Source organism: Eleginops maclovinus, chromosome 8 (genome assembly GCF_036324505.1).
Source record: "Eleginops maclovinus isolate JMC-PN-2008 ecotype Puerto Natales chromosome 8, JC_Emac_rtc_rv5, whole genome shotgun sequence".
NCBI lineage: Eukaryota > Metazoa > Chordata > Actinopteri > Perciformes > Eleginopidae > Eleginops > Eleginops maclovinus.
Genome location: NC_086356.1, coordinates 18,044,629 through 18,170,738, shown reverse-complemented (window position 1 = coordinate 18,170,738; position 126,110 = coordinate 18,044,629). Strand labels below are relative to the sequence as shown.

General features: G+C 40.1%; 1 protein-coding gene across 1 annotated transcript; it reads left to right on the top strand.

Annotated features, from left to right (window-relative positions):
• Positions 1-8,621: 8,621 nt before the first annotated feature.
• On the top strand, positions 8,622-87,062 carry col5a1 (procollagen, type V, alpha 1). The gene is made up of 67 exons (XM_063888937.1): positions 8,622-9,001; positions 24,837-25,004; positions 31,064-31,277; positions 31,854-32,016; positions 42,711-42,842; positions 44,046-44,141; positions 44,592-44,639; positions 44,740-45,102; positions 45,590-46,153; positions 46,895-46,951; positions 48,759-48,800; positions 49,746-49,808; positions 49,899-49,973; positions 52,010-52,102; positions 52,510-52,566; positions 52,690-52,743; positions 53,145-53,198; positions 53,331-53,384; positions 53,491-53,544; positions 53,652-53,705; positions 53,967-54,011; positions 54,660-54,713; positions 55,227-55,271; positions 56,331-56,384; positions 56,471-56,515; positions 57,153-57,206; positions 58,088-58,132; positions 58,301-58,354; positions 59,271-59,315; positions 59,683-59,736; positions 62,279-62,386; positions 63,884-63,937; positions 64,309-64,362; positions 65,062-65,106; positions 65,655-65,708; positions 66,142-66,186; positions 66,684-66,737; positions 66,846-66,899; positions 66,990-67,043; positions 68,064-68,171; positions 68,622-68,711; positions 69,232-69,285; positions 69,484-69,591; positions 70,205-70,312; positions 71,314-71,367; positions 71,503-71,556; positions 72,084-72,191; positions 72,280-72,333; positions 72,440-72,547; positions 74,686-74,739; positions 75,123-75,230; positions 75,374-75,427; positions 75,514-75,567; positions 75,671-75,724; positions 75,813-75,866; positions 75,966-76,073; positions 76,273-76,326; positions 76,425-76,478; positions 76,710-76,817; positions 77,105-77,158; positions 77,355-77,390; positions 78,045-78,098; positions 78,202-78,469; positions 79,672-79,784; positions 81,294-81,362; positions 84,318-84,551; positions 84,732-87,062. The coding sequence occupies exons 1-67, from the start codon at positions 8,902-8,904 to the stop codon at positions 84,876-84,878; spliced, it is 6,045 nt and encodes a 2,014-aa protein (XP_063745007.1). The 5' UTR covers positions 8,622-8,901; the 3' UTR covers positions 84,879-87,062.
• Positions 87,063-126,110: the final 39,048 nt, after the last annotated feature.

Below are 126,110 nucleotides of genomic sequence, written 5' to 3'. Positions count from 1 at the left end.
TACCATAGAATTGGAAGAAATCTGACCGAATCCTTTACAGCATTGGTGAGCAGGGTTAGGGTTAGGACTAACCATTAAAATACAACATCAGGGAAACAGTTTTCATTTACTCCCAAGCCTTAGAGAAGGGAGGCTGTGGCGCAGTGGGATAGTGCGCTGATGTGTAGATCAGGGGATAGCAGAGTCCCACTGCAGTCAGCATGTTGTTTTGTCCATGGGGATTGACCACAGTATTGAATGTATGTAAGTCGCTATGGATAAAAATGCCTCTTAAGTGACATGTACTGTTATTTATCCAACTTTTTTCCAGTGACAAGAAAACACAACCACTTAATATAATAATATTAACTATAGTGATCATGTTAGGTTAGCGTGTTAGCGTGAAAATAGATTATAATAAACTCTGCACATATAAACCTGGAGCTGTCATGTCATTAGTTTTGCAGGTATTGGGCGATAAACAACAAGAGTACTATACACAAAATTGTTTCCCTATAATAATGGCAGTAGAAGCCCACATGTTTAAACCAAACTTCATGGCTATCAATGCAAAAGTTGCTGAGAAATGTCAGTCCAATGTGCTGGACTGACGAAACGAAATGGCCATCTGCACTACCTTCCTGCTAAAATACTGTATGACTCTGGGTATTGTAGTCATGCAGGAACAGGAAAGTGGACCTGAAAGAAAATAATGAGGTCAGTTAGAGCCCTCATTCATCATGCCAGTCACTTGTTACTTTGATTGTGGATGTTTTCAGTGCAATAAGAGAGCTACGGTGCAAGATTACAAGAGGTCACAGATTGTAAAAAGGTGACATGCCAGGCCTTAACCTTTTTGAGTGAAATAAAGTGGAAAATGGTCTGAAGAAATGAGTGTAAAATAAACTAGTCTAGATTTTTCAGCACTGACTTTTGCCTTCTCTAACAGGAATATGCTTATTTTCAGTCACATAAAACAACCAGTTACTCTACCAAGTTATTATACGTATCAATATTTTTGTCTTTTACATTGAAATAACACAGCATTTCATGCAAGGTAGTTAGGGCTTGTGATGCTCACCTTCAATTTATTTTGACATGAATACCGGTACACCTGTAACGTGAACAGTCCAAACCTCAGCGGACACAGACTGCATCTTGTTTGCGCGTTGTCACTCCTCAGACCTCTGTAATTATGTGACGGGCTGCCTTCAGCAGTGAGAGAAGAACATAACGAATGGCTCTTGTTAAAACACATGGGCATGAACTGCCTGCCATCATTTCAGTCACCACTACAAACAGCCGACAGGGCGGAGCTGGGCTCACAGGGGTGAGGAAGGAGACATGGTTAGTTAATTCCTGAGATAACAGGCAACAACTTTGTCACTTTTATTCTCGCTGCTTTGGAGACAGATTTAGTTTTAGGTCAATTTTCTGTAAAGGGGAACTTGTTGTAAACCCACATCTGCACAGACAAGATATGAAAGTTTACAAGAAGAAAGAATAACTTTAAAATGCACTAAAATGGAAAGCTGTATTGATGTTTGTAATATGGGAAAACATTCGCATCTTTATGTTAGATTGCCCTCTTTACATTGCTATAACAAGTGTAATTTAGTCAGCCAATAAATAATGCACTTCACAGAAATACATTCACAGAGCTAGACAACCTTCGACTCATTAACTCTACATCAAAGTCAGTGTAATGAGTCAAAGTGTAATTTGTTGTAAGTGTTCCCCTCACACTTCAGAAGAAACATGTTCAGTCTCGCTCTTTTTTTCTCAGCGTCTTCTTGATTCGTTCTGACTTCTTGTTTTAGAATCTCTGTTTCTTCTTGTTCATCAGTTTTAACGTGGCAGCACCTAAGGCTTTATCCAGTTTGAATTAGATTTTCACTTTTCCTGCTGAATAAACACCAAACAAAGCCTAATGGTGCATGTCATAGTGCTAAGGATAATGGTATATACTATTTTATGGAGATCGGGGCTGCGTTTGACACCTATTATTATCTAAAAACCACAAAATGTATTAATTAATGTTAAAAGACATTACTTTGATTGGAAACACTTCATTTGTTTTGGATTGGTATATGAAATAATTATCTTAGCAAATATTATAATATTTTTTTATTTATTTCATGAAATACATATAATCTGAACATGAATATGAACCTCTCTGCAGTGAAGATGCCCGTTTCCTTTAAAGTGGGGTGTTGTAAGTGCACCAACAGTGTTCATTTAAGATTTGTATTACTATGTCATTCACTGGCTGAGATATTAGCACTACAAAATCATCTACTGGGCTTTTTTCACAAATTGAACCCCTAATAGATTCTGGACGGTAAGTCATATTTCAGTGAAGGGAATAAAGATGGCTGTCTACAGGATTCTTATAAATCCTGTGTGGATACATGAGTAACAGATTAAAACATAAACACAAGCCACATAGAATCATACACTGTATATGTATATACATGTATAGGCACTACCATACCAATGAGAAATAAATAGTTGACAATTGCATCAGTGATTCCTCAAAAGGTAACACTCGAGGAGTTGGCAGATGTGCATTTCTTGATTAGCACAGAATGGATCAAGCTCTATATTATTAAAACAGGAGGAATGTTTCCACTGAAATAAAGGATCATGGAAAATACACCACATAGGTTAAGCACCCAACTCATTGTTCCTGAGAAAATCAAAGTCTCTACTACTTTGTCAGTTCACTCTTAAGTTCAAGTGAAATAGCCCTCTGTTTCGACCTCTAACAAGCATGTTTTTTTAGGATATACACTTCAGGGCCATACATGCATGTTTGTCCTCTGGTAAACACTCATTGATTGATTCCTGCCTGCCTATTTTTACAAGAGGAAATACGTGCGTGCGATCTTTTCCAATTCAACATGTCGATGAGCTTTGCAGCATGATTAGACAGGTTACACTGATGGTGTGTTTCGAAGACGGGCAGGATGGAGTCACGTATTGTGGAATGGAAAATATGGTGTTCTGCCATGGTGCACGGTGGCTGGCTTTAACAGTGCAGAACGTCTCCAGTGATGACACATTAGATTCATTTTCTGTCAAAAGTTTAAACAGCTTTCTTCAACATTAGAAACACTCATTCTTAAACACATTTAAAAAACGTATCTTTGCAACACTTTGTTCTGCTGAGTTTACCACATTTATATAGAATGCAACATGATGAAAACATCTGCCATTCAATCTAGAGGCTTTGCAAATATCTGTTTCAGATTGTTAGGCTACTTAATTTAATTCACATTTAAATGTGGTTTGAAAATATAAAACTGGTGTCTGACTCACAGTCCTGTTCTCTTTTTTTTGTTTAAGATTTTTTTTTCTCTTTAGAGAAAATTAGCTCCTGGGTTTCCCCCTTATGCACTTGCCTCCTTTATATCCATAGGGACTTGCTTTGTGCCAAAAATCAAACAAAAACAAGCAAACTCACACAGAAACAAACTGTTTTTCAAACAGACAGGGTTCCAAAAGTCTTGATTTGCACAGCATCCGACATTGCGTAAAATTCTAATCTGTGTTTTTGAGCTGCCAGAAACTGCAGAGCGCCAGGATCCACAATTTATCTGGTCTTTTGGTATGCTGTATTTGAGTGTCCTCCTCCTAGCAGCTGAAGAATCTATTATTAAAGTGAAACCACAGAATCAACCCCTTTCTGTAATCCATCCCCGTCACAACACTTTAGAGCACTGTTTTGATGCAGGGTCTGTGAAACAGGATTGTATGTTTGGGAAATGATTGAAAAGGACTAGGATGCAGGTTTAAATATTTGTAATTCAAACTGTAGAGCGTTTACGAGTTCTTGACACATGAAATGCTTTAGTTTACAGGCAACCTGAGGAGGAAGAGGACCTACAGATTTAAGCTCCTGTTTGTGTAGTCTCTTTTTTACAGTCCTGCCCGTAAAGATGCCTGTTTAAAATCCTCCATATATTTAGATGCTTCAGAAATGTAAAGGCCTTTATGTAAAAATTCAAAGAAACCCCCTGGTGCAACATTATAAAATGCAGGCAAATCAGACTGCTGTTTGACTTTGAAAAAGAGTAAGGACATCAGCACAGAAAAAGTATTCAAATATTGCAAATTGTGTTTGTGACACCATCAAAACTGCAGGAATATCTTTGTAAAGACTTTTTGTAAATTAGTTGCTTAGAAAAATGTGTATGCTATCAAGCAAGGGTTTAAAAAAAGCATTGTAGCATAGTTTAAAAGAAGGAGGCTTGATTTTATTTCAAACTTCCTGCCAATATATTTGTTCTCTTTACAACCATGGAGAAATATGTTTTCTTTCTTAAAAGAGATTATATTCTAATATATAGGACTGCTTTTATTATTTTATGTCTCACTGATGTTTGGGGAGTTTTGAGCTCTAGGTTTGAGAACTACAGCTCCCACAATTCAGTAGCTTTAAGTGGATATAAACAGGAAGTGAAATGCAGCCCCGTTTCTTTTAGCTAGTATTTATTTAAATTGACACCAATAAAAGTGTGCCGAATAAGCTACGTGCATTTAATGTTTGCATTGTATTCATGGACGGACAGAGAACTGTTACTGGTATTGAAGAAACCCTAAACATTCTGAGGCAGGTTCACAAAGAAGTGTCTTTTTTTCTATGACCTATTAACATTTGAATGGCGATGGAGACGGATTCTGAAAGTGTAACTTCAACATTATCTAAAAGTGTGTGTGTGTATTATGTCTGTCCATATTTTGTTGCAATATGAATCACAGAAGGATGGAGATTCATGCAATTGAAGACTTTTGGATGGTAAGGACTTCAAAGTCGCTTTAAGGTCAATTAAAATAGTTTGGGGTTTGCCAACATCTTTCACTGAGGGCCACATACAGAAAGTTAAACGAACGCCTGGTAGAACGTCACTAGAGGTGAGGTATATTGCCTCATAAGTTAAATTATCAGTTAGCAAACCAGTCAATTTTAGGATTGCTACTTGAATATGCTTAAAGAAAAAAACGTCACAGCTCTCCATCAGATCATTCATTATGTTACATAAAAGTGTTCCTTAAAACTGAAGCCTCAGATTGCTTATAATAAGGGGAAATATGAAGGGTATACTTTCTAAGTTATTGGACTTTTTCTATTAACTAAGATTTGTTAGACAATCTTATCAATTTTAATTGACTGAATGTATTTGAAATTGGGTTTATTAACACATGAATACTGTGGATTATTTATGTTTACATATTTAAGAAGTACAATATAAGAAAAGCTCAAGTTTCATGTCACACTTAACATATTTATTAACCAGCATTTTAGTCAAATGTCATGCAGGTCACATCCTTCAACCGTAGCCCATTAGCCTACTTATTTTGCACATCATTTTTGACAGTTGCTTCAATTAGCCTACTGTGAATTTGCAAAAGCCTTGGTTTAAATATTGAGCAACAACTAATCTCGACATAAGAACTAAAAAATGTGTGTGGTGCAGCTGCAACCTGTTTTAATTTAGTGACGGCTAAATCTCCATTCAGGTAACACATATGTATTGGAAATTCTTAAACTTCAAACAGCTGGTTCAACCGGCTCCTAGTGTATGTGTATAGATAATGTTTATTTTCTGCTGCAGGAAAGAGAGACTCGTTATCTGTAAGTGTTGCTTAAGATGGATTTAATCAGGCTTTTATCTTTCATATTTTGGTGACTTTAAACATGAACAATAGTGAAAATAGGTTTGAAATATAGGCTCTATACAGAAAAAAGTAATGCGTTAAATCACAATTCACTTCTCTTTTTTGGACTGTAAATCCTATATTTTGTCTTACAGGGATGTATTTTGAGAAAGAGTATTCTGAAAGTCCTCAGATGGGGCATAACCACCAATGGTCCAGCCTCAGATAAAACACCATGTTTTTGGTTAGAACCCAGTTTAAGGGAGCGTGTGCACAGGAGCAGTTAAAGAGCCTTCACATTAGTGTGGTGTAGGTACAAAGCCACCCTAAACACAGGGCTCAGGCCGTAATTTGTACCATATATCTGACCACGTAACCATTATGTCTAAGTGGTCAGTTTAGAAAGGCTGGTGTATTCTGGATGTAAATATCCTCTCCTTTTCATGTGATACAGTTTATTTAAATATGTGATGCCTTCAGAACCAAAGAAAGTATATGTGGTGATAGGGGTGATTTAAGGTAAAAAGGCTGTGAAGGCAGCAGGCAAAAGGTTGATATGCTTCAACATGACTACAGTTCAGATCATAATAAGCCTATATATCCAGTGTATGGTTCCAGCCTGTTCACTGATGCCATCTGACAGGAGATTAAAGGTGTGTAGCCCATTTTTAAATGCCTCTGTCAGTCAGTACATTATCATTTTTTAAAGTTTTCGTGTTACACAAGGGCATGTGAGTGCAGAAAAGGATCCGTCATGATGCAGTTGGTGTTCTTTAACTTTATATTCTCCAAAAGCTTTAAGACAATTTCCCAAACCAAATGACCCACTATTTAACCCTTTGTATATTAATTACTCATAATGTGTTACCGTGAACTCTTAAAGAAATGTTGTTTCCTATATCGTTTTACAATGATTGGAATAAAAAATGAACAATTCTTCAGTCATATGCTCACTACCTTGCAAACACATGTCTGTTAGCAAAAACAATTCAAAGTTCTTCGGCAGTTTCTGTATTGTAAGAAAAGCATGTGTTGGGAGTGAGCATACAACTGGAATCTTTATTGATATACAAATGTTCATTTCATGGGTGAGGTATTTCTTTAATGCTGCTCGCCTGGACAATATTTAATGTTTCATTTCATGTTGCAAACTGTACAATCAGTGTCCAGTCCAACATACTTGCACGTGTAAAGATGGACTACACCTCGTAATGTGACACAGTGTCAGATGTGGCAACAATATTGTGCTGTTTCTTTATCGTGTCAACCTTTACTGGGCAAATAACAGAGGGCTGCCCCCCACTGCAGCAGCCATATGACAGCTTATAAAAGACAGCTGCCATTTTTGGCTTTTCTTGAGACAACGTCAGCAAGAGTTGGTGCCTGAATCTCACTGTGGCACTAAAAAGTTCTTTACAAATTATTATTCATCAACGAGGGTTTTTTATTCTTTGTAATATTTTTTTTCCAGTAATAAGGTTGGATATAAGCTGTCTTTTCTCACTATATTAAAACTTTAGAGTGATATACATTGTACTACATCACAGCTTCCATGCAAAGTTTGCTTTAGACATTGACTGGTTGATAAACACTTAAAAGTTCTCATTTAAATGAATTTATACATTGAAGGAGATATGTTATAATGCTTCAAGCCAAACTGGATCTTAACCAATTGTGGAGTTGTTCTTTCTTTTGAATGAAGCATTTCACAGTTAAGCAAGTCCATGTTAGCATTCCAAAATGAACAAAATGATGTCTGGTTTTAATTTTAAAAAAACAACTGATTAATAACTGCTGTTTTTCTGTTCTGTCTAAAATGTTGCCTGTCCATGATAAAAGCTGGACCATCTTGCCAGAGAGTCACTTATCACTTATGAGTCCATCATGTCCATAAAGGCACTCAAGCTTTACTTTTGTGAGTGAAGTTACTCCTCCTCCAGCCATTGTGTACCAGTATATGTATTTATATTTGTAGATGTATATACACAAAATGCATTGATAGGTCAGGTGGTAGATGGTCTCAATTTGGTGGATTTATCACAGATTCCCTTCAGTCACCATGTTGATGAGTCCTTGGTCGAATTACTTAACCCCAAATCTGTGTGTGTGTGTGTGTGTGTGTGTGTCAGTTTTCCTGAGCAGGTGGATGCCTCTGTGTGGTAGGCAAATACTGGAAAAGCAGCATATAAATGCATTAGAAAATGCACTTTTAAATAAATAAATGCAATTCCATTTACCATTTCAGTTAGTATAAGTTTAGTACATGAAAAAATAAAAGTTGCAAATTGAAAAAAGTTTCACATTGTTCAGAATCGGCTTTATTATCAATTATTACACAAAAGAGGAATTTGCTTTGGTATTTATGGTGCATACAAATACATTACAACTTTAAAAACTAGTACTATTACAAAAGCTATTTAAAAAACGATGAAGACTATTGCAACAAATTAAACATAAAGACAATATTTACACAAAATATAATAATGTCTTAAACTTGGCTGGCTACTTGTAATAAATACATAATTTAAGTACATTTTCAGCTCGATAACCAACATACCGTTCAACAGACTGCGTCAGTGAAGTACTTTTAGTGGTGCCCACCTGTTGATTGAACACAATCCTACTCTTAAAACCAGTTTGAATAATCACCAGTATACAAACAAATGGTGCTTATTAAATAGCCCTCCTTTCTTCATGATTTCTCTGAGTCGCAGTTTGCTTTTCCCGCTCTGCCTCCTGTGGAATAAGTGGACTCCATGCAAAAACGATCAGAGCGCACAGACTTGTAGGCGTGAAACTTTCCCTCAACTTCTCCTCCCTCCCCCGGCAATAACAGGGCTGGCTCTAATGTATGGACCGCTGTGATTTGCCCGAGCCTGCTGTCCGCGGAGTGACTGACAGCCCGGGGGGAAGAGTTTTTCAGTGCGCTGTTGCCCCGTTGGACTTGAAGGGGCTCTACGTGACGGCTGAGGAGTGGGCAACACTTCTGAACGCAGCGCAGCGGTGCAGCACAGTTCAGAAACGCAGAGAGGAGAGGAGCCGTGCGGAGAGACGGGTGCCCATCCGTTAACTAGCTGGAGGAACGCACACTAACAATCCCTTATGGCTGCTTGAGAAATAACCAAACACCCCCCCTCCCCCTTTTTTCTCTTTCTCTGGGACTTTTGGCTTAGTATTGTCCTGACCAGAAGTTGTTGCAAGTCGAGTTAGTTTCTCCAAGTTGAAAAGTGAATCCACTTGCCGTGGACGTCTCTGGCGGTCATGGATACCCATATAAGATGGAAAGTTAAACGGACGATAAGGGACGCCCAAATCACTTTAGCGGTGATTCTGCTTTTTGTTACATCGCAAGCAAGTTCAGGTAAGATGCAGTGAGATGTGTGGATTCATTTTGGAGCGGCGCTGAAAAAAAACCTTTTTCTCTTTGGGTAAAGTGGATCCACCCCTCCTCCTAAACTCATCTGTGTGCCTTATTGCTGCCTTTATGCTTACAGCTTGTTTTTTTTAAACTAAGGGACTCAAAGCATCATTACAGTGTATGCTTTTGAGAGAAGGGGTTTTCTTTTGAGAAAAATTCAGAAGTTTGCCACTTATTGTCTCTGAGGAGCTGGTTTGCAGTGAATTTGAACAATGCCACTGGAAAAGTGTGCAAAAGTTAATAAATATAGATATAATCTTGTCTTGAAAAGGTTTGCATGCATTAGATAGGAAAATGTACAGTATGTCCCGGAGTCACAAGTAACATCTGTTTTTCAGATGTTACTTAAAGAAGATCACATTTCTGTCTTTCTTTTTCCAAAGTTATCATTCAGTTTTAATTACTTTTCTGTGGTCCAGTTAGAGAAAGTGAGAAGAGACTTTTTCCAAAGCTTTTTTCCTTTTTCTTTTTTTTAACTGATGAGGGATGAGCATAATTTTCATAAGAGGGAGGGGCTGCAGCTCATCTGAAGTGGTAGGGTGGAGCCGCCTTAAAGACTGACATCAAAACAGAAATTCTATAGCTTGAGGCGCTTCGTTTAGGCGTAAACCCTATTATATTTATTAATTACATTCTACAAATACTCCACATGCTTTTTAATAACAGTTATATGATTTGGAGTGTGGAAATAGGAGTGGAAACATTTGGCATGTCAGATAAATATAAGTTAAACTCAGCCTGTAGGCTCCTAAGGCTTGAAAGAAGAAGTGATTTTTTTTATCATTAGACCCTTCACTGTGGCAGTGTTGTGTCCCGTGGGTGTCCAGAGGTCAGGCAGTGCTGTGGTGGTGGGGCTGGGGTCTGGCCTACATATATTATTAGCTCCTCAAGACTGCGTGGCATGGCTGGTGGTCTGCTGTCTGCCGTAACGCTCTGACGCAGGACTTTAAGGTGAACAGGTGCTTTCTGCTGTCTGCTTCAGGGACAGTAGGACAGTCTCCAAGATTGTGCCGAAGTTACCAATGTGATGCCACACTGGGTCAGATGTTTGATTTAAAGCTATGTAAAATTTGAAACAAGATCATGTAAAACAGATGCATTTGAAGTGGTTTTATAAGTTCATATAGGGTATAGACATATAAAGGCTTTACTGCAGCCTGTTGATTTTTTATGTTGCCTATAAACACTGGTGGTTAACTAAACACATCTTGGGTCACTGTATGTAGTTTTTCATGAAAGAGGGGGATTTTGACTTGAGTTTTTGGGAGCTTAGAAACTGTGCGACTGAATCCATCTTGGTGCTGGAAGCTGGATTTAATCAGCGCTTTAGTACCGATAGAGAGGAACCAGAGTCTTGTAAGTGATCCTCAAGGGGTCTGGTACTATTCCTGAAACTCGACACTTGACACAGGCCAAATGGGAAATACTTCATCACTAAAGCAACATGCCAAAAACATGGAAGGTTTGTGTCAACTAACCACCATTTCTAAAGTTGAAGATTTTCACTTTTTCCACATTTTAGTTGAGTTGAGCTTTGAGTATATTATTGGATTAAACTTAGTCTTTGCTTTTATATTCACTTTGTGTCGAATATAGTCAAATACTACATTTTTGCACACCTTTCTTTCGTGTGGTGCAAACGGTAATTGCTGAAGATTAGCCAGTTGTCAGCAGTAAAAGTTCATCCTGACCCTAGCCACATGACCTCTTAGCCTCAGGGAGGACTCGGTATACATTCATCCGAAAGCTTGCAGACGCCTGCCCACACACTTCACACTTCTCTGGGATTTGTCAACTCTACACAGTGTACTGGAGTTAAAATGCAGATTCAAAATAATTGAAATGGGTGAATCTGTAGAGAAAGAAATGAAATATTCAGTGTTTATTTTACATTCATTACATATTCTTTAATAATCTACTATTGAAATCATACTTTATACAGTTTTTTAATATAGTTGCCATATATCCATCCATCGTTGGACTTTGAGATTCAACTGAAATTAAAACTAAAGTGATTGGGCAGCTATAATAACACTGCAGGCACAGTTTAGGGACGTGATGTTACATCAGGTTTCTTTTTTACTTTTGTGGATTGTTGAAATCCAATGACTCGTTCCAGAAGGTATTTGATTCTAAAAGCCCAGATGTGCTAATATTGGCCTCTTTAAACAAATCCCTTACTTAATCAGTGATATAATTTGTAACATATAAATAAATAAAAATGAGGTTATTTGGATAAGAAGCATGTAAGCTCTATAAAACCACATTTTTGGTTATTAAAATGTGAAATGTAGAGTATTAGCTCACAAAACTGCATTCATTTTGGGGGTTCACCACCTGGAGGCAGCAGACCAAGCTGCATCAATCATTTTACACAGTTCAGTGTGTTATACAATTCACTTTTTATACATCCTTCAGCATGGGTGCCGCCAGGGGGGGGAAGGTTAGGACGATTCTAAGGGCCCAGCACTGACAGGGGCCCTTTGAGGGCTATCAATATTATTTTAATAGTATTGTCTTGTTTAAGTTTTTGAAATGAAATAAATCATTTGATCTGTTAAAATATATAGATATGTTCCATATATCATGGCATTTTCATTTTAAGGCAACAGTCTATTCAGTGTAATTCAGACAGTTGTGGATTTAAAAAAAAATGTTTTGTGTGTGGGGGGGGCCCTAAATTGAAATCTTTCATGGGGCCCAAGATTTCTGGCGGCGCCCCTCAGACACAAAGCCGTATCCAGAGTTGTGTTTATGTCTGCATGGCAAATTTAAGTTTTTTATTTTCCTTTTCTTTAGTGTTGGTTTCCAGTAACTCCTGTGGAAAATACCCTAGCCTTTAGCTTGGTAAAGGTTCCACAGTGCAAACTAGCTAACTTGTTCTTTGATGTGAGGTGAGCACTGCAATCAGCTCTGCTGCTGCTGGAAACAAGGTTGATAGAATAGTGACGGTACATGTTTCTGCATAAAAGCGTAGGCTGTTTGCAAGAATCAGAATCAGAAGAAAGAGCTGAGCTGAGCTGAGCTAAATGCCCACAAGAGCTCAGACAATCTTCTCAGTTGGTTGATCATTTTTCAGATCTGTCACACAGGGGCCCCCTTTCACATTATTCAGTCTCATTTTTTGATATAATTTTAGTAGGACTAGTTCAATGTTGAACTGGTGCCCTGAAAAAGAAAAGTGTATAGTCCAATGTAGCTTAGCATGTTAGCCTGTTGGCTTAAAATAAAAATCTAGCATTATGGTTACCGACCAACCTAACAGTAAAGATACCATTTTCCAAATAGTCCTCTGTAGTTGCATTCTTTTCTCAATGACTATGAAATGAGTTTATTGCAAACTACAAACTTGTTCAAAGTGAACAGCAACCGGAGGTCAAAGGGGATCAGGCCACTCCATGTAAAGTCAGGCACTAGAGAGACTGAGCAAAGAGCGTTTCAGGGAGGTAGCTTTACTTTTGCATTAATAAGCACACCTTACTTTAAAACTGGTACTAACAGAAGGCCTATAAGACATGGAGGTTAGGAATGAGAAGAGGGGTCAGAGTTCAGAGGTAAAAGGTCAGGACTTTAGGATTGCCACTGCTGTTAGGTTTACAGTTTCATTGCCTGAAGAAAGGAATTCTTGCTATTGAAGCTCCACTGCTGCCAATAAATTGTCCTCTGACTTTTGGAGGTCGGAAAGGAAGATTAGAAGTGTTTAGTATTCTAAATGTTTGGCCAGTGGTTGATGCTCTTCTAAGAATAGCAGTTCTGCAATAAGTTACTCTTCAGTATAAAGAATCTTTTGACATCTTTAGTCCTGGATGCAGAATCAAACCGAATACGGGTATAATGTTTTTATCTGACTTCTTTCTAGGGTAAGGGTTAGGCTTGTGTTACAAGTTTACATCAAGTCAAATTAGGGATGCACAATATTTATTCAGTTGATAAATTATTGGCTCATAATGAGGATATTATGTCATGTATATCATCCTACTGGAACCAAACCCACCCCTTTACAGAACCCTCATTAATATATCAACCACACAACTCCAGGGGCGTAAAGTAAGGGAGCCATTGGTGATGGGACCACGGCCATTTTCCAACTCAACCTTTTTGATTGTATCTGATTTACACATCTCTAGATTTATGTGACACTATTGCAGTGACAAAATCTGTCCACAGACAGACACAGACTCAAAAGTGACTGAAAATCCAGATTGTGCATCCATGATTCAAATGTAATAGACAAGCTTGCCCCCTAGTGAATGACCTCAGTTGCTTTGTAGTTTTATGATCAGCATAGTAGAGCAAATGTTCCTTCTTCTTCAAATAGTTTCCTTTGCTATGTTTCTTTTTCTACTTTCAATAATCAATGGACTCTTTTCACGTCTTATAAAATCAGTTTTGACTGATTTGACTGATGTTTGTTATCATTAGTTAACCAAAGCTTTTTTGTCGGTTACAAACATTCACACAAGACTAGAACTTACTTAGTGCTGCAAAGTACTTTTAGTCATCAAGAATACTGAAATAACATTCTTTGAATACCTTGTGCAAATGAAAACAACGACGGATTTTGTCCAAAGCTTCTGATGCTAATAGACCACAGTGTTGAAAGTAGCAGTGGAAATAAACAATCAGAGAATTGGCATGACTGAAGAATAATGTTACATATCAAGCGATAGTATTTGTGTTATAGTTATGTAGACTATACTTTAAAGTATTAAATAGAATAAGGCCTTTCTGTTTCACTAAACGCCTTCACATCTGGATTCGATAAGTTCCATTGTGCTGTCTGCTAAGCCCTCCAAAAACCCAGAAAAAATGTCTTCCAGATGTTTTCTTCCCATTCTTGGTGGAACAGGGGACCATGAAAAGATTATACTGTTGCATTTTTCAAAAGAAATTACACCAATCTGAGCTGGTTTTTACAGAAAACTCCTAATCGAATAACATCTTCAGCCTTATAGCTGAGTTAGAAAAAATAATAGCAGTGTGCCTTGCCTTTCAGCCAGGTTTGTACACATCCAGGGTCATTAAAAGGTTCTTTTTGTTTAAGGCAGCCAACTTTATGACAGGGTTAAAGGTTGAATACAGCTGGTCCACAGCTGTTTTTCATTTACACTCTCTTTTATATCTGGACAGCTACTCCTTAAAGGAATTTATATGGATAAGTACGTTTTTCCTTTTGTCACTGTGTACAAAGTTCTTTCTGGGCCCAATTAGAGACGCCCATAGAGGTGAATGTATCCATGCAAAATTGAACAAATAGCTTAATTTTCTGTAGTATTTGTTTGCAAATTCTAAGAGGATGCTAACAGCAGGTTGCACTGAATTATGTGGTCGCGATGGCAGGACATAAAAGGAGTTGTGCCTTAGGTTTTACTCTACCCCAATCAAGCTTAAAGGTGAGAGGCAGACTTGGCATGAGGCTTAGAACACTGTCATCCTCTCAGTAATCATCTCTCAGGCAGATGTGTAACTGTCATTTTTCTGCGGGGCTTCAGTAGGTTGTTTCCTACTCCCTTTAAAGTGGCAATCCTGAGGTCATGTCCTACTCAATCAGATAGGTAGCTGTGAGAAAAAGTGGCTTCTTGTGTGTGCCTATTGCCATAGCGCTGAGGAAGGAATCTGAGTTAGCTGGACTGTGGAGAAGAGCATTGACCCTGCAACTGCGTGTGCCACTTCAGCCTGTAAATGCAGGCTTTGTGGAAAGGACCCTGTAAATCAGCCCTAATGCCTGATAACAACACGGGAGATAAAACAAAATATGCGGGGAAAGTTTTTGACCCCCTGTCTGAGTTAAGGAGATCCTTTGTGCAGGACAAATAGGGCATTATTTGCCATATCCTGGACAGTATAACGTCTACTCCTTTCCAGACTAAATTAAGGGTCAAATAATTGTTTTCTACTGCTCAATGGACCTCTGTACTCATGACACAGCTTGCTTGATTTGAAGCCAGATGGTTTTCTCTTTAGGTGTTGCCTGCCCAAAGCTAGTATCTACTAAAACACAGCAAAAATTCATTCTTTATTCTTTATTCCTTGACAGAAAAAGGGAGGAAAAAGGAAACACAATGAAGCCATTAGTGTTTGATATGTCCCCACGAACACAGAAGTGATGTAAAAGTTGGATGTGCAACCTCATGATGCAACTCCCACTCCTGTATTTGATTTTTCACAGTATGCTTTGTTGCAGCATGTAGTGCATGGCAGGGTAAAAAAAAAGTTAAGTCTGGTCCTTGCTCACAAGCTCAGTATTCACTTCAGCTGGGAAACAGTACTTTTCTCTGTAATGGGGTATTATAATCATGGAGCATGGAAAGCAATGTATGACTCATCCTTTCCAACCTCATCCCCCCTTCCCCAGCCCGAGCTCAGCCACAGCCTGCAGTAGGAATACTGAGTGTAAGCATTTCTTTCTTACTAGGGGGAAATACAATAGTTTCTGGTCACTCCTGAAACTTCAACGTCTTTTGGCGTTTTCTATTTATACTTTATTAGGTGATGAATCGAGTAGGAGTTGGAATGGAAAGGCAACATTAAATGAAGGCTTTTCTGCTTATTCAGCACCATTTAGTAATTAAGCGTTGGGCTAAATTATTTTGGTTTTGTTTTAACAAGGGACCCAGCAACAGTTTGACCACATGCACTAGTTTGTGCTGTAGCAGGACACATGTGAGACTAATAAAGAGAGCAGAAATAAGTGTCTGAGCAACACTGTCTCCTAGGAATTACATTAATTTGCAACCCAAATTATTTTTTTCAGAAGATTAATGCACCTGAATATCGTTTTCTATTAAAACATTGAGAACAATTGAATTACTCAAATGACCAGTGAGTAGCAGAAATAATGAAATCTTTTAATACATTGATCAATCAATTATTGTTTTTGGGGTATAACCACAAAAAAGGAACAGGTTGTTGTGTTTTTGCATGCTTAGAAAGAGCCTCTCATCTCTATGAAGGGAGTAGAGTCAGCCATATTGCTACAGTGGCCCAGAGTAGACAAAAGGCTTTTTTTGTGGCAGCAAGCAATGTGGTAGGTTCTTCTACACACATGAACATTGTTATTTAAAGGTAATTTTTAATTGGAACTCTTATTTTACAAACGCGTTGGACCCTGGACGCTGACTGATAGTAGATTTCTCAGGAAATTCAGCCTCCTGTCAGTCAGGCTGTTATTGGCACAGTATCTGCGCTGTGTTTAAAGTGTCTCTAGGAGAGGAGCTGACGGTTGTTTTGGTTGTCACTGCAATTCTGGCAGGTCATTTGGCACTACATGATATGGCAAGCTTTCCTTACCCTGGGCTGCAATTACTGCGTGTGTTATCACTTTCACAAAAACAGTGATTGATAACCTAAATGTTCCCCTTTAGTTTTTCCATTTTCGTGTTGTGTCACTCTTTCCACACCTAAGCTCTGCAATAAATCCAGCCCATCATTTCTCTATAATTGTATTCCCCTTTGTTTGGTTACATCAGGACATGGACATTTTTGATATATTACCTTCATTTACTTCCTTTTTTCTGTATTCAGTGATGCCCTATATGCAAATTGTTGATGCTTTTATTACCTATAAATCATAATAATGTTGTATTTTGATAAACTTTTTTTCCTGTATAATGGTGTCCATAATATATCAATAATGTAGACTTGGTTAAAAAACATTTCAGTAATTATGATGAAACACTTTCTTTGTGAGTTGCATATTTGGATTGACTCCCACCATTAGCTAAGATGCAGTGCCAGGCAGTGAAGTGTAGGAAAATGTTCAACTTAATAATAACTTACGTGTCAGTGCTTGGTAGTCTGTGACAAAATAAAAGCTTCATTACTGTGCAAAATTTCATATTTATTAGATTCAGTTTCATTGTTTTGTGTCAGTGTGTTTGGTGCGAGAGTAATGGATGTGTGTGAGGAAATGGTTCTGTAATGTCAGTGCTGCAGGGCCCTCTTTTATCATACACCCCTCAGCAGTCAGCCATCAAAAACATATCAGCTGTGGGAGAGACAGAATGAGGGGAAAGATAAAATAGGCAGAAGGAAATAAAGTTGCTAATGGAGGTTAGAAAATAAAACTGAATGTGCAAAATGAGATAAAAGAGTGGAAGACAGAGATAAAAGCCATCACACATGGGCCTCGAATGCACCGCTTCTTGCTGTAAAGCGATCATTCGGAGGTGCACTGTGGAATCTTGACTCAGTTTTTCCGTTTTAGTCTCTGGTGGACTGCATACAGTGATTTATCCTCAGTGCTGTGAGCTGCAGCGTGGAGACGGTGAAGTAAACCATCTGGTATTCCCCCTGCTAAAGCATTAAGAGTCTGGCTGAAGCATTGAGCCTCAGAGTACACAAGAGGAGATCTGGTCAGAAAAATTCTCTGTTCTCTTTCAGGTGTGTGTGCTGCTCTGCCTTTTTAGTGTGTGTCAGTACGTCTGGGTGAAGAATACCCAGGACTATATCTGCAGATTCTGGGTGGATTTTCCTGTCTGACTTTGATAGTTTTTTGTCAGACTGCATTTCTTGTTTTTTTTTTCCTTCTCATTCCTCCAATTTTGAAATAAGTGGCCTTCTTATGACTGTCTCATTAAGAATAAATCCAAATGAGCAGATTTTTTGAGTGTTACACCCTCCCGAAGGCATTAGGTGTATAAACAGAAATATCTCACCCTTCTCACTTCCTTCCCCTGCCTCTTCCTCCCTGCTGCTGCTTCTCTCGCAGCTCTCGGCCCCGGCCACTGGGTCAGTGTCCTCAGAAGTCCGGATTAAAGCTGTCCGATAACATGACACATAAATGAAACAGGAGTGTGAGGTCATTTACAGACTAAATCTTGCCTGTGAACACTCCCCTCAGATGTCTTTTTGAGAGTCGTCTCACACTTCCACGTGGCTGGCTTTTGTCTTTCATCTTTATTTAATACAAAGCAGCTGAAAACATGATGAAACACAATGCGAAAAATCTCGCATTCAAGTGAGCAGACTTTTTGCTAAACAGCACCTACTGTGGCCAAAAGTGGGAGGAAAGCAGATGAAGTAAAGTCAATGAAGTGTTTGGTTACTGTAAGTGAGTTACACAGCAATATCTAAAATGTGCTTACATTAGTGACCATAAACTACTGATCAGACGGAAGCAAGGGTTTTGCAGCAAAACCCCTGTGAGTGTTTTATTGGTCATAAATTAGATATTTCTAAGAGAAAGAAATTGCAAAGTTACATAATCTCAATTTACACCCTATTGTCAAAAAGCCCGATTGTATATGAAAGGGATGATTTGTGTTTAAGGACTTTTTTTCGTTTTATCGTCTAATTATTTTGACATAAATCTATATTTTTTTGATTGGGATTACATTGTTGGTCAAACCACTGCCATTTTTACTTAAATACATCAGACAAAGCCAGTCAAATTAGCATTTTTTCCCTGTTGGCTGTGATCTAGTCTTAGTTTGAGCACTTCTTAGTGCAACTTGAACTTCACTTCCCTGCAGAGTTTACAGGTGGAGCAGCAGTGGTTCATTAAACTAAAGTGCGGAGGTGTGTGTGATTGCTCACCATCCTGCTCCCTGACATCCCATTCAGTTTGTGCTGGCTTTAGTTTACTCATGGGTTGCATGTGTGTGTTCTCTCACAGGAAGTCCATGCACTGCAGTGTATGTAATGCGTTCAATCGAGCAAGCATAATGCCTGCTGTATGATTTCCAGGTCTGGTCACATTATACACATTATCATATTCTTAAACCTGAAAACTTTACGCTGAATAATTTAGCAGGAAGTGTTTAAAGAATTCACGCTGTTTTTATAAGCAGAAGAGGCCTCTACTTCCACAAACTTATTAAAAGTTAGCACACTTTTATGAGATAAAACATTAAAAAAAGGTTATGGAATTATTTCAGACTCTATATGCTGTGTACATATTATTCAGTTCTTCTGTCAAGATCTATTAGACATGTTTTAAACGAAGTAAGCTGCAATTTCCGCATTTTATTGCATAATAATTCCACTTTTTAATTATAAAACAATGACTTCATTACTTCCCTTCTTAAAGTAACATAGTCTTGCTTCAAGTAATTAGAGTCAGGCCTTAATTGTAACCTGCTGTACTCACAGTGAGGCTCCAGCTTCACAGAAACAGTTGGCTTCAGTTAAAGTTTTATAACAGAATCAGGTGAAATAATAAATAAAAAAAACACTCCTGTCTATGATGCGCTCTAGGAGGGGGAAGTCTCTCATTGGGCATTCTTGTTTTCAGCTGTGCCGGTCTCCAAAGAGAGGCAGGGTCCTCTTTATGGCTGCTAATTACTCCTTGTCCTCAGCGCCAGGTCAAGCATGTGCCTGGAGAGTCAGGCCTCACTTTGGGAAGAGCTGCAGGAGGATAGGGGGGGCAGAAAGAGCGAGAGAGAGGAATGTTAATCCCCCCCCCCCCATGAAAAAGTCCTAATTCACAGGTCCGGCACCCCTCCTCCTGTCAAATGAAATGGTAACATCTGCAAGTGTTGTTGCTGAATATGTTGCACATTCTCAGGGATCAGGGTTGAGGTATGGGTTTGGGGAATGGGATCCACCACAGTCTTGGCTCCGAGCCGAGGGCTGGATTATGAAGCTTACAAAAAGTTAGAAAGAAAGTCTAATGAGGTAGCAAAAACGGCACCATACCCTTGTCATGTAGACTCACCACACAATTTAAAATAATCCAAACTTAAGCTTTACACTTTTTTATGAATTCATTATCCTTTACTATGCTGCTATCACCCAGCCCATGTCTGACCAACAAACCAGTAAAAAGACGAAAACAAAGTTAAACGGCTCCTTTAAGCACATCGCATCAAAGAAATGGCGCCTTGCTTACTAATTTGTATACGCCTACAAGTTGCCACTTTTACCGGCTTTGGAAAGCCCTACTTTGGGGTTAGAAGCGGATATTTACACCTCAGTTATCTAAGTACTTAAGAGCTAGTTGTGTTGTGTAGAGCTTGAGGAAAATGGGTTTCATAAGTGTAGATGCATGAATTCTGTCTGATTTCTTCTTTGAGTTATTAACCAAAATGACGTATAACGAATAGCTTAGCTCCCCCATCTTTAAATCTTCCTTTTAAGATGTCATGTCCTTGTGTTTCAATTGGTTTGTAGTATGCAGCAATGGCCAAATGCGACATCCAATATAGTTCCCTAGAATATCAATGAATAACATAACAGGGAAAGGATATGTTATTACATTCTTCTGAAGACCATTAAGGCCTAAAGGATGCACTGTATTTTTCAGTATTGCTCTTTTCCTGATTGCATGAAGGTGTTTAAAGCATCAGAAGAAGGATCGCCAGGAGCGAATGTACACAGGACCGTGTCATATAAACACTTTCTGTGTACCTGCGGAAAACCTGCCTCTAGGATGTGAGGGGCTGTGGTCAGACGGAAAAGCAATTTTAGCTTCTAGCGCCAGAGGTGTTGGTCTCTTGAGGGATCTTTCACGCTAAGTGGGTAAACATCTCAGCTTAACAAGGTGGGACTGAGAGCCGTACCTGTGGCTTAGGATGTGGTCGGGAAAACTTCCCCTGGAAGGTCGACTGCCAGTGGCAGAAATCCATGAATGAAGGTGTGTAAGGATACGTTAGAGAGGGAGGGAAATGGAGCTCATGATGTTTATGTTTAACCTTACTTTCATTTCCCACTGAGAAAATGTCTCTCTGCATCAGGTGAGGCATTGTTTCTCAAATGGGGTTTCCATAGGTCTATTATTGTGCAGTTGGCATCTGGACGAGATATTATGCTATCCTTTCACCTTCCTCCTCTCTTCCTGTAAGCTGCTAATTGGCCCTCTCCACCTGGCTCACCTCCAGGTGACCCAGAAGAGGCCCTGTGGTAGCTTTTAGATCCATCAGGGATGGGAAAACTATGAATAAACATGAATTTAACAGATCCCACATGAGGAAAAAGGAAATTGGAAAGTGGAAATGTTAGAGAAAAGGCTGATTGATGGATGCAAAGGGGTGGAATGAGGGGCATCCCGATGACAATTGTTTCCTTCCCAAAAGCTGCTGATCTTCATGGGATTAGTTTGTGTCAGTGTAGATTAGAAAAAGCAACACTCCTCAGCAGGGGTCGTGACACGGTTAGCATCGACTGGATGCTCCTTAGACTTCCCCCTTTTTCCCTTCTCTCCCCGTGGTGCTCAGCTGGCTCTTACTATGATGCAGTTATTGTTATTATGACATGAGCGTTTGATGCTGTTGCCCAAAGGAACTTATTTGAAGCATTTATCATTGTTTGTGTGTTTGATCTGTAAAGTAAACACATGTTTTTTGCTTGTTGGAAACATCTAACCAACAGAGTTGGCCTTCAGCTACTTCTGTGTTTAGTTTGTGTGTGGACTGGGTTTGTTCAGAATGGTTTTATTTCATTTTGGTTCACTCTGTGTAAACCCACTATTTCTGCTTATTGCAGATAAAAATGATGCTTCCCTAATTTCATTTCTATTAGTCATTATGTGATGGATTGATCCAAATATTTCCGAAAACTCTAAAAGATCTAAAGGTACATGGTTTTAGAGAGTAAAATATTTTACTTTAATCCATTTCTGTTAGGGTTTTGGCACTCAAATGCAAAGCATGACACACTGACAAGTTAAAATGATTAAGTTGATATAATACCAAAATACTCTTTTAATCCGATGAACCACTTTGGTCAAATTGAAGATTTGTGGACAAAAAAACAACATTATATGTTGACAGACTTTGAAAAACTTAAGATATCTTCTAAATTAGACGTTCATTTCAGCCTTTTTAAGGATCTAAGTGTTTGTAGCTGTCACCACCTGAGTCTCTAGCAGCAGGACTTTGTGGAGTCCATTTAAGGAGATGGGAGACTGAGTGGTAGGAAGACACTTCATGACTTAAGAGGAGACTGAGAAGGGAAGCTATAACAGTCTGAGAATCAAAGACTGACCTTATGTTTGAGTTTGAACCGCTGCAACTTTATTCTGTTGCTCAGGTTTAATGTGACATGTAGGCTCATCTACTAGACGTTGGTCGCTGTGCTTGTTGGACAATTAAGTTTTTTCCATGCCTTATATGGACTCAATCTGTGCACCCGCCATTGATCAATTAATCTATTTCCCAGGGGAATAATGCGCTGTTGAATGTTGGCAGGTCAGAGGGAACTTCTGATGTGTTGAAGCAGACTGTTGTAGCTTTTACAGACACCATTTGTGGCTGTCTGAGAAAAGGGCAAACAAGGTCCTTGTTAAAAAGGGTATCACATTAAAATGCTGCATGTGCCAGTTTACGAGGCACTTCTCTGTCAAGAAACCATAATCCAGTCTGTCTGTCTCAATAAAAATTGGTTCTGATTTATGGAAGCTCTGGTTGGATATTTGATTGTTAAAATCCTTCATGTAATCTGAGGATAGATGCCAAAGATTTTGCAGTTTTTTATTTGAAAAAAATACAAGACTATACTTTTCTAAGACATGTAGTTTTTCTCAATTCTTTATTCAACCTTACAAAGGATTATTTGGTCAAAAGCTTGAATGCATTCAGGCCATTGAACACCTCAGTTGCTAGGGCGACCAATGTAGCAGAGTCTCAGAGAAATACAGCGAGATCTAATTTCTTTCATACCTTCTTCAACAGCGAAAACTATGTAGAGCACATTTTTGATTGATATGCCAAGCATTTTGAACAGAACTGAGTTTCCCATCCTTTGGGCAGTCCTTCATATTATTCCACTGTTGCTGAGCACTCAGAGACGAGCTCATTAAATGAACGTCCTTCATCACCCCGTTGGTGAATGATAGACATTTTCTGGCTGGAGGGAGTTTCTGTCTGTCTCTTCATTAGGAGTCGATGACAGACAAAGCTGTTTGGACCCTCACCTGCTTAGGCCCTGTCATCCTGTGGTATGCATTCCCAGGAACATAAATATAGACTTTTGCTTTAATGCTGGACTAGGTGGATCTGGAAGCCGATGGGTGTGATGCTTGGATTCATATTATTTTACCCAGATGAGTGTGCCTCTGCCTAATTTGTCCCCAGAAATATGTCCCACATGTGCAGAAACCAAATTAGAGAGATGTGATTGGATAACAGACTCCCTCCAAGACAGGGAGTGAGGGCTGGCTTAGCAGAGGGATAGAAAGAGTGAGAAGAAATGAGAACATCCTGACCAACACTTCATTTATCTGACCAAAATCTAACACTTTCTCCTCAAAATGCCTTTCACAGACTGTGTATAGTGTGTGTATACACTGATATAAACTGTTGATAAGTGTGTTTGTATTTGAACTCATTACAGTTCATTACAAATGATTCACCATCTTGGAGGGAATTATCTTTATTATCATTTTCTTTGAAAAATATGTTTTTTTAAAATGTGATTTTACGTGGCAAACAAGCTTTTTTCTTTAATCTTTAGTCTAAAATAAGATTTGTAGGCTGGGACGTGTCTGCAGAAATACCATACATGATGGGCAATGGTATTTTGACACCTATTTAGCCTTTAACAAATTGCAATGACTAATGTCTGTGCTGCAAACTCGAGTTATTTGTGGTTACTTTTGACTAACTCTTGGTCTTGTATACTCTCAGTGCACTTCCTTTACTTAAGTATTTGTCTTGTTGATGAGTAAATAATCTAAGCAATCCAACTGTACAGCAGGTAGTATTCTTTCCACCATCACTGTACAGCTGTGGAGGAACACGTGCAGCCTGAAAGTTCTTAAATGGAGACCACTGTTAAAGAATGTCCATTTTTTTTTTAATTGATCTGCGCTGCACGTGATGTGTAATGACATCCAGCTGGAGGTTGTTGCAGGGTGAGGCAGAATGTACAAACACTCTCGCTCTGCCCATTCGCCTTTGCACTTTTTCCCAGCATCCCTTTCTCTCTCAGATGGATGGGGCTATTGAAGGTTTTTTTTTCTCTCTCTTCTGAACGGTGTGTGTGGTCTTTGTAGCCTGACACTGGGACTTCTGTACCTGTGTGTGTGTGCGTCCTTTTTTACTTGCTACGGGGTTGCCTTTAACGCTCCACATTCCCCCAACAAAAAAGTCCAGCTGAATTCCACAGCATACTTTCCTTTGTTTTATTTTCAAAACTTACGTGCCATAAAACCCTGCTGCTGTGTTTGCTTCTTCACTTTAGTGTTTGCCCTCCTTTAAAGCCCCCTGACAGTCCCCTTTGTCAACGTCCCTATAGACATGACCCAGTGTCCTTTTCTGCACAGATTCTTGGGACTGGATGCTAAAGGATGTTGCGTGAAGCTTGTTGTGTTCGCGCCTGGCTGCAGGAACAGCTGTTTGTCCTGGGTGGTTTTGGCATGCGCGGGTGCGGTCCCAGGGTCAAACCCCATTTCACATTGTTCTGACCTACTGTACTGCTGTGGTGGAATGGTCACAGTCGGGACGAGTGGCCTGAAAGAGTGCTAATTGCACGGTTGTGGCCAAAGGGAGGCAGCGGTAGACTTAGCCATAGATGAAGGATGGGTTTTGCTGCCGCTGTAACCCATGATCATGGTGACCTATAAACGGGCACATCTCTGTTTAGTGTCTAAATGGATCACTCAAATCTTTCTGGACCACAACAGGGAGCTCTCCTGCTGAGTAGCTATTCTTATGAGTCAGCAAAAGACTGAAAATAGAGGAAATGATCATAATCAAGGCTTGTTTGATATACAAAGCTGTCAAAGGGTTCTATATATATTTTGGTACAAAAGACATGGACTGTACATTTGGAATGTGTGCTATGGAATTTGTTATGATACCAAACTAATATGATTTTTGTCTCTTTCTCCTCTTTGCAGTGGAACCAGCAGACCTCTTGAAGATTTTAGATTTTCACAGTTTACCCGATGGTGTGCGAAGAACAACGGGTCTCTGCTCACATCGGAGGTCCACACAAGGACCCGATGTCGCTTACAGAGTATCCAAAGACGCTCAGCTCAGCGCCCCCACCAAACAGCTGTATCCAGGTGACTGTCTGACACAAATGCAAATCCAAGAATAAATACTAATATCTTTCTAAAAGCATTTATTTTTCAGTCCAACCATCTCAAATGATTTTTGTACTACTTCTCCAATCATCCCTAAGGATATTTTCCTTAGATCTTTACAATTTCATCTCTCATGTTTTCTCTTAATAAGTCTTAGGATATGGTCAGCTTTATGATCTTTTACCCCACATCAGATTGGGTTTATAACATTTAGCTGGGCTGGAAAGCAATTTGTATTTGCTCCCATCTAGCCTGTTTCCGCCCCCTCCCTCCAGGCAGCAGTTTTATTGGCTCGTTCACCTCGATTATTTATTTAAAATCCATCTTATCTTTATTGGATTTTATTCTAGGTATGCTTTTTCATGTTGTATTCAGCTGCAAACTAACTTTTTAAAAACTGTTTCCATACATCCTTTACTGGAAAACATCTGGAAAATGCTGGTAAATAAGTTAATCCCGTTGCTTCGTCACACACATTCAAATTTGAACATAATTTAGGGATGGATAAAGAGAATGCGCTCTAATTCCCCCCTTGAAAACGCACACCAGATGCATGAGAAATCCAGCCCTGTAATATTTGTTGCTGTAGGAGGAGCCGGACGATGGAAAAGCAGTGCAAAGAGCGGTGGTAGAGGGGAGGGGAAGTCTGGGGTTCCACTTTTGCCTTGTTCTATTGTGCTGACGTGGCTCTGGGTTTCTGCTTTATGGAGCAGCAGAAGAACTTTCCTCTCTCTCCTCCCTCTCCTGCTCCTCTCCCTCCTCTCTTTATTTTCCCTCAGCGCAGTCATTTTCCCCTCTATCATTTCTCCTCACTGCCTTGCACTGTTTTCTCCCTTTTATCTGTTGAGGCTCCATTTTTCTGTTTGCTTTTCTTTCAATTCAAAACCATTATTCCCCAACCCCAGACAACCAACTTCTGAAATGTTTGGTTTTACTGCAGCATAAAGAAATTTAAAAAAGGAGCAGTGATGTTGATGCAGAATAGAGGGGGAATAATAACCCTTCCTGTGAGCTAATCTCCCACAAAGCTCAGATTGGATAACAGCCCCCATTCAAAGTCTTTGGGGGTGTTGCATTTGCCTCAGAGGACCTTTGATCCGTGTCATGGCTCTTCTTTAGGGCTTAAAATAGAGCCACAGAGCTCATGTGGCCTGCGTGTCCTATCATGCTCTCCAATCAAACAAATACTGTTCACTTTGAAGCGTGGAACAGCAGAGCCCATATTGAGTCTCTGTTTGGATACACATGCTGTAATTATACACATGCTACTCTGGATCATCTGAAATAACAGTTTGCATAACACAAAGCAACGATGAGGAGTTCAGAGTCGGCACCACAATGTCTTAAGGTGGAAACAGTATAACTAGCTTTTAAAAATCTACTTGTAATGTCCCTCCGTTGCCTCATCATTAAGGAAATGTACGGCTAATATGTTCCAGAGGGCAGCTACACTTGTGAGATCATTTTATCCATCTGTTTTCTCCTCTTAAGTTTGCACTGAGTTATGACTTTGGCCCGGAGCCTGGAGGTGTAATTCGCCTAAATTATCATCCCTGCATCCTGCCTCCTAAAGGTTAGACATATGCCACATATAGAACACAACGGAATGCAAACGTGCTTTTTTTGTTATGGCTATAATGTCGGTAATGAAAGCCACAGTAGCTCTGATTTGAGAACACACAGGCCCGTGACCCCGTAACCACAGACAGTCTGTGATGATGATGTGTTGGAAAAGAGCAAGTGCAGACATGCAATCATTAGGCAAACATGTGGAAGAGATGATTCATTTTAAACTACTGAGGGACTGAACACAGAGCAGTCCTTTCTTACCTTTTTACGATGTGAGGGAGAAGTGAGGAAATGAAGTCGTCGGCCCTCAATAACTTCATAACACTCACTTCCCATGTCTCAATAGATGGTTTCTTCTTGAAAAGCCCACTGTATATAAATCTATGATAAATCACATGCACGTTACCATTTACAAAATCAAATGTAGCTTTGAGGATTCAAGCAGGAACGTTTTTATTTATGTCATAATTAGTCCATACAAGAGAGAATGATGCAGTGGCTCTTATATTTTCCATGAATGGGGTTTGCTGTCACTTCCGACTTGTGGTCTGGGCTGCTGTGGTTAGATGGCATCAGACCCTCAGTGTGTGCACTCTGCTGCTGCCTACAGTGAGATTAAATGGCTTGTCACGGGCTGTAAAAGCAATATTAGTGCCTGTACTTAGTATTATAAAAACTAATTGAAAACCTGGCCAAAATTGTGCGTTCTATTACCGTTTATTTATGAGATTTGACACAAATTACAGAAAAATGACATGCGCATAATTTAGTTTTTTATTACAGAAAACAAAAACCAAACTTCAGAAAATGTTTACAATTAAGACATTCTTAATGACATGTATAAGGGGACGATGCATGATATAGAACATTTTGCCCAAACCCAATACATTTTATACTTGTTTTTGCCAAGGCCTATCCCATTAGTTTGCTCAGGATGTTACTGCAGCATTATTGAAATGTGTATTATTTTAAGTATGCACTGTGTTTTATGATATGTCAGGATTAAGATAAATATTGTGTTGGTGGATTAAAAAAAAACATAATGACGTCATCAAACATTGAGCTTCATTGGAACACCTCACTAGAACCATGACGTTGACTTTAGTGTTAGGTATTCTGGCCTTGAACTTGAGTGCTACCTTTCCACACGCAGGTCACACACATCCATCCCCCTCTCTCTTTGTCCACGTTTCTCCCTTTTTTTCCGCACGCAAACAGGTACACTTGTTGTCTCTGCAGCAATGTGCAATCCCACTGGAATGCTGCGTCTCCATACAGAGGGAGAGATTTGGACACAGCGATGACTGAATGACCAATTACAGGACACAAAACTTTCTACCCCATTTACCTGCCTGTATGCACACTGACAGATGGTGGAGAGGATCAGTTATCGTGCTGCCCCTCCTTGACGTTTCAGGTGTTTTCAGAGATGATGTAAAGTTTGATAGATGAAGAAGAAGAAGAATTTAGATGTCAAAGGCCTCCAGTGTGAAATCAGGAAACCAGTCTCTTTGTCTTATTCAACCTCTTAAAATGACCTATCTCCATCAACGCATGAGCTGGAGTTCTCCCTCTAAAAAAAAGTCCAGCAGAAATAGAAGCTAGCTATAACAATTTACATACTTCATCGAAATAAAACACAACTTTAATTGGTTACTTTATCTGGAGGAAATTGCCGGGTCATGCCTGATCGGCGGGTCGAGTTGTCTGGGCTTGTGTACTTTCCCAGGCCTTTTGAGTCCGACACTGATGATGATGATGGTGCTGCCAGTGTAAACTCTCAGGCCTTCTGGCACCAAAGCCTCTCCATTCCCACAAACACATACACACACTAAATGAGGAATGAAGTATCTCTCATCTGGTGGCCTGGAAGCTGAGAGACACATTCCAGAGAAACCCAAGCTTTTCTAACCCCCTTGCTGATCCACTTTTCCATGAGGTCCTGAGGAGAGAGTAAAGAGGAAGGGTCCCTGAACTATCTCTCTCTTCTCATCCAAATTGAGGTTATTTTAGGGCATCTCAGTCTTCCTATGGCGGGGATGACAGGACATCAGTCCACAAATGAGAAACCCAAAATGCAGCTTTAATTCAATTCACAGACTCTAAATTTGCAATTTTGAAGGATTATGTTTACCAAAATAAATCACAAAGACCGAAATTAATCCCTTGTATCCGCCTGGTTAATTCCAGCAGTGGCTCAGTCAGTAGGGGTTTGGACTGGGAATCGTAGGGTCGCCGGTTCAAGTCCCCGAACAGACTTGAAAATATGGAAGGTGGACTGCTACTTGGAGAGGTCCCAGTTCACCTCCTGGGCCCTGCTGTGGTGCCCTTGAGCAAGGCACCGGACACCTCCAATCCCCCTCCCCATTGCTCCCCGGGCGCTGCACAATAGCTGCCCACTGCTCCTAGTACTAGGATGGGTTAAATGCAGAGGACAAATTTCACTGTGTGTGCTCTGCTGTGTGCATGTATGTGACTAATAAAGAGGGTTTCATCCTCCGATTCTATCTATCTATCTAATTGGATACAGCATTTAATGGGTTCTTCCTTGGCCAAGCTGGGCAAACAAACCAGAGAAAAAACAACAAATAAACAAACAGAGCGGAAAACATGTCATCTTTGGCAGATACAATAAAGTCCCACAATTAGTCAGTCTACTGTCTTTGTTCCCCGACTCCCTCTTTTTTTTTGTCCCATGGTGTCCCTTTCGCCCCCCAGCTGACCCTTGACCTCCACAAACAGCCTGTCCTGAGCCAGCGCTGAGTCATTGGCTTGACAGACATTTGCTCATGCAACAGGAAGGGAACTTTCCTTCATCTTTTCTCTTTATTTCCCACTGTCCTCTTTTGCATTTCGACTTCATGCATCTGTCTTCAAACTCCTACATCATATGGTTTTGAAGGGTCGTCCTTCTCTTATATTTTATTTTATTTTATTATGGTCTCCCTCTCTTGATGTCTGCCTTACACCATCCTGTCGAAGCATCTGTCAATTAAAGCAATCTTTCTCATATGATGCCAAGCTGAATTCCTGAGGGAGCACACTGCCAAGGCATGTGCTCTCCGCATGATGTGATGCCTGACATTAAAGAAGGAATCCTAACAAAAAAGGCAGGAAGACAAGACAGTGTAATGGAATTGTGGTATTAGAGACAGGAAGGCGAACAGACAGATGCTGACTGAGTGAAAGACAATGAGAAAGAAAAGTGAGCAGATGATGGAGCCAGAATGAATTTCCTTTTCCACTATTTCTTCCTAACTTCACATTTCCACTTTTGCCTTTCGCTGAAAGGTCTTTTTCTCCTCATCCTCTGACTGGGTAGTTATTCTAATTAAGCATTTTCCAGTCTGTCTCGTATTATTCTGTAAATGGCGGCAGGATAAGGGGGTTTGATGGCTGCATGAGTTGCTACAAAACCACCAAAGCCACAAAACCCGGCCTCTCTTTTCCGGCTGTCTGGAAATCTCTGCTCAGCCCGGCTAAGATCTGCTTCTGGAATCACAGTGGTTTCTTTGGATTTGTTCAATTTAATCCAGATAGTTGGTTTCTCTTAACAAAAGTGGAGTTAATAGCCAGATTGCCTCATTTTTTTCAAAATGTAAAGATCAGAAAGCTCTGTTTGCTTCAAGTGTGGTCTGTCTTCGACATTAGTGAGCAACAGTCTCCTCGGGTGGTTGGAAAAGACTGCCCTCTTTTTGGGGCGATGAGAACACCCCACTATGGGAATCTGTCTGGCAGATGTGCCCCACACATGAGCAAAATAGAGGAAATGGTTGAGGCTGTGCAGGGGAGCCATGCAGTTGGAAGAAAACATTTCCTTTTCATGTCTCTTTCTGAAACTTTTATGCGTTTCATCAACAAATTACCCTTGGTATTTCCATTTCCCTTTCATTTGTGCCTAAATCACCTTTTCCTGTAGTTTTTGTACTGCTATTTGCTCATCTCCAAACCCCCGCTGAAGCCCTCAGTGTCTGTTAGATTGATCAGCTGGAGGAGAAGAGGGAGGCGGAAAGGAGGGGTTTGAAGTATAGTTCCACCGTTCTCCCAGGATCACATGCTTTTGTCATTATGCTTCACATCCTGTGCTGGAAATGCTCCACTCATTCACTTCTGCTTCTAACTTTTGTTTTTCTATCCTCTGACCATCAGGCTATCCTGTAGCCTGCCAGCCATCTAATTCAGATTAATCCTGTTACATTTTGGACAATCCACAAATCGCTCTTGTTTCGTTACGGTGCTCAAAGCACATCTTCCAGATTTTTCCAATCGAAATCATCTGCTTTTTGTATTATTTCTTCCCATTAAGATTAACACTAATACATTTCATACTCCGTCTCCTAAATCAATAATGGGGTTACAACAACCCGAACACAAGCGTAGTATTCCATTCAGCTTATGATGATGAATGGTTACTGCTTCTTATAATTCTCCAAATCTCTTTCTTTCCAACCCGTGATCCGTCCTGCCAGGTGATGTGTTCCCGGAGGACTTTTCCATCCTGGCCACAGTCAAGCCTAAGAAGGGCAGCCAGTCCTTCCTGTTGTCTGTGTACAATGAACAGGGCATCCAGCAGCTCGGTCTGGAAGTGGGACGTTCTCCAGTGTTCCTGTACGAGGACCACACAGGCAAACCCAGCCCCGAGGACTACCCCCTCTTCAGAGGAGTCAACCTGGCTGACGGAAAGTAGGTGCACTCGTCTCTGAATTGACGAACCTCAAACAATTGCACAGTACTCAGCATTTTGTATTATTCTCCAAACAAAGTCCACGTGGATTTGTTAGACTTTGATGCTGGTTAGTATTGTAAGCACCTGGCTTCCTTTCCTTTTTTAATACAGATTTGTGAAATGCAATATCGTCAGTGTTTACTTGCAAAATGGCCCATTTAATAACTCATACTTCAAATGGATAGCCTAGCCTCCAAATGTTCTCCTTGAAGGCATAGTGTAGAATTTGTTTTACCTATGAAACAGGATTAAAAAGGAAAACTTTAAATCCCATCCCAAAAGGATTTTCAGGAGCTTAGGGGGCACAGAGAGGAGCTGTCATTTGCACAAACCACCCGCAACACACCGTAAAAAAAGCAAGCTGAAAATCAGTTTCTCTTTAGCAAATGAGATTCAATTGCACTTCAGACAAACAGAATGGGATATATTTGAATTTGAACAAGAGGCCCAACACAAAAGGGACTCTTGACAGTGTGTAAGTGGGCAGCTTGTAACCCAGTAAGTGTGTGAATTAACTTCACCTTCCTTTTCAGATGGCATCGAGTGGCCATCAGTGTGCACAAGCAGACCATCACCCTCATTCTGGACTGTAAAAAGAAGGCCACCCAGAAGCTGCTGCGAAGCCCCCACCCCATCATCGATACCAAGGGAATTGTAGTTTTTGGAACTAGAATACTTGATGAAGAAGTGTTTGAGGTAAGAAATATACTTCTATATCGTTTTAATGGTTTAACTTTATCATTTCTTCTATTATTGCACCATTTAGAGCTGTTTATAAGTTTTATTTTTAGCAGATGCACACTAGTTTACCACACGTTTCCATTTGGTATGTGTGTGTTTGAGTGTGATGAGTGAATTGATTTAAGACTATGAGAACTGATGCAATTTTGCACCTCGTTATCGGCTATTTTCAGAGGCTGTACTTAACAAGTCCTTTATTCAGGCCACCTTCATTTGATTTAAAGTCCTTAAGCAAATGAAATAAAGCAAATGAGATGCTTTATTCAAACTCCAGCACAGACACATGTGGCTGTGGTGTGATGGTCATCCCCAATCCACGCTATGCGCCTCATGGTGTAAAGAAAGGGGATTGTGGTAGCGTCCACATCCTCATCCCCCAAAGTCTTCTTACCACCCATTCACATGCACACAGGCGTCAATCATATTTAATTCAGGGTGCAACATATTCCAAATCTTACACACAAAAACAAAATGTCCCTTAATTTTGTTATGTTTCCAACTGTGCTGCATTTGTTTGCTCTGTGACTCTGCATCTGTTGTTGAAATAAGTTTTGCATCATTTTGGCTACCAAGCAGTTTAAGTCAAACATTTTTATTTCTGTTTGTGGTTTTCTGTCTGATTTATTTTTTTCTCTGAATTGCCTGCAACATTTTTTTGTTTACAGAGGATTAAGCTAGCGATGACAGGATTACATTATTAGAATACGGGCTTTCCTTCTTCCTTTTCCCCTCACTTTATGTGTGCTTTGTGGCTGGAGATGTAAGATAAATGTTAATCTGACAGGAAGCGCTCAGGGTGTATAATACCCAGAGATAACTGATCTCGACATTAAAAACGCTGGCCTTTTACCTAGTGCGAGAAAGAGTTGGTTTCCATAGCTTTTGTGTGGATATTTATTTTCTAACATGACCCCATATGCGACACACACACACACACACACACGCACACGCACACGCACACGCACACACACACACACACACACACACACACACACACACACACACACACACACACACACACACAACACAACACAACACAACACAACACACACAGAGAGGCACAAGGAATAGTGTTGTCTTTGTCCCGTCAGAGTTGTGCTTGTTTAAAGGGGGATTAGTCTGTGAGGCTGAGGCCCTCAATAATAATTAGTAACAGAGGCTGACTGATGTGACTGATGCTGAGCCAGCTGACCTTTAACCCCCCCTGCTGCTCGGCGAGAACGAACAAAAAGCTTGAAATATGACATCACTCCCCTCAAAATCCCTGGAGTTGCTCCGCCAAGCCATACGGGCGATTGATATATGACTGGATTTAAAACTTCACTTTGTGTTCTCTCTCAAAACTATTAATCATAGCCCTGCAAACAAAGCCAGATTTAAAAAAGACGGCATATCCTGTAATGTATGTGATTCCTTTCATACGTGTTAGATGTGGTTCATGAGAGAAGCAAGGAAGTGCAGCACTGTTTTATAACACATGGATTATGTTGGCATTCTAGGGAAAGTTGTTGACTCTTTAATGAGATGTTTTTAGTGTGTGTTGCATTTGAAATTCTGCCGTGACTTCATTTCTGACAGCCATCAAAGCTGTGGTAACAGTCCAACAGTTACCGTGGGAACAGACAGATATTTAGTGTGAGATGTTAAAAGCCCTCCTGCTGTGTGTCTGCCATTCGGGAGACAGGACAGGCTCCAGTGCGTGCTGAAAATGGAAAATATGCCACATAGTTTCCAAATTATGCTCAGGCTGCACTCCCTTCCTCCTCTTACTCCCTTCTCCCCTCTGTAGTTTAGTCTGATCCCGTGTTGACTTTACCCAGAGTCAGTTACCACCAAAGAGTAGAGAGCATGAAAACACACTAAACAAAACATATAGAAATTCACCAGGACGGCGATTAATTCAGCTGAGGGTACTATTTCCAGTCGATCTCACAGCATGAAAAAGGGTAATAATAAAAACACATTTGTACATTTGAGACATTGATATGATTTCACACGCGTTTTTGAGAGATCAAATTAATCATGCACAAGAAGCAAGGAAGGAATACCCCTGAAAAAAGTTTTTTAAAAATTAAAGGAGCGATATTAATCTGATATATCACATCTTCAGGTGCTGTAAATAGTGGGGGGACTCCTGCTAAGTTTCTTACAGCAGTCTCGGCCTTTTCTCTACATACAGCAGTCAGGAGGCAAGTAGTACTTACTGTGTGCTGAGGTGGTTTGTGGTTTGGTTCCTGCTATGGTTATTGTGGCCACAGAGAAAGCGTCTACCCTGTATAAGTACCATAATGTTATTTTTTTTCTCAGTAGCTTGAATAAGAGTACTGTAGCATGTGCCAGGAAAGACTATGAAGGTAATTAAGGTGATGATTATATCAGAAGACAGGTATTTTACCTGGTAATCAACGCTCATCTGTGGCAAATCAAATAGTAATTACATCTTAGTAATGACTGTAATGCGCATGGTAAAATCAGTCATTAAGAGCCAGTATCTTTATTAAAGTTCAGCTGATTTCTTTTAGTTCTGTTCTTGATGACTGTAGGGTCGATGTGGAAAGCATGTGTGTACTTCCAGTGTGTTTTCATCGCTGTTCAGAGTTTAGGGCCTCATTCCATCCGCGGAATGTGTCCCATGATTTCCATGTTGTTTCCCCCTGAGTGTGCCAAGAAAAATCAGAGATGATTTAATGCTGATCCTTCGGTTCTAAGTAGCATTCAGTGAAATAAATGACTGCGGTTAGTTTGAGGGAACACAAACGGGGGCAGATGGAGCACTTGGCCTAACTCGGGGGGGACCACAGGGGACCTGGAGTGAATCGAGGTTGCCGAGGTGGAGCTGTGCAAACACAGCACTTCTTGTCTGGACTCCATTGTTGGAACCAGAGCAGAGCCGAAGCCTCTGAGTCCAGGATGAATGTAGGAAGGGATGGGAAATATGGTAATAATCACGATAGTCCGGCTCAAATAGGATATTGTAATGGTTTCCAGTGATGCTTTTCATAAATGTTTAGACAATTACATTTTTGATGACTAATCATCAGTAATATGGCAGCTGGAACAGTCAGATAAGTTCAGAAAATAACTAGACTTTTCTGCAATGCAGCCTTTAAAGAGTTTCTATTCTACTTTTTGGGGATTTCCCTTTCCTGTGGTATGTTATATAGGTTTTAGTGCATGTAAATGGTCTGCAAAGGCTAAAATCCCAATATTCCCTCCAAAGAGAGGTTCTCTGCCCCACATGCCTAAAACCCCTCCGTTGGACTCATCTCTTTACCTCCATAAAATGATGACATCACAATGTAACAATCGGCAATCATCTATTGGCTAGCGCTCCAACACATTGTACGTAATTTGAGGGGCGGAACCTCTTAAGCGGTTTACCAATCACAACACAGCCGGCCAGCTAACCAATCAGAGCAGACTGGGCTCTGGTTTCAGACAGAGGGTGAAAAGAGGTGCTGCAGGACAGACAGTATGAGAACAATAAAGAGCTTTCTGAACATTAAAACCTTGAAAAATGTCACAGTACAGGCATAAGATACATCTTTGAACCTGAAAATGAGCTTAATATGTCCTCAATAAAAACATAAAAAGACACTAATGCAATTTTACTCTATCCAAATTGTAAGACGATATCTAGTCTCATATCCTGATACCGATATATCATCAATAAATTGCCCAACCGTTAATGTGGGATATCATATAGTGTAGTTTTCGTCGCAGTATTTGGCACATTTTAGAGTTTGGAGCAGAGAGGATGAGAAGAACAAGATGTTCAGGACGGGCTGAGTGTGGGGGAGCGGGGAAGCTGGAGCAGCAGGTTCCGGTAGTGGAGCCAAAACTTTTGGGTCATTCTCTGGAAAGAATGAGGAGCTCTCTCCACACTGATGTCAGTGTTGGAACAGCAACCGTACCGCATGACATCATCCAGAGGTTTCCTTGGTATCCGCTGATAGACTGATGGTCTGCACAGGGGGGGAGGTAAGGGTGGGGGTGGGTACATGTGTGTCGGTTGGTCGTGATAATTCAGGGAGGATAGTTAGGAAAGTGTGATGCGTTTAAGAAAAGCATGGATGGTAGTTGGAATGAGTGGGGGTGTTCAAGGCTGTATGATAAGAGTAATGGTTGGTGGGGCCTTTAACGGGGCTGCGATGAAGCGCGTTGTGTGGCTCCCATAATGCAACCAGAGCCAGGAAAAAGTAGTAAAAACATGCGCTGGATGCTCGTTAAGAGTTTAATACTGCGATGGCATGATGAGTTTTACACATCCTGTTTCCTTGTCTCCACCTCAGGACTTCAGTTCCTATGTTCCTGCCGTCTACTCAGCGCCTCTTATTTACAGTCATTTTAGGTTTACATGTTTTCAACTGGAGATGCTCTCTTGATTTATATCTTGAGAGTTTGCAGAGAAGTCAACAGCACTTTCCATACTTCCAGGAGATTTTCCAAATTCAGAATCCAGTTTGAGCCCATCTTGGCCCAGTTCTGAGGTCGTGGTTAAATCGGTTTTATTGATGTTTCAAGGTCTTGACTAGGCATCAGTTTTATTTTATTATTAGCTTAATTTAATAGCTTTAGTGACATTTTAAAATCAGTGTGAGAATGTGCCTGGCCTCTTCAATTTAGTTTTTAAATCACCTCCTGGGTGTTAGGGTTAGCAGCGTTCTATTGAATGGTAATAGATGGGTTATGTTTCTCTCGTAGAGCTCTTTAAGAGGAGACCTGGATAACTGATGCCATGCTTTCGTCTCATGATTAGTGTGGTGTCAGAAAAATGTAGGGGTATTTAGGTCCCTGTTACCATGAAGAACTAACATGTATCTTGGAATATTATATCTGATGCCAAGCAAACGGTTCTGACAAGCTTTTTTTTTAAGGATTTGCAAGTTAGTGAGAATTAAGTGATGGTGGCCTTGGTGAAGATCTACGCTCAGAGGTCTGATCAAGACAATTTAGTTATTTGGGCTTCTCTCATTGGTATAAACGAGTTGAATCAAGACCTTTCGAACTGAACATTACAACCTTGATGTCGGTCGTATCTACTGCAGAACTGTTGTATTAGACTGCGTCGGTTTTACTTAGGCATGCCTAATAAACAGGCCAGTTTAATTTATAAGTGCAAATGTGTATGTTTTTTTCTGTCAAACTGCAGTTTTCCCACCGTTAAAATCAAGTCAGTGGATAATCTGTGAACTACAATCTTACCCAGCTGGGTTTAGACACAGTGATCGAGATGTTGGGATCTAGATGAGATTGGATTATTGTAATGCAGTGTTCATTGCTTCAGTTACATTTGTCTGCATTATCTTGTCCAATGGCATGCTTGACTGTCAGAAAACACTGCCTCTATACATTTCAGACTGAGGAATTGGTCACCCTAGGGAAGATGGAGTTTCCATTACGGATAATTAAGAGAATTTCCTTAACTCATGTCAGATGTTTGTCTTTCGCCCCCATATTCCCTCTTGTTCCTTTACTGTGTCAGCAAGCCCCAAAGTGTGCCCTCAGCACTTTTTTATGTAGATTTCAGCAAATGGCCAAGTCAAACATTTCGAAACCTACGTCGAGACGAGCCCACTCTGGTTACCCACCACCCCAACTGACCCGGGGGAAATGTGAATATGGCTGCCCGGAGTCCTCAGAGACGTGGATTTAAGATCTAATACAGGAGGGAGTGTGACGGGGGATGGGAGACTGAGGATTGAAATGATGGAGAGGCCTCCAAAAAAACAAGACAGAGCATGGAAGAGGTGCAGGAATGGTTAAGGTTAAGGGATGGCGGACGAGCTGTTTGTCTTGGCAGCTGCTCTGAGCGTTGGGATTTAGCTTCAGTCTGGAGGGGAAAGTGTATGCGGGTGAGAATGTGCCTGATGTCTGGAAAAGGTTTGATTCTGTAAATTTGTTGGTAGTGGAATATCTCTGTAGGCATACATGTGTTTTTGCTTTGATAGAAAAGGTGTTCCTTCTTTGTTTATGTGTCCATGTGCGTTTCTGATTTATAGCCTCTGTGTGGCGGGCTGACCTCTGCGATGTGTTGTTTGGTTTTCGTGGTCAGGTTGGAGTATGCCCAGGCGCTGGGTCTGCGAGAGTCGGCTGGCAGAGGGACCGCTGCCTGGCTCAGAGCTCAGGGGTGACTGTGTAAATATGTTGTGAAAGTAGCTCGCCTTAAAATGCAGCCAGAGCTCGGACCTCCCAGAGTCTTATCCTGCTCCGTGGGGCCCTCCTACCGACTTTTTTCCTCTGCTGACATATGATCCAGAATCTAGACTTGAGTTTTTCTCCTTTCAAGCTGTTGTCTTCGCCCTGTGAGACGCGTTAAAGGTAAACAGAGCCATTATCAGGTGTCCCTGGGGATATGAAGAATTATAGGGGCATTGATTTGCTCTGTTTACTCTATAGGCTGCTCTCGGCCAAGAAAGTGCAAACCCCCTTAACAAGGATCAGCAGGGGGTCTCCTGACATCACATAAAGACTTCCCTCTCATCAAATAAGCCTTTGTTAGACTCATTGACCTCATGTTTAAACTATGTGTGTGTATAAGAAAGATTCAGGCAGTTCATTTTACTACATTTTAGCCACTGGTGATTTCGAAACTGCATTAATATGACTTTTGATCCCATCCGTCATATCTTTTTATTCACTAGAGTGTACACGATGAACTCTGTCCACCCTGCTGTGGGTCAGGTTCAGATGGAGACACGTTTGGCTTTATGCACATTAGAGCGCTCTCCTGCCCCCACCTGGACACAACCAGAACACCCAGCAAGTGTGTGTGTGTGTGTGTGTGTGTGTGTGTGTGTGTGTGTGTGTGTGTGTGTGTGTGTGTGTGTGTGTGTGTGTGTGTGTGTGTGTGTGTGTGTGTGTGTGTGTGTGTGTGTGTGTGTGTGGGCCGAGCAAGGTGAGGTTGAGGAATGAAATAAAATCATTTAATGTGACATTTGAGTATTTGAAACAAAGAATGAATAGATACATCTGCACATGTTTGAGTGTTATCTATCAGTCTTTGTTCTGCTTCTGCAATCTAATCTGAAGCTCTGCACTCGCTTAGGGATCCACGTGCATGTCTCGTGCGCACCTGCGAGTTTCTTTCTTTAAGTATGTGAAGTGAGCTCGGGCCGTTGCTCACAGCCACAGGCAATGACTTTTCCACCAGAGCGTTTGGCCAGGAGAAGAGTCGTATTTCAGCAGAGTCCTGGGAGATGCTGACAGCAGCAACCCTGTTATTGTGTGAAAACTCTGCCTTAAGCACCACTCTGATGCGCCGCATGATGCTCCAAGAGAAAAAATGTCGCCGTCCCTTCTCAGATATGAAAGCTGATTGCATGTCTTTTATGGTTCCCTCAGGGGTCTGGGTGTGATTGTGTAATTCCGGGGTGTGCCCTGTTTGGGTGTGGGATCAGTGGTTGTCGCGTGTGTCGCTGTATTTAATCATTTTACAATATATTTCTGTTTATCTCACGCATCAGGTCCGTTGATGTGACCTAAACTGACGAATGAGCTATAATTTTGCTCTTTTTAAGTGTCGAGTTTACCAATCAGTGTTATCAAATTCCCTGACTCTGCACTGGTAGTACTTGCAGTGCGGGTTCCTGTCATCAAGATATAGAGTAGTAGCCCCTCATATCTGGTAGAGGAGAAGTTTCTCATGCTTTAATGTACTGCTGGAGTGAGTTCACTGTTCAGCGCCAGAATTCAAAATGAGAGTTTTGGCATTATCATACAGCTGGAGCGCAGTATAGGAATATTTACTGCTTCCCTACATCTGTATAACAGCAGCTTATATAACGTTTGGCACGGGAATCTATCGAGCGATGTGTTCTGAAAGAGCAGCTCAAAGAAAGGAAACCAGAACCAGATTTAGTGGTGGTCACGGTGGATCAGGACTTTGACAATAGTTTTACTGTGAAGGTGTGCAGCTTCATGGGGAAGTGTGTACCCTATGAACCTAACACAATGGGTTAGGGTTAGGGTTAAAAAAAAAAAAAAAACAGATGGATAAATACAGCTCCGGAAAGAATTAAAGAGAGCACTCCAAATGTTTCTGAAATCTCAATCTCTACATGTATGGCAGCCATTCCAGTGTCTGTTGAATTCCAACAGAGAGAAACATTGTCAGTACTTTATAGAATACAATAAAATAAAGTTGAAATTAATTTAACTCAAAGACTTATCTATAAATAACAAAACAAGAGAAAATTATAATGCTGAAGTGGTCTCTTAATTTTTTCCGTGGCTGTATATATATTGGTTAATAATGTACAATTGTGGCTAATATTGGGCTTTGAGCCGTCAGATTTAAATAAACTGTGAAGGTGTTCACAAGGCAGGGAGGGTCTAATGAGAGGCGCTATGAAGTTGCATCATGGGAGTTTTTGGAGCTTTACTCATGGAGTAGAAATGAGGACATTATGTTTTCTTTCACAATTTTCCAATCAAAGTGTAATTCTGAGTTGCAAGAATGCTACAACATGTTGCTTTTGACTTTCCTTTGCCTTATCCATCTGCGTTTGGTTTTATTCTCAGTTCCTGGCCGTCCAGACCTTTTTAACACAAAATTAAACTACAGCTGGCTTGAACTGTTTGTGCTGAATGATCAACTCAGCCCAGGTCCACATTCCCTATCCAGCTTCTTCTCATCCGCTTTTTCCCCTTTGGCTATAGAGTGAGTAATATCAAAAGCAGCCATCAGATTAGAAAGCCTCAGTAAGATCCTTATAGGAGCAGACTTTTCTCTAGGCAGTGCACACGCCTCTTCCACTTTGTACATGTCACACATCTTTAAACCGCTCTCGGTGCTGCGAGTATGTTCTCATTAATGCCAAGGTGTGTGATTTATTATCTCGTCTTGGTACAGTTACCACTTCAGGATCCTGACATTCCTCTGGCTGCTCTGGGAGAAAAGGAGTTTAGAGGAAAAGAAAGCTGAAGAATGGCATATGAATAGGAAAGCAGTTGCAGGGCTGTTTTGTTGTACAGAGGGCTTATTCCTTATTGGATGTGACCTCATTTCAAACACTGAATTCCCATCATCCCCTTTCAGTGCAGCTGTTACACGCAGTCCTGCCAGGATAAGGGAGATGGAGTAAACGCTCCTTGCAGATCCAGACTTTAGCTAAGAGGTAGCCATCTGATTATTTCCTGGGAGCTTTTATAGTTCCGAGGGGTTGTGTAATGGCTACTTTCTGTCTAAGAGGAAGTTTGGGGATTTGTTTGCCTGCAACCTAAAGAAACCCTGTGTTAGCATGAGCCAAGGAGTGTTTTGCAAGCGTTATTAAAGCATCTGAGACGGGGAGTTCTGTGTGGTGTGTTCGACTGTCACTGGTTAGACCACAAATGCAATCCATTTCAGTTTGTCAGACAGACAGATACCCTTGGAGAGTTTGAGTTCGTAAGACATGCTGAGGGCTTTCAGATTGGGTCGTAATTGAAAACATTTCCTCCTCTGTGGTCCGCTCTCATGGTTGCATCACTCCATGATTCCCACACCCCCATGAAAATATATTTGTTTCAGCTGAGTTTGATTGATGAGGAATGACATCACTGCGTTTGGATGTGTGATCGGACATGTTTGGATAGACACAGTACAGCGTTTTGGTGCCATATGCATTCTGTGGCCCAGAGAAACATGTGGCAAACACACACACACCCGTCTCCCTGTGTAGCCTGGGGATCCTTCTGAGCCTTTCTTTTTTTTCCCCTCTTGTTCTGTCTTGAACTTTTCTTTATCAATCTCTTCCTCTTCCTCGCTTTCTTTAAATCTCTTACTTCTCCTACTGTTCCTCCCCCCACTTCACCTCGAGCAGCTTATGCACACACACGCCCCTTTAAACCAAATCAGGTGAGCTACCTATACCTGCAGGTCTGCTCATGTCTCCGTGTCACACGTGCTCAGTTGATCCATTCATCCAACATGAATCACTCACGTCCTAATTGATAATAATGTATTATGTATTATTACAGGTATATTATATGTTATAAAACTGTATTAATTCCTTGGTGAAATTCACAAGCTACTCAGTAGTATATATACAGTAGTAAGAAAAAAACGAGTTTCCAGCTTTAATATAGCATAATAGAACGTCGTACAATTATATAAAATACCACTTTCTAAAATGGGCTTTTGTGCAGATATGTACCTTTTACTTTTGCGTACTTCAAGTTCATTTTGATGTTACTTTCTTGCACTTTTACTGGTAACATAGCAGGTCTTCTGGTTGTAGAGTATTTTTAGTATTTTTTTGTTTTAGATTAAAAAGAAGGAGTTTTCATACTCTCCCTTCACTGTTAAAGACTGACCTTGTGTGTGGGTTTATGTGATCCTGTGGTTGTGTGTTTGTTTGTCTGCAGCTACATAATGTCCATTGTTCCATGTTCTCTTGTAACTCCACTCTGTGAGTTTTTTGTCTGAAACTCCGGTGCTCATCTCTGGTGTAAAACGACACTCTTGGACCCCGGACAAAGTTCTCCACCACTTATTCAGCCCTTAGCCTCCCCGTGGCTTGACCTAGTTTCTATCTCTGCCTGTTCTGAATGTGATAATGCTGCACACAGATGTTCTCCCTCCCGCCATTTGTTTGCTTGTTTGTTTAGATGCATTACTTGTAGCTATGTCCAGTGAGTCACGACTTCCTGTTTCTTGTGGTTTCCAGGGAGACATCCAGCAGCTATTGATTGTAGCAGACCATCGTGCTGCCTATGACTACTGTGAGCACTACAGTCCAGATTGTGAGGTTCCCGTGCCCGACCAGCCTCAAAACCAGGACCCCAACACCGATGAATATGTGAGTAACCAGGCCTTTCTTCAAGTTCTCATCATTGTAATATGTTCCTTTGAACTCTAGAGCTTACAGTGCAGATTTGTTAACAGGAGGCCATTACAAGAGGATATTTTGGTGTATTTTTGCATACAGGACTTTGTAGAAACCAGCCAGAGAAGTGTGCCAATGGCTGACCTTTCTCCAGGAAGTTCATTTCCCTTAATCCATAATTGTCTGTGATACTAAAATCAGATCAGAATTGGATCCTGTGCTGAAAAGAGCCTCTTGGCTGATACAGGAGAACTGCACCCTGCCAAAGGAAAGTGCTGACTGAAGAGATCGAGCTTATCAAGCTGTGCAGTTAGTTAATAATGCTCAGGAATGATGTGGTGCCTGCCTAAGCCTGCATCCCTGCACTACACCATTTCCTGATCTGAATACCAATACGCCGTGTGCTGATTAAAGGTGTGTCAGAGGAGTGTTAAAAGATAAGACAGGAAGTCCTTCCTCTTGACCTTTTTCCCTGCCCCAGGGGCCTGTCAGAATGCATGCAAGGTACACAAGAACTTGACCTGCTTTCTCTCTAAAGATGTCTGACAGATTAATTAACAAAGCAGCGGAGGAGTAATTTGTCATTCAGTCGTAACAAGTTGCAACAGGGAGGTGCGGCGTGAGTTTTCCAAGAGTAGAAAAGCATTCCTCCGCACTTCTGATCGATGGCCATTCCAATCGCACATACATCAGCCACACCCAGCAGCCGAACAGCGCACCATGTTGGAAAATCACCAATGTTTTTCAATTTTATATTTTTTCTCAGTGATATCATATTATTATTTATGTGCTTGCATAAATATATTGTGAAACTGGAATAGGTGTAACATAAATCAATATTCTATTTAGTAATAACAGAAAGATAACCTGAAAAAGGAACTAAAATAAACTAAATATTCATTCAAAAAAATATGATACTAACCAATTCCCTTCATTGCAAATAAAATAATTATACATAGACATATAGTATATGCCTATCATTTTTTAGAGTTTAAAGAAGTAAGAAGGTTGGGGTTATCTATACCCCTTTATAAGCTAATTAAAGGACTCCACATCTTATAAAATGTCCTATTTTTGTTGCCTAGAGAATAGATTATATGCTCTATCTCCAACCAAAAATCAAATGTTTTAATATGAATAGTTATTGCAATTTATCTTGATGTTTCGCTCTTTCAGAACACAGAGGAGGACAGCTACTATTATGAGTACCCTTACTATGAGGACACCGAGGGAAAGCCTGAATCTGATGCTGAGACGACAAAAGAAAAGAGGGTATGCTACCATCATATGTTGGCCAATATTCATGTCACGTGTTAACGTTAATACAGTCGTATTGTTTCACATTCTGTGCTGCATGTTAATCTTTTATCACATTCCAAGCTTATAAGGAGGTTTTGTCACAACCCTAAACAAAAGGATTTGTTTTGTTTCTTTTTGTTATTTAGGTATAGAAATGGGATTTCTGTGCTTTGAAAAGTCCCATTTCTAAGAATTTCTATTTCTTTGATAACACAAGTCTGAAACAATCCTATGTAGCCACAGCTTGAATCGAATTATTCTAATCGTGTAATACTAATTCATGGAAAGAAGCCTAATATTTATCTGCAACTGTGAATTACCATCTTGCAAATGAAGAGTCATGTGAAAAAGGCGAAAAGCTTGGAAGTACTTGGCACAGTTCTCCTTCAAATGCTCCAAAGTAACCACCTTGATGCCTTACAGGTGACAGATGGAGACAGCGTGGTGTCTGAAGTAGGGGAGGTTCTGAAAGGTTCTTATGCCATTGGCGGCAAAGTGACCTCCATCTCCAGCAGCTCATCCGCTGGCTCATCCCTGGCTCATCCGCTGCTCATCCGCTGGCTCATCCGCTGGCTCATCCGCTGGCACATCCGCTGGCTCATCCGCTGGCTCATCCGCTGGCTCATCCGCCGGCTCATCCGCTGGCTCTTCAGGAAACGCCACTTTCTACGGAGACGCCTACGGAGAGGAGACCAGCCCTTACGGAAATTACGATGGCTATGATGGCTACGAGACCTACTATGACGAGGCCACGACATCCCCCGATACCGACTCCTCCAGACGGGTCACCATCACCAGCAGCAGCATTGGCACCGGAGGCGAGGCGGACCTGGCAGCAGGGGGAAAGATTGACCTGGGTACAGCCACCAGCATCGAAAGGCGGGTCACCGGTGGAGATGGATCTTCAATTACCATGACCACTAATATGACATCAGTACGTTACTTAATAACTTACTCGATGATTGTGTATGACCTGAAGGTCCAACAGATGTACTGATAAGCTGTTAAAACATATTTAAAATCCTATTATTTATATTTTCACATACTTTACGCAAGGCCCTCCTGACAATATGAGTTGGAGACATAAGCAGGGTCTTCTTTGGGCCCCCTGCCTCATGTTATCAACAGTAAATCCACATGGAGGAAGCAAAGCCGATGTGGAATGTTCAAAAATTGTCAGCATTAAGAAAAAATTGCCTTTAAAAATATCTCACTTGTTGCAGTTTTGGGGAAGAAAAGTACACACTAATGATATTTTTTTTTTTTTATTCCGTCTTATAAAAATAAAATATAAAACATAAACTCAACGTAAAGTCAGAACTGAAAGCAATGTTCTTGATTGTGTAAGTCATTTGTATACACAGGATGTAACCCTTGCTGCTAATATTGGACATTTTATTAACAATATTGTGTTTTTATAGGTTTCAACTTCCGTCGGTGACTATGGTGATGAGTATGATTTTGGAACCGACAATGATTACACCCTTGGTGCAGAAGGGGACTCCAGTTCAGTACATATCAGTGGAGGTGGAGGAGGCAGCAGCAGTACCGCCCACATTGGAGGTGGAGGAGGCAGCAGCAGCAGCAGTACCGCCCACATTGGAGGTGGAGGAGGCAGCAGCAGCAGCAGTACCGCCCACATTGGAGTTGGAGGAGGCAGCAGCAGCAGCAGTACCGCCCACATCGGAGGTGGAGGCAGCAGCAGTTCTACCATCACTCTCGGGGGCGGGTCTTCCTCTGTGGGAGGATCTTCCAGCTCTGGAGGGGGATCAGCCAGTGCCGGCACCGGAGCAGGGGGCTCCATCGCCACCGGAACGGGCCAAGGCGTTGAAGGAGACGGCGACTACACAGACCTGGATGGGTTCAAGGAGGAGCACCTCACCAACTACGACGATTTAGATGTGTACGGCCCCTACGGAGACATCGAATATGACGATAGAGATGGGAAACTTCTGCCTGCTGAGACCGATGAGGGATATGGACAGGTGAAGAATACGTGAAAACTGAAACTCAGGGCCATCTTCTTATCCCAAATTAAAAAAAAGATTCACTATAAGAATTGTTTTTGGTACACTTAATTTGGGTTGGGCAATAAATCAGTAAAATAGTGCTATTGAGATATGAGACTATATATCCATCTAGATTTTGGATCTAAAAGAAAAAAGCGATATGGCATTAGTGTCTTCATTGAAATTGTGTATTTTTCTGAACCTACCAGACAACTCTAGCTGTTCTATTATCTGCATTTACCAACTCATTATACATACATTACTAGTTAGTATTTATCATACATCTCAATAAGTATTTTGTTGTAAAGCACCAAGCACCCTTACCCTACGATTTGGGTGCCATATCGACATTATATATATATATATATATATATATATATATATATATATATATATTATCTTATAGGAAGTTAGTTAAACCGTTCCAGGAAAGGAAACCCCTGACAGAGGTCCTTACTCAGATTTCCTTCAGATCGCATAAATTGCCCTGTGTCTTATAGAAATTAAGTATTTTATGACAAGTTGCTGACCTTTTAATGTTTATTAATGTAATCTGTTTAATACAATTAATGTTTGTATATTATCTGGCCCCTGGCTTCCAGTCATTTCCTCACAAGTTGAGTCTCCCTGATCTAGAAAAGGAGCAGGAGATCATGGTGAGGGTGTTGGAGAGGCCGTTGCTGATCGTGTGTGTGTGTGTGTGTGTTTGGTGTTTAGGTCCACGGAGCCCGTGGCGAGAAGGGACAGAAGGGAGAGCCTGCTGTTATTGAGCCTGTGAGTATCACTATTTGAACAACATGCTTGAGCAGCAGATGTAGGCGGCCTGTGATTGTGTGCACATGGGCGTGTGCGTGGATGTTTCTATTTGCCAGGATGTATGTATGATCCTCATCCAAACACAATCCTCCCATCACTTCTGAAGCGGAATCCGGACGCCAGACATTAATCAGGGTCCGAGCCTTCCTTGTAGTGTCCTCGGGCAAGGCATCGCTCCTCCAAATGTTTACGCTGTGGTTCAGATGACCAGCAGAACAGCCATGTAGGGATTGTCAATAATCTCCTGACAGGGTTTGGGAAGTGTGTAAACACGGGGGGGATGAGAGGGAGAGACAAGCTGAACAAAAGGGAGTTAGAAAGACTTTTCCTGCATCTCTGCCTAAAACAAAAGCTTGGTTTGAATGAAACAGGTGGCACAAGTCCAAATTGATTTAGATATTAATTCTATATCTCCTTCGGTTTGTTTGCAGAGGGAGGTAAGAAGGAATGTATGTCTCATATTCAGCTACAGCTGTTTCACTTTAAACAAATGTCACTCAGTATACAGCCCTCTGTGACTGAGTGTCTTCATGTTTATATGTGAGAGTGTGTGTGTGTCCACTTTCCTGATAACCGTTTGTGTAAGCATATTCAACCAACTAAATGTGTGTACACACCAGCACTCAGTGTTTCTCTGCTCTTGTAAACATGAATGCATTCACATGTTTTCCCACAAGCTGTAACCACACACACACACACACACACACACACACACACACACACACACACACACACACACACACACACACTGCAGGCGAGACGTAGACATAACCTGAGATAAATCAAAGATCAATTGCAGTGATTTTGGGATGGGAATGCTACAGAACAGCTTGGGGGTTAATGACAGACATCACAGTGGAATAAATGGGATAGTATGGGTTTCTGTCTTCTGTAAAAAAGAAACAGGAAGCCCAAATGTTACCACAAAAGCAAACACATAAACAATGTCTCTGCAGCCACAAAGCCGCAACAATGCTTCTGTGAGTCAGATGCTGTATGGTTGTCTACACTAGTGTTCATTTTTTTTACATTTAATAAATGTAATCTCAAGTTGAAGAATAATCTTCATCAGAAGGAGCTCTAACTATTTTTAAATGATTGACATTTTTGTCTTTTTTAGATATCAGATTCAGATTTAGCCAACATATGTGTGCATCACTGATCATCATGATGTTGGTACCATCCCTTTATCGCCTGCCTGGAAAAAAGGTTGTTAGCGAACATATGTAGTAAAAGAATACAAGTTAACGACGCAAACGTTCCACACCGATCTGAGAGGATTAGTTTGTGTAGCTATGGTGATATACGGCAAAATACCCACTTTAATAAATCAATTGCACAAATTCAAATCAAGGACACATGTACAAACAGGCTTTAATTTGCTTGTTAGATCAAAAATTATTTCATCTGAATGTGGGAAAACAAACGATGACTTCTTCACTAGTCCTTCCTTCAACTTGGACACGTAAGACAGCGCCTTAGGGTGTCTTTGCCTCCGATGCCCTGCAGTGGCTCCCCCTCCCTGACTCCATGGATTGATTGAAATCATAAGGGAAGTGACAGACAGGAATGTGCATCAAGTTTGACTCTGGAGTTAGAGAGCGGGCAGGTGTTGGGACATGTACTCATGTGGACTTTAAGCACAGCTTTGTGTTAATGAAGTCAGAATTAAGCGTGTGTGTGCACCTGCCGATTGATCCACACACACATGAGATTGTTGTGGGGACTCTGGAGATGACTAATGGTTTTTCTGCTTGTGTTTCAGGGAATGTTAGTGGAGGGCCCGCCTGGGCCTGAAGGGCCAACAGTAAGTCAACCTGTCTCTCCTTTACTTCCTCTCATTTTCTATGAATATCTTCCTCATGTCATTTATCTGTGTAATCTCTGTGCATTACTAAATCTGAGGGTGTGTATTTGAAGAATCTGACACGGTACATTTCATGATACAGGAGTGAGCAATTAAATACAATCCAATAATGTAAGCATTGCAGTTTTTTTTAATCAAATTTTAGGAAAACAATCATAGAATAAAGAAAACCCTATAATATGCAATCTAAGTCAAAAAGGTGTATATCAAATCTGTGGGATTGCATTTGCATTAATCAAAGCCCCTCTAAAATCCAACATTATAGCACTAAAAAATGTAACGAATAAAGATATTCTTGTTTTTCAGTAAGAAAAAGGTCTTGACGCAATTTTAAGGTAAACTTATAAAATCAATTAAACATGTAAACAGATAGGGTTGCAAATAAAATATATGTATTACTATTAATAACAAATGGATGCAGTGTTTTGTAAATATAACACATCACAAAACTATTTTTCCTTACACAATCCATTCTTCTCAAATCCAAGTTTCATTCTGTGCTGTGAGTATCCCGGCTATCTGATGTAATGCAAAGGTAGTGGCCAACACAACTCCCCTGAAGAGAAGAGGACTTGCCCAGATGTGCAAGAACTCAATTATTTATCCAGGACCTTTTTTTCCAGACACAGTTGCTCTTGACACCCTGCAGATGGAGTCCCACAGAGTCCAGCCATTCAAGCGCCAAGCTATAGACAAATAAAGAGCGCCTCACGAAGAATTTACAACTCCACAAGCTGTCCCATATTGCCTCATGCATTCCTTTCCCCCATGTGTGACCACTTTGCCAGATAAAAGGGAGGGTGTTTCGTGTAGCAGACGTTCCTCTTCCTTTGTGATGCATTATGTATATTATGTGTGAAATGAGCTTTTTTTTTCTTGACATAGGGCCTCCCCGGACCCCCAGGTTCTTCTGGCCCACCAGGCAGTTCTGGAGATTCTGGAGAGAGGGTGTGTTAAATAAAGCTCTACAAATACACAAACTAGCCACCTTTCTGTGTTTGTGTGTGAACTCATGTTTGTGTCGTTTTTTCAACAAAGGGTCCTCCTGGTCGTGCTGGTCTTCCTGGTGCTGATGGTCTGCCCGGACCCCCTGGTACTGTCCTGATGCTGCCTGTAAGTAAATAAAATAAAAAAGAAGAGGAGGTGATGTGCGCTTTCATGTTTACCCCCACTTAAAAGTATTCACCATGTGACTTTATGGAGTTGTTTAGCCTCGTTCAAAGCCAAGTATGATGTATCATTCTCTGTTTTATCAATAACCGTGACATGTGGTTTACACAGTGCAGAGGAATGAAGGGGGTTTCCTTCAGAACCTTCCTTCCTTTGATTAGCCTTTCCCCTACAAATATATTGTAATGCAATCTGTGCTTTAGCAGCTCCTAGTGGCAGGTTGAGTAACAGTGATGTGTCCGCTCACCTGTAGGGATCACGCTCAGCCGTTTCGACTTGATAAACTACAATCTGCATAAAATAAGATAATATATACTTTATTGATCTCAAATTTTGATTTTTTTTCATTACAGCAGGAAGCTAAAACAAGGCATTGTACATAAGATGTTGCTGCATTGCAAAAAATGTCCCAAATTAGGATCAATAAAGTACTTATCTATCATTTATCTATCTATCTAAATAAAAAGAGTAGAATAAAACAAAAATAAAATATAATCATCTCAAATAGAAAACAGAACTAAAGAGTAAAATGTAAACAATTTGACAGTGAAACATAATTTTGAAGTACTATGAAGGCCCAAATTACAGCTAAAATGAAAGGACTTTCTATCTAGTTTTAACTTATTTAAGAATTGAAGATGTCATTCAAGGAAGTTTCCTGGATTCAGACAGGAAGCAGAGTTCTCTCTGTAGCTTCAGCTGCCTCCAATGACTCAACAACCACACTTCTCCTGCTAACAACTTCCTGCGCCGTCTACCTTTTTGACCGTTGTTTTTCTTGTGCTTTGGAAGACGTCTGATGCTGCTGCTGTTGGATCTGATTAGTTGTACAGGTGTGAGCCTGTGGTTTCAGGGGTCCTCTGAGCCGTCTGGACAGGAACTCCAGTCGTTCTGGTGTATCCAGCAGAAAGCAAGGCTTGTAACTTGATCCCTGAGCCCCGAGTCTAATGGGAAACATGCATTGTTGTTTCACCCTCCTCAGCAGAGAACTCTTTAACTGGGTGTTAAAATCGTGGAATTAATGGCTGAGATGCCTAACAATATGTTCTTGCTTAAACGGTATGATGGATAGCGATGCATCTTCTCTCTGTTTTCCTGACATATGCTCTACCATGAGGTGTTGTTGTGTGAAAAACACAACGTAGTTCCCATCAGTGTTTGTTTGCTGTCCCTGGCTGCACCAGACAACAATTTGATTTAGCAGAACATTTTGTTCAAGGCTCAGTGATGCAAAGGAATGTCGGGGAAGAAGAAATGCAAATTAGTAGGGGGAATGACAACAAAAAGCTGAAGAGAAAAATAATATAAGACAGGCTCACAGATCGGAAGGCAGGAAAACAGATCTGCATATATTTGATTGTGACTGAGATAGCGAAAGGAAGGGCCAATATTTAATCAAACTCAGCAGAAATTCTGACAGTAAAGGAATAAACTGTGGGCTTTTCTCAATACTTGAAAAGTGTAACTCTGAAGAGGTTTATGATGGCTGAGCTGCAGTACATCTGACTCAGCGCTGTTTTGAACAACTGTTTGTAATTTTGCTTCTTGGTTACCGTGTTTCTGTGATTCTGCTCAGAGTCACTGAGGTGTTGCTGTGCATCTGTAAACTACCAGCCACCGGAGGACTGTGTTCTGTAACCCAGCACGAGATGCCTGTCCCAAACGTACCAATATTGCACCACAAACCTGGATATTCAACCGTGGTGCAATGGCGGCGTATCACCACCAGATGCCAGTATAATTTGAAGCTTGTGGCCTTTATTGGTGCTGCTTTGACAGCAGGAGGCTAATGCTCAGTTTCACATCTGTTGCATCGTTTTAAGAAGACAAAGAAAAATGTTGTTTTTGGGAATACAAATCACATTTTCATATTGTTGCAATGTTCATTGTTTTTCCTAGCTTTTACTTTTGTTTTGCCATAGTCTACTGTGTGCTGGTTTATATTTTTTAATGCAACCATTTTTTGATTTCCTCTATAGTTCCGAATGAGTTCTGGTGGAGACTCCGGACAGAAGGGACCTGCTGTGTCAGCACAGGAGGCCCAGATGCAAGCCATCATGCAGCAGGCTAGGGTAACTGTTTACACATAATGTAACATTATACATTCAGCAATCTCGCTTCTCCTGATGAAATATGTCTTACTTTTCACATTGTTTGTGAATTTTGTAATATTTTTTCTGATCATTTTTTCCTCTTAGTGTCTATAGTTATGGCATAACTCATTGCTACTCCTTCATTATTATCATTTTTTTTAATGTCATTGATATATTTTATTACCCTGCGGTTGCGTTCAAGCATGCATCATTTATGTAAAAATGTTTCACAAGGGACAGACACACATATATCTACAGCACACCCACACACATGCAAATGAGTAACTGCATGTTATAAATAAATATAGAGCAGCTTTTATTCTGTGATCCTTTATTCATACCCTTTATATATCTTGTATATCTTTGTTTTTCCTTCCTGTGTTCAGCTGGCTATGCGCGGCCCTACAGGTCCGATGGGTTTGACTGGCAGATCCGGCCCTCTGGTACGTGTTTCAGAGACAAACTCAGACTTGGAATCACTAGAAATGTTAAATGATAAATGTAATCAACAGTTCGTAGAGTTGTAAAGTTAATATCCATTAAATGGTCTGTTGCTTTTTCTTCAGGGTCCCCCTGGTGTCTCAGGCCTGAAGGGAGAGTCTGGAGAGTCAGGTCCTCAGGTATGAGATGTAAAAATGCAAATCATCAGAGAACATGTTAACCTGAACAAATGAATTGTTAAACAGTTTTGGCTTTGCGTCAGTTCTACCACAGTGTTTTTGTGGGCTGGTAAATATGCAACATTTACTCTTATGGTAGGGTTTTGATGATTAACCGTTTTTTTTTCCTCGCTCGTTTTGTCTCATTGCCCCTCACAATCAGTGAAATTAATTGGCCAGAAAAGAAACAAAACACATCAAACTAAAGAGGAGTTTGACTGAAAGCAATTTTATATTAGAGAATTTCTAAAGATAAGGCTGTAATTGCAATATTGTTCATTTTAGCCATCAGTGTTGTGCAATCAAATACTGATATTGTGACCCTCCTTATGTTTTAACACTTACACGTGTGTTTGTTTCAGGGACCACGTGGACCCATGGGATCCGCTGGACCCACTGGAAAGCCTGGCAGAAGGGTAAGCTGAAGTAGAAAAAAGCGTGCAGCATATGAATGTCTTTAATGCACATTTTGTCGTGCCGATTCAAAAGCCGGGCATATTGTAGTCCTTTCAACAGACAGCTTATGTAACCGTTGTTCTTTTTTACAGGGTCGTTCTGGAGCCGACGGTGCCAGGGGCATGCCGGGACAGTCTGGACCCAAGGTACTCCTTTCCCCACACACTTCAGTATCTCCTTATGCCAGTTTGAAAGTGGGTCTTTGAAGCTTGTACAAGACGTATGGCACCTGACTTCTGTTTTGCTCTTCAGGGAGACCGAGGCTTTGATGGTCTGGCCGGACTTCCTGGTGAAAAAGGACACAGAGTAAGTTCTTTTGTGGTGCTATCAAAGTGTGTTTTTTGGAAAAAGTGCACGTGTGTGTATTTGTTTCGACATGTGCCACTGTTACATCTGAGTGTTTGTTGTTGTAGGGTGAATCTGGACCCTCTGGACCTCCTGGTGGTCCTGGAGAGGATGGAGAAAGGGTAAGGCAGAAAAATGACAATTTATCACCTTTTTTCACTCCTTTTATATATATATATTTTTAATCTCCACTCACTTTCATCTCCTTCTAATCTGCCCCACCCCCTCCTCACCCCCAGCTGATGCAACATGATCCCCTTCTTTCCCGCCCTTTTTTCCTTGTGACTTCCCATTATCTTTCCCTCCTCGTCACACCCTCACTTTATTTCCATTATCATTCACTGCCTGTTCCACATTCTGACCCGCTCTTCTCTCCTTCCTAGGGAGATGATGGAGAGATCGGACCCAGGGGACTTCCTGGCGAACCAGTGAGTGATCGCGCATATTACCTAGAGACAGCGTGATAGAGCTGAGAGGGCCCGCTCTCATCATGTCATTGTGTTAGCGAACAATCAAACGATGTAATGATGTCATCTGTCATCTGCAACCGCTGTTCATATTCATATAAATGGAGATTTCTTTTAGCGTTATAAGGCGGGAAAGTGTGTGTAGATGAAGCTTTGGAGGTGAGAAAAGCAGGCATCAAGCTTGTTATAATAGCCTCCCACACTGTCAGGCAGGATGTTCCCCATGGAGGGAGGGAAAGGAGAAAACACCAGCATATCTGCTGTTATGACTTACTTCGTCCACCAGGGTGTGCTACATTGGTTTAAATTCAACCTGACAGGAATATAGGTCTTGTTAGGTAACCATAGCTGTGAGGCAAAGCACATAAATTCAATGTTTGATAGGAGAGCTGTGGGGAATAAATGTGTAGTAAAGTTAAAAAAAAGGAGTTTCAGCATCCCTAACAATCTGACGAAGGTAGAATATCCTCAAGGACATTTGCGAAGTCAGGTTGTTTCCTGAAGTATGATTCTGAAACTTGATTTATCTCTGCGCATTAAATAATTCACCAGTTCCTTCACAGGTGTGATATTCTCAATCTCATTTCCTTCCTTTCTTTTTTTTCCTAGGGGCCCCGTGGTTTGCTCGGACCAAAAGGACCTCAGGGACCTTCTGGACCCCCTGTGAGTCCCTGTACCCTTTCCAAATTCATACTATTACAATAGCTTTACAGTTTATAGAGCAGAATGGTTTTTTTTCGCCATCTTATAGAACAAAAGACACCGCAAACACCCACAGGGAAATACAAAACTCAATATATATCAGACAGCGAACACAAAGAGCAGAATATTTTATTGAGTTTAACTCCAGCATATCAGACAAATGTGTACAGCGGAGCAAACCTAATGTTTATATCGCCTCAACAGATTTAATTTAGCATGGACATTGCACATCAATCAAGAAGCTGATTTGAAGTGATATCCCTGCGCAGGATGTATAAATCTAACAGTACAAAGTTTACTCTCAAATTCATAGAATGCAAAAGCAAATCTAAAGTGTCTTTTATTTATTTTGAGCTGAGAGTAAGTTTTATCAGCTGAAAGTGCACTCAAATTACACAACTTTTCAGTATAAGACAAATATTCTGGCGTTCTCTTATATTTTACTAAATGCCGTGTTCGTCTCCTCTGCTGCAGGGTGTTACTGGAATGGATGGACAACCTGGACCCAAAGGAAACATTGTAAGTGAAATTAAATGATTTGATCGCAAATATTTAGTGTCAGGAAATCTCTTTTTCCCAGATAAAACCACAAAACACTCACGACTAGACATGAAAATATTTGCAATTCATGATATCATTCTGATTAGTCAACACATTATTAAATAACAATTAGACATACTGAGATCATTTTACCTTACACACATAGCCCAAATATTAAATATTCTCAATGCATCACATATAATGCACACACCTTTTTAGTTCTATTTTCCTTGTTTTTTTTAACTTCTTTTGCTACTTTTTTATTTTAAGTCACTCATTGAAAGATGCTGTGTATCCCGATCAATAGTGATACACTTTGTAAATATTATATCTTCCTTTCATCCCTGCAAACAACTGTCACCAGGTCTTAAAGTTTTTATATTATATTCAAAAAATGTTATCCTAAATCCCCAGTTTTTTCAAATAAACATACCTATTGACATACCTCGCCAAAGTGTACAAACGAGGACAGTTACAACATGCCTCTTTACAATCTCGTTTGGAAGATATTGTTGTTTCTCTCTCACTGACTCACACACACACACACACACACGAGGAAACTCAGCAGGTAATGAAGAATACACCGGCTGTGTTTGGATCCATTTGAGCAGTCCAGCCCGACTACTTGTATCATTCCAGGTCAATTTCTTTTAGCGGCCGACCTTAATGAGAGAACACCAGGCTGAGCAGCTCCTGGGAATGTTCCAACTAGCTGCAGATGGAGCATCCACACCTTTCGCAGACCTAATTGATTGCCATTTATCGAGAGGGAATGTGTTGTGTGTTTGTGTTTCAGCAGTGTCTGTCATTAGGGAATGCAGGTGTGAGTTGCTGTTTAGGTATAAGAGGGTAATCATGCACTGATGAACTGCGGGACAGCTTCTGATTTATACCAGCCGAAAGCAGCATTTCACTTTTAATGAACCATATGGAGCAACAAATCACTCGTACCGTCATGGGAGGTTTTACTGAAGAAAAAAAAGGAATCAATCTTTGTGTTTGTAATGAGATTTCTAAAATGAACATTGTTTTGTTCAGGGACCTCAAGGAGAACCAGGACCTCCCGGACAGCAAGGAAACCCAGGAACCCAGGTCAGTGATGAACAGGTTGTCTGCCATTTGATTTTTCTCTTATTCATCACGTAAAATGTTCTGAGCACTTTGTGTCCTCTCCACAGGGTCTCGCAGGGCCCCAAGGAGCCATCGGACCACCAGGAGAGAAGGTAAGATACTGTAATCACGAAAGAACAATCACATTTAGTGAAACATGCAGGTGAATATAAAGTGCCAGCTCGATAAAACGTCAATAAACACAGCATCCAAATCTTCGACACTGCATGAATCGCTCATTCATTTGCATGGAGCTGAATGCCAAGTTGCTATCTTATTCACTTCCAAAATGCTTATCACACTATTATGCAAATACGCCCCCCCCCCCTCCATCCCCATGCAGGGCCAAATAGTGCCGAGTAGACAGCACACACAGATTTTTAATCCTGATACATTTTTAATCCAATTTCAGCTAAATCATATTTGCCTGTTTATGTGGGGGGGCATTCAGTTTATATTGAGCAGTTGGACTTTGTAAATGAATAATGTCGGTCTTTTCTGATGATAAATTAAACACTGGAAGGCGGTGGTATTTGATGAAACAAAACTGGAATTGAATAAAGGCTTGTTTATGAAGTAATCATTTTGTTAGCATGTTGACATTAGCATTTAGCTTGAAAACAGCCTCACAGAGCTGTTTGCATGGCCGTGGAAACTCAGTCTTGTTTTTACAGACTCTTATGATGCCTCTAACCTCTGATTTCTTGGTGTTGTGTTATTTCTTCTCCTAAATGTTCGTCTTCTTTTCAGGGTCCTACCGGGAAACCAGGCTTGCCAGGAATGCCAGGAGCTGACGGTCCACCGGTGAGTCCATACACCTCTGTCTTTTTTAATAATTTACAACGGCCATAACTGTGAGAATCGAAACTTTCAAAGCAGTACATGTTTAAAAAGCTCTGAAAACACACTGAGATAATGATTTGTCTGAGACATGTCAGCTGTCGGAACAACCCGCCCACCCACACTGTCTTTCCCATCTTTGCACAGACACCTGCACTAATGGCAGGTGGGTCTCAAAGGCATTAGGTGGCACTATTAAGAGAGGCTGTGAAATATGAATAGGGATTTTGTGAAGGAGAGTAGGAAGAGATGTTGGACTGCAGACCCGTTACAATGTCCCCAGGGTCTTTAATGGCTTTTAGAGTATTTTTGGAGTGGAAATAGCTCAGCCATTTACACACTCAGCTTTTTTTATTCCTCCATTTGTTGCATCTTCCACCCACCGCAGTATTCTCTCACTCAATTTCAATGCCCTCTCTAGTATCTGTTTCCCTCCCCGCCCTTTATAACATCACTAAAAACCCATCTGAGGCTTACAGAGGCTTCTGCCTCGTGCGAATAAAATCAATTTCTTTCCATTTTTCCTCTTCTTCTTTTTACCGGAGATCCATATTAGAATGTGCATTTGAACACACGCATGTACAGTATGTGCTTCATATTATTTGCAATCCCAAAACGGCAATTGTTGGCTCTTAGAGCCCAGTAATAACCGGTAGTGCTAAAAACACTTCCCAACAAAATCCCAAATGAGATAATACTAAAAAGGCTCTTATTCTAATGTTACAGTTTCATACATCCTGCAAAGTTTAACAACTTAATGTGTTGTTATAGTTATTTGGTGTAGTATTTATGGTTTTAATTATCCAAAATGAGATGCAATAATGTGCTTTGTTAATATTTCACAGGGTCACCCTGGAAAGGAAGGGCCTTCGGGAGAGAAAGGACACTTGGTAAGTGATTTCGTAGCTTCATTGATTCTTTTGTTTATGTTTTTAAGTTTTCAAAGATAATCTCCCCCTTCTATTATGCTATTTCAGAAACATTTACATAAAACATTTTGCATCGATAACTTAGTGTGTGTACTGCTACAAGCTCTTTCTAACCATCTGTCTACACAGGGCCCTGCTGGCCCTCAAGGACCCATTGGTTATCCTGGGCCCCGAGGCGTGAAGGTGAGATACATTTCAACCACTAATAAAATCTTTTGTATTATCATCAGGTAAAACTGCCCGGCAATTAACAACGGTTATGGGCCTAAAGTTGCCCATTATCTTTTAACTATCTTTCTGAGGAAAACAGAATGTTATTATTTACAAGGTTTCCAACAATTTAGTGAAATTTTGTGTAAAAGCTTCAAAAAAATTCAAAACCCTAAGTTACTGCTCAACTTCCAGGCAATCTCTAGAATAGACTAGCCTCTGCTTTTGTCAAACAGGTCGTAATATTGCAAAGGACAAGACTTGAAGGTCATCTTTTCAGATCGTTCTTCCCTTTGCATAAGGTGCTGCTAGGGTTAGTCACAGGGCCGAGGGCAGCTCAAGGCGCTCGTCCCTTTCGTCAGTATCTGCCTGATAAAACCAAGACAAAAGAAATACCATCGAATTAAATCTGGGCTTGGACTGATCCAGTCATTAATGCTTCCATTGAAAGAGGGGATCACACGAGTGGCTTGACTTTTAGCTGAAAGTCCCACACTTACATGGCTGAAGTGTCTGCTCTCTCTGGGGAGATAAGATGAAGGGTCAAGAAAAGAAGTAGTGAGTATTTGTAATGCATAAAACACATCTTGATGAATCAGTTACATAATATTCCCCTTCATAGCACCCATGTTTGACACTCTAAAGAGAAAAAGAATCATTTGTGGGGGACTTCAATGACTGAGCAGCTGTAATTTTTGAGCACATGGGTGGATATCTTCCTCGCTCATGGTGGGACTGAATGATTTTATTTCCTCAACATTAAATGAACCAGACAAGACCTTAAGAAATCATTTTCATTCATAATGACTGTCTGAATCAAATGCACCCTTGCTTTTTATCTTACGTTTACCTTATCCTCCTGTAACATCTGTCTGTTCTTGCATCACAGGGAGCCGATGGTGTGCGCGGTCTGAAGGGACACAAGGGTGAAAAGGTAAGAGAGCTCAGACTCGGCTTAAAACGTCTTGGAAAGTGTCTGTGTGAAAGAAATAGAGACTGGTGACGTCAGAGAAATGTAGTAAATGTGTGAATAATACATTTGTAGCGGGAGTGTTTAATGCTAATGGTAATCTCAATGAAATCCTGTGAAACTGTTGCTGGCACAGAAGAAAAATAAACGCTATCAACGGTTTCTATGGCAACAGGGGGATCTTGCCAAGACTCTGCAACTGTGTTGGTGTGCTTGTCTTTGAGTGTGTCTGCATATGAATGCCACACACATAGTTTTAATACCTGTATTATTCCGTTGTTCCTCCTTTATTGCGTCCTCACCTATTTGTCTCTTTCTTTCTCCTACCCAGGGAGAAGATGGATTCCCCGGCTTCAAAGGAGATATGGGAATCAAGGGCGACAGGGTAAGACTTCCTTGTTTGTAATGTACTCAGCAGTCTCTGTCAATCACTTCTACAGCGTTTAGTTCTAATGGTATTTTTGTTGGTGCCGCTGACAAGACAATTAGATTGCTTTCTGTTGTCCTCAGAGCCACAAACAACTCACTGTATTAGATCTAAAACAAACGAGACATTTTCTGCCTGTAGAATTGTATATAAACACAAATCGATTTATTTGTTGGTCCAACTGTGCAAAGCAAGAAACAACCATGAAAAACAATAACAATTTGAACCCATGTCTAAGTAATATGTATTAAGGTAATATAAAAAGGTAAAAAAATGCCATTGCTTAATATTATCTTTCCTTATTTCCTAAGAGCTTTTTTACAGCCCATAATAAATGGAAGGAAATAATTATCAATCAAAATATTTTCAAGTATGTTTTTAGACTCAAACCATGCCTATTTTTCATATTTTTCACGTCATATTCTTACTTTAACATTTTGTTTTTATAATTATGTCAATCTCACTTCTATTGGCTGGCGCTCCAACTATGGCTAAGGGGCGGGACATCTCTCAGTGGTTGACCAATCACAACGGGACTAGCAAGCTAACCAATCAGAGCAGAAAAATAAGAGACACAAAATAAATATATCAACCTGAAAATTAACATTATAGGGCCCCATCAAAATTGTGTATTGCTATACTTGTAGCAATTGTACTGTACCTTGTTTCCTGGGTTTAGTTTTGTTTGGGGTCACCTTTACCTGAAGGAAGTGAAAAAGCCCCACACCTCAGGGGATTTTAGCCCCTTATGGCCTAAGCCTCTGTGACTCCAGTGGAATTGTGGGTAATGAGCAAACATAAGGTGTTGCTCCTATTGCCAGCTGTTAGCCGGTGTGTTTACGTGAGCCGTTTCCAATTCCACTTCTATCACCTCTTTCAAATAAGTCTTAACCTCGACAACTTTTAGAGAAAAGCACACGTTTGATAGGTGTACATAGGAATGATTTCCTTCTCCGAACGGCAATAGGGATTTACAATGTCAGGTACTCTCTTACATTGAGAAACATGAATCGCATCAAACATCAATCCCCACAATCCCTGACCGGGCTTTATAACTGAGCGTAGAGAGGAAGGAGAAATCAATGGCTCTCTAAACCCCTTCAAACCTGCAAAAGGGAGTCGGGGCTCCAGCCTGTTTTAATCTGGGAATGTAGCAGATCCAGATGAAAGTGAGGCTTTGAGAAGGCCCCCTGTTCTGGAGGAGATGCACATGGACCAGAATCTAAATGGCTTATTTTAAAGCATGCCTATGAAAAGTGTGTGTGTGTGTGTGTGTGTGTGTGTGTGTGTGTGTGTGTTCAGTTTATACTGTTTTTCTTTGATGAGCTTTACAAGTGTGAGTCAAGTACAGTTTGCTTGATGTCGTTTTATGTGTGCTTGAGTGCAGTTGAGTGAGTGTGTGAGTGTGTGTGTGTGTGTGTGTGTGTGTGTGTGTGTGTGTGTGTGTGTGTGTGTGTGTGTGTGTGTGTGTGTGTGTGTGTGTGTGTGTGTGTGTGTGTGTGCGCGCAACTTCCCACAAGTCTTTAACTGGATACCTTTCACACACCACTGGGTCTCTGCAGCAGCGACTGGTTGTCAGAGCCAGTTTGTAAACTGTTATTTGGCGGGTGTCCTGCTATAAGGGGAGCAGGTTTATAGAGTGAGGATAATAGGGTGGCTAAATGCTTTTAGAGGCACGCAGCAAGGATAAACCCTCGCCTACACTCTCCCAGGAGCTTTAAAACGGTGGCTTGGGTTACCTAGCAGGGATGGACTTGTTTGTTTTTAAAGAAACAGTTGCCCATGTGCTACAAATGTAAGGAAAATACTGTTAATGCCATAACAAAAATCAGGTTTCTCCATTATGTCTCCATACATATTAATTCTTTGTGCTAGCTGATTAATGCAATTATTACATTAAATATAAATGTAATAAACAAAAAATGACATTGCTTGATATTATCTTTCTTAATTTCCTTTTTTATACAGTTTATAATAAATTGAATAAAGGAAATAAATATTATTGAATACATTACATGAGTAAAGTATTGTTTATGCATTTAGACTCCATACCTATTTTTTAAAATCTTTTCCACTTCATATTCTTATTTTAACATTTTGTTTTATAAATATATATATATATATATTTATAAAACAATATATATATATATATATATATATATATATTTATAAAACAATATATATATATATATATATATATATATATATATATATATATATATGTACATATATATATTTATAAAACAATATATATATATATATATATATATATATATATTTATAAAACAATATATATATATATATATATATATGTACATATACGTATATTTGTTTCCATCGATTTATTCATTCATATTATAATTGTATGTTTTTTATTCTTAAGTTCAGCCTTAAAAGAATTAAAGCCTTAAAGTTAACCTGACTTGATGTAGTGGCAGATGTTGAATATTGAAGGTATTTAAATTTGATATTGTTGCTTCGCACTTGCTGTGTTTTCCAGGGAGAGCTCGGCCCAGCAGGACCCAGAGGAGAGGACGGTCCCGAGGGTCCAAAGGGTCGCTCAGGTCTCTTAGGAGATTCTGGTCCTCTTGGCCCATCTGGTGAGAAGGTAAGGTCTCCAGCTTGACTTCCGAAACCACAACTCTGATATCCCACAGTCCCCTCTGCATTCATGTTTCACTGCCTGATTGAAAACACCTAGTATTCTGTATCATCAGTCATGTTTGATCTAGGAGAATATCTTAGTAAGGCTAAACAAGGAAAATAGATACTCTGATTGTTCTCTTTGAAGAGCAAATGATTTTTCATTGCTGCTGCTTTTGACACAGAAAGGAGCATCACATTGATTGAGCTCTTAACATTCAATTGAACACTGAGTATGCTGTTGCTGACAATACCTCAGACAAGTATTTGGTAAAGGAATAAATAAATAGTCATTCTTTTCTTGAGGATGCAGCCTCTTCTTTTGCTAAAAGATTGTCTTGAACAGTCGAGCACCAATGAGACTGTGCCAACAAATTCCTACACAGTCTGAGTCGAAAAGTCATTAGCCAAAGTTTTAAGGTTCAACAGTTACTACAATCTTGTGTTTATTGTCCTTAAAGACCTATAGTGCTTGTTCCTAATCTGAATTGAATTTTCATTATGGTGGATAGCACTGCATCTAACACGAGTTTCACAGCCGGGTCATTTGCATATTTGATTGGAGTGTGCACAGCAGCCAACATTCAGACACTGAGCCGGCACTAATACAGGCTGCTGTGTTCAGCAGGTGTTCATATTCTAATGTTGTTTACTACTACTATTCTGCTTACAGTCAAAGCTGTGCATTTGTAATACATTGCAGTCTGTTTGCTTTGCTTTTAGTAGGCTGGCTTACGAGAACAACAGTGAATAGACATTCTACTAATGATGGTTTTAGTTTGAATAACTGATAAACTATAAAAAATGTAAAATATTTCATGAGAAAGGTCACATTCATATCAAGTGTATCTAGTATCAGAATCAGAAACAGTTTTATACATATAAGAAAATCATTTTGGTATGAACTGTTACATAAACAAACACAGCAAATAATAATAATCAATTTTATTTATAGAGCGCTTTCCTAAAAACTCAAAGAGCAACAATTCTTAAAAAGATCATTAAAACAACACTCTCAAAATATGTAAAACACAACATTAACATCAGATTAAAAGCATTTTTGAAAAGGTGAGTTTTGATTTGTGAAAATAGGTTGTGAAAAAGTATTAATAGTACAAAAATATAGTAAAAATATTTTGACAAATATTTAAAAATAAAAAAAAGGTTTACAAGAAATAGAAATGTGCAAAAAAGCAGTACAATTGAAATATAACAAATTATGTAAGATTATAATTATAGTAGTATTTAATTAAAATATAGTATAGTACAAATATTAATTAATATTTGCATCACAATAATCAAGTATTAGACATAATGCACATTGTACCATTTCACAAAATAACAGAAAAAGAGACGGGGCTTCCTAATGACTCCACAACTAATGCAATATGAATAATAAGTTATCCAATATATATTGTTGTCAAGGTATTTAAAATCATATGTTTTTTTTTCTCATTCCCAGGGTAAACTCGGAGTTCCCGGACTGCCCGGATACCCAGGAAGACAAGGACCAAAGGTAATTACACACATGTATTCCTCAATAATACTGTCATTAATTTACTGATATGAGTTAATGGTAACTTTAAAACACTATTGAGAAGGGACTTCATACGAGTCCATGTGAGGCTGCTTCGCTGAGCTGGTGACGGCTCATTCTGTGGCAGTCTGACATGCTTGAAGCTCTCTGATCAAAGGGATTTGAATATGCCTTTTGGTCTCAGCTCTCTGCTCCTGATATGACATCAATAAAACAATGCTGTGATTTATTGTGCACCCCCATCCCCTGTTGCGGTTAATATGTCCGGGATATCTCAAGGGAATAAACAAGGGATGTAATATTTAAGGTTTGTCTCTCAAATGATTAATTACTCCTTTTCTCTCACACAGGGATCTCAAGGTTTCCAGGGTTTCCAAGGAGCCAACGGAGAGAAAGGAGCTCGGGTATGTCAAATAGCTTTTTATTATTCTTCTCATTCGTACAAGGGTTGGATCGATACTGCCGTAGTGCTGGAGACAGGCTCCTGTCCCGGCTCCAGATCTATCAACAGGGAGTAAGTTGCAACGCTCTAACATAAAGATTTTTTTTTTTTACCAAGGGCAGAAAGACATTTGCACTTGTTTTTCTTTACCACTTACACAACTCATTTCCAACCACCAGAGCATTGTTTATTACTTTGCGCCGCTTGAGCAATGTTTCATTTTCTTTGTTTAAGGGATGGGCCATTAGCTCGCCTGCAAGAGTAATGGTTTGCCCCCACGAGCGGAGCGCACCACATAAAGCTTTTCATCTTCACAAAACATTTGAGAAGTTTATGAGACTGAGCTTCCGGACAGAACGGGATAATAGTTCCATTAACATATTTTTCACAGCACGTTATTGCAACTCAAGAGATGTAATTGCTTTTCTCATTAAAGTATTATGCAGCTACTGTCATTGCAAAGATTATACTGTGCATTAGTGTTGAGTAAAATGTACTATTCTGAAGTTGAATTTTTATGGTAATTATTCAACTTGCCTAAATCTGTTGAAATCTGTTTGTAAATGTTACCGCTGCTGGGGTTGCATTTATTCTTCTTGAGGATGCAGCCTCCTAATGATGGGACTCCTTTGATCATGGTGTGTGTTCTGTGTGTCCACAGGGATTAGCAGGAAAGCCTGGCCCACGCGGACAGAGGGGACCAACGGTAAGTCTTACTCAGCAGACTCGTGCTTGTACACAGATGGCAGGCTTGGCACCTGAGAGAAAGCGGAAGTTCAACCTGGGTGTGCTTAAGGATATCCACACAGATTTAAAGGTCATCTGTTATGCAAAATCCCCCTTTTCATGTCTTTTATACATAAATGTGTCTCTTCTGTGTAAAAAGATCCCCAAAGTTTCAGGAAAAAAGACCCTCTCTCTTTCTCCTGATAACCCTATGCCTATCTGAAAATGAGCTGATCAGATTTTGCTACTTTGTGATGTCACAACAGTTTTTTGGCCAGCAGTAGCAGCTCATTAGCATTTAAAGCTACAGACACAAAATCAGCACTTTTGGAACAGGGCTGAAACAGAGGGGTTTATGGCATGCTACAATGATCTGTTTGGAGACATGTTTTGTATATATCTGAGACCTATTATAGATTATAAAATTATAATAGCAGACCTTTAAAATATGAACAATCCAATTTCAGGTCACAAATAAATCGTTGGACCCTTTTAATGATTTGAATCACCTTTGTTTTTTTCCTCCAGGGGCCTCGAGGAGAGAGAGGACCAAGGGGACCAACAGGAAAAGCTGGACCAAAGGTGCGTCAAATATTTTTCAGACTCTTCTTTGTGTACATTGAAGTACAAGTTCCCTACTAACTCTTTATCTTGTCTCTTTTTTTTTATTTTTTTTTTTTTATCTTTTATTTATAAAATTTGCATATTTACAATTTATTTACATTTTTACAAGTTTTTTTAAAAAAAAAATTTTTGATTGTTTTTCCTTTTGTCACTGTACACACCTCTCCATCATACAGTCAACATTCCTCCCTCCACCCAAAACCAAAATTGTTTCCAAAATAAAAAAAAATAAAAAAAAACATGATCATGCAGAAGACCCACCGCACACAGGCATGTCATTCCCCACAATAGAACATTGTCTTTTCTTTTTAGTTCGTTCAGAGTCCTCTTTCTCTTTTTTTTCATTTGTTATTTACAAAGTTTATTCTCTTTTATTATCTTGTCTCTTCAGGGTACCTCAGGAAATGACGGCCCACCAGGACCTCCCGGCGAGAGAGTAAGTTCATCACACTAGACTTTCCTGTAAAAATGTCATAATATTCCATTTTTATAAGACAGGAAAAGTCTGTTTTTTTAGTCCAAACTCTTTTTTTAAATTCAGCACCTCCTGCTATATCCATACACAGCCCTGGCTCTGTCAATGGGAGAGGGCTGAACTGAATGTCATTTTTATTTTACTTTTGAAGCTTATTTTGCGCTTTTTCAAATGTCTGTTAGTAGGCCTACAGGTGCATGCCTCCCTTTGTGTGTGGCTGCAGGAGAGCAAACTGTTTTTCACCTCAGAGCAAAGGTTGTTTTTGAAGGTCTAAACGCCATCAAATATGGATGAAGCTGAATATTTAGTTCGATAAAAACGTGTTGTGAATGGGTTTCCTTTGAAAATATTTCATCGATTCAACATCCATTTCCCATTTTAATCCAAGGTGATTTTTATTCTCATGACATGAAGAATCAACTGATTATTGATCAGGAGTCATTTGTTGTTTGTTTCAGGGTCTGCCAGGGCCTCAGGGACCAACAGGTTTCCCAGGACCAAAGGGCCCTCCTGTAAGTCCAAACTCATACTCCACATACCACCATGTAAACAAACCCACCATGCCTTTCCCTTTTGTCTTTCTTTAGATTTACATTAATGTATTTGTTTGTCTTTCTCAGGGACCCGCAGGAAAAGACGGACTGCCCGGACATCCTGGACAGAGAGGAGAGACTGTGAGTAATCTATTACTCAGCTCTTCTTCTGTATTCAACCAGAGTCAGACATATGTGATGTAACTCTGTTTCTCTTCTGTAATTAAACAGGGATTCCAAGGGAAGACTGGCCCTCCTGGCCCCCCAGGTGTGGTTGGACCTCAGGTGAGTCACAATCACTGACCATCACGCTGTGTTGATTCCTTACATGTACTATCAGAAGGTATATATCATTTGTAAGTCAATAATATTTTTTGTTTATCAATTTGATATTGCTTAACTTTGTACAGTATCAACATTCTCTTGTTTCATTTCATTATTATTATGATTGTTATTATTATTTGTATTTGTATTATTGTTTTACACGTTCAAAATAAATAAAATCAAACCAAAATCTAAATAATATATTTTCTTGTGCAGAGACTTTTTAAGGTTGCAGAATAATAACAAATATGTATCTGTATTAATGTAAAAACACCTGTTCAGAGACTCATTATAAAACAGAATGACCTTTAAGAAAACTTTAAGGAACAGTGAATCAGAATGCAAAAGCAGAAAAAAATAGTTTAACAGCCGCAAAACTATATCAAAACATTATTTTACCAACTTTCGCAGCTTTTTCCACTCACAGTTATTCAGTCACATGGTTACCATTTCCCAAACACATGCATTTTTGCTAAACCTCCGAATTGAATACCCTTTGGACTTGCACTGATAACCTGCATTCTTTTGCAAGCCTGAGATTCTGAGTTTATGCAAGTGTTTAAATATTGAGGTTTAAGCAGTTTTTCGAACCAAAAGAACAGCAATTTGTCCTCATAGCACTCCTCCTAAGCCATAACTTAATTGTTGTTTATCCTCTTTCATATTAGCAATGGGCTGTTCATCCATTATTCATCAGCTTTTAACAGACTTTCCCTCCCAGCTTCTCTGCTAATGCAAGCTGAGAACATTGATAATAACGGAGCTGTATGTGGCCTTAATGACAAGTAGGCCTCCCACACAGCAAATGCTCGGCTTCTCCACGCCGTGTTTTGTAATAGTTGGAGAAATTGTAACATCTCTTTCATACTGAATTGCTGATTTTTCTCACAGTGTTCCTCTAGCTGTAGTGCTTCACACCTCCTCTGCAACTCGGTTTTAAAACTAGTGTCTCTGATTGCATTTTTGTGTATGTTATTATAGGGACCGACAGGTGAGACTGGACCAATGGGAGATCGTGGTCATCCTGGACCCCCAGGCCCACCTGGTGAGCAGGGTCTACCTGGAGCTGCAGGAAAGGAAGGAGCAAAGGTAAATCCTGAAACTCTGGTTAAAATCAGATCTTTTGTGCGCCCTATCATAAGTGGTTCCAAAACCAATTTTGAGGTGTTTTTCATACGATGATACACTAATGTGTATGTAATTTTGAACCTGAAATCACACAGTTAATACACTTTTTTGGGTGTATTTAGTAAGTGTTAGTGAGGTTTAAGGGTAATTTTTGTTAGTCTTACTGTGGATGTTTTGTAGGTTTTAAATGTTACTATAATAGATGCATGTTTTAATTACGACAGCGTGTTATTTAACATATTTTAATTATAATTTAAAAACCACCTATCTGGGCCTTTATTATAAAGTCTCAAACAGCTCATCAGGGTTTTTGCATATCTTCATTATGTCTTTAGTTTAAATGAATACAGCTGAAATAATGCTCAAACACTGCATAATAAAGTATTAAATGCAATGTGCTTTCCTCTACAGGGTGACCCCGGTCCTGCTGGCCCAGCCGGTAAGGATGGCCCTCCTGGACCAAGAGGTTTCCCTGGAGAGAGAGGTCTGCCTGGCCCTGTGGTGAGTATTCCCCTCTGCTCAGCACAAAAGCATCCCACAAGTCCAATACCTCTCACAGCTTGGTTATTGCATAATAGTTCTGGGCTATTAAGTCGCTGTGAGATTAACTTGGAGAATCAGACATGATATCACATCCCTGAGTGGGCTACAGAAGAGGAACAGTGTGCTCCAGGCTGTTTATTTCTTTAATTTTTTATATCTATTCTAACTCGACTGAGTCCTGGTAGTTATGCAATTCACACAATGTTCCTTCAGCCAACTTGTTAGAAAGAAATCAATGGCCAGAACAGTCGTTTGTTCGTAGGATGAAGAAATGATGCGTCCCACCTGTTCCTGTGAAATATAAAAGATGTTCGCAGCAGTTTTAGTAAACAACTCTTTTCCACTTTGGGGACTAGAGGAGGTTTTCCACCTCACGCTGAGCCTGATTGAAGATAGGGAGTCCAGTGTGAAGCAGGAGGTGTGCTTCCCCAACAGATGTGTTTGTTTTCTGAAGCCTCTACTTTATTTTGTTCTGCAGGGGGCTCACGGCCTGAAAGGAAACGAAGGACCCCATGGTCCACCTGGCCCGGCTGTGAGTACAAAATACTGCATCTGCATCCTCCATTTGTCACTCATCTCCTCACCTTCCATAATTTGTCCCTGGGAATTTTCTTCAGTTGTTCCAGGCTCCTACATCATATCAAATCATGCGACTCCTTACATAATGGAGTCCTGCTTGGACATGTGGATGTTTTCCATATTTTCTGATGTATTTCATATTTTCTTGCAGGGTTCTCCTGGTGAGCGCGGTCCTTCTGGCCCAGCCGGACCTACAGGTCTGCCTGGACGTCCTGGACCACAGGGACCCCCAGGGCCTTCCGGAGAGAAAGGAGGACCGGTAAGGACATTACATTATAGTGACTGCTGTGAATACAGGCCACTTTAAATACATTGTCATACTTTATAAAGACATGAACTTAATTATTTCATGTTAGTGTGATATATATGATAGTTTTTACCTGTGTGTTTGTTTACATACATGTGTGTATGAATTAAATACAGTAAAGTACAGGCATGTATTTAGGCATTAAATTAGGAACTTTAGTACAAAACCACAAGATTTCTGATGAATTACATTAAGTTTGTGCTCGTTATTATCAATTAGACAAGACTAGATAATTGTGTACATTTCAGTGCACTATAATTTTATTGAAAGACAACATTGAATATTGCCTTTTAGATTATATTTGAATATATTTTTCACAAACCTTTTGCAATTTCTGAATATTTTTAAGCATTAAAAGTGAATTGCTCTTTGAAAAGGTTTTAAAAAGCAGTTATACTATCATCATATCAGTGGCATAAAAAGGTCCTAAAATGACAAAAATATAGTTTATTCCAATTATTTCTTGACAATACGAAAACAAAAGTAGTGTTTGTGACAGGCCTACCTGCGACATCTAACTATGCACCTGAAGCATGTCTTAACACTCTGAAAAACTATATTTTAGGGAGAGAAAGGACCTCAAGGCCCAGCTGGAAGAGACGGTATTCAGGGACCTGTGGGTCTGCCCGGACCTGGAGGACCTCCTGGACCCCCTGGAGAGGATGGAGACAAGGTGGGGCCCTATTTTACGTCTTGTTTTGTCATCAACATCAAGAGAACTATGATCCATTCAGAAAGCTGTGCCCTAACCACCTTACAAAGAAACTAAGCCAGGTATCTCTCCATCCCTCTGACCTTAAACGCTCCAATGGGAATTTGTCTGACAGGGTTTGCATCGATCACCAGATCTTTAAAAAGGCGATCCTGCCTTGTTGCGGCTTTGTTCTCCTCTCTATAAACAGAACAAAGACAGAGGAGAGGGGAGGCATTTTGTAGCAAGGACTGCATTTGGGAAAGTGACCCTTTAGTATTCAGAAGCAAGGACGACTCCTCATCCACTCCAAAAACATTTGCAGTAGAACGAGCTACAGAGATAACCTCTCATCCTTTGAAGAACGCCTCAGTTCTAAACTGGCCTTACACCAGTCCCCACGGTGCGGACGGACACAGAGATAGAGGGTGTTTGCCATGCAGATAAAAAGGAACTTCAAACTACTGTTTACACACATTCACACACTTTCTCATTATAAGTCCTGTCTACCGGGAGCGGACAACTCCAAGGCCTTTTGTTTTAAGACTAATACTGAGAGCATTGTCTGACTCACAAACCAAAAGTAAATGCCTTTGACTTTGGCAGATATTAACATCACTTCTCCAAACACCCACAGCATGTGGAGGCTTTGAAAGAGTGCTGTAAAGTTCTTCACTCCGAGTTTAGATGGGACTAATTATCTATTCTGTTTTGGCTTCTAGTGGTGCCATCACGATAAGCACCCCTTCAGATCTGAGCTATATTTGTCAGAGATGTAATTAAAATATTTATAGACAGATTTCTAAATAAAAGATGAACAGGTGGGATATAATGAATGTAGGTTATTATTAATGTATCTGTTTCTGTTCTGGGGAGTTTGATCATCATTTAACATAATGGTCTTTTTTTAATCTTCTTGTCACTTGTGTACTATCTTAAGTTTATCTGTCTTGGTTTCTCACTGTGATCATGTAATTTCACAGGGAGAGCTTGGAGAGTCCGGCCAGAAGGGAGGCAAGGGAGACAAAGGAGAGCATGTAAGTTGTTTCAGAGCTCCTTAATACAGTTGTAATAATTCAAGTTACTTCCTGAGATTCTAAGTGTGATCCATTTTTACTGGGAATTCTTGTAAAGTGAAAGAGTCTCTTTAATGTGTTCCTTCTCCTCTGTAGGGCCCACCTGGTCCCACCGGCCCTCAAGGACCTGTCGGAGCACCCGGTCCAGCTGTAAGTGTCTAGTTTGTGTTGTCAGTTGATAGCTGTCTAAAGTATGTCGTTACTGTTTCTTAAACAATCCCGCAAAAACTTTAAAAAAAGGTAAAGTAGTACATGATACAACATGGAAAAAACAGGAGGTGAATATCGTAGCATTGTGTGTTTACACATTTATTTACAACAATGTCCGGAACTGGAAAAACTCTTAATTCGGATCTTAACTCTTTACACTAATCTGCTTTGTTGACAAGCCAAGTGAATGATTTGCAAAAGCACCTCATTTGCATAATTGATGTGGTTAAAAAAAGAAAAGCCCACTATGCGTGCAGGGAGTATACGCAGATTGCAGCACAAATAAACTGAATTGCTACTGCACATCAATTCCACTTTTATATATGTCTCTTATTGTACCATTGTCAACAGCAGAGTGTTGCATGACCTTTCTTATATCAGTGTACCAAGCAACAATAGTTTGCTCAGACTACTTAACACCTTTATGCCTCCTGATTTGTACCTCTTTCATCCGTCTCATTGTGCAGGGTGCAGATGGAGAGCCCGGTCCCAGAGGTCAGCAGGGTCTGTTTGGTCAGAAGGGAGATGAAGGCTCAAGAGGATTCCCTGGACCTCCAGGCCCAGTCGGTCTGCAGGTGTGGACTACAATAAAACGTGTAATGTATGGTCACTGTTAACATTAAGTGAGGCAGTGTGATTAACCCCTCTATGCTCACTCCGCAGGGCTTGCCCGGTCCACCCGGTGAGAAAGGTGAGACTGGAGACGTCGGTCAGATGGTAAGTGTATATAAAGCAAGATGTAATAATCCAACACATCACACATTATAAAGTTTGCTTGTCAAGTGTCTTTACTTATTACGCTGTATCCTCTCTTTGTTTGTAGGGTCCACCCGGTCCACCTGGTCCCAGAGGCCCTTCAGGACCCCCAGGAGCTGACGGCCCTCAGGGACCTCCCGGTGGCATTGGAAATCCTGGTTCTGTTGGAGAGAAGGTAAACTCTTATTCTGTGTTTAGTTTGATGGATACGTTTTTGATTAATCCGGTACATTAGCATAATGCTATTTCTTTATGGCTTTTTTTGGTAGGATGTTTTCTTCATCACCACTTCTATATTTGACATCTCCAAAGTCATACAACCCCATTTCAGCTGTGTTGTTATGTGATAATAACTAAATCTGTCATATTTTTTGTTTACCAAAACTGCTTTGTGCACATAATTACACACATAAGTTATAATTAAATTGTCTCCTGGAACATTATTTCAACTCAAAAGGAGGCATCACCCACTCAGGTTAATATTTGGAGGGCTGAGCAGTCAGATTTCCGTGCTGTAACTCTTCCTCACTTCCCAGAGAAAAACAGTTTGTGCTCTGAGAAACCAAACCATCTATATTTTTTATAAAGTGGATAGGAGCAGCTGCTGTGATGATCCATCATGGAGGTCCACTCAGCCTGCTGAAATGTATTGTTTCAATTGACAATATATTCATTGTGCTACAGCATTTCTTTCGCTCCAGATGGCACCTCTGGTCTTGTTCCAAAATAATGTGTCTCTCTAGATGTGAATTCTCAAAGTAAAGCTCATGCCATTATCCCACAGAGGCAGCCAGCACAACACAGATCCCCCAGTTGGCTTATTGTCTGAGAGAGCAAGCACCTGGGTGTGTACATTTTCTCACGATAGACCCCCATACGATCTACTTGATCCAGTTATTGTCCAGTTGACTGGTTCTTAATACACTTAAAAGGGGACAGATTCACTGGCTGGCAGTTTGTTTGGAAAGAAGCATCCATTAATATGTCAAATGCCTATTTATATGATACCCTTCTAAATAAGACATGATTATATTTGTGTGACAGATGCACAACAAATCTAGTGCTGCCATCCCCAGCAGTACTGTTGCTGGGTTGAGGGAGTATGAATTAATACTCACAGGGATTTTACTTGCAGGAAGATAAATGCATTATTTAAAGGCAACAAAATAAAACCGGCTTGTGCTCTTTTATTTGTTGCTTCTGTTTCATTATGAAAGGCCTGCTTCGGCAGCTTTGGCAGGCGCTGGACTGCAGCATCACCTTCTCTCCGTAGTGATATTGTGATTTGTTTTATCTGGTTCAGTCAATAGAATCACCTTTTTGCTCCTTTATAATCTCCCCCGAGGATAGCCTGTCCTTCTCCGCTACAAACAAACACAGCGGTCTCCTGGCTAATCGCTCTTTAGCTGATCTGGCATTTTGTTGGCCAACGCAGGGAGCTGGCAAGCAAATGAGCTCAGGTTTCTTATTTTTTTCTGTAAACATATCCCTGTGCAATATCTGTGACGAGCAGCTGTCTCTCACGCTTTTGGCTTCCCCTGTCCTCAGCAGATTCTAGCGGCAGGTTGTTGTAAGGATGCTGTGGAAGCCTGTGCACAGCTTCTTGGATGCAACATTGCATAAAGACAAGCTTCTAATACAGGAGGATCAGTCATGCTTTTAACAGGCGTAGAAACTGCTTAGAGCGGATTTCCTGACATGAACAGGAGCTGGTTTGGAAGACATCCAGACACTAATTCAGAGTCTCAGCTGACAATACAGAGCTCTTGTTCCTCCTTGAGAAAACCTGGACATGCTTATCACAGCACATCGCCGCACAGCTTGGCGTCGGCCCTGCAGAGCTTTGCTATCGATTGGCCCCCTCCCAGATATGACAAGAGCTCATGTTCGACCCTTAAGCAGGTGTGGCAGGCTGCGGTAAAGCCCAGCGGGGAGGACGCTAGGTTTATGTGACAGTGAATAACGATAGTGCCCGCTGTATAGGTGAGTCAACAGAGCAACTATCCAATAAGGCAGGGGGGGGACGAGGACAAGATATATGGGCAGGGTCCAGGGAGGAGAGCGAGGTCAGCCCCCCCCCCCCCCCCCCCCCCCCCCATGCACTCCAGCCTCCCGATCTTTCTGCACTTGATGGATTGAAATCTCTTGTGTCATCTCTTTCTATACCCATACTGGTGACAAGGGCACCGGGACAGTGGGGGCTGCTGTGAATGATGGGATTTTTAGAACCGAGTTGGATCAACAAATCACTTTCTGATAATGTATGTGGTTCTCTCCCTCCCTCTAATAACCACCCCTTCATTATCTTATCAGGGAGATGCTGGAGAAACAGGAGAGCCCGGACTTCAGGGAGAACTCGGACCACCCGTGAGTTACCGGATTTTCTTTCTCCATATTTACATGATTAAGTACTAGAGCTGCAATGATCAAAACTTTGATCATTGATTAATTGTGATTTTCAAACACAAATGTATTTCAGTCTCTCGAATATAGTATCATACTAAATTAAATATCGTTTTGGTTTTGAAAGTTGAAAGAAGTCGCCTTGGATTTATTTGACATTTTTCACTGTTTTCTGACAATTAAAAGATGAATGCATTAATTAACAAATCAATCATTTGCAGCCATAATAAGTACATGCTTAGAAAAAAGGAACAATAATTTAGTTTCCACCAATTAAATGAAATGATCAAATCAGTTTATCTGCAATAAGTATAAAGTATAATAATATAACTTGTAATGTATTCCAGGGTCCAAGAGGAGAGCGAGGAGAGAAGGGAGAGTCTGGTCCAGCTGGTACAGCAGGACCTCCCGGCCCTAAGGGTCCCCCTGGAGATGATGGTCCCAAAGGAAGCCCTGTAAGCCTTTTTTCTAGAAAAAACATTTTACGTTTTAAATCATCATTCTCTAATAAGTGTTTAACCTCACACAGAGGATGAACACTGTGATCAAACTTTCTTTTCTCACCAAAAAAAGTAATCATAGTTTAATTGATTTTCAGGGTCCAAGTGGTTTCCCTGGTGACCCTGGTCCCCCTGGAGAGCCCGGTGCAGCTGTACGTATGACATGAGTTCATGAAAAGTGCGTTACAGTGTGTTTTTGATGCAACAGTAGAACTGAGGCTCTTTATCTCTTATTCAGGGATTAGACGGACCCGCTGGTGACAAGGGAGATGATGGAGAGGCTGGTCAAGCTGTGAGTGCTGTGTACCAATGTGCCGAAAATTATTATTTTTTTAAGAAATTTGCCATTTAAATCACAGAGTTAATTCTATTCATTTTTATTTCTTTAAAAATAGGGTTCTCCTGGACCCACTGGAGAGTCTGGTCCCTCTGGACCCCCAGGAAAGAGAGTAAGTAGAGTCCTGTTCTCTCTTGTCATTGCTTAATGCTATCAATATCAATTCACCTTGCTAAAATGTGCCCATCTTTTTTTAAAAGGGCCCCCCTGGAGTATCAGGACCTGAGGGAAGACAAGGAGAGAAGGGAGCTAAGGTAACACATTCAACAAGAGTTGTTTACAGTTCACCATTGATGTCTCCAGTAAATGAACAACAATGTAATGTGTGTGTTTATTCTGTTTCTATGTTAAAGGGAGAGTCTGGTTTGGAAGGTCCCCAAGGAAAGACAGGCCCCGTTGGTCCTCAAGGATCACCTGGCAAGCCCGGTTCTGAAGGCCTCAGGGGTATCCCTGGCCCAGTTGTAAGTAAAATGCTCCGATACACCAATTTATCCCAGTCATATCTCCATGCTGCTGTTTAAAGCGCTTACAGAGCAGGTGCACATAAACGCTTTTCAATAAACTGCTGAACATACTGTAAAGGGGCCGCGCTATTTATAGCGACGTGTTTTTCTCATGAGCCGGGTGTAGGAACATGCTTTAATTAAATTTTCTTTGCAGGGAGAGCAAGGTCTTCCTGGTTCTCCAGGCCCAGATGGACCTCCGGGACCCATGGTGAGTAGAAGCAGCTCCTGGCCTTTGAACTCACGTAATATCTACAATCTGAGCTGAAGCTTTAACATGTTTTCCTTCTCAATGTTCCCCTCTCACAGGGTCCTCCTGGTTTACCCGGTATGAAAGGAGATTCTGGTGTTAAAGGAGAAAAGGTGAGCTGAATGTTTATATAGCACAAGCTTAACACTAAGACTAATGGACCCATTTACGAACAGATTGATTAGATCTGTGGTTGGCCTCCAGCCGTCCAATCATTACCCTAATTATTAGCGCCTCGGCCAGATAGATGTATTCCTGTATGGCTAATGTTTGTGTTGCTGTATTATTGACTGCTGTATTGATAATGTGTGTGTGTGTGTGTGTGTGTTGTTCTCTACCCTCAGGGCCATCCTGGTCTTATCGGTCTTATCGGACCCCCAGGAGAACAGGGAGAAAAAGGTGACCGAGGTCTGCCCGGCCCACCTGGACAACATGGCTCCAAGGGAGACAATGTGAGTAAACTAAGACACACTCGAGGGACGCTAAAAGGCCCACAAATAATGTTTTAATAGAGAAGAGGAGAACCTTTTTCATCTGTTACCACCTTAAATCAAAAGAGTGAATAACTAAAATAAAATTACAAAGAAATCGAAGGATTTTCTATCTGTGTTTGTACCAATAATATTCTTCTTTGGTATTTTATTATCATGGGCAAACTGTAGTCACGATCCCTCATGTTTAAACTTCCTATGTTTTCTCAAAGCAGTCATGGATTCATACTCTCTGTTTTGTCCTTTAGGGTATTGCCGGTCCTTCAGGTCCTCTTGGTCCCCTCGGTCCTCCTGGATTACCTGTAAGACCCCTCATACGTGTTTGTACTACTGTGTGTGTGTGTGTGTGTGTGTGTGTGTGTGTGTGTGTGTGTGTGTGTGTGTGTGTGTGTGTGTGTGTGTGTGTGTGTGTGTGTGTGTGTGTGTGTGTGTGTGTAACTGAACAGCTTGTAATGCCTGAGCTAATACTGATTGCTCCGTCCATTTCTTTGTCTTCAGGGTCCAGCTGGTCCTAAAGGAGCTAAAGGGTCGTCTGTAAGTATTTCAAAGAAAATTGCATCCCATAAGTAACATTTACCAGGCAGATGAAGGCTTTAAAATGTAATGTCTGCGTCAGACAGAAATGAGTATTTCTTCACATGAAAATGTGTCTCATTTGCTACATTGAGTTAATTTAGAAACACATTATATTTTATGTCTGCATCTGCTAGTGGGCGATAATAACACTACTTTATTTGTTAAGCAAGAAAAGTTTATTATTTATATAGCACAACTCAACACAAGGCATTTGAAAGTGCCTTAGCAAATAGAGTAAAAACATTTAAAGCATTAAAATATGGTGCAAAAGAAACACATTCGAAAATGACTTTTTAAATATCATTAATTAAAAAGCCCAGATAATACCTAAAAAACATGCTAAAATAGAAAAAATAAAAGATAGAGTGCAGTGTAAGATATCAGTTATTATTTGATTTAACAATGATACATTTTATTTATAAGCGCACTTTTCATTTGAGTCAATAAAACTCAAAGTGCTACAGAGTAAAATGGTTGAAACAAAACAAACAAACATTTAATAAAGCGCAGAGGCAAAAAGAAAAGTCTTCAGCGGTTATTAAAAAGAAGTGATAGCATTATTGGTAAAAATTGCGCATCTTTAATCTCACTCATAATTTTGTTCCTGTTCAGGGTCAAACTGGACCTAAGGGAGAGACCGGTACATCTGGACCTCCTGGCCCTCCTGTAAGTTGAGCACTTCTGAATTTCTCTCATTATATCAGACATAATCTCCACCCTTATCTCTGACCAGCATTTGTCCCCCCTCCTCTCATCCTCTCCATAACAGGGTCCTCCCGGCGATGTAATCCACCCACTCCCCATGCAGTCCTCCATGAAGGGCAGAACTCGCAGGAACATCGACGCCAGTCAGGTGATGGACGACATGCCCGCGGATACCAACTACAAGGACTACGAAGACGGCATGGAGGAAATCTTCGGCTCGCTCAACTCCCTTAAGCTGGAGATCGAGCAGATGAAGCACCCAATGGGAACGCAGAGCAACCCGGCGCGTACCTGCAAAGACCTGCAGCTCTGCCACCCCGATTTCCCAGATGGTTTGTATTACAATCCGTCTGAAATGAGGCATGAGGCCCCATTGTCTCGTCCTTCCCTCCCTTGCCACGGTTTTTAATTACTCTGAAATGAGATGACCGTTATCACACAGCAGCTCTCTAGAAATGAAAGAAAATGGGCACTGTCCAAAGGCTGTGCAAATTTGAGCTCTGTAGTATTGCTGAAAGCATCGATTTAGCTTCCAGCCACAACTATGTGAAACACTGCAAATACTGTAGAACACACGTCTCTAAATTCATTACCTTACTTAAAAGTCAGGGTAAAAAAATGGGGGTTTAGTCAATAGGCAGATGTAAAAATGTCAAACTTTCTACAGTTCTAGCTTCTGAAAGCATCCGCTGCGTTCTTTTCTGACAAAAAATTAATTGATATAAGAAAATAACCGGGTTTTTTGTGATGAATATTGTCATTAGTTGTAGCTCTAGAATCAACCAATGAAATTATGATATTTTTTTAATGATATAGCAAATGGTGGTAGTTCTAAAACATAAATAGACTTTAGCAAATAACATTGAAGTAATGGTAAAGCCTTATTTGTTTACCTGTTTGTGAATGTGAAAATTGAAATAAATATATGATTAAATAATAAATAAATATAGATTCAGGTTCAGGTTAGCTCGCAGATAAAAAGACAAGGGATCCATCCTCACACAATCTAAAAACAAACACAGACAACAGACACATCTCTAATAAAAGTACACCCAGCTCCCTCAAATCTCGTAACATTTAAAACCAATTAAAAAGAATAACAGTAGTACAAACATGGACATTCAAAATATATATTGCGATAGAAATACATATATTATATACATTTTCATATTGTTTTGAACCTAAATACTGTATATTTATATGATTCGATTATATTTATTAAATGAAATGTACCTTATTTATCCAAAACTGAGAGAGCAGCATGTAAAAAACATGTAAAATTAAATAAACAAACAGTACATTTATGCATATAAATAATAGAGTTAATATAGTACAACATAATGGTATCTATGGAATAAAATATTTATTTTAAAACAGACAAATTTAAAAAACACCATACTAGACCGCTACTAAACCATAGGATAAATTATGAAGTGTCTTGTCATATTGTCGAGCCTTTCTGGAAGGAGTTCAGTCCGGACTTTAAAACATGTGCCTCTCAATAATTGCTCTCCCTGTGTCTCCATTCCTCAAGGTGAGTACTGGATTGATCCAAACCAGGGCTGCTCTCGGGACTCCTTCAAGGTTTACTGCAACTTCACAGCAGGCGGAGAGAGTTGCATCTTCCCCGATAAGAAGTCTGAAGGGGTAAGTCTGGCTCTGCGTGCACAAACACCTGCACCCGCACTCACAGGCAGAAAGCTTTCGATTTAGTGCTAGCAACATGAAGTCTAATGAGAAAGAGAAAGGAACAATATTTTTATTATTTTAATAATCCTCCAGTTTGTGATTCGATTGACAGACGAGCACAAGCGTAGAACTCCAGATAAGTGTATGATTTTCCTCACGTCTGGGACTGTGTATAAATAACCTCCACATCTCAACACAGCGCTAGTTTGCAACAGTGGTTCTATTGTGCTAACTCATGTATGTAATTAGCCTCCATGAGATTACCAAGAAGAAGTGGGAAATTACGCAACAGTTCTCCCTGCATTTCCCATGAGCGACAAAGTTATTTTGCTAAGTTTCAGTTTAATTTTGACAGTTGCTAACCTCAGGGTGACAACTCCCTCATTTAAACACATGCATTCGCTCATCCATACTGTTGTCTCAGTGCCATTTTTAGATTGAATGCCATTAAAAACCCGTAGACCCTTTGGCAGGTGATAGACACATCATGGATTATCAGTTCATTATGCAGGAGAGGAGAGGAGCGGTAAAACATTGGGAACAGTGTTTCTGACGGGTGGAGGTTGTGTAATAGTACAGTGCTACAGCCATTTTAATGATCCCACTCACCGAGCCTCAGAGGAGCAGGAGTTTGCTTAAGCTTAGAATAATGAAGCAGACTTTTTATAGCGCGCCGGTGACGGACTGCTCTCATTTGTGTCGAGGGGTGAAAAGAAAAAGTCTTCGGCGCAGAGACTGCAAACACACCCACATGTGCTCGGGTTGGCACGTTTATTATAAGAGTACATCATTTCTACGCACTGTACAGAAAAACACGCTAATGGATTTTGGAAACAGACAAAGTCACCAAAAGATATTTCAACCTTTGTCCACTCCGGATGTCACCTTCAAGGCAGCATGGGCCTAATGTATGCCCTCTCCCGGCGATAAGTGATCCACGGCTCATCATTGATTAACGCATTAAGCTATCAATGACAGTTCCATACCAAACACTGCTATCTAATTATAGACAAATTCATCATTGTCACGGCTGGGATCATTAGAGCCGTGCCCTGTTGGCCAATTCACAGCTTTTAATGGCATAACAAAGTTAGTGCACCATGGCTGCACACGCTAACACCGAACAGCAGGGATGGAGGCTGAGGTATAAGAGCTCCTCGCAGGCGATCATTTCTTAATTAATCACTGTGTACTCATGAATTTTTCAGCAGCATCTCGCTGCCAGCTACAGTTTGTACTATACAAAATGGCATAATGGCTCGCTATTATGTTTCTTCCCCGGACCGCTTGGTCTGGTTGATCTTGCTGAATGCTGTTTCAGGTCCGGAAAACTCCTCAGAGGACAAGCAGAAGGAGGAAGAGGGGAGGAGAAAAGAAGGAAAAAAAAGCGGGGATGTGTTTCTGTCAGATGTGTTTCCTCTCTTTAACACTGCTGTTTTTCCCTCCTCTGTCGCTCCATGCCCCCAGGCTAGGCTCACATCCTGGGTAAAGGAGAATCCCGGCTCCTGGTTCAGTGAATTCAAACGTGGTAAACTGGTAAGCCAGACTCCCGACTTCAAGTCCCTTTCCCTTCCCTGAACACTTCTTATATTTTACAGAGCAAAATGGCAAAATGGCCCAAAGACTCGCCAGGCACATGGTATAGTCACTACAAGAGAGGTTCCGTGGTAAGTGGCCCCGCCTGCGGTCCCAGAGTCCTGGTTCCGGCCGGGGCTCTGTGTTCCTGAGGCTCTGCATGGTTCTGGTTCTGCTCTACAAAGTATGTGCACCTGCTTGTTGGTTGTTACTTTATCGTGGTGCATGACTCCGCACAAGTTGCAATCACCTGCAGTCAGACAACAAGCAGTCGGGGATGCTCTTACCAGGAAATGAAGAAGAGGTTTGTGGAACATAGAGGCAAGACTTGGCACTAATGGAGATAAACAGATGGAAAGCAATTCCCTACTGTTTACATTTATTTACTACTCCGGCACACCTCTGCTACATTAAGAGAGCATCTCCTTGTGACTGCGTGCCCTGACCCACGACTCAGGAAGCTGCTTAGTTGATTTAATAGACTAAAACACCTGAGAGTGACACTTCTCTCCTTTACACATCTTATTTTGTTTAGCCGTAGCTCTCCTGCCTCAGCAGATCATCCATACTCCACAAGGGGGGGGGGGGGGGATTAGTGTCACTCCCTCCCTGCTGCAGCCATTCAGCTGCACACACATTCTCAGCGTGTCTCTTTAAACACTACTTATATCAGGAGCAGCTCTGAGTCAAACAGGTCAGGCACTCAGTCACCACCCAGGGGCTTCTGGGTATTCAGTCACTGTTGACTTGCGCCTGTGATAAAGAGGTAATGTTTCTCTGGCGATGTTGGGCTGGATCCACACGCTGCATTGGGCGTTGGGGGGGAGGATGAGTGGCGGGTGAGTCAGAAATGCATGGGACTACCCGGCCACTCCGAGAAAGAGATATCAGAACAGTGGCTCTTTGTTGAGCCACGTACCGACACTCACAGACATAAAGCTAGAAGTCATCACTGTTCATATGTAGTGATTAATTAGCTAATTAAATCAGCAATTGGCACAACATTTTTTTAACTGAAATGTCTTTATTTAGGATATATGTTAGGATCGAGGTCGACCTAACATATATTTTAACAGCAAGACATAAAAAAGGAAATAAAAACAAGAAATAACACAAAATGAAAAAATACAAACACAGACAAGACTACTATAATCAAGACACGAAAATTAAAGATGTACATTTGGACATAACCACTATATAGCCACAGAGAGGCCGTGAACAAATACATTTTCCCAGCAATGAAATACTATAAATACAAACGTAGTATTTTGTACGTGTTACTTCATCAATAGCATGAAGAATTCACAGCAAAAATAAGAAAGTAAGGGCTGATTATCCCTGTTTATGTCAAGGTTGAGTGTCGGTACTCTGTGTATGTATGTGTGTGTGTGTGTGTGTGTGTGTGTGTGTGTGTGTGTGTGTGTGTGTGTGTGTGTGTGTGTGTGTGTGTGTGTGTGTGTGTGTGTGTGTGTGTGTGTGTGTGTGTGTGTGTGTGAGAACAACAAGTCAAGAAAGAGGTCCAGACTCGCAGACGGTGCGCTGCTCCGGCTGCATGGTGTGAATGCTGCATGCGCTCCTCTCTCAGTCAGTCACGTTTGTCTGAAAGGCTCTTTGTGGATCTAATGGATTCCTGATGGTTGGTATTTAGTCATATACGGACGATTAACTGAACCCTGACTGGTTCACAATCCTCCGTCTCTACACTTATGAAAGAGCTATAATTGGATTAGTGGATAATATTTGTTTCCTTCATCATCTTCAAAATCTAGGTTAATTCTAGGTTGACTGCAAGGCAATTAGCAAATCATTACTGCAACATATTCCCTATTAAGATAAGAACATTTGTATGCACTTACCACTTTACTCATGATGGATAAATATTTTTCATATTTGCTAATTTAAATTAGGTGTTTAGTTTTGCTTATAGCATCCACAAATTTGAAAGAAAAAACATCCACAGTCATCTTTACCCGGGAGACATTTTCCCATTTTTACAAAATTACCTAAGGTTGGGGGGGTCAATATTTATATTTGTTATTGTTAACAAATCCACATAAAAAGACCGAAACCACTAATGAGGTAATTGTACTAACAGAGCTCCATTACACGCACCAGTGAGCCACACAGTTGCACTGGCTGACACTAAAAGGAACATGAGCACTGTGAATAGTTTAAAATCAATCCTAAATACTGGACACAATAACATTCTGCGGGTGGAAATATTCTCAAACAAAGGCACTTTTTAAACCTGTTTCAAGATTTGCTTTCAAGTGAAAAATGCAGCCTTTTGTGAAGAAAATTAGTCTTTAAATGTTATAGTATATTATATATATATTATCTTTTGTATGGACCATGTCATTTGTCAGGTTCTTCTATTTTAGTTTCTCTTCATTTGGCTGTATTCATTTATTTCCTTCTGAATTTCCCCACTGAGGATCAATAAAGGTGTTTGTTTCTATATCTTTTTTATATTTGCATCTTGCTTTCAAAGATTAAACATCTTAAAAACGGATTAATACATCTTAAAGCTGAGTGCCACAACCAGGGTAGGTAAGTGGTATAAGAAACATGTCTTTTCATGGGATTTGTTGACAACAATAATAACAATTTAATATATTAAGCTCATTCTCTTATGATTAGGTCAATATGAGAAAGCATATTCTGTTAGTTGTGTCTGTGCTCTCCCAGAACATGGTAGTATATTAACTCCTGGGAAGATATGTCATTTCCTATCGCTTGTGAATAAGAAACACAGCAGTAAAACAGAATACTAATTACTATTTTTAAAGTTAATCAAAATTTCAGTGTTCGTGAATCTTTATAATCCCCCCCCCCAGTTCACTCTTCCTCACACTGGTCCCCTCTCTTGGTGTTGACTGTTCCAATGCTCAACGCCATCTGTGTTCCTCTTCGCAGCTCTCCTACGTGGATGCCGAGGCTAACCCCATCAGCGTGGTCCAGATGACCTTCATGCGGCTGCTGAGCGCGGCCGCCAGACAGAACATGACGTACAACTGCTACCAGTCGGTGGCCTGGCACGACCAGGACCCGGACAACTATGACAAGGCCATCCGCTTCCTGGGCTCCAACGATGAGGAGATGTCTTACGATAACAACCCCTACATCCGCGCAGTGGTCGACGGCTGTGCGGTAAGTCGGAGAGATTTACGTGTGTGTGTTTGTGTCAGCGGGGGATCCTTTGATGAACGCCGCCAGAAAATCCTGTTTCTGTTGTCTTTGATCAATCCAAACGAGTGTGTGATTTTATTTCTGAAGAAAGATTCTTCCACACTAACTCTCCCTCCTGCTGTGTGCTTCTCTCTTCCGCAGTTGAAAAAGGGTTATGAAAAGACAGTACTGGAGATCAACACGCCAAAGGTGGAACAGGTGCCATTTGTGGACATTATGTTCAACGACTTTGGCGGCTCCACGCAGAAGTTTGGATTTGAAGTGGGCCCTGTCTGTTTCATCGGCTAAGACTGTTTACTGAACAAACGGAGAAAAAAAAGCATATATTTGTTTTCTCAGAAAAAAAAAAACAATTGAAAAAGAATAGGACAATTCTATTTGTAAAAAAGTAACTTTTTTTTCCATAAAGCAACAAGTATGAGTTCAAATGAAATCAAGTGAAATTCTATAGGAATAGAGGAAAACAAAATAACCTTGAAACCTCAGTGTGCCTTCTCCATCACATGCACGTTTTGAAACTGGATGTCAGATCCTTCCTTCCACACAAACAACCCTAGCCCCATGCCCCCATTCTCCATTTAGACTTTAGACATGGAAGGCGACCCTGAGAGCTGCACCCGTTCCAGACGGTTGCTGCATTGCCACGGACTCCATCTGATTTGGCTCTTTGCTTTTCTTTTAGTTGTGATCTCATGTTTTCCCGCCACTCCCCGGCTTTTTCCACTTGTCCTTTTGTTTTTTTCCTTCGCTCAATCACTACGGGAGCTTTGTTTGTGCATAATTCTCTCCCCATTCCCTTGGAATGGACCATATATATATAAATATATATAAATAATTTTTATGTTTGTAAGTACATTCTGTATATTTTTCCTGGTAATTTTTATTGCTTCTGGCTTCAAAACATGCATGTGACTTTTGAATTGTGAGGTAGGATACGATGGATACAGGGGTAACAACTTAAAATCAAAATTGTAGAAATATATCAAAAGTGAGGAAATTCGTAAATTAAGAAAACTAAAAAGAAACAAATTGGGAAGTCCTGTCTTGTCGCGGTTGTGGAGCACACCTTGTTGTAATTTAAGAACCGAATGGAAATAAAAGACGAAAACAAGCTCTGTGATATTATGTGATTTGCATAACGAACGACCACAAAAAATACATTCCTCCTTTTGTGCCCTCTGAACAGAACACCCAGCTTGGTGGTTAATATTATTAACTTAATAAACAGCTTCTATTTTTTTTTTCTTCAACTACACATCTATCTGACTATGCAGTGGGAAGTGATGTCACATTGAAATGAAAACACAAAGAAATCAAATCCTAGGTGCTATTTTCTCTCTTCTGTGGTGCTATGTGTTTTTCTAATTTGTGTTGTTCGAATGAAAGAAAATGTGTGGTGATAATATTCCATCGTCCCAGCAGCCCCCCTTGACTCTTTACCACCACATCAGACGCAGGTGGATCTCTGCTGCATCTATTTACTTTTTTTTTCTTCAAATGTTCAGCAGTGGTGTTTGCATGCCATTTCTCTACACATCCACTCATAGATCAGAGCAGCATGGTGGCGTATACTATCTCCTGCTTCAGTGGACCGCACAAACTAGTACAAATGTTGGAATAACGACAGGAAACTGACATGGTGCTGTTGGCTTTGCATATCATTGCTGCGTCATGGCTCTTGTTGTTGGATCATCTGTGCCACATCAAATTGATGGAGTTGAGAAGTGGACAAGTTGTGATGGGGCCAAAGCATCCAAAAAGGGATATGGGATAAATTTTGTTTGGTGTATGAAACCCTCAACGCTTCCACCAAAGGTTATCAGGTATATTAATATAGCTTTAAGGGCTTTCAATCTTTTTTTGTATGGGAAACAACTTGAAAAGTATTTTTTCTCATAGTAGAAGCAGGTCATCAGATGAAAGCGTTTGCTCATGCAGCATCAAAGATTACTTGTTGGTCTTTTATTTTTGCCCTTATTGTAATTATGCTCTTTGTTTAAACTATGCACTCTCTATGCTTATGACCACTAGTATCTACCACAGAATTTTTACCGCTCTTCATACATAGGTTTGTTTTTTTTTCCTTTTTAAAATTTTTTAAATCTTCAAATATGTGACTTGAACCATTTCTGTTAAGATAACTCAATATGCTTGTAGATCTTCGGCTTTATTTTTCATTGTGATGCAGTACACCCAAATTTAACACTTTCCTCTCACAAAGAAAAAGGAGAAACAACATTTTTGTAAATTTCCAGAACCAGCAGTGATGCTGCCATTGTTTTTGTTTCGTTTCATTTTTGTAGATTTCCGTTTGTCTGTCTGTTTGTTTGTTTTTCACAGTCTTTGTCAAACCTGTGTAAGGATAAAAGGATAGAAGTTATATTGGTTTTTATGTCAATAAATTCAAGTTTACTGTGGCCATCCACTCTTGTATGTCTTTTGAAGCATTAAAACCTATCTGTATGCATGAAATTGTAAAGTTTTTTTCTCTTGCTGTTATAATTTTGTAGAGTGACATGATCTGTAGTCCACATTTTATTCATCATGAAACATCCCTTTTTCAATGGCACGGATGAATAAAAGGTCATGTCTACAATTGTGAAGTTGAGGGGAAATGATGAACTTGTAACTACCAAAGCCAATGTTCGATTGTAGTATATTTATTGTATTATTTAAAATAAAAAATAAATGTTAAATGATACCATAGCGTAAGTGTAAGAGGCCCCCTCTTTACATGCACACAGGACAACAAAAAGTTAATAGGTTACATGCTATTTCACACAACATATAAGTTAATGGGTCCTTTAAGGATGCGTTTTGCGACATATACAGAAATGATACTTTATGTTAACAACCTGTTGGCTGTGTGTGTGAGAGAATGTAATATGCTAAATGAATTATTGGTATCTTTAAGATGCATAACAGGAAAGGCTTTATTAATTACACTGTCATGTATGTTTCGAAAGTGTCGAACAACTTGCTCCACAGATGCACCAAAAGGAAAAAGATCTAAGGCTGCAACTCGTGATCAGACACGCTTTCATTGAGGATTGTTCTCCGCTGATGCCTCCTTCAAAGAACATCCCTGCCTCGGCTTCTTTGGACAGCTAATGTATGTACTTCTATCACTTGAAGCTAATTTTTCTACTCTCTGTGCATTATAATAAGCCAGGAAATATATATTTAACACTATGTATTTCATGCAAACCTTTCTCGGTGATCATTAAAAAGATATCCCTGTTTTTGGCCCCTCCATGCACCATTCATTTCAATAATCTGTAATCTTTAAGCTTTGATCAACTCTTTGGTGGTGTAAATGACTTGCAGCACTTCTGCTGTCTCATTAGCAGAAAACCTCTCACAGCTTGCATTAAGCCTAGCACAGCAAAACAAAAAAATAAATAAAAAGTTGTGCATGATACCATGATCAATATTTAATGCAGTGTTTACTGGATGGATTTGATGCATGGATTCTACTGAGGCAGCATCCTGGGTGAGAAACCAAAGCGAAAAAGCTAATCCCCTATCTAAGCACAGAACTACTTACAATGCAGGGGTGATAAGTGGGGCATCAAAGTAGGTTGAGGATGGGAAGAAGGAAAAGTAACAGCATGGTAGGGATTTAGCTTCCTCCGATTATGGCAACAGGTGCTGTGTCAAAAGACTACAACAGTACCCGAGTGTAATAAGTATGTGAAATATTTCATAAGAGCCCATTCAAAAGTGAGAAGAATAGGTCACCATGGGACATCAGGCAAATGTGCTAAGAGAAAACTGCTTTAGGAAATGTAAAGTGGAGGAAAGATATCAACCGCAGTGTACTGACTTAACTCCTCAAGGATATGCACTTGGAGGTACTCAGATCTGCTGCTTAGGAAAAGCATAGTATTATCATCAACATTTAGGCAAAGTATCAAATGTAAAAGTACTTATTTTTAAGAACAACTCCTTTCAAAGTGTTGTATTATCATAGAATGTTATATTCTTTTTTAACTAAAAACTATATGTAAGAACATCTATCTATTTAATCAATGGCAGTAAAAGACAACAATATTTAATGGAGTACAAGTAGCTTTAAAATGATGGTAGAATTAAAAATTGTGCGTGTTACACTTTCCTTAACTCTCTCTAAGTACTACATTATGTTTTATAGATATGGAAATGTAAAATTCCCTGAGCGATTTAACAATTTATATTTTTACTTCACTCTACATACATAGACTCTGCTCTCTATGGGTGCTCAGATGACTTTGCAATTCTGCAGCAGCTTGATGGGCGTCGTTCTAGCAAAGAAATCATCCGTAAAGCCTGAAAGATATCACCGCTGTGATTCATAAACTGGTTCCATGAGCCTGTTATGGTTATTACAGTATTACTGTGAAAAATCTTGGGGTAGCATTTTGCAACTGTGTTTATATATTGATTACATTTTTGTTATTTAGTTTTATTCTTGTATAATCCTATTTCCGATGCTTTCACATATGATCTTAACAAATGTGGATGATACGTGTTGCAATTTGCTTTTATGTCTTTGACTTAAGGATAAGATGAACTTCCAGACTTTTCCAGAAGGTGTTGTGTGTGTGTGTGTGTGTGTGTGTGTGTGTGTGTGTGTGTGTGTGTGTGTGTGTGTGTGTGTGTGTGTGTGTGTGTGTGTGTGTGTGTGTGTGTGTGTGTGTGTGTGTGTGTGTGTGTGTGTGTGTGTGTGACAATGCTAAAGGATTTAAGTCCACTCTTGGCTATTTCTTTTTTAAAAATGGAAAAGTGGGCTTACAGTATAAGGCTTGGAGACTCCTTTGAAGTACATTTTGTATTTTATTTCAGTTTTTTAAATGACCAAAAGCAGAGGTCCCCACTTGTTAGGAATAGTGTAATGGTCCTCTGTTGGTAATATAGGTGTGTTTGTGTGTGTGTACAGGTGTGTTTGTGTACCTTCTTTAAGTTGTGTTGTTTATATGTTTTATATAGATAAATGAGAAAAAAGTACTTGAAAAGTCCATCCAAAATGACTCTTAACTGTTTATTTAATTTCACAAATACCAGCAGCCTTGTGAAGTTAAATTAAGATCAGATATCGTTGACTAAACAAAATAAAAATGTAGATCAAGATTTTGTTACACAGTCAGTCAGCAGTAATCTTTGGAGATTGTTTCTTTTAAAAGAAATGATGAATGAAGCATGTTTTAAGGGGACTCTGAAAACTGAAACTGAAATAGCAGCTCTGGTACTGGAATATAAAAGTGAATGTTGTTTGGAATATTGGTGCCATGGATTTATTGTTATATCACTGCCCAGGATTACTGCGGGCCATTTTGAGAATGGGAAGATCCACAAAATTGACAGTAAAAGTGTCTTTGTGAGATTTATTATCATTGTAGCAAACTGTTCCCAGCTGCTTTCATATACTTCAATTTGAGAACTCTTGGTTCTCCCATTCTTCTATTACTCTTAAAGCTACAAAACCTATTATATATAGTATTCAGTGACACCGTTCATACAGTACATTAAAGTGTAATTATTAAATGTTAAGGAGTGCTGTTAATGTGTGGTCTGGGAAGATATACAGGGTCGAGCTGCAGACTTTAGAGGGGAAATTTGGGACGGAGCCCCGTGCTAATGTGTAATTGCTTTGAGCCCGTGGATCTTCAGCTAACAGAGCCCATTCATAGCCGGGCCCGGCACCAGTGACCTACTTACATATGAATCAGATAGCTGAGAGGAACAAGATAGTTACAACACAGGGACTGTCATATTGGGATATTAATACCAGGCTTTTCCGCTCTAATAGACTATGACATTGAAGTAAGGCTGTAGTTCAAGATGTAAGTTTCTCTAATGTGATTAGTGGCTGGCCACCCAGGCATTACACACTGCTGGGCTTGCACACTGATGTACTAAGCTTTTAGAGTGAGCTTCATCATCCTAATTTAACACTAAAGTTCAAAAAATTATACTAAGCATTATTCTCGTGTCAATTCTACTTTTTAGTTTTTACTCCATCATGTTTTTTTAATCCTGTTTTATTTGAATATAGTCTGATCATTTCAATCTTATCCTAACGTTAACTGCTTTTACTTGAGTCTAGTTTCAGTCCAAGAATATTTTAGTCATCAGATTATATTGAATATTTCATTCAATCCATCCACTATAAAAAAGACATAACTAAACTTAACATAAAAAGTAAGGAAATGTGTGTTTGGTAGCTCATTTCTTTGATATAACAATGCTTCTTGGCAATATGGCATTTGTGAGGAACATTCATTTGTGGGAGGAGCAGCAGAGTTGAGTGTGTGGGTTGCGCCCATTGAAAATGTGACAAATCTCCTCTACAGCAGCCAATCTCCCGTCTCGTCCGGCCACCAGGAGGCCTGCCTTGACTGCCCTTCACTCTCAGGCCCACTTGCACTGGAACCTCAACATGCGGAGGAGCATTATGTTCATGATGAGTCCAGATTCTGCTTATGGCACTTGGATCATAGGGTCACAGTGTGGAGAAGAGGCAGAGAGCTCTTTGCAGATTGCTGCACTGATAGAGTAGGAGTGGAGAGGATGGAATGGCCGGCCTGCAGTCCTGACCTCAACCTCATTGAACACCTGTGGTATCAGTTTGGGCGTGCTATCCGTGCCAGAGTGACCAACACAACCACGCTGGCTGACTTGGGACAAATACTGGTTGAAAAATGGGATGCCATCCCACAGCAGTGTGTGAGCAGGCTGGTGACCAGCATGAGGAGGAGAGGCTGTTGTGGCTGTGTATGGTTCTTCCACACGCTGCTCAGGCTGCTTGGTAAATTTATAAATTGTTAATAAATAAATTGTTGCCAATATATTTGTTAAATCAGAATTCAATCATCCAGTCCACCAAACAACACCAAAAGAGTCAACAGCAAAAAAAAGCTGTTTGGCATTGGCAGAAGAGAATTGCCACATTTTTCATACTCATCTCTGCTGCTCCTCCCACAAATGCATGTTGCTCACAAATGTGGCATTATTTGAAAGGTAAGAAAACAGGCTTTTCAACAGTATAAGAATTATTGCCAAGAAGTATTGTTACAAGAAAAAAGCTACCAAACTTCCAAATAAGGTTGTGGCTACCAAATTTCCTTACTTTTTGAGTTAAATGTATAACTTCAAGTCCTCCTGTAAGCTTATAAAGGGCTACCACAGTTAGCCTAATTTAGAGACAATTTCTTTTGAAAAAACAATAAAAAAACAGTTTGGAAATACTGATAATTACCACAACCATAAGGGTATTGGGTACACAATCATAAATGTGAACAAAATACATCAGGATATTGGATCCAATAGTATATGATGTCAGATGCTGACAGACAGATACAGACGCACGCTTTATCTCCTCGCTGTGAGGCCAGCTAGGTCTGCATTTCCTTAGGGTTTAAGTTGTGCTGTAAGATGGTGTTTTTGTTTATAAATGTTTTTATGCTGTGTACTATCATCCTTTATCATTAAATGTGTAGCACTTAAACTGCTGTTGTAAAAAAGGAATTATATATCAAGTCTATTATATATTTTTATTATGTTATAATTCCTTCACAGAGAAAAATGTCCATCTTAATTTCCATCCAGAAGTGATGACAGACGTTGTGAAGCAGATAGTAATTTAACACACGGTGGCTGTAGAGCACTCACAACCCTTATTTTTATTTATAGTTTATTTGGTAGGGACAGATACAATATACATTGACAGACTGAAAACAGCTACCCAATGCAAGTATCATAGTGTTTATAGCAAATGCTAGTTTGCAACACTCATCCCTAGAAGGGCTTTTATGGAACTAGAAAATTACAACAGTGAGGTAAAATATAGTTGAACAGAATACAGCAAGATACAATAATGCATACATTAAAAACATTAAAACTAGACATGGGTACATGTTTGTTGTTGTATTAACCACAATTTGGTAGCTCTCTTAAAAGTGGTGAAGTTAGCAGCAGATTTCAAGTGATCAGGTAGCAAGTTCCAGGACTTTGTTCCTTTCACAGAAAAGCTGTCTGAGCAAAAGATGTTTAGCAGAATGGGACCTTAGAGTTGCCACTAGAAGCTGCTCTGGTGGATCTGCTGCAGCTCTGTAATCTCTGGATGTATTTGCAGAGAGACTGAGGAGCAAGTCCATTTACACATTTGAACACAAGCTTTACATAATGAAAGTCAATCAAATTAGCAAAGGTTAAAATCTTGTATTTCCTTAAAATGTGGCAATGATGACACCTTATTTGCTTTTTGTCCAAGATTTTCAAGGCCCGATTGTAAAGACTCTCTATGGATTTAATTACAGACTGGTTGGCCTGGGACCAAGCCGCCAAACCATAAGACAGATGTGAAAAAAATCATTCAATTAAGAAAGATAAAGGCACAGTCAGAGGTCAAGCAATGTCTTATTATCTTAAAACAGCTAAGGTTAGCCTTAATCGTTTTGCAAATCTTTTTGCATCACTTTTAAAATTTAACTGAGAATCTAAAATGATCCCTAAGTACTATCAGTATCTGATACTTGTTCAATGGGCTCACCTTTTATTCTGAGGTTCAGGGATTCTGTAGCTTTTTGATGGAAAAACAGAAGGACTTTGTTTTCTTAGTGTTTAGTGTCAAACGGGAGCATCAAGCCAAGCTGGAACCTTTTCTAAGTTTTTGGTTAGCTTATCTGCAACAGCATCACAAGTTTTGCCAGATACATGGACGACTGTGTCGTCAGCATACATCTGAGGACCTATACCAGGGCATACTACTGGAAGGTTGTTAATATACAAACTGAAAAGGATAGGACCCAAGATAGTTCCTTGGGGGATTCCAGTTACAATTTTGTTAAAAACCGACTTGATATTGTTGATCACAACACACTGTTCACGACCCTTTAAATAAGAATCAAACCATGCCAGTGAGAGTTTAGAGAAATTGTACATTGACAGTTTTGAACTTAAGGTGTTGTGATTTACGGTGTCTAATGCCTTTTTTAAATCCAGGAACACTGCGCCCACTACATTTCCTTTATCAAGTGACTGTTTAATGTTTTCTAATAGTAGACAAGTCGCTGACTCTGTAAAAATAGTTGTGTCTGAAACCGAACTGTAGAGGGTGCAAATAATGGTTTGTCTCCAAGTAATGTAGCAGTTGTTCTGAGACAACCTTCTCCAACACTTTAGACAGGACCAGAAGACTTATTGGTCCGTAGTTGCTAATCTCTTCAGCATCCCCAGATTTTAAAATAAGCATCACCAAGGCATGTTTCCATCCATCTGGGAATTGACCAGTCTTGATGGAAACATTAATAAGATGGGTAAGGGGTGGAACCACAATGCTACTGTATTTTTTTTTAGGAATACAGTATCTAGGTTATATACATCCTTAGAGACAGTGGTGTTTAAGTCATTAATAGCTTTCAGGGCCACTGATTGGTTAACTTTCCTGATAGCAAATGAGTTGACATCTTCATCACCTTGTGTCTGCTATATTCAGTCATATGAATCTAACCACACACACTAAAAACACAAATCTGCACTATTAAAATGAATTTAAGACCTTTAACATTATTATTTTTTTTATTAGAAAAGATTCAATTAAATAAGCAATAAACATTTCAGCCTGAAGCCATGTTGAGTGTGCTGTAATGAAGGACTCCACCCACAGCTCGCAGCTGCTGGCCCTCAGTCATAGCTCATCCAATTAGATGATGCAGAAGTTACAAAGAGAGGAAGAAATCTGCCACAACCTCACACCACTTCATGAATGTAACACAAGAGACAACATGCTCTGTGTTTCCTGCTATCAAATTACTAGCACCGTTTGAAAAAAAAAAAGACACAATTGACTGGAAAGCCATATTTAAATATGACCAGAAATAAAAATCACACAAACACTGTGATCAACACGAAATAATCCAAGAAAATATCCTAGAAGTGCACTCAGAGATGGAAAGCATACTTGTAGGAAAGTAGGCTACTAGCTACAGGAAAATTGCTTCTTAGATCACAAGACTAACAGGAGACTTTCTTATGAGCATTTCTTCAAAAGTGAACTTTGCAAAAGCCCCTGCTGGTTACCACAAATGTTTCAAGCTGATTAAACACATTTTACATCGGGTGAATCCCTGCTTGGTAAAGATTCCAACCTCAAGCACTTAAAACCAAATACATCTTACCGTCATTGAAATCGTAAAAAGGTGGCATTACCGGGAGCTGGGCAGGTGTCAGTCAGGGCTGCCTGAGCCCGCCCACGCAGAGGTCTGATTAGCTGAGGTAAAACCACTGCGTGGGAGTGCAGAGGCTTCAGTCGACAGGCTTCTGACTTTTTGATTTTGGAAATGCATTAAAAGTAAAGTGTTTAATATCAGCTTAAATATTAATTACGTTTATCAACCGCAGCTGTATCTGTTCAGTAATTCCACAAGCTTGCATTCATTCAATTTCAAGCGGTGTATAACAGATGTAATGAATTAAACACTGATGTCTGATTTTTAATGTGATTAAAAAGATTAATAAGAAAAAGATCATAAGATAATTTATTTTGGGAGGAGTTGTTACGAGACAGAAGAGCAGAAGGGAGAGGAATGAAAGGAAAACTAGATGAGAAAAGGAAAGCGGTGATGGGGAAGCCAGGGAAATGTTTGATGTGTAAATACTGTACATCACTCACAGCCGGTGATGTTTTCCTGCAGGAATGCAGGTAAATAACACATGAGTTTGGTTCATATTTAGAATAATATTCAAATAAGTGTCAGCAGATATAATTAGCATACAGGGAATGAATTAGTCTCTTCGTGCTGTTTTCTTCTTTCTCCGAGCTATTGTCATGAGGGTATTACAAACTATTGTTGTTACATCATTTCCACAGAAGAATTTCAGAATTAAGATTTACCACATTAACATACAGAACCCAGTGTGGATGAAATCTGAACTTGCAAGACCGCTTTGAAGAAAAATTCTTGGCATTGAATAGATGAATTATGTGCCAAGAAGGAATATAACAATAGGACTTTGAACCTCCTCTCAGCGGGAGAAGCTTTGTCCCGCTCATGTAAAACTTAGCACTTGATTTAATTAGACCATCTTGTTTCACGGCCAGAAGGAAGAGCATATGGTCCTGCACTTTCCTCCCCCCCTTCACTCACATACAGTAGCTCTGTTCTATTTTCAGGATGCCGGAGTATCCGCTTTGAAGCTGCGGTCCTCTCCTCCACGCTTTGGTGGTCCCCTGTAGAGAGGCGGGGTCAAACAGACCTGTGTGGTAAAGGACTCAAGCAGCAGCCAAGGACGGGCCCATATTAACTGCGTTAATTACTTCCCCTAGGCACAGTGTGAGCCCAGCGTTCCCCCCCCTTTATGCCATTCAAAAGAGACAAACAAGAAGGGGGTAAATGATGCATTTAAAGGACTTGTCTCCTGGCGATGGTTTCTGTATTTAAATTATTGTTCGTCCTTATGCACTTCTGCACTCACTAGTGTGTGCAATCTGTTGCAATTCTTGGTAAACTTTGCCTTAAAACTAAAACATTGCCTTCTGAATGCGTGATAAAGTGCATCAGTGTATTAACACATTTATTTTTAAATCACAATCGTTGTGTGGGTAAAATATTTTCAGTTATTTATCAAGGGTTTACAATTGGAAAACTTGATTGCAAGCACTGACAACATAAGCCAAACCCAACAATGGCAATCACATGTTGTTTGAATATTGTAAATGGTTTGGTGCACAGAAATATATGACATTACCTCCAACTGCCGTGTCTAAAGGGGGAAGCTATCGTGGGATTGACTAATGACGATCTCTAATGTCCAGCAGGGGGCTATTATTTTGGTTGCAAACAAAGGGAGTAAAGGACCCTAGTTCTCATTTGAATTCAGATGACATTTTACAACGGAGTTTTTAGTCTCAATCGTTAGTTTCAAGTCTTCAATATTTTCTTCATTTTGTAAATAATCCTAATGTTAGGTGAGAGCTAATTTTACAATTTTGGTAGTCTGAAAACACATCTTTTAGTGGTTAGTTGTATTTGCCTGGACCCTCTTTTGTCACCGCTGGTTGATGATGACAACCAAAACACCACAAATAAGGCGTCAAAACTCCGCTAATTGACGGTTTTACAACACTAGAAGGGTTGATTCTTTAAACCAGTGAGGGAAAAAAGGCACCCAAGGTCAAACATTCTCTTGAAAATGTTGAAACTTTGGCCGAAAGACTTCACCAGTTCACGTTGAACCCGATTGCTTAAAGCAAGAAAAGTGAGAAAACTCTTCAGGATCTTTAAATTGCCTCTTTTTAATAAAACCACATGAGAACAAAACATTTACAAGTCAACAGGCAAACTCGCGAAATCGTTTACACCAACACAGCACGTCTTCATTTATCTGTGCAGAAGCTGAGACAATACATGCCTGCTGATATAACTTTGAAGGATATGAACTTGAATCGTGATATTGAGTTGCAGTCCCCCGTGATCACAGAGGTTTGCTTGTGGAGTGGCAAGAGGAGATGGAGGTCTTTTTATGGTTTGACATTTGGAGACAAAAAGAAAAAAGTCATATACTGAAGAGGTCTTACTAGGTCAATGAACAGACAAAAACAATATTGTTTGCTCTCCCGTTCAATTGGGAAATTCTTTAGGAAAGTTGGGAAGTTCTTTTAGCTGTCAAGAAAACAATTTGTTATGATATTTCTCTGGGTTTTGTTGTGTTTCTTCCACACCGTCTCCTCTCCTTACACATCTTTGCTGATGAATAAGTTGTTGAAGCCAGGAGGGAAAAGACATGGGCAGTTATTTGCTTTAACTTATTATAAAGTAAATGGTGATTGCACAATGTAAAGGCTTTAGAGATTTAGATTGGTTCCCTATAAGCCTCGCTTTTGCTTTGCAATTCTCTCTGCACCTGGGTTGCGACCTCCCTAGAAAATGAAGGCTTCATTTATGGCACACAAAGGAAGCGAAGGTTAGCACTCGAGTTCTGTCTATACTTATGAAGGTAATAAAATAATAACACAGAGGCTCAATAGTCTGGACCAAGACTGCAAACTCGTTATTGCTCCCACACTGTCAACAGCAGCGAATAAAAGCTATCCGTTCTTCACTTTCCCACAAAGCCCCAGACAGACACGTTTGTTTGGTCAGGTTCCAGAAACCTGAGCGATCTTTTAATCATTGTTTAAATCACTGCTTACCGGAAAGCAACACAAAAAAATAAATAACTTGCAGTTGCTAAGGATGTTCGCAATGAGGTCTTTAGTTGATTAAACATTGTCACTCTTGCTAGTGGGCACCACAAGTTGTAGTACGACAAACCAATTATTACTTTTCTTATTAAATGTAATTTCTTCCTAGTCAAATGAGAAACACTGTTAGCATCATGTCTGCTGCTAATGCTAACAGGCTGTTTTCAAAAGGCTCTTTATGCAGTATTTTTTTCAGACAAAGATTGTTTTACTTACGTTTAGACTAGTTAATCCTGAAGAATATATACCCAACTGAAGTGATTGACAGTGGAACAACTTGAGTATGTTTAACAGTGGAAACCGTTTGATGCCCCTTTAATGGACTTGGGAGAGGTGGAAAGCCCACCTGGACAGTTTCAACCTTGCAAAGTTGTTTATCATGGAATGTCAACGGTGATGTGTGGCAGCTCAAGGATTCTGCCAAAATTTGGAGACACAATAGAAACATTTTGGACTACTTGTATGTGTGTATTATTTTAAATCTTAACTGTGTATAATGATCTGCAACGTATTGCACCAATCAGTATTCAATAATGGCTATATTTACTTAGTTTAAGCAGAATATCAAATAGCCATTATTTTAAGAAACGAACTGTGCACATGGTCTTAGTTTTGAGTCTGCACAGTCTATTAAGATGCTGTTGTGCAATAGATTCAGGTCAAAATAGCATTTTTTACAGGACATTTGTTAGCCCTTTTTTTCACAATATGACAGAATATATTATTATGAATATATGTCAGTTTGATTCAGTCACCAGTTATTTATTTCCTCCGGTGGGAGACCACATCTCTCAGCTCTCGTTCAGCATATGTCTAACAGAATCAGGTGATAAAATCATTTCAAGGCAACTCAGCTGAATATTTCATGATGCTGCAAAGCTATCGGCAGCAGGGTCCCACCGTCCTCTCCTGTGCTTTTATTTGCTATTAAATCATTCGCGAAATGGCAAAATAGATTCTAGACTCGGTCATTTGCCGATGCAAATTCAGCCTCTAAAACATATGCATGAATTAGCATAGAAAGGCTTGCACATGCATACCTCTGCATACTGATGACAAACGCTGGCTTTATATACGTATTATAACGTGACATATTTAGTTTTATGTCCTACAAACAGGAGTCCAAGGCCCTTTTCTGCAGCTCTCTGCAGAGACACTGACCTTAATAGCCACTAAAATAGCCACTGGTTGGCTCCTTGGACTGTCCTTGACCACTCTCACTGCCTGTGATACTTCAGTGTGTGTCATTCAAATGGCTATTTAAGTGATTTGTAATCATGTTTCGATAATGCAGAGTTTGCCACTGGATGTGTATGTGAAGTTTGCCCTTTTTATATTGTTCTTGTTTGTTGTCCCTGAGCTCTTGTTATGACTTTTAATACCGTTTTTTTTTTTTTTGAACAACAGGGAACCTGGCCGCCCAAACTTGATTTTGTATTGATTAGATTCACCCGGAATCACCCACCTTTGCTGCAGCCTGCCAAAAAAGATATCATTTCAAAAAAGGGAATATTAAATTACGGACGTGCAAATGTACCACCTGAGGTCACAGCACACGGAGGTAATTCATCACTGTCATTTCAACATCAACACCTTTCCAGCAGGTCAAAAAGCTTCCTCTGATTAAACTTCAAGTGCAGACAGCGATGCCAAGGAGATACAAACCAGGGAGGCATCTCTGGCCTGCAGGAAACTATTTTTGCAGCCTGCTAAGCAAGACAGATCTCTAACCAATCCTATGAGAAGCGTTTAATTAGAATGAGGTTATATCGCTCGCAGCAATTTAACATCCTTTTTTTGGAATGAATTTTCGCTCCAAAAAAAGATGACTGCAACCTTGTGAACAATTTATTTTCGTCTTCATTCCTTTTTCCTTTTTCTTAAACCAGTGAACTATTATTAACTTAATATATTATACAGAAAGTGTTCAGTTAATTGAGCACCTCTATCTTTACATACATATTTGATTATGCTTGGCAAAGCTAACACGTTTGGTTTTGGATTGTATCATGTGTCATCCCCATCTGTATGCTTATAACATTGAAATTGAGTAGATTGTATTACAAAATATTATACATTTAATCTAAAAATCTGGTGCAACCTGGCCATTATTAACACTATCTGTGCTTTTCATGATGCAGTATGTTATAAATTCCTTAAAAAGAACTATAGCTTAATAAAAATCAAGATTCAGAAATATTTAGTTTGCAGACTACTCAAAATTAACCAAAAATACTGTTTGTTTTATTTTGTTGGTTCTTTTGGTCATTGTGCTTTTTGTTTACGTTAAAAAAGATATGGATATATGACGATGATGATAATGGTAATGATGATCATAGTAATTGTAATTATGATGGCTATTATCACAATTATCTTATTTATCATAGTTTATACAAAAATAGGATGAGAAATTATACTGTTTTATCTGAACATGGACTTGTAGGAATGTATTTTTTATCTTTTTATTATTTTCTTTTCACCCTGGAAACTGGATGTATGTATATGTGTACATGTATGTGTATGTAGAATTTTGTTTATTTGTGTTTGTATTTAATTATTGATTTATCTATTTGTCTTTATCCTGCAACTGGTTGACTAACGGGAGAGCTACTTGCTGTATGAGCTACGCTTTCTGCCCTCCTGCTTCTACACATTTTTTTATTCATAAATTGTCTATAGCCTACTCACATTGTAATAGCAGAATACATTTTTTTTTTGAATGGCAAACCAACACTCATGGGCTTGGTAAAAAACAAAACTACTATATTTTTAAAAATACATCAACTTGCAGTCTCTGTTCTTTTCCTCCATGTATTGGATTGGACTACATTACACTGTATATTTTAATCTTGTCATTTATACCTGTTTTTATTTTGTATTCTTAAGGGCTTAAATGCTTTATTTAAATAATGTTTTCTTTTGCACTTTGTCTATGTTTGCAATATCTTGTGAATAAGTGCTGGAATGTGTGGTATAAATGAAGTTACTCTCTGTCCAGAGCCAGACTGACTGAGTGATGTGGAGAATAATTAATATAATGCCATTAAGTTGACACTGCTCACTGCTGTCACCAGGCGACTCCCCTGGTACCAGCACAGGCCCAGACTTCATATACACACACACTCACACTCATCCCCTGAAGTGCCCTACATCTGTCATCCTTCTTACTCCCAATCATCTTCACTACTTATCTCCCAGTGTCTCCATCCAAAAGAGTGAATCCATCAAACTCAATATATTTCTTACAATGGGACAAATAATCAAACGTAAAGACCCCCTCTCTTTAGCCTAAATTGAGTGTTAGAACTCAAAAATGTCTCTGACCCCCCTGATTAAGTCAAACAGATTCTGTTTCAGGGCTGACTCCACATTACTTTTGTCTGTGCAAGGTGTCATAAACCATTAAATAAAATGACAGCTGGATCAGGGAATGCCAAGCACACGCTGCTAGAAGTACAACAAAGGTTTCATCATCAAATCTCAGCTGGATCAAATAACTTGGGTGATGCATCTTTAATGGCACATAGGCAGGGATCAGGATGAATTAGGTTTTTAAGGAACAATCCACCCTCAGGTATTCTTACAGTGTTAGTTATCATCTGTCTGTGACACCTCTGTGATAAGTGTGTAGGGTGCTTCCAAAGGTGCAACCACTTTACCACAACCACCTCGGAAATCTATTTCAGTTTGTGATTCCTGTTCCCCTCAAGGCTTCAGACAAATGCCAGAGAAGAAGAAGCTTTTATCCAAAGGTGAGAAAAGGAGCATAACAACATAGCAAGCTTGCCAATTAGTCGAACCACATTGGTGTGTCTATCAATGCCTCCATCAGTACCCATTCAAAATGGAATGTGTCTTGCATGGGTACATCCTGCTCTTTTGTAGCTACTGCATCAGAAGAAATAACGTCTTTCCTGTTTCTTATTGCATGTTTGATTCCATTCATCCACTTTATCAAAGTCTTCTTTAACAGGCTAAACAGGAAGATGTTCTACTAGCTAGCTACATTCTCCAGTTCCTCCTGAGGGAAACCAAGATATCCTCAAGCCAGATGCCCGGGTGTAATTGCAATTGGACATGCGTGGAAAACCTCTAAAGAAAGGCATCCAGTAGATAATTGAGTTCAATGAAGAAGAGGAGCGTTCCTTCTCTCCCCTTAGAGGTCTGGCTTCTCTACCTTATCTCTAATGCGCACCACCAAAAGGTCACTACGAAAGTAAAACAAGAAGTTGTACCTTCAGATTTTTCTTCAGGATCACCCCTCACCACAACATTCTGGTGCATTTCCAATGGAAGTACACCAATCAACCTGTCGGTCTCATGCCCCATCTCATCCTTGTTAGCCGTAACCAAGGCTTTTGAACTCCTGAGGGCAACAACATACTCCCAATCAAGAGTGAGACGTTTAGTTTGGAGTATCATTGCTGCTGACCCTCACTCCTAACACCTCACAAACTTTTCCTGGAGGTCATGGGTCAATGAGGCCAGAAGAAACGCATCATCTGCAAATAAGGAGTCCTCTGGTCCTCGTACCAGAAATGATCTGCCTCCTCCTGCATCCTGAGACTCTGTCCATAATATAGCCTCATCTTCGAGGAACTAAACCCCCACTGATAACACAATTGCCATCCTGCTGATTCTACAGACACAAATATTGATTATTGTTGACATTATGTCCATTGAGACTCGGTCTTGATCCTTTAGTTGCATTAGTTGATTTTTTTTGTATTTTTATAAATATTCAATTTGGGGCCAGGGTAACATGTTACAGGATAGAAAACTTTACACAATCTATATTCAGATTTAATCCGTCAGCAGGTTAGGTTGGCAATGTGGCTCAGAAAGTGTCTTGTCATGACATTTTCTCAGTAATTAACGGGAAATCTAAAATCAGGCGTCCAACAACAACATTGGCTCAAATATACAAAGAACAGTCAACAGCTGTTTTTTAAAAAGACAATATGGCACAAAGCACACACACACAGGCTGTACAACATGAGGCATTACATTAATCAAGGAAACATTATGCTGTTACAAGCTGTTCGATTTATGCTTTTAAGACGGTAAGGCACACCTACAGGTATTAAACGTGATAAAAAACACATGTGATATACTTTGAAGTAAGGCACATTTTTCCATTAGGTGTCAGATACCAGATAATATCAATCTCCTGAGTTTAGAGGGAAATAAGATAAAAGTACCTCAGTACTGTCAGCTTCAGATTCTTTTTTGTGCTAAATTGATTTTCTTTTTCCATTTTCATTTTTCTTCCAGTTCCATCTCCTGGTGTTATATTAAATCTACCTGAATCTACAGCACTCTGAATCCTGCTTTATTCATTAAGGCATGTCTTTTTTTTTTTTTTTACAAATAATTGCTTTTCCCCATTCCTTTTTCTCTCTCTGAGTCACTTGCTTGTTCAGATATGAATATCTATAATTTCAGGTCTTGGTAATAAAGATTTTATAAAATATAAATCAAGAAGATAGATTTCTTTTCTCTGCATTATTGCAAACTCATGAACACACACACACACACACACACACACACACACACACACACACACACACACACACACACACACACACACACACACACACACACACACACACACACACACACACACACACACACGCACTTCTTTGAGTTTCTGGAGTGTAAATTCTTTATGAGATAAAAGGGGAAAAGTCTCACGAGCATATGCTTTTGCAAAACTAAATTAGGAATCCATTTGTCAAAAAGCGGCAGACTTGCACCACAATCCAGACGCTTCTCTACGCCTATAAACTCCTCCTTACCATTTGTTGTTGTCACCAACCGTTCAGAATCAGGTGTTTTTTCAGAGAAAGTGCAGCCGCGCCTGTCTGACATGAAGATGCTACTCAGTGCTTGCACAGGTGTGCAGTTGTCAACGAGAATCTCAAACAGAAACAGCTCTGACATCCGAGCAGGATGTCTCACTAACCACTTCCGAACACAGACATCATTCCAGTGCATTTTAATAGTGGTGCAAAATGAGCTAGATAATGTGTAAAGGGCCATTATGCAAGCTAACAGTAAGCTGTTTTATTGAGGATATAATGTGATGTAGGGCATCTGAGGACCAACAAAACAAAGCACACCCTCTCTGAATACTAATTTTGTTGTGGCCCAGTTTGGAAGATAAACTAGGGGACAAAATGTCATCCTACAACCAGATGTCTGGAAAACAATCACAACTTCACCACTTGTGGGATTCCACCTGTCTGAGATCTGCTCATTTTGGGGTTTGGCAAACAGTCTGGTCACATAGCTTTGCATGAATATCCACAGCTGTCAGGCCTCCTTTGCATCCTGTGTCCATCTGCAGCAGGGGTATTAGCTATGACGAGAGTAAAAACCCTGCAGCAGTCGGGGGGGATCATTATGGGAGCCATGTCTCCTGAAGAGGCTGCTAGCTAAAGCCCTCTCTGTGGTGCATCCGCTGCTGACGGGATGGAATTAAACCCAGTTTGAGCACCGAGAGTGAAGGCCGTGACCATGGGAATTTTTTACGGCGGGCTCTCAGACATCACAGTGGTCTATTATGAGTGCCGGACTCAGCAAAGCGTCCAGCATTGCATCAACTGTCAAAGGAGCAGGAGAGTTGCAGGACTTGTGGGAGAATTGCAGAACATCTAGTGTAAAAATGTGCTCTGGAAAATGAGAACATTTATTGCCTTTTTTGAGCATTACTTGGGATGACCTCCATCCCAGCATTAGAAAGACATTGGCTTCATGTAGGACATTTATTGCATTGCGAACATGTTTTTTAAAACTTTTCAAATTGTCAAACTATTTATTTAAAACAATACCCTTACATACAGTTAGGTCCATAAGTATTTGGACAGAGACAAAGTTTTTCTAATTTTGGTTCTGTACATTACCACAATGAATTTTAAATGAAACAATTCAGATGCAGTGTAGACTTTCAGCTTTAATTCAGTGGGTTGAACAAAAAGATTGCATAAAAATGTGAGGAACTAAAGCATTTTAAACACAATCCCTTCATTTCAGTGGCTCAAAAGTAATTGGACAAATTAAATAACTGAAAATAAAATGTTAATTTCTAATACTTGGTTGAAAACCCTTTGCTGGCAATGACTGCCTGAAGTCTTTATCTCATGGACATCATCAGATGCTGGGTTTCCTCCTTTTTAATGCTCTGTCAGGCCTTTACTGCAGCAGTTTTCAGTTGCTGTTTGTTTGTGGGCCTTTCGGTCTGAAGTTTAGTCTTTAAGAAGTGAAATGCATCCTCGATTGGGTTGAGATCAGATGACTTGGCCATTCAAGAATATTCCACTTCTTTGCTTTCATAAACTCCTAGGTTGCTTTGGCTGTATGTTTTGGGTCATTGTCCATCTGTCTTATGAAACGTCGCCCAATCAATTTGGCTGGATTTGAGCAGACAGTATGTCTCTGAACACCTCAGATTTCATCCGGCTGCTTCTGTTTGGTGTCACATCATCAATAAACACTAGTGACCTGGTGCCACTGGCAGCCATGCATGCCCAAGCCATCACACTGCCTCCGCCGTGTTTTACAGATGATGTGGCATGCTTTGGATCATGAGCTGTACCACGCCTTCTCCATACTTTTTTCTTGCCATCATTCTGGTAGAGGTTGATCTTGGTTTCATCTGTCCAAAGAATGACACGTCCAGGACGTCCAGCTCTTCTTGCGTTAGTGAGTTCACCAGTGCTTGCTTTCTTTCTCAGGATGTACCAAACTGTAGATTTTGCCACTCCTATTATTGTAGCAATTTCTCCGATGGGTTTTTTTCTGTTTTCGCCGCTTAAGGATGGCTTGTTTCACCTGCATGGAGAGCTCCTTTGACCGCATGTTGTCCTCACAGTAAAATCTTCCAATTGCAAGCGCCACACCTCAAATCAACTCCAGGGCTTTTATCTGCTTAATTGATAATGACATAACGAAGGAATTGCCCACACCTGCCCATGAAATAGCCTGTGAGTCAATTGTCCAATTACTTTTGGTCCCTTTTAAAAGAGGGTGGCACATGTTAAGGAGCTGAAACTCCTCAACACTTCATCCAATTTGAATGTGGATACCCTCAAATGAAAGCTGAGAGTCTGGACTTTATGTCCTTGTCCATTATATAACTATAATTGGAATTATGTTTCAGTAAACAGGTACAAAAACTAAACTTGTGTCAGTGTCCAAATACTGTATATATGGACCTAACTGTAGGTGTGACAAAATCAGTCAAGAGAGTGCAGCTTGCTATAACCTTGTATAGTATTGGATAACTTCAAAATGTGCAGAAAACAATTAGTGCCCTACTCACGCATTGCCATCTTTGGGATAATGGTTTCTTTATTTCTGGCAAATGCAATAGCTTTTGCTTCATTAATTGCCCGCGGATTCAATCTTCTTCTTCTTCAATGCAAATCTAATAAAGCTCTCTCATTTTAACATAGGATTAGAGAAGTGCTATCTATGCTGCCTTCAGAGAAACTGCGATATAGTAATAATCGTTGTGAAAAATCAAATGAAATTTTGTCACCAATCGTTAATATGTTAAGCTTTAATCCTTGATTAAAATAAATTAAGTTCCCTGATAGAGAGCGAAATGATATGATATTCATAAACTGGATATCCTTTTTATTTTCAGTCTTTATTTTCTATTAATGTATGTAAATCAATTTAAACCTTTGAGATGTGGGGATGTACCATATGTGCATAGTGGTTGAATTGGTATATTAAAAAATATAAAGTAAAAAGGCTACTTCTTTTGTGCTCACGTTAGTTTTACAATATATTAGTTTGATACTGTCTGTATGTGGACATGTATGTATTACAGTCTACACGTGTGTATGACCTGTGTGTGTGTCGTTTAATTTCTCCCTTATATTCCTTTCCATCCTTTCTCCATTTCTTTAAATTACTATTTCTCCTCGATAATGTCCACAGCACCTGATGCAATGTGCAGGCATTTACTCATTAACGCCAAAGTCAATGGCACGGCGGAGGGGGCGGAATGATTTGCACAGGACTATGGGTGTTGCTTGCACGGCTGTCAGATACCCTGGGGTTACATAGGAAGGAAATTGGATCTGGGGGGAATGGGAGTGGGCTGGGTGATGTCATATATAACGATAGATCAGTGGAGAGAGGTGGAGTATCACTCATTACAGAGAGCATTGAAAAGAGCTGAGCTGCTGTGCAACACGAAAACCGGCTGCAGGAGCCATAAACTCCAGCAGGGTCTCATATGTAGGTGGCAGTAAGTAACTGAGCAACGTTCTGTGTGTGGGTGTGATTCACTGCCAGAACGATGGATCTGCATTGAAGATATGATTGTAAAAAACACAAGACATTCATATTGTTGTCAGTATCTGTATTCTCTGTGCATTTCATCTGCGGAGAGTTTAAGTTTGGGTTATTTATCATCTCGAGAGCCGCTGCAGTACGCAAACTAAATGACGGAGGCTTATATTGGCTTTGTGGTTTGCCTTTTTCTGCTGTAAATAAAAGACAAATCAGTGTATTTGCTTTGACGTGAAAATAGATTTTGTTTTGCGGCCCACATGGTTCTCTCAGTCCGTGCATTATTAATGATGTTGTGCTGCGATAACACTGAAAGTGTCCTGTGTAGGATTGGCTAGGACACAAAAGGGAAAAATACTGCATATTTGGCATCAAAATGCTCAAGCAAGCAGTTTTACGATTTCAGCTTAATACTGATATTATTGTGTTAATTAGTCATTAGCAGAACAGCTGTTCAGGTCCTCAATTAGCACCACCTTACATGAATTACTTGTGCCTTAATTGGTTGTCTCTTTCTGAAGGAAAGAGAAGAAAATGGAAAAAGATTGTAGTTTTGGTTCAGTAGTGACATTGGAACTTTCAGGATGCAAATTGGGCCTGTAGAGCTTAGTGCCAGTGTCCTTGTAATTTCAATTGGGCTCATTGAGGCATAAACTAGCCTCAGAGAGGAAATGAGGATGGGGAACAAGGAATTAGCTGGAAGCCAAGTCACAAAGCATTCAGCACCTGATTCTCAGCTAGGACAGATGGCAGAATTGCAGCACGATGGCACAAACATGCACCGAGAAAGAGAGGGAGAGGCGGAACACACACACACACACACACACACACACACACACACACACACACACACACACACACACACACACACACACACACACACACACACACAGCCATGTCTCAGTGTTCCCTTAGGCGTGGGGCCAAGAAACTGAATGTTTCATAAGGATTAAAGTCTCTGCATGAAACCTGTGATTGAACATGAGACGTTGGATAAAAAGCAATGCCAAAACAGCTGTCAGGGGCAAGTCACGGTGCCGGCAGTGAGTCACACTTCCTGTCCACACAGGCCACTTATTTTGTCATGACACAAGGATGTGAAATGATTTTCAGTGCAGTGTCCATCACGCCTAACTCACCATGTTCCAAATCCTCCTCCACGCAAACGTCATAGAACTCTGAGTGGTCGGACTTCATGTTCTGATGGTTACTGTTTAAGGATTGATTTCATATACACATTTTTAGCGACGGAATTAACTGTACCCTGCTTAATCTCTGCGGTTTCTGAGGGGCAGTGTTAATCCATCCATACTTAGGTCTGTCTCCCCACTCTTCCATAATCCATGATGATGAGCAGAGCTAATAAAGGCACGGGCAGACAGAAGCTAGTGTTAACACATTATCCCCACCATCTAATACCCCTTCTAATTATAGATGCTGATTTGACCAAAGAAAAACAACAACAACAACAACACAAGGAAAAATGGGATGAGACAGTGCCAGACACCCAATGAGTTGTATTTATTGTGTGAACTGTTCAAATAAAGGGCCATACCGGTGGATTTGTATGTTTAAAATCATTAACCACATGCTGTTTTGTGTGATGTGTAATTAATGTTTTTAAAGATAGATGTCACCCCTTCCAGGCAGCAATTTGTTTCAACATATTGGATTCATTTCAGCCCTTCAGAAAACCTTATTATGTTAGAGATTAATTAAAAATGGCTTGCAGTAGATAATCTATCACAGTGAATTTAGATTTGAATCTTATTTTTTGATAGTTATCTGAAAAAGCTCTGGTTTTATGCTACTGAAAGCTAACCTTATATTGCATTTACCAATACTTTCATTTATTTTTAAAATGGACAAATTTGACAATACCTGCATTTCCAACTTCCAATCTCTGAGCTGCTTTTTACACTTCACAAGGACTAAAAGTATTGTCGCATGAATATATGGTATTATTTTACGTTGGATAGTTACAAAGCAGATTTAAAAAAAAGATGAAAGACACTAAACGTTTTTGAGTCACCTTTATAATTACTTATAATCCGGCTGTGAGAAAAAAGGCAGTTTTTGCTTTAACTCTCACCATTTCCCACTTGACTGAATCACTAACACTGTTTTGACATGAAGGGAACATAGTGTGTGTGTGTGTGTGTGTGTGTGTGTGTGTGTGTGTGTGTGTGTGTGTGTGTGTGTGTGTGTGTGTGTGTGTGTGTGTGTGTGTGTGTGTGTGTGTGTGTGTGTGTGTGTGTGTGTGTGCGTGCGTGCTTGTGCATATCTGTCACTTTCTGAGGAAGAGAGGGAAGATGAACTCGGTGACACCGTCTTCTCCTGTCACTCACCTCTCCCCTCTCCCCCATTATCTCTGCACCGTCACAGTCATCCTCCTCCACTTTCTCTGGCTCCTTCTTATTTTGTCTTCCACTCAACATTTATTGCTCTACTGAATTTAAATCCCCCTTCTTCTCTTTCATTGCGTGCTCTCCGCCTCCCTCTGACTCTTTGTTCACCTTCCCTATTTGTAGTGTTTTTTTTTTCATACACCAACAATTACATTTCTTTCCTTCCTATATTATATCTCATATCGCTTTGTGATTTTCTGCTGCTTCTCATCCCTTGTTTGTGTTTGCTTGACCATCATTGTTGTCCTTTCCTATTACTTTAGATAGGAAAGCAAGATGAGGAAGGATTGTTTTTGTCTCAGGAAGCCAAGATGTTAATGATACATTAATAAGTCCCTACCAAACACAATGCGAGTAAAGCAGACAGAACAAAAGAGCAATTTCAGGAGAAATAAAGTAAATTCTTGCTTTGGATTTTTATCTGAACCTAGTGGATCATTTGTTGGATTATCTTTCAATCAAGGCTGAAAACCTTGCTCTTTAATGCTGCTTTTCTTGCACTTCCTTCAGCATTATGAATATTTACAATGTCACATTTTAACATATTACTATCTATATAAAGCACTTTGATTTGCCTTTTTTGTCTGAAATGTGCTACATAGATAAACTGACCTTAACCTTACACCACATTTTTATTTTCGTGACCTGGAAAAGCACTACAAAAAGAAGCTACTTTCACAAGTTCACTTCACAAGATATAGTGAAGGTACTTTGCTGATCCCAGTGAATAGACAGAGGATAGCAAATGGTCTCAGAGAGGCTTTTGAAGTGTTACTTTAGCATCTCTCTCTGTTTGAGAATAATGTATCCATTCTCTCCACGGGACCAAATGAAGCACGTTTACCTCTGGACAAAATCCTTCCTCAAACCCTGGCTGACGCCCAGTGTCAAGAGTTATAAAAGTTTTATTGAGCAATGAAGAGAGTGATCTCTAATTGGCTCAGCATGCTGTGCAGTAAAAGCCTTGCCAGTGACTTTTATGACTCATGAACTGTAACAGGAAACACTGATCAGAGATGTCTAAAGGTAAAAATCTGGCAGGAAAGGGGTGCACTTAAGACCTTATCCAATAAACCAGAATGGGTTCTTTCGTATCATCACTGTTGATCTCTTTCCCCGTATCCTGGCCAATTGTTTATTATGTTTTCCTGCTGATGGATTCAGCATAGAGCCAGAGAGGCCCAGAGAGTAACAAGTAACAAGTGCAATGTCAGGACAACAAAAATGTACCCCCATTGGAAGAGAAAGCTCCTCCAGGTTTTTAGTACCTTCTAGATCCCAGTTATATCAAGCCCTTAGTGTAATGTGCCTGTATTAGCCAGCTGAGAGCAGCATTAGCAGACAATGGGGCTTAATGAAGGCAGCCTGGGGAAACGTAGCTCACCAAACGACTTGGATGAAAGCTGCATCATCTACAGGAGAGCAAAAGCTCAAGTTACCTCGAGGCAGAGAGGACTCCAGGCAGAACTCACCTTCTCCCCCCACCCCCCCCCTCACCCAGCGCCCCGTTGTCTGGCTTAAGAACATGTTTGATCTGTCTGTGATGGGATAAGTGTTGTAAAATAGGGTGAAGACTGGGAGGCATGTTGAATATTTGTTTGGACACATACTTTAATTTGTGTGTTTTTAATATGCATATCTTTGTCTGCATGATGCATATAAATGATTATTGCAAAACACCTCCCTGAAACAGTTGTTGTGCAATCACAGCTGAATCTAAATAACTACAGCAGGGTCAGCAGGAGTGTCCAACTTTGACTTTCTTCACAATTTATTTGCTATTCCACATAAAGAAACACAATCAAACAATGATTTTATGTTTACTTTCTCCTGATTTCTGAGACAAATGAGGCACACTGGCCTTTTTTGGCTTCAATCTGCCGTTTTCGTGGTAACAACACAATAATATCAAGTCTCACACTGCCATCTTAGTGGTGGCAAACCCGAGAAAGGTACAGCAACCAACCAGGGTGTGAGGGCTACCAAGCAGGCAAGGCCAATCAATGTCAAATCAAAATGTCGAAAGTTAGAAAGTGTGCCGGCCATTTCTTTTTCCTATCTATTCATTTTATTTTGTTTGTCTATGGCTAAAGTAAAAGTGATCAATGCATTAAATATGTTGTTATCATTCTGCATGCTAGACAGGCAAAAGTAAAGGGTTATTATCCATAGGAATGGGATGAACTAAAAACAATAGCCCAACAAACACTAAAAAAAATGTAATCAGCCTGGGTGTTAATCTCAACAACTGAATAATTTAGCTAGTGACGATAAAGCAGACAGGATGTTCAATTTCCTTTACCTCTTCCTGTTGGAGGACACCCCCTGCTAACCACTAGCTTGCAAATTAGCTAAGAGACTATAATTGTAAAAATTAAGAGGGCTATTGTAGACTAATTGTGCAATTTCAGAGTGGAAAGCTTTACAAGTGTAGCAACACGAGCTAAGAGAGGTTGGGCTTTGGGTGAATACAGGCAATCGGTGTCACTTGAACCTATCTATAATCTATTTTTACTTAAACTTTTCATTTCGTTACTCAATGTTCATCTCCTTCGTCTCCTATTATGTTATATTTGAACAATATATTGTAGGGCAATATCCATAAAAAACATATTATTATTTTGTAGCATGCCTCATCCCCCTCTATTTCAGCCTGTTCCTGAAGTGCTGATTCTGTGACTGTCGCTTTAAATTTGTGCTGAGCTGAAGCTGGCCACGCCCCTTTGAAGATTCATGTTGCTCTCTATCTGTGAGAGTTTTTTACTGGGAGAAGATACTCAGCTAAATGCTGCCGTGATTAAACCCCATATTATGTTCCAAACAACATCAAGCATGATTTCTGAAACACTTCTCAGTGTTTACCGCTACAACAGAGACATTATATGTATTATATATACAACAACTCTAAGTCCCTCCTGCATACATCCTGCTGAATACACAGAGGTGCTGTGGAGGGGATTCAGCTCGCTGACTGTATATGGGGGGCGATAGGTTGGGAGGTGTCATGTGGGGGGGACGTTGCCAGGAGTTCAATGTAAATCCAGCCCACATTTCGGTTATTACATCATACTCGAAGCAAATCTGGATCAGCTCGTTTGTACCCCCGTTTTTAGAGATGTGGGTAAGGAGGAAAAGAGAGAGGGTTGTATTTTCTGACACTTTTTGAGTCTCCTTAAACACCGGGGACCCATATTTATGTATAGAAGACAGCAAAAAGTGCATTTTGCATAATAGGGGACCTGTAACATCTTGAATGACACAATCTTGAGAAAAGCCATCTTATTTGTCCTGGAAGTTATTGAATCTTTTGCTGCCCGCAGATCTTGAAAGAAAAGGCAGTATTTGTCTCATCATAAAAAAGGGCAACACTCACAGACTAAAGATCCGTAAGGGCTGCTAATGATGCCCAATGTGATGCAAATTACTCATTCATATTCGCTGCCTGGCTACGTCTAGAATAAAAGAGGGGAACTCACATCTAATGATGTTCAGATGGAATTCTGTTTTACATTAGGGTTCGATTTCATTTGCAAACACAATATCTTTTCTTTTACCATTGCAACCAAATCAAACACAGAAAGAAAACTGATGAAGCTTTCAAACATGTATTCAAATGATATTAGAAATTCAGTTTCAAAATGAGCAGTCCAAAGTGCCCGGCCTGCTCATCATCACACTGACACTTTGCCTCCTCTGCCTTTTTTGCAGACGCTGAGTGTCTGCTGGAGTGATTCATTCAGAGAAGTGTTGGTGCAGTTTACTACATGATTTGGATATCAAGTTAGGGTTGGGTTGTCAAAATTGTCAAATCGAAATTCTGCTCTGCCTTGTTTTCATACATATCAAATGAATGCACACCACCTCCTGCTCAACCTAAACAAGACTGAACTGCTTTTCATCCCAAGTGAGGACTCTACCATCACTGATCTTTCCATCAACATTGGCACCTCTGTTGTTTCACCGACTCAGACTGCAAGAAACCTGGGGGGGGGACCTTAAACTGACCTTTACTTCTAACATCGCTGCTACAACCCAATCCTGTAGATACACTCTGTACAACATCAGGAGGATACCTCCCCTGCTGTCCTAGGAGGCAACGCAGGTCCTGGTCCAGGCTCTGGTCATCTTACGCCTCGACTGCAACTCCCTCCTTGCTGGTCTACCTGCCAAAGCCATCCGACCACTACAGCTAATTCAGAATGCTGCAGCCCAACTAGTTTTCCACCTCGCCAACTTCTGCCACACTTCACCTCTCCTTCGCTCCCTTCACTGGTTGCCAGAATACGCTTCAAGACTCTGGTACTGTGCTCTTAATGTCTTTCATTTTTGTAAAGCACTTTGAATAGCCTTGTGTTGAAAGGGGCTATATGGCCCCTGAATAGTGGAGTGAGCTCCCCGTTGTCATCAGGACAGCGAAAACTGCAGATTCTTCTGTCAAAAACCGAAAATGCAACTGTTTCGATTGCATATTGGCAATTACAAAGAAAAACTTTAATAACTTAGCTTAGGCCTTGTAACAAATTCACCAGCACTTACAATGATATGACTTGCTTGAAGTGAATATATCGGCACTTTCCTTGTTGTTCGGAGTTTGATTCTCTATGTTTTTTTGCACTTATTGTAAGGATAAAAGCCAAATGTAATGTAATGCCATAATCACATGCAAAAGATAATATTGTGGGTTTTTTTCACAAGAAGAGAAAAATATAAATAATTGATTCAGTGTCCACTTGGAGCGAAAGATATTAAAACATCTATCTGTTCCCTGCTAGCTGCACATCAGTGCCTTCTTACATGATATAGATCTGTCAACACAAATCTGGCTCAGGCAGCCACTCTGTTCTCAGACAGCGCTGATATATGAAGATGTCAGTAAAAGACTTACAGCTTCCTCCTGTAAAAAGGGGGGAAAAAAGTATTGTCAGAAGGCAGCTATGCAGGGTTATGTTGATTTACACTGTTCACTGTGCAGACTCTTGAAATGATAGCGTGGCAGCAACTTTATTGAGCAATCTTAACCATTTTACGCCTTGGGCTGGATGAGAGTGTATCTGCGGGCATGCCGCATTAATGCTGAATTAATACTTTTTGATTTATTCCTTCTTTTTTTTTACAAACAAGTAGCACTAACTGAGAAAGCATTGTGTAATCAACTGATTCAGATAATCACTGAGCGCCTGCTGAATAATTGTTTAGAATATGAGATGGGAGTGCAAGAAAATGGAACAAATCAATCAAAACTCAACAACATCTCCCATTTTGCTAAAAAAAATATAGGATTTAATGAGAACAAATGCTGCTGGAAATCTCTACTGCTCCTCTGAATTTTACATATGTATTAAATCCCAATTGCATCCTATCAACAACAGCAAATGTAGAATTGCACAATGACATTAACATGTACAAGCTCAATAATGCTCTGGCATACATACTGCAGATAAAAGGATTCCCGTACTGTGTACTGATTTACCATGTAGCCACGGCTCGTTTGCCTGCTCACATCTTTGTAAATGTGTGGAGAGCAGCCGCCTGACTGTGGTTGCCTACAGGAATGGGGGAGGGGTGTTGAAACTGATTGTGTCCTACACTGAGGTCTCTCTATTTCTTTTGCTACATCAGTGTGATATTTCATGAAAGGGTTAATGCTTCTGCATGCATGCCAACTAGCAAGATGGATGCTCGCTGCCACGCAGGTGTAATTGGATCATGCACCTGCCTGTGGTGTGGTCATCGATCTATTCCCCTGCAGGGTCCAATATTTAGGGAGGCAGAGCTGTGCGACTGCAGCTGCTATTGATTTTACCCTCCAAACTGATCATGGTTCTTTGGACACATGTGATCAACATTAATCTGTGGGGCTGCATGACGGACTGGCTAACAAGGACGCAGCCATTCCTTTCAAAAGGCTTTCGATACAACCCTGAATGAGGCGCTCCTGACTGGATCAAATGAAATCAATGAAATTGCGAAATTGACATTTTGCTTGATTAAATGTAGCAATGTATTAACATATAAGTGTTTTAACTTGATGGAGTATGGGATAATAGTAGATCTATGAAATGCTATTTTAGTCGATTATATTTCAAAATGATAATGTTTATCTTTGGGTGACCTATCACAATAATAACCGCCCATTCTGTGTGTGCTGACTGTGGTGATTTATGCCATTCACATTAGATTATTGAATAATTGAGGATTGAAAAAGGCAGTCCAAAAAGCATAACAGCCATAGTTTGTTCATATATCATACTTTACTTAATGTCTAGACAAAGAAAATACAGATTTTTGGTATGATATCATTAAAGTGCATACCATTTATGAATATTTGATCTAATGTTGCTTCAAAGTGCAGACAATATGGTCAGTTCTGCGCTTGATGTTGTATCAGAGAACCCATTGAACCTATCACTTCTTGATATGATTCACAATTTATACCTTTAATGCATTTATAAAACAAATGCACAGCGAGGCAGCTGTTTGGATTCCTGGGTGTTTCATCCCACTAGATGACATTTACTTGGCTTTAATGGCACGCGCACAAAGCCAGGGGACTGCATTGCCTGAGGGCCGTCGACAAAGCAAACAGTGAGACAGCGTCATTATCATCCATAGAGCCCGGCAAACTCATTTAATTTTTAATACATATAGGTGTGTCTCTGTGTGTGTGTGGTACAACAGCGATAAACAAGTCAAATGAAATTACATTTAGATAGGAAGGCTGCTGCCTTTTGATGCATGTGTGTGTGTGTGTGTGTGTGTGTGTTTGTGTGTGTGTGTGTGTGTGTGTGTGTGTGTGTGTGTGTGTGTGTGTGTGTGTGTGTGTGTGTGTGTGTGTGTGTGTGTGTGTGTGTGTGTGTGTGTGTGTGTGTGTGTGTGTGTGTGTGTGTGTAGTCAGTGTGTGTGGTTTGGAATAAGTGTTAACATGTATGCGGTGTACAATAAATTATATGTAGTGAGAGCAATCTCAGTCCACATGTTCATAATATATGAACATATAAATGTGTGGTACCGTGCAGAAATAATGCGTTTAGACTGAGATTTTTTGGCATTACACAAATGCACATACAGGACTCTATTTTAGTACATTGGAAAATGGAAAAAATAAATCAAAATCCATCCATCCATCCATCCATCCATCTTCTCCAGCTTTTTCGTCAGGGTCGCGGAGGTAACAGCTCCAGCAGAGAGCCCCAAACTTTCCTTTCCCTGGCCACATCAACCAGCTCTGACTGGGGGATTCCAAGGCGCTCCCAGGCCAGCGAAGAGATATAATCCCTCCACCTGGTCCTAGGTCTACCCCTCGGTCTCTTCCCAGCTGGACGTGCCTGGAACACCTCCCTAGGGAGGCGCCCAAGTGGCATCCTCACTAGGTGCCCGAACCACCTCAACTGGCTCCTTTCAACGTAAAGGAGCAGCGGTTCTACTCCGAGTCCCTCCCAGATGACTGAACTTCTCACCTTATCCCTAAGGAGATGCCAGCCACCCTGCTGAGAAATCCCATTTCGGCCGCTTGTATCCGCAATCTCGTTCATTCGGTCATGACTAAATCAAAATCATCACACAGTATTAGTTCATGACTTGCTGTGTGTGTGTGTGTGTGTGTGTGTGTGTGTGTGTGTGTGTGTGTGTGTGTGTGTGTGTGTGTGTGTGTATGTGTGTTTGACCTCTCCTGTAGCAACAACCAGTATTTCCTCAATAGCCATCCCTTTCATATGGGAGTTCCACCAGATAATGCCTGATTTCATTCTTTTCAATGATGCTCTTTGACCGGCTGCAGAAGTTGCCATAGGCAGGCAAAGCAGAAATATTACAACCGTGATGAATATAAAAAAATGCAGTATGGGGTTTTTAACAAGTGCTTATACACGCCATGTTAGGATGATGAATTCCCCTGCCTGGACACCCTCCAGATACTGCACAAAAAGATGAAAACCGTGTCCCACACAGAGGAAGAGAGAGAGAGCAGGGAGACAGAGAGATGCAAAAAGAGAAAACACCAGGTTGTCTGAACTTGATTTGTCAGTAGAGGTGTGCAAAATATTAGGTGCTGTTTGTAATACACTGCCACCCATAACAGGCATGAACAGCCTCAAAATAATAACACTCACACCAACATCTCTCTGTGGAATGTATATATTCTTTCTTTTTGGTGATTTTTTTTGTTGTAATTTACAACATAATATTGAAGTTATATTACACACCAAGTATTGGAACATATTTACTATTAGTAATATACATTTTTACTAATGGAAATGGTAATTTAAGTTCTCTGTAAAACAGTTTTGACATGTTGCACATTTATTTCCACATGCAGGAATTACATTTAACTTTAAATATACACTTTTTTAAAATTGATTATTATAGATATAAGTTATTAATCACAACAGTGAAGAGTAAATATAACAAACACAGATATATTAAATTATATTTCCACAATTTTGTTAAAAATGTATTTAAAGGTCCCCTATTATGCAAAATGCACTTTTTGCTGTCTTTTATTCATGAATATGTGTCCCGGGTGTGTAAGGAGTCAGAAAATACAACCCTCTCTCTTTTCCTCCTTACCCACATCTCTAAAAACGGGGGTACAAACGAGCTGATCCAGATTTGTTTCGAGTATGATGTAATAACCGAAATGTGGGCTGTCTTTACATTGAATTCCTGGCAACGTCCCGCCCACGTGACACCTCCCAACCTATCGTCCCCCATATACAGTTGGTGAGCTGAATGCCCTCCGCAGCACCTCTGTGTGTCTGTGTGTTCAGCAGGATGTCTGCAGGAGGGACTTAGAGTTGTTGTATATAATACATATAATGTCTCTGTTGTAGCGGTAAACTCTGAGAAGTGTTTCAGAAATAATGCTGGATGTGGTTTGGAACATAATATGGGGTTTAATCACTGCAGCGTTTAGTTGAGTATCTTCTCCTGGTAGAAAACTCTCACAGAGGAGAGACAGCTGCATGACGCTGAAAAGGGGCGTGACCAGCTTCAGGTCAGCTCAAATTTAAAGCGACAGTCACAGTATCAGCACTTCAGGAACAGGGCTGAAATAGAGGGGAATGAGGCATGGTACAATGGGGGATCTGTTTGGTATTTTGAGCAAACAAGACAACACAAGACAAGTTTTGTATGGATATGGCCTTCCAATATATCGTTCAAATCTAGCATAATAAGAGACCTTTAACATTTTCAAATATCGACAATTGCAATGTTGGAAATGCCATGACAATATGGCATATACTGTATGTAATATATATACTCTCTGTGTAAAATAGATATAAAGATCACTGTACCACCAATTTTTGAACAAACACACACACATAAAAGCTGCACAGAGGTGCATTAGGCTCACGCAGGTGTTTTTGAGATTGTAACCGCCCCCCTGCAGGTGCAACCGGCAAAACAGTCTATATATATGAAAGAGTATTCAGATAAAAGCCACAGCTTCTTTTGGATGTTGAAAAGATTATCCTCATACAACACATTGAAGATGTCCAACTTTGTCTGATTCTCAGGCAGCCTGCTATTCTACACAGAGGGATATTTTTTCATTTTATTGTTATAGCACCCCTGTGTTTAAACCAATGGAACTTGCAGTCACCACTTTGAAGTTGTAACACTCATTGCGATGTCTCAAAGAAGCTAATACATCACTATAATCCGAAAGCTCGCTTTGATGGGCTTTGAAATAGTGTCTAACTGAACTCCACTGCGCTTGGGTATAATATTCATGTCGGAATCCTGAGACGCATTCAAATCACTATTAAACTGAGAGGGCAGCTTTTGCTCTCAAGAACAAATCACACATATTCAGCTTCATAAATCACTGCAAGCTGCTTGGCAAAGTTTCCCTTTGGACCTACTTTGAATACTAAGTCACTTTTCTTGTCAACTCATCTCAGCGTTCATTTTCTTGTGGCGTGTGTGCTGTTCAACCAATTTCACTCGTGATGTATAATTGAACAATTTATGTATGAAACAGTAGCAGAGTGTCAGACTTGCAAATCAATTTCCAGACAATAATATTATAACTTGCTGAGAGATATAAAATTGTGTGCACTGATTTACGTTCCAGTAAGGAGGACACATACCTCATGTATGGGAAATATTACACCAACTGTCAAGGATGAATTCATGGTAGAGCAGTTTTGCTTAAAGGGGCCCTATTATGTTCATTTTCAGGTTCATATTTGTATTTAGTGTCCCTACTGTGACATGTTTCCATACTTTAATGTACAAAAAAGCTCTTTATTTGTCTCATACTACCTGTGCTGCAGCACCTCTTTTCACCCTCTGTCTGAAACCAGAGCCAAGTCTGATCTGATTGGGTGGCTTGCCAGCTCTGTTGTGATTGGTCAATCGCTTAGAGATGTCCCAACGCTTAGCCCATCATGTGCACGCACAAAAACCTACAGAATACACACACTACATGAACATTTTGTTGTAAAAAAAATCATAGAGATTAAACAGTTGCTTATTTACACATCTCCAGTGATCCAGAGCAAGTTTAGGTTTTTGCAGTTGTTCAGTGTATTTACTCAAGTGTGTTTCGACATCTAGGGCAGTAAAACGCAAAACATACACATTCAAACGACACGTCATTTTGATCTTAAGACATCATGTGTTATGTTCTTCACCAACTCACTCCTAAGGAACATTATTGAGTGTTTAGCTGCAGTATTTCCCACCGTATTCAGCAGATAGTTGGCACAGCAGACACACAGCAGGCATATATCATAGTTTATCAGAGAGTCTGTGACTAAAATAAGAGCAGTGAGTTTGAGTTAAATATATAAAGTTGCTGCATCTAAGCTAACTTTAAAACCAAAAACAGGAAGGTGAAATATTCATGAGGAATATAAATGTGTGAGTTTGTCACTAAAAGCACCCAAATATTCAATCATTTAAACTATTATTATTCCTAATATATTGATGCCACTTTAATCACCAAACAACTGGTAATGGCATTTACAGTGATTGCAGAGTACAATCAAAAATCAATGACAGATATTGTTGATTACACACATTAACAACTGTAATCTGCACAACTACAGTAACAAGCATTTCAATGAATGTTAAATAATACTGCTGTGACCTTCAAGGCAAACAGAGTGAAGAAATCTGCAGCCTCGCAACATTATTATTTAGAGAGACGCAGAAGGTGAGGCATAGCTGCGAGCATTAACAGCGTAATTAAGACATCCGCAAATCTGGCAACCCAGTAGGGTGGAAAGCGCGTTGCTGAGACGCAGCTCCGTCCTCTAACTACTGATCTGGCAACTGGCAGCATCATCCTGTAATTAGCTCTGACATGAACACAAGAACCACGCAGAGATGCAGCATGTGATGAGCAAACAAAAGATGGTAGCGTATGACAGAAATACTAACATCAAGAACGACTGTGAGTTCTCAACGTCCTTCTCCTCTACTTTTATTCTCTCCCCTGTCTTGTTTTGCTCGTCAGTCTCCTGCTGCATTTGCTCAGACTCTTTTTTGTTTGTGGTGTTGCTGTATTCTGTTCCGACCTGATGGCCTTCAGTTTGTGCAGTCTCTCCCTTTCTCCCATTGTCTGTCACTGTCCCTCTGTGCATGACTGCTGCATCATTCTGGTTTGACCTACATAACCTCTGGTCATCAATGTTGTACATAGCTGATGCACTATGATGCATGGATCTCTATGGCTAAGGGGTCCCTCCAGGGGCTGCAAACAGTGGCATGCCAGTAAAACACATTCACCCATACACACACACACACACACACACACACACACACACACACACACACACACACACACACACACACACACACACACACACACAGACACACACACAAACACAGACACACACTTACACAAGCATAAATCAGAGCAATAGCAGTCGCTGACTTGAGCCCCAAAGCAACAACACGCACAAACAGCACTGCAGCCTACTCAGGGGTAGACAAACAGAGGAGGACTGCACAGTCTGAGTGTGGGTGATAATACCTCTGCACAGAATACTGGATGAAGTGAGTAAAGAAATAAATAGAACGGATAATTAAGAGAAGTGGGGGGGGGGGGTGGGGGAATACACAAATCTTAGTTTTAATAGAGGGCGGAAGCAGATGAATAGACACAATGGAAGAAAACAGGCTAATATAGACACATTGAAACCCATACAGTCACCCAGCTGTAAAGATGTTTGACAATACCATCAGTTTATCGGCCTGGAAGTACAAAACAAGAAAAAGAGCATTCATGAATGTGATTTCAGGAATATATGCGTTTATGGCTGAAGCCATTGCGTGGTATGCTTAATATTTGTTGATGTAGGGTTTTGTGCTGTTGTTGTAAACTTCCCATTAGTCAAATCGAAGTGCTTAGTGAATCAAAGGCAAGGCCTGAGGGCTGGCCTGTAGTTCTTCTGCAGCCCGGGGCCTTAGTTTCCTATGTTTGCCATAGCAAACTGTGTGGGTTCAGAGATTCTCACAGCAGCCTACACTTACAGAAGGATGATCTCCTAATGTCTCAATCATCTGCCTTAATACCTACAGCTCTACAGCAGATGGATTCAGGGGACAGGAGAGGAAAAACTGACCCGTCCGAATTAAGATACTGACTGGCAGTGTTCTGTTCTTGCACTGCTTGCATGTAGTGTATACAATGATTGAAGGACATGCAAGACTCTAGGTCATTTCGGAAAAATGTGCATCCTTGATTTCACGGACGTAGGCTATTCATTTCAACATGCTACTGTCAATTTGGCTAACTAAAATGACAACTATTACTGGCATTTTGATAGCTAGCTAGGTAATTGTGGTTACCTCCGAGACTAACAATATTGTGTCCTCTCAGCTTGTTTTACTTACAATCCTCAAAGTCCTATAATATATATCCGACACCAAAATTAAGTCAAGTCAAGCAGAGGCGACATCATGATAAATGACTGATGTTAAAGCTAAGCTAAAGTCCCATGCAAAACATCAACACTCTGTCCATGAATCCATGTAGAAGGCATGCAGGACCAGGATTGTATTTCAATAGTAAAGTAAAAGTTAGTCTAAGAATTTTGTGTACTACAGAATGATAAAAGGATTTATGCTTTATTGTTCATATTTTATAACTCTAGATTATAATCATTACATGACAAAAGGCTACCACTACCAGGCTAACATAAAGTTGGCTAACATGAAGTTGTCTTAGCTTATGACTGGGCTGGGATTGCTGTTAAAGTCTGCATCTGTATTTAGAGACATATTAGACCATCCCGAAGGAAAGCCTCCAATTCTTTGATGTACAACGTTAGGTCATGGACATTCGATGTTAACGATCTAATTTATCTCATTACTGATTCCTAACCTCCCATAAAGCTTTAATGATTTTTGGATGTGGTGATTGGAGAGGCTTTAATAATGTGTTTGACTCTATCCCGACATCGATTGAAATTGCTCTTGAATTGCTCTAGCAGTGTGTCTGGTGACATTAAAATGCTGCAATATGGGAGCACCAGGGAAAGGTGTTTGCCTCACTGTGTGCACCTGATGCTATAAACATGGTTTAATATCTGTCAGCTGTTGCACAATCATGTTCGGTTCATCTGAACTAATGTTTTTTGCAGCAGTAGCCAGATGTGAAACCATGTTTAAGATCTGGCAACCGACAACGAGTGTCAAAGGCTCACTCAGAGCTGTCCAGAATCTGATGGAGATGAATGAGTGAAAATGATTCATCATACAATGTTTTTTGAATAGCTGGAATCCAGGATTCATGTGCTTTATGCCAGCATATTTATCTTTGTCTAATGGCCTTGGATATCTCCAGTTTCCAAAAAGCAGTCATGCCATAACAACTACCTGAAACTCAGTAATTGCAGCAGCATTCATTCTATTCAGAAGGGATAGTTGTCTGTTTTCTTCTAAAAATCTAAAACACTTGTCATTCTTGAGATAAATAAATATAAATGTGGATGTTTTCATCCGTGTATCCCTTACTTCGATACTCTTTTATTTCAGCTCCTCTTTTCCTTCCTCTTCCTCGCCTCTTTTCTTTTTTATTCTCTGTACAGCACTGAGGCTTTATCCTCCAAAGGTCTGAAGGCTGAATGCCAATAGAGTGATTATCCAATTCATTAATACTGCCTTAAGATCAACACGCAGGGAGAAGTCAATTCATACTTTTTATGGAGCTCTCCCTGCAAGCACAGAACTTGTCAAGGTCCTGGACCCATACTAACCAGGCCTGCAGCACACTAAACACACCCTGCAATGCTGAGACGTGTAGAACATATCTTTGATAGCTATCTGTAGCATCAATCCTGCAGAGAGCAGAGGGAGCAAAAGTGATGAAAGGGGGGAGTAATGGCAGCGTGCCTGAAAGGAAAGACACCAATTCTATTGGGACCTAAATTTAAAGTGGAGCTTTACTCACTTTCTTTCAGCGTCTCTCACTGCCTCTCTCTTTCATGCACACTCATATGCCGTGCAAAAAGGAGAAATTGTGAAAAGACTGGGCCTCTCTCAAATGAGAATGTGTATCGGGGTGTTTAATTAGTCTCAGTCACCTCACAAATTCAATGCAACTTTGCAGAGCGTTAAGGCAGCACATGCATTTCGCTCAGAGTGACTTCCCCTCTGATGTACCTGCAATGAAGGCAGTTTACATACATCTGCATGCAAACAAGGAACTACTAAATCCAGTCATTTACATATTAGCTCAACGGGAAGGAAATAAATCTTGAGAAGAAATATCCCTTCTAACTGCCAACTTAAATCAACATCCCGTTTGGAGCTGCTCTGTTTGAACAGCATCTTCTCACTGAATTGCTACAAATCTCAGTGGTTCTCCATCATTTCATATTTCTGATTGTTCACATCACAATCCCTTGTCTGCTAGTATCAGTAGACTAAAAAGTGAGGAGATGGCGTGCACGGAATAATCAAACCTCTCACCCTATTTGGATTATTGTTATTGCACAACCTTCAAGTTAAAAATATGACAGAATCTATGATGTATTAATTAATCTAACAGGAGCTCGGTGACTTCTTTCAAACGCACTAAACATCCAAAGACAAACAAACACATGCACAAGGCCTTTGCTTTGGCAACTCTTAATAACAGAACAGCTCTTCAAGCATGATCAAAGAGTCCACTGTGCTTAGTGGCTTCATGCTTCAGCAGAAAACTTTAATATTGGCCCTGGTGCCAGTGAGAGGTGTCTCCTGCTGTCCAGTGTGTGGGCTGTGTACCGCTGCGCAGGGAAGGGCTCCTGCCGACAAACAAATGTTCCTCTTTGTGTCGGTAGCATTGCACTTTAGTTGCACACAGTTCTCTTTCCACGGCCCCATAAGCAGATCTTCATAGCTGTCACTAATGCTAGCAGCACACAAACACACATGCGTTTGTGTTTTCATGCACCTGCCTCATGAACATCAGCTTGGGAGACGAGTACTTTGACCTTCTATTCTGAAAACCATTATCTTACTGTCAGCCCCTAAACCTTTTTGCAGTCTGACCTTGTATTCCTCTGTTTAGTCGAGCCAAAATCTGCTTAAACACATGAGAGTACAAATGAGAGAATACAAATATGAAATCCCCCTGGTTGCATTACCAAGCCTATTTATGCATCTTGTTGTCACCAAAAGAGAATTTATTTTATCTGGGAATCTGCCCACAGGCCACTGAGCTGTTAGCATATAATGTGGTTCAGACAGTCACAGGCAGGCAGGAGAAGAGCAGCCTCAAAACCACATGACCACCCAATTAAGAGCCTGTTGTTGACATTATTAATGATACTGTAGTGCCCTTAGAGAGCGCATACGTATCTAGGTAGCATTCTTCAATACCTGACACACACACCCATAAAATATGTATGTATGAAAGGACAAGAAATTAGAACGTTGTTTTCCTTGGCCACATGGGTCACGTTGAAGTTGTGGAAGGTGAGCTATAATGGGAATTACATGAGGTCACAGGACTCCAATAAGAAGGATAAAATCCAATCCATCCTGCTTTTACAAGTGCAACATTATTACCAGGAGGGTCAGGGGGGTGTCAATAAAATTATCTACAAGCCCACACAGTCCTGACGAGGTCTAATCAGGCAAATAATTAAAATCATCATCCTATTAACTTTCATCCAGGGCCTTTCTCTAGTGCTTGATTTTCATTGGTGGAGAGTTACACATTCGAGGACACTCAGTTTGAGTACACTTAATTATTTTCATTTCATTCTTTATACTCTATTTGCCTACATTTCAGATAAGAATATAGTACTTTGTACTACATTGTATTTGTATTCAATATAAATGTACAACAGGATGATATGAACAAGAACAAATTATTATCTATACTTACAAATATTAAAGTTAGACTTTCCCCTGAAAATGAGTGTTTTCATAGTTTTGTATCACTTTTTTGTAAAATAACTTGTAGGCTTCTTCTACTACTGACGATTTTGTTATTGTCATTTTTCGATTTTTCTTTCTCAAAGCCGTCGAGAAAAAAAAAAATCTAACCACAAAAAAGGATTTTGCATTGTTGCAAGATGCTACTGCAGAAGATTAAATAATGCATGAAAAGGGAGCTGTCTATTCTAGCGAATTCTGAAA

Coding starts and splice junctions, on each gene's coding strand:
- col5a1 (XM_063888937.1), top strand. CDS start 8,902: ATGGATACCCATATAAGATGGAAAGTTAAACGGACGATAAGGGACGCC. Junction 67,044..68,063: donor CAGGTGTGGTTGGACCTCAG/GTGAGTCACAAT, acceptor ATGTTATTATAG/GGACCGACAGGTGAGACTGG. Junction 78,099..78,201: donor CTGGACCTCCTGGCCCTCCT/GTAAGTTGAGCA, acceptor TCTCCATAACAG/GGTCCTCCCGGCGATGTAAT.